Genomic DNA, 144,179 nt, shown 5'->3' on the forward strand with positions numbered 1-144,179 from the left:
TCCCCTGATGTCAAGGAATTCACAGTCAAGTGGAAAAGACAGATATTTGGGGACAGAATGTGAGGTGAGAACCTTCTTTTAAGCATCCTAATAAGCACTGAAAATTTTCTCACCTCACTCTCCAAAGAGCACAGTTAATTTTCCTCTTCATCTCTAGACATCCCTAAAGTTCACTAGTGATGTCCTCGAGTATCTAAATCAATTGAAAGCTCTTGTCTACATCATTTCATCTCCTTTTCCATAGAGATGCTCAAACCCCTTGGCTTTCCACCAATTTCACTCCTTTACCCAGAAAGGAGAGTGATTTATGAAGGCAGGCAGGCAGGCTGTGAGGGTAAATGCTCGTGAGCCCATGTGTAGTGAAGAGCCATGGGGAGGATGAAGGAGAAGAGGAAAAGAGGAATTGGTAAGAGTAAGTAGGCGAACCACAGTGAGTCACAGGTTTCCCACAATCTGACACAACCATAAGGGGAAAATATTATCATACCATAAGGGATACCATAGGGATACATCTGGAGTTTATCAGAATATAGTGACAGCAGCAGCAGCAGCGGCATCAACAATAGCTCTTGTTTATGAAGAACTCACGATAAGCCAGGCATGGGGAGAAGCATTCTATTTTAGTTTTTAGTGTTTAGTGTTTGATCACCACAAAAAGCCAGTGAGGGGACTATTTACATCTCCACTTCACAGATGAGATAACCGAGACTCCACTAAGCTAACAGGGGATCAAATCATAACTCAAATCCAGTTTTCATCAAGTGAATAAAAATTTACATAATAATTGGTTTATTAGTATCACATTATAATAAACTATACAATCTATAGCATTACATGATACTTTCAACATGTGGTCCATTTTCAGCAATCATAGCTCAGTGTTTGTTGCAAAACTGCAGTGGACATGGTGCATTGAATGTAACATTTCTACCAATCCTTTACATGTGAATCTGGGATGCAATGTCTCAGAAAGTATGTTTCTTCCAGAACTGAAAGAGACACGTGTATCCCAATGTTCATCGCAGCACTGTTTACAACAGCTAGGACATGGAAGTAACCTAGATGTCCATTGGCAGATGAATGGATAAGAAAGATGTGGTACATATACACAATGGAATGTTACTCAGCTATTAAAAAGAATGCATTTTAATCGGTTCTAATGAGGTGGATGAAACTGGAGACTATTATACAGAGTGAAGTAAGTCAGAAAGAAAAACACCAATACAGTATACTAATGCATATATATGGAATTTAGAAAGATGGTAATGATGACCCAATATGCGAGACAGCAAAAGAGACACAGATGTATAGAACAGTCTTTTGGACTCTGTGGGAGAAGGCGAGGGTGGGATGATTTGAGAGAATAGCATTGAAACATGTATATTATCATATGTGAAATAGATCATCAGTCCAGGTTCGATGCATGAGACAGGGTGCTCAGGGCTGGTGCACTGGGATGACCCTGAGGGATGGTATGGGGAGGGAGGTGGGAGGGGGGTTCAGGATGGGGAACACATGTACACCCATGGCTGATTCATGTCAATGTATGGCAAAAACCACTACAATATTGTAAAGTAATTAGCCTCCAATTTAAATAAATTGATTAATAAAAAAAGAAAGTGTGCTTCTTAATTCTCCTTAATTAAACCTTGATCGTAGCCCAGAATGAGAACTTTCAAAGTGCAGATCTAGTGAGCATCCAACCTACTTTCTCAGTGGCCCAGTTTTGGAAATCATACTCTACCAGCCCTCCATCACTTGGGTATAAGAGGATGGTACCCCATCCAGCCATTCTGGTGACTGTCTTGCCTGTCAACCTAGAATGTAGAGACTTCTTTATTTTTTGAGGGTGGCAGTGACTATTTTCTTATCCAGGAATCTCATCTAATGAGCCATCTGTTTATGTCTCCATAATGAGAATGTAACTTGCGTTTCTTCTTCAGATTCATTCATTGCACAGATATTTACTGAAAGTCTATTATATGCTGGACATCATTCTAGATACCTGAGCCACATCTGTAAACAAAACAAAATCCTCGCCTTTGTTATGCTTACTTTCTAACAATGAAATAAAGACACTAAAGAATGAATGTAATTACTAAGTATATGATATAGTACGTTAGAAGCTGACAAGCAATGAGAAGTGAGTAAAAAAGGTTGCTGCTGCTGCTAAGTTGCTTCAGTCGTGTCTGACTCTGTGTGGCCCCATAGACAGCAGCCCACCAGGCTCCCCCGTCCCTGGGATTCTCCAGGCAAGAACACTGGAGTGGGTTGCCATTTCCTTCTCCAATGCATGAAAGTGAAAAGTGAAAGTGAAGTCGCTCAGTCATGTCCAACTCTTAGCGACCCTGTGGACTGCAGCCTACCAGGCTCCTCCGTCCATGGGATTTTCCACGCAAGAGTACTGGAGTGGGGTGCCATTGCCTTCTGTGGCTAGGGGGTTAATTAACATTTAGATAGGCACATACTTCACACTTTTGTCCTTGGGAATACAATGGGAAAAAAAATAAAAACACATAGAGTTACATGGTCAACACATAACAATATTTGTGTATGTATGGTTGAGTTTCAAGAGAAAATGTAGTTTAAAAAATAAACTTCCATTGGAAAAAATTGGTAAGAAACATCAACCATTTTTTTTTTCAAATAAGTCTTTGATTTTATCACATGAAGAAATTCACATGTGGAAAATTAAAGGAGATTTTGGGTTGTCACCATGTTTGGATTCAAGTCATCCTGAAAAAATAGTGTTATATTGAATTAATCAGCTTTCATTTTTGGCTTGAATGTTGGAATAGTCAAGGCAGTATGACTGTCCCAATGGAGAGTTGACTCTAAAAGCCATATAAGCCAATAATTCTAACAATATTCAAGTGAAGTTTTCTAAGAGTCCAGCTCAGCGACTTGCCAGTACTCATCCCTTGGTTCCCAGAAGGAAATGGCTGGCAGTTCAGTGAAGCATGTTTCTGAGACGAGGACTCAATTCTATCTTCTAATTAGGTGACGAGACGCTGGCGTGAACACGTGCATTTCCTGGGTATCTCTGTGGACACCAGCCTCCCTCCTCCCCAGCCACAAGCTTTCACACCCTGACACCCTCCACCCTCGCATCCTTAATCCATGACTCCTACCAACCCAGAAACAATGCAGTGCTCCCTTGGAAGAAGGCATGACTGGGTGGAACGGCCACTGAGTACATTCTGATTTTTTAAAACTGTCATATGGCGAGATAGTAGTAGGTTTCAATGCTGTCACCTATTCAGTTAGGCCCAGATGAACTAGAATCACCATTTCAGTGATGTCATAGCTCGAGGCAAGAACATGTCACCCTCTTTATTTCCAGCTTCCAACAAGCTGCTCAGGCAGATGCTAAATGTGGTCCTCCCCGCCACGTTCAGGAGAGTGGCCTTTGTGTGGGTTAATTGAGACCCCACTCCATTTAATAGGCTGTTGAAGTCTTATTGAAACAGAGCTAGTGCCGCAGGTTAAATACAGTGCAGTGCTCTTGCTAATCCTCTCATTAACAGGGCTGGGGAGCTTGTTGGGAGCTGTGAGTTTGCATATATTAACAGGGAGCTCTTCACTCAAGCGCTATCCATGAAATGACAAAGCCAGTTTGCAAATAGTGACATCAAAAGCGACATAAAGCTAGATGCCTTAAAAAAATAAACAGCTTAATAACTGAGAAATCTTATATTCACACTTGAGAGAAGAAGAAGATAAGCTGGGAAGAGATGTCTTACTGGGTCAGACTTAAAACTGAAAGGAGGCTAATGTCAGAACATGGCAGAGATGAGTGGATGAAGCCAAACTGAGAAATTATGTTAATGAGTCCCAGAACCAAGGGCCCATTTTTAGAAGCACCTGAGATGGCACATTGTTGTTTTTATAGGGGGATAAAAAACAAAATAAATTCCTGGCAATGGCTGAAGTAGGTAGGAGGGAAGAATGTCAGGCTGCCAGCTCTCCTAGTAAAGAGCCAGCAGGACCACATCGGAAAGCATGTGGCAGCAGAAACAGACTCCTGAAGACGAGGTGCCTCTGTGCACACAGGAAAAATGGGGGCAAAGGCAACTGTGAAAAGGAGGGTGTGGGGACAAGTGCTTCCAGCCGAAACTGTCCACCACTGGCTTGAATGTCATATGAGAAAATGGAAAGAGAATTTGGGGGGGGGGCATTGATAGATGGAGACAGCATCAGAAAGGACCAAAAAGTCTTTAAACAGAATGAAGTAATACCACTTGCAGCAAACATGGATAGACCTGGAGATGATCGTACTAAGTGGAAAAAGTCAGACAGAGGAAGGCAAATAATATGATATTGCTTATAGGGGGATGCATATGAACAAATGATACAAATGAGCTTATTTACAAACAGACTTCACAGACTTAGAAAATGACTTTATGGTTACCAGCGGGGGGAGGGCAGTGGGGAAGAATAGACTGAGAGTTTGGGATTGACATGTACACACTGCTATATATAGACAACCAACAAGGACCTACTGTAGAGCACAGGGAGCTCTGTAATAACCCAAATGGGAAAAGAATTTGAAAAAGAACAGACACATGAATACATATAACTGAATCACTCTTCTGTACACCTGTAGCTAACAACATCATTAATCAACTAAACATAAAATAATTTTTTTAGAAAAGTGTGGCACAAAGACAAGCATCTTTGTCGATCTGATCTGGCTGGCCACCTGTGAAGCTTGGTAGGAAGATGAGGCCATGCTCCATGGTGGCAAATAGCACATTGCAGCTCTTATGGCTGAGTGGATTCTGAATATATTGGGTAAAATGATATTGACATTTTAGGCAAGAGTTTACATCCTCTTGCCTAAGTAAAATAAGAATAAATAATAAAAGCAGATGAGGGATAATGATTTGTGACACTTTTCCTAGGACCCTGGAGCCATGGTGCAGGGTTGTTTCGCTGTCCCCTGCCCACCTGCTCTGTTTGTGTGAAAAGGATAAAAACAGCCAGATTTCAAAGAAAACCCAGTGTCATTGACCTGAGGGTCCTTCATATTGAGGAAGTGTGGGACTTCAGAGTTACTTTGTCATAATAAATGTGATTGGGCCAGCAATCCAAAATATCCAAAATTCTGCTAATATGAGCTACATTTAAAGTGCTATGTTGCAAAACAGAAATAGAATTATAGATGGGGAAAACAAACTTATGGTTACCAGGAGGGAAGGGGGGAGGGATAAATTGGGAAGTTGGAATTGACTTATATACACTACTGTATATAAAACAGACAACTAATAAGGATCTACCATGTAGCACAGAGAACTCTACTCAATATTCTGTAATGACCTATATGGGAAAAGAATCTAAAAAAGAGTGGATGTGTGTATAGGTATAATTGATTCACTTTGCTGTACATCTGAAACTACACAACACTGTAAATCAACTATTCTCCAATAAAAATCTACAAGAACTAAATAAAATGCTATGTTGAATTATTTTCTCTCAATTAGACCAGCCATGTGGCCATAGGCTAATTATTATTGTCACGACCTAAATGTCCTGTATAATATGCATGAGTCATCATAGAAGAAGTCTAAGCCCCTTTCAAGTTCCCAAATTCCATGATTGAAATATTAAAATAGAAGGACAGCCCCAAAGAAAGTAATTGGTAAGTTTTTTTTCTAAAAAAAAAAAAAAATGATCACCATAGCCGGCATATGTTGGTGGAGAGAAAATAAACAGTCTTTGGTAATTGACTCATATTTCCCATATTCAATGATCAGTTCCTAGCAGAATGGACTTAGCCTTAAATGTATCCAATAACCCTTAAAGGTCCTCAGAAAAATTGGACTTTAAATGTTTATTTCATATTATTTTAGAGGCTTTCTGATGATCTCCCATCCACAGAGGCACCAACACTGCCCATGGAAACTCTGTCCTTGCCCTTCTCCAGCGTTGAACTGTGATCGGCTCATTGCTCTCATTTTGGAAGTGGTTGTCAGGTCTCTTCGATCTACATCTGGAAGGAATCTGAAATCGCCCCTTGCTTTGATTTCCTTTTGCCACTGGCCTCCTTCCCAGTGTATCTTCTACAGAGCTGCTGCTGCTGCTGCTGAGTCACTTCAGTCGTGTCCGACTCTGTGCGACCCCATAGATGGCAGCCCACCAGGATGCCCCATCCCTGGGATTCTCCAGGCAAGAACACTGGAGTGGGTTGCCATTTCCTTCTCCAATGCATGAAAGTGAAAAGTGAAAGTGAAGTCACTCAGTCTTGCCACACTCTTAGCGACCCCGTGGACTGCAGCCTACCAGGCTCCTCCGTCTATGGGATTTTCCAGGCAAGAGTACTGGAGTGGGGTGCCATTGCCTTCTCCGCTTCTACAGAGCAGTCAGATTCATTTTCCTAAGGCCCTCATTCAAACTCACCTGCTTGCAACCTGTAAGGAATCACCACCGTGTGGCAGATTAATTAGACTCTTTGCTGCCCATTCAGAGCTTCTCATAGTCTGGCTCTTGCTGGCCACTCTACCCTTAGCGTCTCTTACTACAGTCTTAAATGTAAGCCTTCTACTGGCCAAACTGGAGAAGCTGATGAACTTGCCTTTGCTCCTCTGTGGCTACCCCTCGACCCCACCTCGATTCCAAATGCCTATTTTGCCCTGTGCTCCTGTTTAAATTTTCTTTCTTCTTTCAGACCCATTTCAAACACCACCTTCTTCATGGAGTCATAGATGGTTTTGCACCAAAACATTATCTCTGACTCCATTGACCGCTACAACAATCTTTCTTTTGTGATCTTTGTGTTTTCTCTACCTTATTTATCAGGTCAGATTTATTGGCCTTAGACCAACAAGGAGCAGAATTGTAGTCACGGCCCCCACCCCAAGACCCTTCAGAAGCAACACACCAGGCAGGACCCCTGGGGCATGACTGGTAGTCAGCTCCCAGAGCACTCACATGGCTGCTTGTTTTCTGTCTGCAGTTGTAGACACAAGTGGACAAGGCTATGTGAAAAACTCACAAGCAATCCTCAGGTGATCCCCGAAGCTTTCAGTACAGGCCATACAGCTTGCACAGTAAACCCCTCTTTGGTCCATGGACTGGCAAACAAAATGAGAAGCTCCTGAGACTTGTCATAGACACCCCACTAGACTGCCACCTTTTCCATCCTTTACTATCTTTCCTAAGATATTAGATAATAAATTTTACTAAGTGATCCTAATAATCTCCCAGTTTAAAAACTACATTAGGGCAGGAACAGGCTCATCATTAATTTTGGTTTGCCCAAAGAGAGAAAGGCTTGCAACAAGCCTTTCTCTTTTAAAAGGGGATAAATATTTTTTGAATTAAATGAAACCATTTGTCATAATGTGACATGTATGAGTAAAAATAATAATAAAAAAGCCCCCTTGTGAGTTCTAAGCTTTAAAAAGAAATCTTTTTAAAATGAGGTTGATGACCTGTGATTCATCCTTTGATACCTTGGAATTCCCATGATTTTTTTAAGAGAGTCCTTATATGAGGGTCAGTAAACAATCTTACATTGAAAAAAAGAAAAACCAGGTTCTCAACCTGATTGGCAATGTACCCAAGATCACCCACAACAACTTGTTGACAAACCCAGGATGAGAAGGGCTGGGTTATTCTGATCGGGTGAAAGTGTGGTTCATGGACCACACTTCATGATGAACTTCAGGGTCCATTCCAGACTTACAGAGTCAGAATCTGCATCTTAAGAAGATCTCCAGGTAAACTGGGTCCATGTTAATGTTTGAGAAGATCTGCTTACAGATCATACTGTTAGAAAAGAGGTAATGCCTTTGACGCTTTCAGGGATCAAACTGTTTGTTTTAATAAAAATCTTACAGATAAATACATTTTCATCCACCTATGGTAGTTGTAGAGGTAAATCACGACAAAACAAGCAGATAAACAAAAGTGAATGACATTGTAGGCATTCATTTTTATTTGTTCAGGACCAGTAATTATTATTTTGGGTCGAAATAAAATCTTCTACAAGCTCACGTGTGAAGTCATTGGAAACATGCTGGTTCTGTTAAGTCTAAGGAATGAATGCAATTACCTGCCTCCCTCCTCTGTCTAAACAGCTATTATTCTAGTAATATTAATAGTTTAGCCCAGCAAACTTCAAGTCTGTACTACAAACCTTTGTTGTGTTGTGTCCAACTCTTGACCCTTGACTCTTTTTGCAACCCCATGGTCTGTAGCCTGCCAGGCTCCTCTATCCATGGGATTCTCCAGGCAAGAATGCTGGAGTAGGTGACCATTTCCCCCTCCAGGCGATCTTCCTGGCCCAGGGATTGAACACGAGTCTCCTGCACTGCAGAAGGAATTTTTACCAGTAAGCCACCTGGGAAGCCCACTACAGACCTCTGGGCTACCCTACCACTTCAATTACTGAAATCAAATACCCTATATTTCAAATCTAGTTCTTTATTAAGTATGAAGACTATGAATTATCTTTAGGAAAATCATGGTTTGCTTTGGTCTATAATCATACTGCCAGATTTATAAAGTACTGTTTATACTAGTTGTTGAAAAGAACGAAATGCACGTGGACTCTCGTAGCCCAGTCATTGAACTCTCAACGTTCAGTGTTCGAACTGAATGGAAGCAGAGACTCCAGATTTAAATGTGTTCTCCCCTCAACTCCCCTCTCCTCACGTCGCTTCTACTTTTCTTCAGAAAACAAGATTTATCAGGGAGTTTCCTTGGAGAAGAACCTTGTCATCTCACCACTCTTTAAGGCAACTGTGGAATCCAAGAGGGAAATTCTGCCTTAAGAATTCCCCAGTATCATGTTGCCCCCAGTTGAAACTGATCACATTTATCAAACACTGTAGAAGTGCTAATGTTATGCATTGTTACCCACAGTTAATGCAATCAAGGGAACACCTTCAGGACTCCAGTGTGTGTGTGTTTGCCCAGAACTGTGCAAGGGCTGTTCTTTGAGTGAAGAGAGAAGGAGAGATGACAGCTTAGGCTAGTGTGAGCTCCTGTCCTTGCAAAGAAAGACATTAGGATTTCTGTGTCAATTTGGTGGGATGTTAGAATTTCCTGATAAACTCTCTCTCAATTTTCATTGAATGTGTACATAAAAATTCAAGGAGAGAGAGAAAGAGATGAAAACAGCTTTTAAAGTGGAAAGAGACAATGCTATATGTTACCATGAAGGGGGAATTTCAATTAACTATAGTTTTTATGGAGCTGATTAGAGAAAAAAAATCCTGAGATACCCACGTTTTACCTTTTGAAGCAAAACAGTAAGTGTGGGCTGAAACTGTTAAAACAGAGGGGTGGGGGCAGTGAAGGAAGTCTGCCTGCCTTTATTTAGTGCGAGCATAAAGGCAGCACTGAACTGAACTTAGGCAATAACATGCCAATTGTTTTCTTCCTTTATCAAAAAATGGTCTTTAAAAAAGATTCTGGGCCCAGTTAATGTTACAGGAACACTTTGTCCTTAAAGTTTAAAATATGGAAATATTCTATTTATAGTAATTCGTGGCATATCATGGTTAAAAAGAAAGGAAATCTTATTCCATTTTTTCTCCTAAGAACACGAACACTAGAACAAAACTGGATATGAACCACACCCAACTCCCACTGTTGCCAAGAATACTATAGATAAATCTCATGTATAAATAAGTAGGAAGAACCCTAAATATAACAGTATGAAATGACATTGAAATGATGAGAGTGGTTTTAGTTTTCAGTCTCTCCAGCAAATTATTTCACCCCAAGTATAAAGGAGATCAGTCCTGGGTGTTCATTGGAAGGACTGATGTTGAAGCTGAAACTCCAGTACTTTGGCCACCTCATGCGAAGAGCGGACTCATTTAAAAAGAGATGCTGGGAAAGATTGAGGGCGGGAGAAGGGGATGACAGAGGATGAGATGGCTGGATGGCATCACCGACTCGATGGACGTGAGTTTGAGTCAACTCCAGGAGTTGGTGATGGACAGGGAGGCCTGGCGTGCTGCGATTCATGGGGTCGCAAAGAGTTGGACACGACTGAGCGACTGGACTGAACTGAAATCCAAGGTTGTGTTCTCTAGGAAGCAGACTGAAATTCCGTGTTCAATACACAGGATGTTTACTAAGGAGTGTCCTAGGAATCAGTATCTGTGGAAGGAAGAGAAAAGAACCAGGAGTGGGCAGAGGGAAAAGCTGACTAATGACACATCCTCAGAGCCCACAGAGAGGCCTAATTTTGCATGAAATTGTACAGCTTTTTAAATTCCCACTCAATCAGATTTGGACACTATGTCAGGTTAACTCAGTCACCAAACTTAATAAAACAGACACACAACTGTAGGCCAATATTAAGTATGAATATAGAATCAGCCATACTAAGAAATACCATTAAGAAAATGGAAATTTTCTAAGAAAATTTACTAAGAAAATTCTTAAAGACATGGGAATACCAGACCACCTTACCTGCCTCCTGAGAAACCTGTATGTAGGCCAAGAAGCAACAGTTAGAACTGGACATGGAACAACAGACTGGTTCCAAACTGGGAAAGAAGTACGTCAAGGCTGTACATTGTCACCCTGCTTATTTAACTTACATGCTGAGTACATCATGAGAAACGCTGGGCTGGAAGAAGCACAGGCTGGAATCAAGATTGCCAGGACAAATACCAATAACCTCAGATACACACATGACACCACCCTTATGGCAGAAAGCGAAGAAGAACCAAAGAGCCTCTTGATGTGAAAGAGGAGAGTGAAAAAGCTGGTTTAAAACTCAACATTCAAATGCATATTGTGGCATCCAGTACCATCACTTCATGGCAAATAGATGGCAAAACAATGCAAACAGTGACAGACTTTATATTCTTGGGCCCCAAAATCGCTGCATATGGTGACTGAAGCCATGAAATTAAAAGAGGCTTACTCCTTGGAAGAAAAGCAATGACAAACCTAGAGAGCATATTAAAAAGCAGAGACATTACTTCACCAACAAAGGTGCATCTAGTCAAAGCTATGGTTTTTCCAGTAGTCATGTATGGATGTGAGAGTTGGACTATAAAGAAAGCTGAGTGCCGAAGAATTGATGCTTTTCAACATCACTTTTGAGAGTCCCTTGGACTGCAAGGAAATCAAACCAGTCAATCCTAAAGGAAATCACTCCTGAACATTCATTGGAAGGACTGATAATGAAGCTGAAGTTCCAATACTTTGGCCACCTGATGTGAAGAACTGACTCATTTGAAAAAGACCCTGATGCTGGAAAAGACTGAAGGCAGGAAGAGAAGGGACAACAGAGGATGAGATGGTTGGATGGCATCACTGACTCGATGGACAGGAGTTTGAGCAAGTTCTGGGAGTTGGTGATGGACACGGAAGCCTGGCGTGCTGCAGTCCATGGGGTAGCAAAGAGTCAGACACCAATGAGCAAATGAACTGAACTGAAGCAATAGCATGAAAAAAAGCATTAAAATTGTATATAAAAAGATTAACCTACTATAACCAAATAGGGTACATCTCAGGAATGCAAAGATGGCTCAATATTAGAAAGAAATAGTCAACATAACCTGCAGGATGACATCAATATTCAAATAAGGAAGTATATATGGTTAATCTTAATAGAAGGGAATAGTAGGTTGAATAATGACCCCTCGAAAACTATGAGCATGTACTTTATCCATGGTAAAAGCAACTTTGCAGGTGTGGTTAAGTTCAGAATCTTGAGATGAGAAGATTACCCTGAATAATTCAGGTGGGCCCAGTGTAAACACAGGCCCTTATGAGAAGGAGGTGGTGGACATAGACACAGGTCATGTAACAATGGAGGCAGATACTGGAGTGACGTCTTTTGAAGAGGAAGAAAGGGCCACAAAATGAATGCAGCCTTCAGAAGCTAGAAAGACAAGGAGAAGGATGCTCCCTGAAGCCTCTAGAAGAAGCAAGCCCTGACAACCCCTTGACTCTGGCTTAGTGAGGCTGATTTGAGACTCAGACCTCTAGACAATTAGAAAATAAATTGTCTTAAGCCATCAAATTTGTGGTAACTTAGCACAGCAGCAACCAGAAACTAACATAAAGGGGAAAAGATGACCCAGGAATTGAACTGGGGTCTCTTGCTTTGCAGGTGGATTCTTTACCAGCCGAGCTACCAGGGAAGCCAGAAAAGACAACATAATTTCACATTCAATGTTAATTTTTTAAGCACTTAGAGAGGACACTGTTTTAGCATGACAAAGTCAACCTTAAAGAGCAGTGTAGCACACTGTCACCAATTTTTTTTCAGACATTTTTTTGGAAGTTTCATAAAATACAGTAAGAAATGAAAGAGGCACATTTTAATATTAATTGAAAAGGGGAAATGTGACTCTTTTCCTAAATAATATGAGGATGAACCATGAAATATTAGAATTAATGGTCACTAACATGTATATTTCAGAAATCCAGGCAGCTCTGAAGTCAGACTTCTTTGCATAAGTTGATGCCCACATTCTTTTTCTGAATTCAGTGAATGTCAGGATGTTTATAGTCTTTGTTTATCCTTTCTAAGTAAGAGTATCAGTTTATCAGCACACTGATTATGGGCTGTTGCCTTCAACCCTGCTGTGGATATTAAACAACATGTGCTGTAGGTACACCATTACCTTTCCAAAAAGCTCAACTTCAGAGTTTCAAAACACATCTGTTTGGGGACTTCCTTGGTGGTCCAGTGGTTAAGCCATGCTCCAAATGCAGGGGACATGAGCTCAGTCCCTGGTTGGGGAACTAAGATCCCACATGCCACATGGCACAGCCTAATACATAAATAAAAAGAAATAAAACAACAAACAAAGAATGCCACTATAAAATATTTTTTAAAAATACATCTGTCTCCCAGGTTTTGTTATGGATTAAGGATCTATAATAGGAGAAGGCAATGGCACCCCACTCCAGTACTCTTGCCTGGAAAATCCCATGGACGGAGGAGCCTGGTGGCTGCAGTCCATGGGGTCGCTAAGGGTCAGACATGACTGAGCGACTTCACTTTCACTTTTCACTTTCATGCATTGGAGAAGGAAATGGCAACCCACTCCAGTGTTCTTGCCTGGAGAATCCCAGGGACGGGGGAGCCTGGTAGGCTGCTGTCTATGGGGTCGCACAGAGTTGGACACGACTGAAGCGACTTAGCAGCAGCAGCAGCAGAAGCAAGGATTTTTGGTGCCATGACAAATAAATATATAAAAGCAATATTCTAAAATAAATTAAATAATAAACAAAATAAATATATAAAATAAAATTTAAATAAATATATAAAACCATTAACATTAAAAGAGTCAGATAAACATGATATTAAAAAACAGTCCACATACATAAATTATAAAATACCTAAATTAAGTATCATCTCTCAGCAAGAAATGTGTGGGACCCCAATGTGTGGGGTCCCAATGAATTAAAACTACAAAATGAGAGAAATAAAAGAAAACACATAAGCAGAAAGAAAACTGTGTTTCTATGTAAGTAGGCTGAATATTGCAAAAATTCACATTTTCCCTCAAGATAATGGATGAAAATAATTTCATTTTAAACAAAATATGAATAGAATATAACTTAGTATTCAACTTAAAAAATAAAATCTTTGCAGCCTCTCTTTCTTGCCTCCATACTACTCACAAAAATTTAGAGTAACCCCACAGTAATGTTTTTTCTTACGTAGGGTGATGGCCAAATGGGCACAGTTTAATCTCTGCAAAGGCAGATGGGTGTAGTTCAAGTTTGATATGCCCTCTTTAGGGGATTTGACTCTGGGATTGGGAGTCACTCTTCTCTAATTCAGTTGCTATAATAAATGTGTACCAATTTACCTTACAAAAATTTCTGCAGTAATAAAGATAGCCATATTATTTTCTTAAAATCTATGAAATTACAACAATTAAATCAGTGTGATACTAATTTTAAAATATCTTGATCAATAAAATATAACAAATTATCCAGAACTAAATCTGAGAATAAATGAAAATATCATCTATAATAAAGTAGGTTTTGTAAACCAACAGGCAATGAAAATATTATACAACAATTCTGGGATATTACTAGGGGAAAAAATCACTTGATGAGATGTTTTGCTCACACCATACACACAAATAAAAGAATAAAAAAGTAACAAATGATTATGTTGAAAATTGTTGGGTGGGGAAACTATTTTTAAAATCTCTGGTTGAAGAAAAAGTTTCCAAGTGGAAAATGGCAAAGGATTAACCTTTTTTGGGTCAAGTGAATTGAAAGGTAAATATCAAAATTCAAACAAATAAAAAGCTCAAATGTATATGACAAATATTTCAGAGCAAAAAGCCAATCCTTCCAAGGTGTGCAATTCATACAAATCTTTAAAATTAAGCTTCCAAGAGAAAAATAATTAGAAAGGACCTCACAATTCACACACGAGGGGCTTCAAATTGGTTTTTAAAATGCTACATAGGGATGATTGGGATAAAATTCACTTATTCCTTTCTTCCCTAAAAAACCATTTTGTTATGTATTGGAGTCCTTGAGTATAGGGAGTAAGCCCTCAATTTTTCTTTTTTTCTTTTTTTTTTTTTTTTAGCCCTCAATTTTTCAATGAATAAATATTTAAGAAGCAACAGGAAGAAAGTAATTAACTAAAACAAGAACTTAAATAGTATGTGTACAACATGTGCTAGAAATTCTGAAGAATGCCAAAGTTACACAAAATAAGTCTTTAAATTAAACTGAACAATGAACATGATGTAAACAAATGGCTTCTTATTTCATAAATACAAGGTCACATGGGCTGGGAGCATTACAATAGAAACAGCTGGATGGTTGGATGCCAATGGGACTAAAAGGTAGTCATTTTTTTTGCCAAAAAATCTTTAGCATCTTTCAATTAATGCCAAGAATGAACTTAACACCCCCCCCTTTTTTTTTTATTAATGAGAGCTTTATCAGAAGCAATAATTCTGACTCAAACCAACATTTGGAGAGTTTGCTCAAGTATATAGATTTTATATTCTTAAACATGGAGATATCCTTTTCTTCTTTTTAAAAAATTTGTATTATAGTTGCTTTACAGTGTTGTCCTAGTTTCTACTGTACAACAAAGTGAAGCAGCTACTTGTACACACAAATCCCCTCTTTTCTGGATTGCCTTCCCATGTAGGTCACCACAGAGCACTGAGTAGAGTTCCCTGAGCTGTACACCAGGCTCTCATTAGTTAGCTACTTTATACATACTGGTTAACTGCTAAGTCACTTCAGTCGTGTCCAACTCTGTGCGACCCCATAGACGGCAGCTGACCAGGCTCCCCCGTCCCTGGGAGTCTCCAGGCAAGAACACTGGAGTGGGTTGCCATTTCCTTCTCCAATGCATGAAAGTGAAAAGTGAAAGTGAAGTCGCTCAGTCGTGTCCGACTTGCAGCAACCCCATGCACCGCAGCTTTCCAGGCTCCTCCGTCCATGGATTTTCCAGGCAAGAGAACTGGAGTGGGGTGTCATTGCCTTCTCCGATTTTATACATAGGTTAGTGGATATATGTCTGTCCCAGTCTCCCAATTCATCCTATCCACTCCCTCCCCCTTGGTGTCTATATGTTTGTTTTCTATATCTGTGTCTCTATTTCTGCTTTTTATATAAGATCATCTATACCAATTTTTCCAGACTCATATATATGTGTTAATATATGATATCTATTTTTCTCTTTCTGACTTACTTCACTCTGTGTGACAGTCTCTCCGTCCATCCATGTCTCTACAAATGACCCAATTTTGTTCCTTTTTATGGCTGAATAATTAATAAGCTCTTTAAGAGAGTCATTTTACTCTTCATTTTGGAGGCAATCTTATGTAGTAAAAAGCCTATAGGTCAGAGACCTGGGATTTAGTTATACTTTTAAGACTAACCAGCAGGGTGACAAGTCACTTAAAAGGATACCAGGTATCCTTATGTGTTATTTGGTAACAATAGTCCTTAGTAGGTTTTCAGCTCCTAGAGGCTTGGTGTTGATGTCCTCTTGTGATCCTCCGCTTCTAACATCTATGGCATGATCTTAAAGACCATCTCATCCAGAGACAAGTGAAGGCGGGAAGTTTAGAGAAGATCATTCAGCACTGTTCCCCAGAACTGCACTTCCCAAGAAGACAGGAAGAACTCCTAGGAAGAAAGGAAGGCAGAAATAACTGAGTTTTTAGACTAAAGAGTACATTAAGTGCCCAACAGGAAAAAGGAAAATAGACCCACACCAAGACATATAATCACAGCATTTCACAATGCTAGACATAAGACCCCAAAGCAAACCCTACAGGCTTCCAAAATGAAAAAAGAAAAAGAAAAAAAAATAGTACATACAAAAATTAAAAGACTGAGAGGGTTTGGGATATTGAAGAGCAACACTAGAAGCTGAATGGAATTGGAGCACTGCCTTAAAAATTCTTAAGGAAAATGATTTCTAACCCAGAGCTCAATATTTAGCCAAATCATCAATCAACTATGAAGCAAAAATTGACTTTTTCAAATGTAAGTTCTCAAAAATGTTATCTGCTATTTCTCTTTTCTTATGAAGCAACTGGAATATGTGCCCCCACCAAAATAAGATAGTAAACTAAGAAAGAAAAAGGCACAGGACCCAGGAAATTGAGGTTTCAGCTCAGAAGAGAAGGGAGATGCCATTTGTTAGCCAGACTGGACCTGAGGCCAGCACATCACACTGAAGCGTGTCAGGAGGATCTTCTAGTTCCACATTCCTGTAGGAATTGAGCATGTGAGACTTACCTAACATCTTTTTTCAAAACTTTTTGTTTTGTTTTGGGGTATAGCCAATTAACAATGTTGTGATAACCTCAGGTGAACAGTGTAGGGATTCAGCCATACATGTACATGGATCCATTCTCCCCCAATCCCCCTTCCCCTCTAGGCCGCCACATAGCATTGAGCAGAGTTCCATGTGCTGTACAGTAGGTCCTTGTTGTAAATATAGCAATGTAAAAGTATTTAATGTCTAAAGAGGAGATTTAAAAGATTAATACAGTAGAATGGAATTTGATTGGTGTTTTTCATGTTTAATCAAGCAGCAAAAAATTGAAATTAACATTATTACTAGCTGCAGGAAAAAATAAAAAGTTGTACAGGGAAATAAAAGTATAGGATACTCCATGCTCAGCTGTGAAGAGAATTGCCAGTCAAGTCAACACTGACTGTGATGTAACCAAAAATACAAGGAGATAAGATGGGCTCATGAATGGGTTGAGGTGAAAGGGGTGAAAGAAAACTCAATCTTTTTCTTCTATAGAAAAAGTCAGTAGAGAATGCTTAAAACAGTTAAAACATCAGGATGCACAGATACAAGTGCGACACTTAAGATGTGGAGTTTAAATGCCAAATACAAACTCAGCTCTGTCTGTCTTCAAACTCTGTTCTTTTTACCGCTACACACATGAAGTCCGAATCACGGGTGCAAGAGCCACTGTGCTCCTCTGGGTGGTGGCAGTAAGAACACAACATTCACACAGTCAGAGATTAACCCCTGGGTGCAGTCGATGATACAGTGGGCACGCTGACGTAAAGAAGAAGGAGAAAACACGTGACACGTTTGGTCTTCTCGTTTAACTCATTTGTCTCCCTGAACACCTCAGCCTGAAGAATAAAGATATTAACCAATTCTTGGTTTATTCCAAAGTGACATTTATTCAAGATGCTCACCACTAAAGCTAATATAAAATGTTATCATAAACATCTATGCAGAATGTACAGTTTTACTGGGACTCTGTAAATTCCAGAAGTGTTAGAGGCCAAGTTCATGTCAATTCTTTCTAAATACTCCTTTATTTATAAACTAAAATTTTGAATTGTACATTCTCATTTTCACTTTATTTGATTGGTTAAATTATAGGAAGAGGGTTGGTTAATTCGAAACATAGCATTAGAAAGCATAAATATAAGAAAACTGCAAAAATGTACAAGACAAAAAAGAAAGCGAATATTTGGCTAGTTCAAAATGTTCCAAAACTTCTAAACATGCCTGGGGAGAGGACTAAACATATAATAAAATCATTTTGACCTTTACCCCTCACAAAAAAGTTCCAACTTTTGGGCCAAACTTAGAATATAGAGTTATAAGCTTATGAAAAGTAAAAACCTTAATTATATTTTATCTATTCATCTAATATTAGCATTTTTTTAATCACTGGGTTTTACATGCCAATGTAGGTTTTGTATTCTTTAAAGCAGCACCTCTAAGCTGAGTTAATCATAAGAAACAAAGTACCAGTCAAACTGAAAATCATAGAACACTTAAAGGGCATGGATTTTCCCAATGACTTTAATAGGGGCTGTTTAATCTAGTTTCAATCTTTTCAGTGCATTTCAATCTTGCTTTGAAGCCCACATTACTCCAACTAGTTCCTGTCACTACATAAGTATCATAAAATATAGGTGGCAAAAATTATAACACTGGGCTTCTATCTTCTTAATTTCCAGTGGCAGAAAATGAAACATACTTCAACAATACAAAGACACAGACAAATGGATATATACACACATCAACTGTTTCAAGACAAATTTCAAAATGAAAACTGAGGAAATTCGGCCATAAGACACACACACCCCAGGACCTTTAAAAATACTGTTTATTGATGCTCAGTTCAGTTCAGTTCAGTCACTCAGTTGTGTCCGACTCTTTGCGACCCCATGAATCGCAGCATGCCAGGCCTCCCTGTCCATCACCAACTCCAGGGGTTCACTCAGACTCACGCCCATCGAGTCAGTGATGCCATCCAGCCATCTCATCCTCTGTCGTCCCCTTCTCCTCCTGCCCCCAGTCCCTCCCAGTATCAGAGTCTTTTCCAATGAGTCAACTCTTCGCATGAGGTGGCCAAAGTACTGGACTTTCAGCTTTAGCATCATTCCTTCCAAAGAACACCCAGGGCTGATCTCCTTCAGAATGGACTGGTTGGATCTCCTTGCAGTCCAAGGGACTCTCAAGAGTCTTCTCCAACACCACAGTTCAAAAGCATCAATTCTTCGGCTAGACACACACAAACCTAGAAAACTGTTTCATTATTTTTGAAGATTAATGTTTTGTGAATAAAAAGGCTTTTAAAATCTTCTTTAAACTCCTTAGTCTTGAGATGAGAGAAATAAGGCACCAAGAGACTCCTGAGGTCACCTATTAAAGACAATGAGTTTCAAGTCAGCACACACATAGGATTTGGTTGCTTTGTTGTTTCATTCAGAAATACTTTTTAAACACCTATCATAGGCCTGACACTGGAATATAGAAACAAAAACAAAAATCTCTGCATCAAAAAGTTAATAGTCTGGTGGGAAAGACAGAAAACCAAGGGCCATAACATTTAGCCAGAGAAAAGACAATGAAGGAAGATTAAAAAGTAGAAATTGAAGGGGATTCGTGACAAGGAATGAAGATGGAGATGGAGCCGGGGACCACATCGAGTAGGACCAAGGGCCAAGTCCTGAATATAATGGGGAGAGTAGACAGGATTTTGAGCATGCGCAAGACATGATCACTGCCAGTACACTGTGTTGCTTCTGTTGGGTCTTTATATCACTGAATGTTTGGCGCCCTTAATGCTATGGCTATACTATCTTTTATTTAAAGAACTTATGTCTACATTTTATTTTTAAAGACATGGCAAGCTGCATACAGAGACCCTCCCGCCCCCACTCGCTTCAATGAAATTCAGGCTCTGCAAGCAGATTAGGCAAATTTGCTGGGGTTGAGGGTCAGATGCTCTATTTCTCTGTCTATAAATCTAAGTTTCTTCCTCAAGATTTCTCTCTTCCACCAAGCTAAGTCCTGTCTCCTTTAACCCATTACTTCTAGTGATATTTAATCATAGTGACTTTTCTCAGGAGAGCTTGAAATCCACTGTACTTTAAAGATGAAATGGCAGTGATGCTGTAGAAACAAGACTCAAAGAACACAAGAAAGCTATAGTTTATCCCTGTATGGAGCATACTTCTAGGACTTTGTGGAATGGTCTTGATTTTGTCTTTATGTCCTTCAAAGATACTTATACTCACCCCATTATTTCTGTTTCTGAATAGATGAGACAATACTTATGTCTCATTGTGTGACCAAATCCCCTGAGATATGCTCAAAAGAGTCTTCAGTTGATCTCATTAACTATGTAGTCACCTTGGAAATCTGTATCAATCTGCTTCTGCCTTTTTATATCTTGAATAAAGAGGATATGTCATGAAAAATGCAATTGTTGGGCCAGGATCTTTGCTTCCTTAGTTTTTAAGTCTGTAGAAGTTTATCAGCCTTGAAAATACGTACTCATGTTCAGTCGCCAGCTGAAGAGCATTTTTCATGAATATTACTCTACATAAATTTTCAAAGGGATGAACAACTGACGAGGTGGGATGGGAAGAGGGAGAGGGAGGGGGAAGGAAAGGGAGAGAGAGAGAAAAGAAAAAACTATTCTTCCCAGATTTCCTGAAAAATGTTTATGTTTACTTACAGGCTCAGTACATCACAATTAACTTATTTCTATTCAATAAACACTAAAAACTGCAACTTTGTTCTGCTTTTCATTTCAACCCAGCACCTGTCTTACACCTTGTCTCTAAACATATTTTCTATGTTGGAATTTGCTCATCTTTTGATGGTTCCAACCTGTACTAGTAAAGTCCGTGTGCTATGTTACAAAAATATTCCCTCGGCAGGATATACAACAATTTGATCAGACTTTAAAAATCCACAACAAAAAATATTTGTTGAGTATAATCTTGACAGAGATCAGAGAGGTCTCTTTGATTTAAATACAGATGTAGATTTAGAGTCAAGGTTAATGGCAATAAGATGCTTGGCAAATGTTCTTCTGCACAAGATAGACTCTTATTTTTATACAAATGTTCACTAGATAGTGAACAGCAGAATCACAAAGGGACTAAGGCAGGAATCATTAGAATTAGCCATTGCTAGACCTGTGAGCTTGAGTAAATTAACTCTTTAAGCCTCTGTTTTTCCATCTGTAAGTGGAAAGGAAACATCACACATAGAGTGTTTAGCACCGTATCTGACACATAGTAATCTCTCCTCAAAGTGAGCTATCTGTTGTCATCACGGTGGCCCACAAGCCCTCCCCACAGCCCTCCCATCCAGAGACAGCTGTCCCGAAGCACAAAGAGGACACCAACTGTCAGGAGACCACAACAACTGAGTTGGAAAGTACCTTTGAGGTCCTTGAGTTCAGCCTCCCACACCTCACAGGTCTGGAGACCGAGACCCAGGTCTGAGACTGGGACCCAGAGCATACAATCAGTAGGGGATAGAGATTAGAGTACAAGCTTCCTGGCAGCCACATCCACTATTACTTCCTGTAATTCAAGCTGAATCAAATCCTTCCTTAGCAGGTGTTATATGCACCTGAGTGATGCTTCACACAAACATACGGAGGCTAAGCAATATGCTACCAAGCAATCCCTGAGTCACTGAAGGTATCAAAGAGTAAATTAAAAATACCTGGAAACAAATGACAGTGAAAACACAATTCAAAATCTATGGGACTCAGCAAAAGCGGTTCTAAGAGAGAGGCATATAGAGATACATGCCTACCTCAGCAAACAAGAGAAATCTTAAATAAGCAATCTAGTGTTAGTTTCTCAGTCATCTCCAACTCTTTGCAATTCCATGGACTATAGCCCGCCAGGCTCCTCTGCCCATGGAATTCTTCAGGCAAGTGTACTGGAGTGGGTTGCCATTCCCTTCTCCAGGGGATCTTCCCAACCCAGGGGTTGAAGCCGGGTCTCTTGCATTGCCAGTGGATGCTTTACTGTCTCAGTCACCAGGGAAGCCTAAGGATGCCTAAAGGAAATGGAAGGAAAAAGAATGAAACCCCTCCCCCTCACATTAGTAGAAAGAAAGAAATAATGAAGATAAGAGGAGAAATAAATGAAATAGAGACAGAAGAGAACCATGGAGTAAGAGCTAGTTCTTAGAAGAAATAAATACAACTGATAAACCTTAGCCAGGCTCAAAACAATAAAAAAGAGGTCTCAAATAAATAAAATCAGAAATGAAAGAGAAGAAGTTACAACAAACGCTACAGAAATACAAAGGATCATGAGAGACTACAAAGAACAATTATACATCAAATAAAGTGGATTAGCTAGAAGAATGTACCTAGAAACATACACTTTTCTGAGACTAAATCAGAAGAAATAGAAAAAAAAAAAAGAACAGACTCATTGTCAGTAGTGAAACAGAATCAGTAATTTTAGAAACTCCCCAATATACACCTTGATTTAAAAATGTGCAGAGGACAAGAAAATACATTTTCCAGAGAAGACATGCAGACAGCCAAAAGATCCATGAAAAGGTACTCACAAGAGAAATTCAAATCAAAACTGCCTATCAAAATGTCTATTGTTAAAAAGAACACAAGTAACAAATCTTGGTGAGAATGTGGAAAAAAGGAACCCTTATGATCTGTTGATGAGATTGCAAATTGGTGCAGCTACAGTGGAAAACAGTATGGAGGGTCTTCAAATAATTAAATACAGAACTACCATGTGATCCAGTCATCACATTTCTGGATGTTCACTTGAGATAAACAAAATACAGAAGCAACCTAAGAGTCTTGCTGCTGCTGCTGCTAAGTCGCTTCAGTCGTGTCCAACTCTGTGTGACCCCATAGACAGCAGCCCACCAGGCTCTGCTGTCCCGGGGATTCTCCAGGCAAGAACAGTGGAGTGGGTTGCCATTTCCTTCTCCACTGCGTGAAAGTGAAAAGTGAAAGTGAAGTCGCTCAGTCGAGACCAACTCGTAGTGACCCCATGGACTATAGCCCACCAGGCTCCTCCATCCATGGGATTTTCTAAGCAAGAGTACTGGAATGGGGTGTCATTGCCTTCTCCGACCTAAGAGTCCAGTGGTAGACAAATGGATAAAGAAGATGTGTACACATATACATACATATATATCATGTATATATGTGTATATATACACACACATATCACGGAATATTACTCAGCTATTTTTAAAAAGGAATTTTATCATTTGCTACAAGAATGACTGTTAAGTGAAATAAGTCACACAGAGAAACACAAATACTGTTTTATTTCACTTATATGTGGAATCTAAAAAAAATAAAACAAAAAAACAAACAAACATTACACAACAAAACAGACTTATAGATACAGAGAATAGTCAGGTGGCTGCCAGAAAGGAGGGGTTGGGAAGCAAGAGAATAGGTGAAGGGGATTAAGAGCACAGATCTTCAGTTATGTGATGAATAAGTCACTGGCACGTAAAGTACAACATTAGGAGTGTTGTCAATAATATTGTAATAGCTGTATGAGAATAAGTGGTTCCTGGGCTTATCATGGTGATCATTCAATAATGTATGAAAATCATTATGTGGCAAGTAACATAATATTGTATGCCAATTATATTTCAATTTTAAAAAAGAATAAAAAATTAAGTGAATAAAAATAAAATACACTTTAATTGTATGCTGTCTACAAGAAGCTCACTTCAAATATAATGATACAGGCAGGTTGAAAGTAAAAGAAAAAGAGATTTAATGCAAATATTAATAAAAAGAAAGGAGGAATTGCTATATTAAGTGAAGAATGTAGACTTCAGAGCAAAGAAAATTACCAGAAGCAGAGAGGGACATCATATAATGAAAAATGATTAATACACCAAAAAAACACAGCAGACCTAAAGGTTCCAAACAACAAAACTCCAAAATTTATGAGTCAAAACTTGCAAAACTGAAAGAGAAAAAGCCAAGCCCACAGTTACAATAGGAAATTTCAACACTCCTCTTTCATTAATGGATAAAAAATTTTAAACAGAAAATGAGCAAGAAAAATCTCAACAATACCTTCAACCAATAGAATCTAATCAACATTTAAAGACTGCTTCACCCCAAAACAGTCAAATACACATTTTTTAAGTGCCCATTAAACAGACACCAAGATAGACCATATTCTGCACCATAAAATAAATTTCAACAAGTTTAAAAGAATACAGACTACATCCTCTAATCCCAATGTAATCAAACTAGAAATCAATAACTGGAAGATAAGAAAACCTCCAATACTTAGAAGTTAAACAGTGTACTTCTAAATAATCCATGGGCCAAATTCTCAAGAGTAATTTTAAAAAGTGCATTGAACTGAATGAAAATTAAAGTATAACATGTCTGTGTGACAGAGTTAAAGCAAGATTGCAAAATGAGAAGCAAATTTATGTCACCAAATACATGCATTGGAAAATAGTGAAAGTCTTACATTAGTAAGCTAAATTTCCATCTCGAGAACTATGAAAAGAAGAGCAAAATAAACCCAAGGCAAGCAGGATGAAGAAAAAATGTTACGAGCAGAACTCAATGAAATCGACAACAGAAACACAGTAGAGAAAAATCAACACAACAAAGAGCTGGTTCTTTGAAATTCTAAAGTTGACAAGCCTCCAGCAAGACTGACAAAATAAAAAGGGAAACACGGGGACTTCCCTGGTGGTCCAGTGGCCAGGACTCCATGCTTCCAATGCAGGGGGCCCAGGTTCCATCTCTAGTCAGGGAAAGTGAAAGTGAAAGTGAAGTCGCTCAGTCGTGTCCAACTCTTTGCGACCCGTGGACTGTAGCCCACCAAGCTCCTCCATCCCAAATGTCACAACTAAGAGTTCACAGGCCACAGCTAATGGTCCCACATGCTGCAACTAAGACCCAGTGTGGCCAAATAAGCAAATAAAAAATTTTTTTTAAAAAAAGAGAGAAACACAAGTAACCAGCATCAATAATGAACTAATCTTCAGATATCAAAAGGGAATACTGAAAAAAATAACCTCCACACATGTATATTTGACAAGTTAGATAAAGTGGACCAGTTCCTCAAAATATACAAACAATTCAATACCACAATTCACCCAATATGAAATAGATTGTTCAAATAATCCTATTAAGGAATTTGACTTTGTAACTTTAAAAACACCCCCAAAAGAAATCTTCCAGCGCAAATGGCTTCACTGGAAATTCTATTACACATTTAAAAAATAAACAGTGATTCCATACAATCTTTTCCAGAAAGTTGAAGAAAAGGGAACACTTCCCAATTTACTTTATGAAGCTAGTTCTACTCATATATTAAAAGCAGAAAAAGACAGAGCAAAGAAGGAAAAGATAGTCTTAAGTGTTAGTAAATGAAATTCAGCAATAAATAAAAAGAATTACACATCATCAACAAGAGGAATTTATTGCAGGGAGCAAAAACTGGTTCAATATTTAACAATTGATTGATGTAATCCACTATATTAACAGGCTCAGAGAAACAAATCACGTAACTGTATTGATCAATGCAGGAAAAAAAGCGTTTGACAACAGCCAATATCCATTCATGATTATTTTAAGAAAAACAAAAAAGAAAAAAAAAAAAAAGAAAGAAAAGGAATAGAAAGGAACTTTCTCAACAAAGAATATCTACAGAAATCCTATGGCTAACATTAAACTTAGTGATAAAATGTTTTTCTCCTTAGATCAGGAACAAGGCAAGAATATCTGCTCCCATCATTCATATTCAGCAAAGTGTTGGAATTTCTAACTGATGCAAAAAGAAAATAAAGAAAAATTAAAATATAAGCTTGTTTGGGTTTTCCCATAAGATGGTATGGAAAAAACCCAAGTGAATTTTTTGGCCAACCCAATACATACAAAACAGACAGATCTGATAGGAAGAAACATAACTGTCCCCATTTGTGGGTGATATGACTGTCTATGTAGGAAGTTTCAAAGACTCTACCAAGAAACCCTAGAACTCTCAAGTGAGTTTATCAATGTCACAGGATACAATATAAACATACAAAAATCAACTATATTTCTAATTATTAGAAATAAACACATGGACATTGAAACTAAAAGTAACACTTAAAATTGTTCAAAAAATGAAATACTTAGGTGCAAGTCTAACAGAATATGTATAGAACTTCTATGTTGAAAACTGTTCAACACTAACGAAAGAAATTTTTCAAAATTTGAATGAACAGAGATATACTATATTCATGATTAGAAGTGTCAACATGCTAAAGATATCAGTTCTCCTCAAACTAAAATTCCTATCAGTATCTTGGAAATATTTCTTTTGTAGATATATACATGATTATTCTAAAACTTATATGAAAAAAAAGTAAAACTTATATGAAAAAGGAAGCAAACTAGGATAGCTAAATACAATTTTGAAAATGAAGAATAAACTGGGTGGAAGGAATTTGAAGACTAATTCTACTCAAGTCTATAATCAAGGCTGTGTGGCTCTGGTAGAGGAATAGACACATAGATCAGTAGAACAGGGTAAAGAACCCAGAAATAAACTCAACAGGTATGTCCTAATGACTTCTGAACAAGGTGTAAGCACAACTATTTGGAGGAAGGATGGTCTTTCTGACAAACAATGTCAGAACAATTGGACATCCACAGCCATAGATGGAGAGACAGGTAGGTAGGTAGATAGATACTGGATAAATAAGCAAACACATTTTTAAAACTAAAAAGAACTTCATCCTAAACTTCACACCTTAAACAAAAATTATTCAAAGTGGATACTTGATGTAAATATAGTTATAAAAAAGAAATAGGAGAAAATCTTCAAGATTTAGGGCTAGGCAAAGAATATTTGCATTGAGTGCTCAGTCACTCAGTCCTGTCTGACTCTTTGCAACCCCAAGGACAGTAGCCCACCAGGCTCCTCTGTCCATGGGATTTTCCAGGCAAGAATACTGGAGTGGGTTGCCATTTCTATTTCCTTCTCCAGGGGATCTTCCAGACCCAGGGGTTGAACTCCCATCGCCCACATCTTCTATGTTGCTAGGCAGATTCTTAACCACTGAGCCACCAGAAGAATATTTGGATGACACCAGAAAAGTATGAGTCATGAATGAAAAAATACATTGTACTTCATCAAAATTGAAAACATACATTTGGGGGAAACCTAGATAGAGATCATATCTAAACATTTAATCTTATAATCCCAACATTTAACTAGTACTATGCAAATAAGTATAGTGGTGGCGCAGAGGTTAAAGCGTCTGCCTGGAATGCGGGAGACCCGGGTTCCATCCCTGGGTCGGGAAGATCCCCTGGAGAAGGAAAATGGCACCCCACTCCAGTACTCTTGCCTGGAGAATCCTATGGAGGGAGGAGCCTGGTAGGCTACAGTCCATGGGGTCGCAAAGAGTCAGACATGACTGAGCGAAAAGTAATAATAATAATGCAAATAAGTAAATTCCTTGTGCTAAACAGCATGTTCTTATTAGTTATCTATTTTATGCATAGCATCAACAGTGTATGGGGATTCCCAGGAGGCACTAGTAATATGTGTCAATCCCAGTATCCCCAAACCTCCCAGTACTCTTTTTTCTTTTGTGCAAAGTACTTTTGTAAACAATCTGTTGTATGTGATGTGATTCAATCCAGTGTTCATTGAACATCTACTGAGAAGCCCTGTGCTAGGTCCTGAAGCACTGGATCTCAGAGAAGAACATGGGGGAGGGAGAGAGTACAGGGTTGGGAAAACCAACACCTGCCTTTTAGATAATAAAGACTGCCCTCTGAGAAATAAACCAGAGCAAATTTTCTAGAATCAAGCATTCTAAAACTTCAGCATTTTGGGGTGGGTAAGTATATTTCAGTCATCTCCACTAGCTTTTGGTTCTATGCCTGTGTGCCTGCTCAGTTGCTAAGTTGCATCCTACTTTTTGCAACTCCATGGATTGTAGCCCAGCAGGCTCCTCTGTCCATGGGATTTTCCAGGCAAGAATACTGGAGTCAGTTGCCATTTCCTCCTTTGATTCTATAAACCAACTATAAAGCTGCAAGTCAGGATTGACAGGTGCTCCTCATGCCTGTAACTTCTACCCATACCGTGTTGGAGACAGACATCACTAATCGATCTCAGCACCATACCACTCAATGCCTAGAAATGGCCTTGAAATGCGCCTCAACCCAGTGCTGTAGGCACTGCACTGCTTAACAGTTTATCGGAGTCAATCTTAGTGTGGAAAAGACATAGGATTTAGGGTCTGGGGTGATCCTACCAAGCGTGTGGATGAAGAGCTCAGGCGACTGCTTCTCAGGGCTCTGGGGTTCAGTGTGAAAAAGGAGGCTTCAGATGTAAGTCTACAACTGGGTCATCTGCCTTCAGAGGACTGGCTCTCACACAGAGTATTTTTCCTAGTCCTCAATAGACACGTCAGCATCTCCCTACCTGCTGGCTCTGGCAGAGAGAAAGGGAGAGACAGGGATGAAGGGCTGCCACGGAGTCCAGGTGCCCTTAATGCGGTCCAGCCTGGCCCCCGCAGGGTGGCTCTGCTTGCCCGCAGATATCCTTTTGAGCGTTCAATTAAAAGGGACATTTGCTGACGTCCGTAGGTGGTGTGCGTGGTCCTGGCGGCTTCAACGTTCTGGCATCCAGCATCGATGTTTATAAGGTTTGGGAGATATTTTGTGTTTGTTTAAAGGCAAACATGAATGCTTACAGGACCTGGGCAATTTTGTGTTTATTTAAAGCCTCAGAAATGATAGGATCATTTTCTTTAACAATTTAGAAAACATTTTGCAAAAGTTTGAGTGCAATGGTCACAGGTGTGTTAGCATTAAAATTGGAGACTCAGTACTAAGAACAAAGAATAACCTTCACAAATCTCCCAGCAAAAAGGATTCAAAGTGACATGGAGAAGAGGAACCTTTTTTTTTTTTCAGTCGTTGAATAGTGTTTTGAGAAAGCTTAGCAGTACGGGAGGTCCATACTTGGATTTCAGTATCCTTATCCATAAAACAAGACTAATGATAGGGACTCAGAGGAGTGTTGAAACAGTGACTGTAGTAAGTGAATTCTTTCATGAGCTTGGAGTGGAGGAAGGCCTTCTGTAAGCACTCAAAATCCAGCGACCATAAAAAAATGAATACACTTAAATACATTTAAAAATAAGCAAATCAAATCCTAAGAAAAACTGGAAATGATATCTGTGTCTAATATCACAAAAACTCATCTCTTTAACATACAAAGAGCTCCTAGAAAGTGAGAAGAAAATGGCTAAAAGGTCTATAGAACAGACTGTTTATAGAAAAGAAGAAATACAAACACCTGTCACATATATATGCATATGCCTATAGGCAGTGATAAATGTATATCTATATAGAGACATGGAAAGAGGCTCAATTTCATTCATATAAAAGGCAAAGTGAAAATATAGTGAAATAACTTTCTTCACCTATCAGGCTGGCAAAAATCCAAAAGTTTAACACCGCTTTGCTGGCAAGGTGGTGGAGAAATGAGCACTCTCATACATTGCTGGTGGGAGTGCAAAATGGTGCAACCCCTGCAGAGGACAATTCGGCAACTGTCATCAAAATTACAAATTCGTTTACCCTTTGACCCAGAAATCCCACTTCTGGGAATGTATCCTACAGATATATCTCAAATATATTATGCAATTAATATACACTAATATGCAGCATTCATTACTAGCAAAAGATTAGAAATGATCCATCAGTCCATCTATAGAAAACTGATGATATTAAACCAGGGGGGGATGTGTACCATGGAATATTATGTGGCTATAAAACAGAGGAGGGTGCTCTCTGTGTAGTGATGTGGAAAAGTCTCCATGAAAAAAATCAGATACAGCACACAAATGGGTAAGAAAGGGGAAGAAAATATATTTACATTTGTTTTCCTTTTCAAAATTTGTCAGTTTTAACATCATCTGCATTATTTATTTTCTTTTCTCTGTTTGACCTCCTTAATTCACTTGAACTGATACTTGCTTAGTTTTCAAAAATAAATATTTGTTGCATCCAAAAGAAACTAATAGAAACCAGAGTCGTGAGACTTCCCTGGGAGCCCAGTGGTTAACCCAGGGGGTGCAGGTTAGATCTCTGGTCAGGGAGCTGAGATTTCACATGCTTTGCAGCCAAAAAACCAAAACATAAAGAAAAACTGAAGAAATATTATAACAAATTCAATAAAGACTTTAAAAATGGTCCACATCAAAAAAATCTTTAACAAACAAATGAACAAAAAGAAACAGGAGTCCATATGGGTAACCAAGTTAGAAATGTAATAGGTGGAAGCAATGCTTTCTGACATTTCCCTTTTTATATTATTTTGACCTTTCACCATGTAAACTCGTTACCTTTTTAAACATAAAAAATTAGAAAAAGAAAAGAATTGATTTGATGAACATAAACACTTAGCCCGTATTCCAGATCCATCGATGTATAAATGTTAGTGGTTTATATCATTTAAAAGGTCTTGTGGTTTCTGAATTAGGCTCTGCAGATTTCTAAGGCTGTTTCTCAATGCGTGACCTTCACAGCACCAGCATCAAATGATGTAGGGGGTGTATTAACAAGGAAGATTCCTGGGCCCAACCCAATGCTCGCCTGCACAATCAGAATATCTAGGGATGACATCTAGAAATAGGGTTTTTAAACTCTCCAGGTGACTCTTATGAACTTTGAAAGTTGAGCACTACTACAATCTACTCCAGGTGGGGACAGTGTGAAGGTAGGTGGCAAGCGTGTAGGACCCATTGAGACTGTGGCTTTTGACAGCAAAGGTAAGCTGCCAAGTTCTGAATGCACATCTTGCCTTGAGCTCCCAGCATGCCCATCCCATGCTCCTTGCCCCTTGATCGAGTGGTCAGGACCTCCAGTGTGACACACCCGAACTTGAGCTTGGGAGGACTGCACTGTGGGCAGTCTCCTTCACCCCCTGTTCTCTTCCACTTCCCCCAGCTCAGTAAACAACACCATAACCTACTCTACTGTCCAAGCGAAACACCTGGGCATTGTCTCTGATTCTTACCTTAGTCCTCTTCCCGTATCTAACCCATCAGTAAGTTCTGACCTCAGCAGGGGTTGGACCAGCTTGCACTCCCACCAGTCTGTTTCTCTACTGCTTTGTCATCAGAAATTGGAGTTGGGCATTTTTTAAAATATGTATAAGACCTATTTGTATTTCTTTCCTTTTTTTTTTTTTTTCTATAAGCAATCTACTCATGAACTTTCCATTGCTGGTTTTTTCCCACTCAATCTTAGGGGTTTTTTAAAATATGTTTTCGATGTTTTCCCATCATACTCAGGATAAAACCCTGGGTTCCTCGTTGTGATCGGCTGAGGTCTGGGTGCCCTGCCCCTTCTTCCCTGCCCTATTCACCCCCTGCCGTTCTTTCTTACCCACTGTGTCCACCCACACAGCCCTCCTTTATTTCTTTGTCAGGTCTCTTGCTGAAATGTTCTTTCTTCAGAAACTCCCAGGCTTATCCCTTTGTGTAGCTGAGGACTCAGCTCAAATCTCACGGCCTGAGAGAGACCCTCCCTGAGCACAGCAACCCAAAGTAGCCTCCAGTACACCCCATGCCTCAGTGGCCACTCTGTCACCTTTGTTTACGCCCAGAAAAGCATGAGAATATTGAAGGAGAGGAAAGCTCTCCCAAGATAGAAAAGGGACAGAAAAAGGGACATGGGGACAAGCTTGGCCTGTTCCACAGTCTTCATCTGGAGCCTGGTCTTCACCACTAGGCTTCCCTGGTAGCTCAGCTGGTAAAGAATCCGCCTGCAATGCAGGAAACCTTTGTTCAGTCCCTGGGTGGAGAAGATGCCCTGAAGGAGGGCCTGGCAACCCACTCCAGTATTCTTACCTGGAGAATCCCATGGACAGAGGAGCCTGGAAGGCTACATAGAGTCCATGGGGTTGCAAAGAGTCAGACAAAACTGAACAACTTTCACTCAGTCCACTACTGGGGCCCAGGTCCTTAACTGAAAGAGCAAGCTGGGGTGGGGGGCTGGGAACATGGCTGGGAGGGAGTGGAATTCATGTCTTTTTTTGAACATAAGCATAGCCTTGAGCAGTCGTCGGGACCTAGTATACAGGGGGTCATCCATGTGTGATCTGTTGCTCTATGATCCTTAGAGCATCCCTGCACTGTAATTAACTAAGGAATCTGGAGTTTAACAGAAGAAGCCACTCTTGCTTTGGTCGGCCAGGGAAATGATTTTAGCTTGACCCTGGCCACTTGGATTTTCCAGCAGAGGACACACGGCAGTCTCTTTGAGATAAGACCAGCATCTTGTCCCTTTGTTAAGTTCCTATAAAATAAAGCTGCCAGATTCCCAGAAGATAAAAAATCCATTCTCTCCCTCCTGTTCACATAAGTGCATCTTCACATCGTCACAGGCTTCTGCAGATTTTAATAAGGTCCCCTGTGTGGGTCTCTTCAAATATGGGCAAAAGAGTCAGAGTGAGAAAATGTCACATCGAATCAAGGGTGCTATAAATGCAGAGCCTGTGGCAGGCAGACGGCTCCTGAGCAGCTTGAACCAAGTCATAGTCTTTGCCTGTTGGTAACCAAAATGGAAGAATCTCATTTGGGGCCTTCCTTTTGGCCATTTCAATTAAATACTTGAAAGTTTTTCTTATTTTTTTAAAAATTAATTTATTTTAATTGGAGAATAATTACTTTACAATATTGTGATGGGTTTTGCCATACATCAACATGAATCAGTCACAGGTAAACAGAATTGTTTTTTTTTTAAGGGGAAGCTATATTTGAAATGGTCAAACAGCATAGCCTGCTGATGGTGAGAGACCTTCAGAACTTTTATTTCCTGGGGGAGGGGAAGTGCTTTAGAGACCAATTCCAGTTAAACATAAACACCTAGACACACAGACACAACCACCCCTAGCTCCCAAACAGTTTATGGATCCACATGTCTGCTTACGTTACTGTAACCGAGATCTGCAGTCTGGATTCCTCTAGTCTTACCGTGTAAAGCAACATCCCATGCTTTTGTGAGTGTCTGAACCCTTCCTGGTCTCTCTGGAGGGTTTGTTGTAGGGTAGCAGTGCTCCCCTGGGGGCTCAGACAGTGAAGAATCTGCCTTCAATGCGGGAGACCCAGGTTCAATCCCTGGGTCGGGAAGATCCTCTGGAGAGGGGAATGGCAACCCACTCCAGTATTCTTGCACAGAGAATTCCTTGGGGTCGCAAAGAGTCAGCCACAACTGAACAACTCACACACACACCACACATAGCAGTTCTTAAACAGGGAGATTTTGCCCATAGAGGATATTTGGAAATGCCTAGACACATTTTGGTGTCATAGCTGGGGAGACAAGGGTGATACCGGCGTTCAGTGAGTAGAGGCCAGAAATGCTGCTAAACTTCCCACAAAGCACAGGACCGCCCCCCCACCCCCCACCCCCAGCCAAGATGATCAAGGCCCAGACTTCCACAGAACAAGGCTGAGAAGCCCTATGGTAGAGATGCATTTCTGCTGAGTCACTCACATAGCGGTGTGAAGGCAGGGTCCAGTTTGCAGTCCTGGGGAAGGGGCGGCCAGGCCTCTGCTGGTTTCACTGTCTGCAGCTCTGGGGTGCTGCTGCCACCAGGCTGGCACCAACAGAGCTGGAGAGGAACCCAGCACAGCATCTTCACTGGGCTGCCCAACCCTTCCATCCCACAGGAAGCCCGCTCCAGCTTTAGACTGGAAGTTTGGGGATTAAGGAGGCAAAGGAAACCAGAGTTCAGTGGAGGCAACAATATCCAAATGTCCTCCAGTTGCTCTTCAGAGACACTCCCTGCAAGGACCTTCTCGTGGTTTGTCTTTCCTCCTAAGGCCTGACACCAGCGTGGTCCTTCCCCGCACACCGTCCACAACTGCAACCGGTCCCCCCTCGACTCCGAATGTTCTTCTTCTATTACACTTTGTTCTCCATCTCTCTGATCCCCACCCAAACTAAGGTTTTGGTGTGTTTCTGCATTTCAGAAACCTCAGAAAGGCCTGTGCTAAACCAAAGAGCCCCCAACCTCAGCATGACCGAAAAATCTCACAGAAACTTGTCAACGGTGATAGTTTCTCAAACATATTGCAGATCAAAATCATAGGCATGGGTCCCTCTCAAGCAAGTCTTTGAGATCAGAAAGGAGGACAAAAGAAAAATGCATTTTCCCCTGATTGAGCAAGGAGTGGGCATGTGGGTTTCTTTTGTTTTCTATTTTTAGATCTGTTAGGCATGGAGGGCTCTGAAGATTAATGACTAGAAGGATCGAGAAGTTCTAGATCTGAACTGTGACTCCAGTCCAGAAGCCATCTAATCTTGGGCAAGTTATTTACCTTCTTCGAGGTTTGGTTTCCAACATGGAGATGACAATGCTATCTATCCCACACGGAGGTTATCAGATTTAAATAAACTGTAAACGCAGTGCGTGATACACAGCAGATCTTCAATGAATGCTAACTACAAATCATTACTACAAATCTCAAATTTCGGACATTAGTAACATCAGAGATTCTGTGCCAACTCCATGGAGAAGTCTGACTAATCAAAACTACTAAAAAGCAAAGAGAAGATAGACTCAGCCTTCCCACAGCCCCGAGGATAAAATCAATTTCTGAAGTATATAATTTTTACTCTAAGTGTGGCGCTAGTGGTAAAGAACCCGCTGCCAATGCAGGTGACAGAAGAGACACAGGTTCAGATCCCTGCCTCAGGAAGATCCCCTGGGGGAGGGCACGGCAACCCACTCTAGCTTTCTTGCCTGGAGAATCCCACGGACAGAGGAGCCTGGCAGGCTGCAGTCCATGGGGTCTCAAAGAGTCAGACACAACTGGAGCGACTTAGCACACACACAGTCCAAGGAGTAAACTCCTTCATCTTCACACCAGGGGGAGGGGACATCTTGGCATTCGGCTACCATGCCAGGTGTTTCAGACAGCAAGGGTCCCTCCACAGTTCATATGTTGAACCTCAATGTGACCGTATTCAGAGATGGGCCTTTTAAGGAGGTGATCTAAGTTAAAAGAAAACTGGGATTCTTATAAGAAGAGGAAGAGACACCAGGAGGGCACATTCACAGAGAAAAAGCCATGTGAGGACACATCTGTAGTCAAAGACAGTGGCCTCGGATGAAACCCACCCTGCCAGCACCTTGATCTCAGACTTCCAGCCTCCAGAAATAAATTTCTGTTGCTGAAGGCACCCAGTCTGTGGAATTTTATTATGACTGTCCTAGCCAAACAATACACTGGATAATACCAATGAAAAATCTAGTCTCTAAAAATTTGAAATTGGAGTGGTACGATTCTTGGATGAAGTTTGAAACACTCATATACATGCCAGTTGAAACACTTGTATGCCAGCCAGGGGAACCAGGATGCAAGGAAAGATGATGTAAAAACCTATGGATGGTGGAGAAAATCACAAATGAGCAGTACTTAAAATATCAGTGCGCTAAGCCTGGCACCAAGTACTGTGGAAACACACAGAAAAGGGAAGACACCGCAGAGGTCCTCAGACACTCTCATCCCATCTGCCGGGCTAGGAAGATGAAACAGGGTTTAGAAGGATGAACTACGCTTTGTTTAGCTTTGGTTCCTAGTGAATATTTGTGATAGCTTGTTTATTGACTGAGTGAGAAAAACACCATTCCAAAAGGAATATTCTGTGAAAAAAGAGAGAAAGTATCTGAAGGGGAATGGCTCAGAGGGGAAGAAAGATAAAACTGCATTTTCTTCATTTTACAACTCTGACCAATCTGAACTTTACAATGATCGTAAGTTTAATAGAATCGTTTTACAAAAGTAGCAAATTTTTTTTTTTAAAGGCACACATTGACATGTTAGTTCTAATCTATTCCTGCTCCTCTCACATTGAACTGGTGATGTCTGATGCAGTTTTCAGGGCAAAGTGGCACACTTAGGGTGGATAAACAACCAAGTCGTTCTGTACAGCACAGGCAACTGTACTCAGTCTCCTGGGACAGACCATAATGGAAAAGAATACTTAAAACAGAATGTCTATATGTGTGTAATTGAGTCACTTTGCTGAACAGCAGAAATCAGCACTTCTTTGTAAATCAACTATACTTCAATTAAAAAAACAAAAACAAAAACCTGTCAGGCAGCCTTCATGTGGTTCTACTTGGACCTACCATCCTAGAGATAGATTGTTTTTCACTTTTGTTAAAAATAACAAGGTTTTTTAATTTAAAAGTAACAAAAAATTGTCCAGTTGGCCTCCATGGAAATCGCTCACACATTTTAGAAATAGGATTGACTTTTTAGTTTTTATTATTCCAGTTCAGATATTAACACCTTTAAAGGAGATATGCAAATCCATGATAGTTTCATTTGTGGAAGCTCAAACCTGATCAGTTAAGATGGAAAGTTCTTAGCTTTCTGCCATGTATTTAGAGATGTTGTCAGGAGTAAGCAGAGGTTACAAAGTAGACTGAATAAGACAAATTTCCAACCATAATCTGAGACACACTGCAGAACTCTGGTGAAGGCTGACATAGTCACATATGCAGATTGGCCAGAGTTTTTTTTTTTTTTTTAATTTTCAGAATGTCTTGAAAAAGAAAGGGATTGCTTTTGAAATGAGCTGTAAGAAAGGCAGGCAAAGGTTACCCTGCATGAACTTTGACTGATTCCCAAGCTTGCTTTTCTCTCTAAGTGGTGGCCTGACCTGGTCTGTGGGGGTTGCCACTTGTTTGATGTGTCTTTGACTCACATGTTGCGGGTGAACCCACACCTCAAAGGCACAGATCATGCAAGGGAGCATGTTTCTGGGTGTAAGATTTCCTGCTGGTGCAGGGCGAGTGGGGAGAAGGGCTGCCCGCCTCCCCGGGGAGGTCCTGGGATGGCTCCCTTGAAAGGGACCCTGGCCTTCCAGGAGACTTTAGACAGAGGCAGCTGATTCCCCATGCAGCTCTCATAGTCTCTTTGCCTTATCTGCCTCCCAACATCAGTCAAAGTCCTGATCAGCTCCACGGCTCACGGGAATTTGTCAATCTCACAAGCAAAGCTTCATAGTGCATAGCTTTCGAGAACACAGCTTGCCCCCAAGTTTAATTTTTTTTTCCCAAAGAAGAGCATTCAGGGATCCCTGGGTCTCTATGTCCATGACTTTCTTCTCCCCAAGGAAGTCACCATGGATGTCTTATCCATCATCATAACTCCCTTTTTTTACCCCAGCAGACAGCCCCAGCTCTAACTTTGAGCTGGTACTATCAGCCAGAAGTACAGATAGATGAGTCAGTGGGTGGATGAATGACTGAATGTGTGCACACACACACACACATGCTGGCTGGCAGGAGTCCAGGATACGGGCTCGGAGTACTGCTCTCCACCTCCATCCAACAGCCTCACCAGACATCATCCTAGCAAGTTCCCTGCCACAATCTTTGTCTTCTTTTAGCCATCAAACCTCACAAAAATGAAAAATAACCTTCTGTTCCTGAAAGGTGAGCACCGCCTCCTTAAACAGTGTCGAAGTCCCTAATAAATTCATTATCCTAGCCTCCAGCTACCAGCTTCTGGTAGCTCCTTAGTCAGTTCCACAAAGCTTGGTGTACTCCATGGAATGGAGTGTTTTTCCTATTTTCTGTTCCTCTGATTTCTTATGCAATCTGTCCATCTTAGGGGCCTGTGTGTTTATGCCACAGGAAGTTGTGTGGTAAGTTCAATGCATGCTAGCTATGCGTCAACCATCTATCATATTAAGGGAAAAGGTGTGAAGGTGTTTTTGTTTCTACTCTTCCCTAAACTGTATAAGACACATGGGTTTTCTTGGCACCATGGAAAATCTGTGGCCCACCTCCCACAAAAGCAAGATGCCTGGTGGCTAAGACTCTGCCCTTTGCTGTCCCTCTGGGCAACTTTTGAACTGGAAGATGAAGTTTCAAAGGACTAGTTTCTAGTTTCGCCTGATGGAAGCCAAGTTTGGGAATCGGAGGGCCAATCTTCCCAATCGGGCATCCTGGGCAGCCTGTGTGTGCAACCACGGGTTGTGTAACAAAGCAATCACATTGGCCTTGCAACCAGGGTTTACTTAAGGTTAAAACTCAAAACTAAACTTGAAGGAAACCGGAGCCCATCACAACTGAGAGAAGAAGAAAACAGAGGGAGCTCAGGCGGACAGAAACCGTCAAGTTTCCCATTGCTCGTAATTTGTCAGAATCACATCAGAAATCCCCACGCACCCTCTCACCCTCCCTCCCTCCTTCCTAAAGTGATGCTGTTGTGACTCTGACATCAGGGCAGGGATGCAGGCATGGCCGGAGAGCTTGGGGGCTCTGCCGGGGTGCGCTGAGCACCGCAGGGCGGCTCCCAGCTCTGCTGCGCATGACCCGTCCCCGTAGCTCACTCTCCTTAGAAGTTTCAGCACCTGGCAAGTGACATTTAACTCTGCCTCCTTCGAAAGGGCACTTAGAGGCCATTACCACTCAGTCCCCAAGCTCTTTCTGGACTTGAACTCGTGTGAGAACAAAGGGGAAGCCCCGCGGCATTCTCCTTGCCGGCCGCCCACACACGGAAATGCGGCTCAGTCTGGGCTGCTCTTTCGACAGCCCCGTACTTGAAATCTCAAGGTCCAAGGTATCCGCTGCCCAGAGGATGAAATCTCAAGGTCCAAGGTACCCACTGCCCAGAGGATGAAATCTCAAGGTCCAAGGTACCCACTGCCCGGAGGATGAAAGCGCAGTAGCAGTCCATCACAGGGACAGGACCTGGTGTTTACAGAGCACTGGCAACGTGCCCGGCAACAAGCACTGGACACAGATGAGACCGTGTCATCCTCATCACAACCGGACGATGTCAGGAAGCTCGGGCACAAAAACGTGCTAAACGGAGAAACCAGGCCGTCTGACTCCTGAGCTTTTGTTCTCAAATACATTCTTATAAACACTGTGTCAGTGTGCGTATGTGTCCAGCATGTAGAGAGGTGGGTTTTAGTGGGGAGGGGCTGGAGGTGCCATGAGGGCAAGAAGAAGGAGCAGGGGAGGAAAGGCATCTTAGGAAATGTGGCAGGAGGCTCGATGGGCCATCTTCCAGGCAGTCTAAAGGGGCCTTTAAGCCAGAGTCTCCACAGAACACTGCTGGCAGGATGTATAACAGTTTCTCACGCCTTCCCAGTGACAATTTGAGGAGACCAACTCAATAAACATTATTTACCAATTACTGGAGTTTCTAAGGAATTTCCTTGGGAAAGGTGTGAATTGCAGTAAAAAGTAAGTCCTAACCTTTCCAGCTCCCCAAGCTCACTTTCTGCAGATCTGCTCTGAGAGGGGGCACGAGCGGCAGGTGAGGGTGATGAGAAAGGGGGGGAGGATGGAAGGGTGACAAAGTCCCAGACCCAGAAAAATCTCTCCATCTCACACTGTCTTATAAAAATGAACAGAGCCATCCTGCTGTTTCTCCCCAAATGGATACCTCCCATCGCTGAGGCTGCAGAGACAGAAAACAAAGGCATCTGTCTGGTCATTCAGACACAAGCCCTGTTTCGGAAAGTGGCTTGTCCTGGCACCTTGTTAAGGAATTTGAAGTGTGCCATGCAAGAGCAGCATGTGGCTGTGTGAGACCGTCACTCTATAGGTCCAGTGCCGTCTCTTGCCTTTGTCCCTCCTGCACGGAACATCCACTAACCCCAAGCGAAGTCTTCTGTGGGCGGAAGTAAAAAGATGAAAATAGAACCTGTTATATTTTATTTTTACTAACATAACCTCAGGAAACATTCCTGTTAGACGACCTCAGACATCACCCAGTGCCATTCTCCCTTCACTCAAAACACAGGTGTGAGCCCTGAATACGCCCAATGCTACATGTGACCTGAAGCTCTGATCCCACTCTGACTCTGACTCAATCTTTCACCTTGACCATATCATATACAGATCCCCGTTGATGTAGATGGGAATACATCATCCAACAGGGTAGAGGTGGTTTATAAAGACAAAAATCATATGATATCACTTATAAGTAGAATCTAAAAAGACAAATGATACAAATGTACTTATTTACAAAACAGACTCACAGGCTTAGAAAACAAACTTATGGTTACCAAAAAGGAAAGGGGGGAAAGGATAAATTAGGAGGTAGGGATTAACATATACACACTAATATATATGAAACAGATAACCAACAAGGACCTGCTGTATAGCACAGGGAACTCTGCTCAATACTTTGTAACAACCTAAATGGGAGAAGAATTTGAAAAGGAATAGATACCTGTATATGTATTACTGAATCACTTTGCTGGATACTCGAAACTAACACACCATTATTAATCAACTATACTATAGGATAAACTAAAAATGAAAAAAAGAATCTTCCTGTGAATCCATGTATTAACTTTGGATAAGCATTCTTCACTGCAGTGTCTTTCTAAAGAGATCTAAACCAAAAGTCATTTGAAAAATGTGTGACTCTCTTGGCCAATATTCAATGTTGGTAAAAATCCTATGTTCTCATAGGACAGTCCTAAAGATAGCTTCAAAGTTCTATTAAAGCAGTTGCTCAACTGCATTGACTCTCAGGGTCTCCGAATGAAGACAACTGAGATAAAAGGGCTGATGGCTCATGGCTGATGTGACCACCAGCTCCACAGGGCAGAAAGCTTGCCTATTCTACGTACACAGTGAACCCAGCATTAACAGAAAACATGGTCAAGGGTGGGCACTCAACACATTTTGGTTAAATAAATTAACAAAAGGGTGATGGAAGAGGGGTTCCTCATGCATTTCCATCTGCTCCAGCCACCATGTTTCCCCAGTCACTCAAGGGCAACGTGCTCTGATGGCCCATGGCAGGTCTCACGCTCCCAGATCAGACCATAAACAGCATCTTCTTAAAGAATGGGAACTTTCTTTTTTTTTTTAAGATTTTTTTTTTATGCAGGCCATTTTTTTAAAGTCTTCATTGAACTTGTTACAATATTGCACCTGTTTTATGTTTTCAGTTTTTGGGCCATGAGGTAAGTGGGATGTTAGTTCCCCCACCAGAGACCAAACCCACACCCCATGCATTGGAAGGTGAAGTCTAAACCACTGGATCACCAGGCAAGTCCCTGGGGCCATTCTTCAACAGAGTACCTTTCTTTCTTTTGAAGAGAGAACCATTTAAGAGAGCACCATTGGTGCTTTAAGAGTGTGAAGGAGCTCCCTGCCCACTGATGGGAAAAGAAGAGCTGACTCCTGGAATGGCCTTCCCCTACCCCACTTTGTCAGTAAGGGAGCCCCACAGTACCCCTGGATGGTACCTCCTCCTTCTCAGGGTTGCCCTCTTGAGTTCTCAGGTTCCTGGTCTCTGCAATATCAGTACTTCTGGTTAAACGTGTTAAGTGAGGAAAGGTGTCATTTCTGGATCACAAATTTGGGGGTGTTTGGGAAGACAGGAACAGAAATGATTTACTGATAGAAACATCAAGGCATTCATTGACAATGTCAAGTCTTGTGGTGAATGAGCGGGTGTCTAAGGCAGTCAAGCCTTCTCAGTGGAAATTCCACAAGGGCTGAGCAAGTGCTACACTCAGAGACAATTAACTGAAGGACAGCTGGTTGTTACACCAGTTGATTGTCCCCCATCCATCCCCCTATAGTCAATGCATGGCCACGGTTTGGGGGTCAGGTTAAAACTACAAACATAGTCTCTAAATGAGTCGGGGGTCTGCTTTGAGCATGAAAAGTGAGCAGTGGGACAGGAAGCAACGGGCAGTGCAACTGAGTTTGGGTATAAAATAGGCATCTCTTCCACTGAAGTGCGAAATATTACACTCCTACATCTGGCCGCCATGAGCAAAGGGACCACGCTCTCCCTCCACATTCCAGGAGAAGCTGGGATCCCGACACTCACTGTCTATTGAAGATAATCTTCCCAGAGAAAGCAGAGCCTCACACAGACCTAAAACCTCATATATGTTGAGAAAAACTCACACTAGCTGTTTATGCTAATGATTCCAGCCTCCAATCTATCCAATTAAAAGGACAAACAGGAATCACTAAAGTTTTGAGAGAAAGAAGTCATAAATAAAAATTTCACCTCTGGAACTAAAATAATTCTAAGGAGAAAGGAGGAAATAAAAGTGTGTCAAACACCTGCTTGAAGGGTGTAGTTTATAAATATTGATTTATTCTGACCAGTAGGAAAATACATGTCAGTACATTAAAAATATGTGGCTACACATGAGATAACCAGAAATAAGATGTACAGCTCCCCAAATACTGGAGGCAATGCACAACACAAAATCAGAAAAGGATCAAAGAAAATCCAGCCAATCTAGTGAAGTGACAGGAGTGAGATCACAGCAAACAGAGATGAGAATCAGATTAAACATACGTCTTCACAGGAAAAGCAAAGGATTCGAACTTCCCCATAGAAAGAGAAAAGCTTTCAGGTTAGGTTTTAAAAGAAAAAAGCTGCATTCATGTGGTTTCTAAGGGAAATACTTTAAAGCTGATTTGAAGATTGAAAATATTTATGAACACATCTCAAGCAGGAGATGGAGCGTCAATTCATAAGGAAGAAGTACAGTTTATACGAAAAGATACTTAACCTCTAATAAGAATAAGATGAATTTAAATGCCCATGAGATACCATTTTCCACCTGTAATAAGATGGGCAAAAATTTTAGCAATTGAGAAATGCTAGTGCTGGTGAGGATGCAGGCAAACAAGCACCGCAGCTGGAACTATAAACTGGCCAGGGTTTTCCTAGAAATGGAGGGGGCTGCATGGAGAGAGAGCAGAAATATATGGTCCCACTGACTCACCTCCAGGATAAAGTCTGGACCACAGGTTCCCAGGTGACAAGTTTAGCCAATCAGTCACATCATCACAAAGGTTGCCAATCTAGACTCAGCTCTGAGCCTTCCTTATTTTGCTCTCTTGGGCACATTTCTTTGCTAGAGTGGGCTTTGATGTCTACATCCACCTTACTGTTCTCGTAAGATGAAGTGAACTACTATGTGTAAAATGTTTTGCAGAATATAAAAAAGCCTCAAAATGTGTGACACAATCATTTTGATAAGAATTAAATGCATTGACATGCACCCACAAGAAGCATAGAAAAAATAAAATGGGTATAAGATTAGACAAAATCTGGACTTCCCTGGTGGTCCAGTGGTTAAAACTCCATGCTCCCACTGCAGGGGCCACGGGTTCAATCCCTAGTCAGAGAAGTAAGATCCCTGCCTGACCCATGGCCGGGAAAAAAAAAAAAAAAAACCAGTAGACAAAATGTGGCTCACTGCACCTGAATGTTTTTATTCTGCCTCAAAAGTTACAGGAAACTTGAAAAGAAGTATATTCACCATCCTTGGGTGGGTCCAGATTACACGGTTGGGGCTTCGGCTTGTTTTCTTTATAGGAAGGCAGCAAGAAGTCCCCCAGCTCCCCCACAGCTGTGCCTGTCTACAGCTTTCACAATCACTGGGCTTCTCAGCCCACTTAGGAGAAACCAAGGGAAGTGCTTTCAGCAGCCGGGTCCCAAACCCAGGCCACGGGGCCCAGTGTGGCTTGTCAACCCCGAAGCGGGAGGCAGGGACTTGGGGTTTTGGTTACACCCTCCACGGTCTGCCTTTTACTGTCAGAGCTGCTGTTGTTGAGGGTGACGTCTGAGCAGGCTCCTGACACTGGGGACAGAGAGACTTCTACCATCCAGGAACGACAGGGTTTCTCTGAGGGAACGTTTTCTCTAAGACCTTTGATGGCGTCCCCAAAAGTCAGCACTTACACAGGAAATTTCCACTGACCTGAGACATTCTATATGAGTGCCATCATTCTAGAAACCAAACAGTTTCCTCTAGAAAAGTGTTACCAGGCAGAGGTCAATGGACTTTAGGAGTATTAAGATAGTAGGTTGGATCTGGGTCTATGTCTTACCAGGTCTGCAAACTTGTATAAGTTACTTCAGTTCTTTGTGCCTCAGACTCTTTTTTCCCTCTTAGTAACTTTCAAATATGCAATAAAATATTATTAATTATAATCCCCATGCTGTGTATTATGCCCCCAAGGCTTATTTCAGTTATAAAACTGAAAACTGAATATTTCTTGACCCCATGACCCATTTTACCCACCCCTTAACTCTGGCAACCACCAGTCTGTTCTATCTTTGTGTTTATTTGACTTTTTGTTTGTTCTCCTTTTTTTTATGTTCCATATATAAGTGAGATCATATGCTATCTGATTTATTTCACTAAGTATAATGCCCTCAAGGTCCATTTGTGTTATTTCAAATGGCAAGATTACATTCTTTTTTATGACTGAGTATATATATATGTGTATGTGTGTGTGTGTGTTTATCTATAGACAGATAGATAAATCACATCTTCTCTACCCATCCATTCATCAGTAGACATATAAGTTGTTTCTATATCTAGGCTATAGTCAATAATGCTGCAGTGAACGTGGGGGTGCATATATATATATATATTTTTTTTCAAATTAGTATTTTCATGTTCTTTGAATCAGTACACAGAAATGGAATTGCTAGATCATTTAGTAGTTCTGTTTTTAATTTTTTTTAGGAACCTCCATACTCTTTTTTTGTTAGTGGTTACACCAATTTGAATTCCCATCAATGGTACACAAGAGTTTCAATTTCTTCACATTCTTGACATTTGTTATTTCCTGTCCTTTTGATGCTAGCCATTCTAACAGGTGTGGTTTTGATTTTCACTTTGCTGATGGTAAGTGATGTTCATGTACCTGTTGACCATCTGTATGTCTCCTTTGGAAATTGTTAATTCAGGTCCTCTACTCATTTTTTTCATTGTATTGTTTTGGGTTTTGATATTGAGTTGTATGAATTCTTTGCATATTTTGCATATTAACCCCTGAACAGGTATATAATTTGTAAACATATTCTCCCACTCAGTAGGCTGCCTTTCCATTTTGTTAATGATTCCCTTTGCTCTGCAGAAGCTTTTTATTTTTCTGTAGTCTGACTTATTTTTGCTTTTGTTGCCTTTGCTTAATGAGTCAGACACAAACGTCATCACCAAACCAATGTCAAGGAGCTTATTGCCTATATTCTTTTCTGTTTTGTGGTTCCAGATCTTACATTCAGGTCTTTAACCATTTTGAGTTAATTTTTGTGTATGGTATAAGATAGTAGTCTAATTTCATTCTTTGGCATGTGGCTGTCAGTTTTTCCAACACCACTTACTAAATTCATTTATTACTTCTTTGTATTAACAGTGGGATAATAATAGCAGCTTCCCATAGGCTTGTTATGAGAATCAAATGAGACAGTGCAGGGAAGCGCTGCACGCAGTCCCGGTGAGTGGCGAGTGCTTGATAAAGAGGAGCACTGGTTTTCCTTATTGTCTCATTCATACTCTGTTATCCTTTCCCTTCCATTCAGGCAGAGTCACCATTTCATGAGCACACCGGTTAGCAAATGACAGCACTGGGCAGGATGACATTCGGCCACCCAGGAGGGAGAGACCAGATGGCCGAGGCTGCATTTACAGACACACACCAGGAAGAACCGGACTAGTGACAGTCCCGCGTCAACTGTGGGGGGGGGGGGGGACAGCTTGAAAATGCACTAAGTCAGGAACAAGAGGACAAGCTTACTACCTGTCACTAGATGTTGCATTAACTGAGGGGGCATAACTGGGAATTAGATCCAAACTGGACTCACGCTCAATTCCCATGGCTTCTTCAAACTAATCTAGAAGTAAGAGAACAACCCCTCCCTTTCTGACAAGTCAGTTCAAGTTCAGGTCCACAACCCCAAAGTTCTCCTAGAAACATGTCTATGACTAAAACCTTCCCATCCCTTCCTGACCCGTTCCCTACATTCCTTTCTCCAGAGGATCTTCCTAACCCAGGGATCGAACCCGGGTCTCCTGCATTGTGGGTAGATTCTTTACTGGCTGAGCCACCAGGGAAGCCCTTACTACTTTTCCCATCTCCTCCTCACCTGTTCACTACTTTTTTTTTTTCTTGATTCAGAATTCCACTGTGACCTGGGCTGTAGAAACTGGAGAGATCATCCCTTCCAACCTAACAACAACAAAAGCTGAATACATTACAAAATCATAACTTTTCTTGTATTCTTCAAGTTACTGAGGTCACAGGACAAAGAAGTAGCCTGAAATCCAAGGAAAGAGAGGCATCTCCAAGGAAATGTTGGGGAAGAGTGTTGGTTCACTTTTAGACACTGGATGAATGAAGACACTGGATATCACACATGCAGGTGTAAAGAATTCAGCTAAAGTTCTTAAAAAATTGCTAAAGGTTAAGGGCAACCATGGAGAAGGCAATGGCAATCCACTCCACTACTCTTGCCTGGAAAATCCCATGGATGGAGGAGCCTGGTGGGCTGCAGTCCATGGGGTCGCAAAGAGTCAGACATGACTGAGTGACTTCACTTTCACTTTTCACTTTCATGCATTGGAGAAGGAAATGGCAACGCACTCCAGTGTTCTTGCCTGGAGAATCCCAGGGATGGGGGAGCCTGGTGGGCTGTCATCTATGGGGTCGCACAGAGTTGGACACGACTGAAGCGACTTAGCAGCAGCAGCAGCAGCAGCAAGAGCAACCATGTAGGATCCTCAAACATCTGAGGATTTCCCCTCACTCAAAGAGTTTCTCTATGACTGCTCTCCCACGTGTTCATGTGAAAGTCTGGAGAAGAGAGGCAGTGGCTGCTGAAGAAAAGGGACCTATCTGTATCCCACAAAACGCAAGCCTTGAGATGTTACAGGAGACATGCAAAGACTGTCACTTTGATGGCACAGGAGACAACCCACTGCATCTCAGGAAGAAAGTAAAGAAGGAGAAAACCTTTAATCCCTGGGGAAGGGCAGGAAATCATCTGGGGTCTGAGTTCCCGTACAAATAACATCAAAGGTCTTCTATTTTGGGGAGGGGTGCAAAACTCTTCAGCACAAGACTGGCAAGATACCAGTCAGTGCAATTGGTATGAAGAGAAGGTGCAGGATCTCGGAGGATGCCTCCCATACAAGGCTCAGGCATCCAGGATCACTGGGACCAAGGCTAGAGCAGAAGAGTAGGGGACCACGCCACCCTCATCCCAAGCCAGTAGGCACTGAGGGACTGTCCCAGAGAGAGCATACTGTGGGGCAGGATTCCAGAGAAGGCTTAAAGTTGAGGGGGGAAGCAAAACATTAAGAAAATCCTTCCAATCCCATAGCTACCACCCCAAGCATAGGACAGTGCTTGGGCAATTTGAAGCCAGTGTTTAGGAAGATGACCATTGCAATGACAAAACCTAGACTCAGATCAAGTCTGGTCAACCCAGCTCCCATGTAAATGGCTGAGTACCCAAAAACGGCCTATTTGCAGGAATCAATAATATTACCTCAGTATATTTTGTCCTACACACAATGTCTGTAACAATAAAAAGTGATGCTAAGTCGCTTCAGTCGTGTCCGACTCTGTGCGACCCCATAGACGGCAGCCCAACAGGCTCCCCCATCCCTGGGATCCTCCAGGCAAGAACACTGGAGTGGGTTGCCATTTCCTTCTCCAATGCATGAAAGTGAAAAGTGAAAGTGAAGTCGTTCAGTCATGTCCGACTCTCAGCGACCCCATGGACTGCAGCCCACCAGGCTCCTCCGTCCATGGGATTTTCCAGGCAAGAGTACTGGAGTGGGGTGCCATTGCCTTCTCCAAAAAAAGTGATGAGGTATACACAAAAACAAGAAGAAATAAACACAAAGCAATTAGCAGAAATAGACCTAGACATGACCCAGGTATTGGAACTATCAGGCTGGGAATTTAAAATAACTGTCATATACATGGGGCTTCCCAGGTGGCGCTAGTGGTCAAGAACCCACCTGCCAGTGCAGGGGACATAGGAGACACAGTTTGATCCCTGGGTTGGGAAGATCCCCTGGGATCTTCCAGTACTGGCAGATGGCAACCCACTCCAGTATTCTTCCCTGGAGAATCCCATGGACACAGGAGCCTGGTGGACTATCATCCATAGGGTTGCAAAGAGTCAGACACGACTGAAACGACTTGATACACAGCACACATCACATACATGGTCAAGTTTCCAGTGGGAAAGAGGAAAGAGGCACAACATTCATGAATGAGTGGGGAATAGACACTGTGAGGATAAGTCAAATGGAAATGCTAGAAATACAATCATGAAAAGACAGATGAAGAATGTCTTTGACAGACTCAATAGGAAATATGATACAGCCAAGAAAATAAATAATGAACATGAAAAGAGAGCAACAGAAATGATCAAAACTGAAACACAAAGAGGAAAAAAGCAAGGAGAAAAGAACAATGCATTTAAGAACTGTGAGACACTGTTAAATATTCTAACATACAAGTAACTGGTGTCCTAGAAGAAGAGACTTCAAGACAAAAGAAAAAGTTGAAAAGAGAGTAGACACAATTTTTTTTTTAATAATGAAAGGCATAAACCACAGATCCAAGGATATCAGAGAACCCAAAGCCAGTTCACTCCCCTCACTCATAAACTCAGACTATAGTCTGTATGATTCCATTTATATGATACCGAAAGAGAAAAGATAAGATACAGAGATAGAAAATTAATCAGTGGTTGCTCGAGGGCTGGGAGTGTGGGGAGCGGTATTTTACTTGGTTACAGTTTGGGGAATAAGGAAAAACTCACTTATAAACATATGCTTACATATTTTTCTGTTTGTGGGAGTTACTGAGTTACAACGTGTGCATTTTATGTTATAAGAAAGTTCCTATGTATGGCATGAGATGAATTTGAGGGTGATGGACATGTTCTATATTTTGACAGTGATCAGTTACATGACTGTGTTTGTCGAAACTGCTAGAAATGTATATGTAAAAGGATAAATTTTACTTTATAAAAATGATTGTTGTTGTTCAGTCACTAAGTCATGTCTGACTCTCTGTGACCCCATGGACTGCAGCACACCAGGCCTTCCTGTCCATTGTCTCCCAGAGTTTGCTCAGATTCATGTCCATTGAGTTGGTGATGCCATCCAACCATCTCATCCTCTGTCATCCCCTTCTCCTTTTGCCTTTCAACTTTCCCAGCATCAAGGTCTTTTCCAATAAGTCACCTCGTTACATCAGTTGGCCAAAGTACTGGTGCTTAAGCTTCAGCATCAGTCCTTCCAGGGAATATTCAGGATTGATTTCTTTTAGTATTGATTGATTTGATCTCCTTGCAGTCCAAGGGACTCTCAAGAGTCTTCTCCAACACCACAGTTTAAAAGCATTAATTCTTCAGCACTCAGCCTTCTTTATGGTCCAACTCTCACATCCATAGATGACTACTGGAAAAACCATAGCTTTGACAAGATGGACTTTTGTGGGCAAAGTAATGTCTCTACTTTTTAATATGCTGTCCAGGTTGGTCATAGCTTTTCTTCCAAGGAACAAGTGAAGGTGAAAGTTGCTCAGTCATGTCTGACTCTTTGTGACCCCATGGACTATACAGTTCATGGAATTCTCCAGGCCAGAATACTGGAGTGGGTAGCCTTTCCCTTCTCCAGGGGATCTTCCCAACCCAGGCATTGAATCCAGGTCTCCTGCATTGCAAGCCGGTTCTTTACCAGCTGAGCCATAAGGGAAGCCCAAGAACCAAGGAGCGAGTGTCTTTTAATTTCATGGCTTCAGTTACTATCTGCAGTGGTTTTGGAGCCCAGGAAAAGAAAATCTGTCACTACTTCCAATTTTCCCCCTTCTGTTTGCCATGAAGTGATGGGACAAGATACCATAGTCTTAATTTTTTGAATGTTGAGTTTAAGCCAACTTTTTCACTCTCTTCTTTCACCTTCATCAAGAGGTTCTGGGTTGCCATTTCCTTCTCCAGGGGATCTTCCTGACCCAGGGATTGAACTGGGATCTCTTGATTTCAGGCAGTCTCTTGCATTGCAGGCAGATTCTTTACCAGCTGAGCCACCAGGGAAGCCATATACAAATAATTCCTGACTTTAAAAAGAAAAGCTTGGTGATGGTGCTATGTCAGTCCATCATCTCTAAATAATTAATCTTCAAACTGAATTCCATACTCCTGGTAAGCTGCAGTCCATGGGGTCGCTAAGAGTTGGGCACGACTGAACGACTTCACTTTCACTTTTCACTTTCATGCATTGGAGAAGGAAATGGCAACCCACTCCAGTGTTCTTGCCTGGAGAGTCCCAGGGGTGAGGAAGTCTGGTGGGCTGCCGCCTATAGGGTCACACAGAGTTGGACACATCTGAAGCAACTTAGCAGCAGCAGCAGCATGTTACCCAATGGGTTAGATGTAAAAATTGACCCAAGACAACACCGGACTTAAAGATCTCACTTCCCTATGATGAAAGTGGAGACAGACTGGTCTTCATGATGGAATAATTATCTATATAGTATCAACAAGCTGTGAATAGTGGGGAGTGAATGAAACACTGAGTCTTAACATCTGGTCTTAGATGATGGGCCCCACGAGAGAAAGGACAAAACCAACTGAATCACAGTTGTGCTGCTCCTGCTGAGCACTCTTTATAAAGTCATGCAATGGTGCACTAATGGAAATGCCTGGTTTCATAGGGTATCCCCCGGCAGTCAAACTTCAATTTATGTTTTTGGAACATTTTTCTCATAGTTGGTTTCTTCACACCAGTCTAGGCAGGAAGTCCCCTGTGGCAAGAGTTCTAAATTCACATTAAGTCAGAAAGTTTGGTGACTTATTCTCTGGAGAATTTCAGAACTGAGGCTTCCTTTATTATGTAATAAACAATAACCTCTCTAATGTCAATAAGTAAGCTTCTTTCAAAGCTCTACATATCTTACATTTATTTTTCTCATTAATCTATAAACTACCTGCTTCAAATTAGGGGGGAAATGAATACATCACCATTTATCACATGTAAAAGTTAAACCAGTAACATGGTGGGCTCTCAATTGTTTCTCAAACCTAATTAAAGAAGAGACCCCATTTAGAAGAAGAGATGACAGAGGCTTGGATTTTATTGAAAACCCTCTTGTAAAGATAAGCATCACTCTAGGAGTCAACCCTTTCTCACCAGAAGCCATTTGTTTATGAACAGTCTCATTTTTATCTTCTAAAAAGAATGTGGCCATCACATTTATATCAAAATACCAAGAGGCTGTCTTTTGGTTTTGAAGGGTGTCTGAGTTACTTAAGAATCACAGAATTTTGTGCTTGAGGAAGACTCTCTCTGGTGTTGAAAGATGTCTGAGTCACTTAGGAGATGCAGAAGGATGGCTCCCTGCCAGCTCGTGGGTTATCTAACATCTGAGCAGCCCAAAGTTCATGTTGGCTGTTTGCATTAATCACCGTAATTTGACTAACAAGCCCGAAGTGACAGCTCAACCTCAGGATAGCACTGAGGCCACAAACTGAACAAAGACAAGAAGAAACAGAGGCAGTGGGGAGGCAGAAACCCCCCGCTCCCTTCCAGGGCAGCTGAGGATCTCTGAAGTGTCAGGACAATTCAAGCCAAAGGAGATCATTATGGGATGCCAGGTGGGAGGGCAACCATCCCCACTTCCTGCTCACCTGGCCTGGATTTCCTCTTTCCGCAGGTCTTATTCAGCCTCCCTCTGACCTGGGCTGTGGCTCTGTGTGTGGCACTACCATGCCTGGACTTCACGGTACCTTGGCCTCCTTTGTCATGCGGATCAAAAATTCAACCTGGGCACTTTTGAGTTCAAATAGTCAGATTTGGTCATTTTCTGCTCAAAATAATAATAATCCTTTACCACCAGGGATTAGGTAAAGACAGACTTTTTTAGGATTCTGGCAAAGTAAGAATAAACATTTAATTTACAAGGAAACTGCGCCCCTCACAGCAGCACCTCCCAATACACAGTCATCCAAAGGCATACAAGACATGACCTCACTGAGCACAGATGACTGATTTCTTAAGGACCTGAAGTTGCGGGGAGCCGCTGGGAGGACCTCCACCCGTGGCAAAGGTCATGAGGAAGGAGGCACGACATACGCAAAGGCAGGATCGAGCCTCAGGAGTCCCCCTGGAAATTCTCGAGCATCTACCCCCATAACCAGAGCCTGCCTACTTTACTACTTTGTGCTCTCACCTACACCTCTGACTTTACAGGGGGCTGTGTCCCACCACCTCTTTCAGAGAAGGAGTTAACTTAGAGCTCCAGATAATAATAATTCCTGGGCATGATAGGAGTGTTTTAACCTACAAACTCCTCTGAAGTTTCTCTAGCCTGCCTGACACGCTTGTCCAGCCACATGTGATTGCTCACAGCCTCCCAACCGTGAGAGGCACGAGATGTTTTAAACCTTCTAAAAACAGGTTCCTTAGAAAAGTTAGAAAACCATTAGTATAAGTATAATGGGCTGATTAGAAATTGTATTGGTGAAGGGTTTTTCATTTGTTGAGCCAATGTTTACTGCTAAGTCTCCACATCCCCTGCCCTTTTACACATTAATGAATATATAGAAGAAATAAGTATTAACCTTTGATATTAATCACATTAGACCTTAGGCTATGTAAATTCTTTCCTTAATTAAAACCCACTACACCCTCACCCTATAGGAATGTAACTTTATCTGGTACCTTCAGAAGGTGGAGTCTTTTTTAAGAATAATCACCCCTGGAGAAATAAGTGTCCTGGTTGACTGACCGCTGTCACAAGGAGAGGGTCATAAATTGTCAGCAGGCCCCCTGGCCAGAAGATGATGTAACACCCCTAAGACCTCTGTATACATTTGTATGAAGCACCTGACTTTGATAAAAGTCAGGACTGCTGACCCCACGTGACTTTTGCATAACATCTCAGTGTATAAAAGTAGACCATGGAAAATAAAGAATTGGGATCAGTTTCTCGAAATACTGGTCTCCCCATGTCTCTCTCTCTCTCTCACTCTGGCTGAGTCTCCATCTGGAGCGCGGAACCCACCAAGCTTACTAATTATGCCTGGACTTCTAAGATCCAACCGGGGAGGCCTCAGCGTCTCCTCTCCTTCAGGAGAACGGAAGGACGCCTGCGGCCTACGTAAGTGGTGCAAGCTTCTTGTCTTGAAGTTTTATTGGTCTCCCGCATAAACCAAGCTACTCAGCCTCTTTTCTTCACTGAATTTTCCTACTGAGCTATCCTCATTCTATTACTCTTTACATCTCTAATTAATATCTAATTGAAGCTATTGTATCCTGATCCTCGCCGACACCATCCCTGCTTCGAACTCCCTGGATCAGCTGGGGCTGGACCCCGGCATGAAGTCAAGGAATTGATTGTCCTGCTTCCTAGGCAGGACCTTTAACTTGCCCAGAGTTTTTCATTTTGTCTCTTCCATTCTGCTTGAAGTACTCTATCTGGCCGAGTATTACAGCTATACTTTCAATAAAGCTTCTTTACTTCTTTATAGTAAGCAACTCAACCTACTGGTTAAGTCATGACACACCTCTGTGCAATCAAGTACTCTTCCAAAAATTCTCCTCCATTTTCTGAACTGAGTTTCACATAATACTCTTTTCTGAGAATACTTTTTTAGCAAACTTAGACCAGAAGCAGGCCCCCCTCAGAAACCACTTGTATATTTGTGCATCTTGAGACTCTTCACAAGCAAAAATGGTGTGCATGGTTTCCTAAACTTATTTGACAAAATAACCCTTTTAATGCAATGTTGTTCCATATAATACAGTTGGGGAATTTCTGCAAACATCATAAATTAATTTCCCTTCCCAGTAACCAGAAAGACTACTTCTTGTTTGCAAAATTCAACACTGTGTTTCCCATTCTCTAGTCAGAATCCTACATCCTCTCTGAGATCATGTGCTAAACAGGCATCATTCACACAGTATGAGTCCAGTTCCTCTTGCCTGAGTTTACCATCATCTGTAACTCCTCAGGTGCTAAAAATGATTCCTCTCTTTACACAAGAGAGGACTTTCAGAATTGGATTCATTACGCTTATGATGATTTCACACATATAACACCAGGAAGAGGGCCCTCTCACATTCCTCCACATTCAGTCATAGCCCAGGATGTGACGTTATCACTACCCCCTCCCCACACCGCACCCCCAGCCAGAGTCAGCTCGCTTCCTTCTGCTCCACTTTAATCAGCTACAATTTTTAAAATCTGTGTGTTAGAGAGTAGCCATAACACATACTTCATGACTGATTCCCGATGTTTAATAAGAGAGAAATAGATACATCCATATGTTTCTTTCAAGCCATGTAGGTCTTCTTGTTCACAATTAAAACCTGATGCAAAAGGAAAACAGGTTCTTTTCACAATTATAAACCTGCCTGATTATATCCTAACATTTGATTTCTGAAAACAAGGAAATATAGTGATATTCAATTTCTTTCAATTGCTAATTAAACTTTATTTCAGGTTTCATAAGTACAAATAAAGAAGATTTTGAGAAATATTCATTTTGATTAAGTCAGAAGATTTTGTACATGGTTTGTCATTTTTTTCTGAAAGTGTGGGTTCTTAGCATTTGGAAGAAAACAAAGATTGCCAAAGGGTGGGAAGACGTGTCTCTTGTTTTCATAGAGATTTCAAAGCTTGAGTCATCCATGTCATTTTCAGACCCAACTGTCCAAAGCTGACTCAAAAGGGTGGGGTAAAGTGGGGGTTAAGTTGAGTTTTAAAATCAATCCAGCACCCTGTGACATTACCACAGAAGCTCCTTCATTCATTGTCACCTCATATGTCTGTTCTGGCGCCTTCCCAGGGCTCCCCAGATAAAAGTAAGTTAGGCTCTGTTCATTTCCCACAAATGTCCTCTCCTCTTAGAAATCATGGGGTTTCCCTGGTAGCTCAGCTGGTAAAGAATCTATCTGCAGTACAGGAGACCCTGGTTCAATTCCTGGGTCAAGAAGATACCCTAGAGAAGGGATAGGCTATGCACTCCAGTATTCTTGGGCTTCCCTGATTGCACCGATTGTTAAACAATCTGTGTGCAATGAGGAAAACCTGGGTTCAATCCCTGGGTTGGGACGATCCCCTGGAGGAGGGTATGGACAGAGGAGGGCCTAGAGAATCCTAGGGACAGAGGAGCCTGGTAGGCTACAATCCATGGGGTTGTAAAGAGCTGGACACGCCTGAGTGACTAAGCACAGCACTTATCGATCATGTGATGACTAGCAAAATAAATCCAAATATTTGGACTTGTCTAGCTTAAGGCCCAAATATTCTGAAGTCCTCAGTACCAGCGATCCCTGACTTATGATGGTTTAAGAGTTTTCAACTTTACAAAGATATGAGAGTGATACTCATCCAGTAGAAACTGTACTTTGAATCTGAACTGTGATCTTTTCTCAGGCTAGAGAGATGAGATACATAATCCTATGATGCTGGGTGGCCTCAGCCTCCAGGCAGCCAAGTGACTGTCAGGGCAAACAGTCAATACACTTATGGCCATTCTGTACCCAGATACCCACTCTGGTTTTCACTTTCAGAGCAGTAATCAATAAATTACATTAGACAGTCAACACTTTATTATAAATAGGCTTTGTGATAAATGATCTCGCCCAACTGTAGGCTAATGTATGTGTTCTGAGCACAGTAAAGACAGGCAGGGCTAAGCCATGATGGTTGTGAGCATTAAATGCATCTACTTAGAATAACCCATCATAAGTTGAGGAAGATTTGTAGAGAACAGTAATCAGCCTATTGAAAGATTGTTGTTAGTCACTCAGTCGTGTTCAACTTTTTGTGACCTTACGGACTGTAGCCTGCCAGGCTTCTCTGTCCGTGGGATTCTCCAGGCAAGAATACTGGAGTGGGTTGCCATTTCCCTCTCCAATCAAAAGATTGACCGTTCTTTATTCTTAGATTTCTTAGCATCACTGTGAGGAATAAGTGGGTTAGTATACACACCACAATTTGAAAAGGGCCGAGCACAGAGGAAGTGCTCCTTCTCACCCAGTGTAAGCAGTAAATGTCAGCTGTCAGTGCTGCTACTACTTTTTTCCCATGATTGTTCATAATAGCTTTATTTGTAACTCTCAGAACTGGAAGAAATCCAAATGTCCATCAACAGGAGAATGGACAAACTGGGGCATATCCATACAATGGGACACCTGTCAGCAACAGAGAGGAACGCAGTATTGATGCACAGAACAGCGGGGATGGATCTCAACTTAATGATGCTGAATGAAAGAAATCAGACAATAGAGGATGCAAGGCTTGATGCCATGTATATAAAATTCTAGGGAACGCAATCTCACCTGTAGTAACAGGAAGCAGTTCTGTGGTGGCCTAGAGTGGGGTGGGGGGGAGTTGGGGAGGAAGGACAACAAGGGGGCAGGAGGGAACATTAGGTCATGACGGGTGTGTTCACTCCTGGTTGTCAGGATGGTTTCATGTGTGTGTACAAATGTCAAAACTTTAGTTTTGTGCCTACTACTACCACTATTACTACTTCTAGTACTTTTATTACTGCTACTGTTATCAGGGTTTCATTCAAACTCAGAGTATTTCCTTGAAAATTACACTTCAGAATAAGTCAAGTGTTTTAGATCCTTGCTTCTCAAAGTGTGGTCCATGGGGTCTGAGACCACAGAAGTATCAGCAAGGAGCCTGTTAGAAATACAGATTCTCAGGCCCCTCCCCAGATTCACACAATCACAACCTGTATTTCAGCAATGGTTGATTCTTACATGAATTTTTGTTTCAGAAGCGCTCAACGAACAGAATATTTTGGTCAGTGGGACTTGTCATACATACCACATCTTTTCAAAGATTTCAACCTAGAATCTAACAAGATAAACTTGCTCTTTTAAACTATTAGGGACAAACTGGAGACAACCAAGTTCTGCCTCACGTTCTGCGTTCTCAAGATGCTAAGAAGGGAGAACTCAGAGAAGGAAGGGATGAATACCGCCTACTACCCATTGGTTATTACATCCTGTATGTTCCATCCACACCTCATATGTCATGTTCAAAACCAAACTTAACGCCTCTGTCTTAAGCTGCATTCCCCAGTTGTAGACACTGGGATGAGCATTCCTGTGGGCATGATTTATTGAGAAGTGCTCCCAGAAAACTCTAGTGGGAGAGAGGAGAATTTGGACCAGGAAGAGAGGGACATTAAGCAAGGAAACAATGTCAAGAAAGAGAATGGATCATTTTGGTTCAGTCCCTTGGGGCACTCTGTAGACTATGGTAACTCCTTTTGATGCAGAGCATGGTCCATGGACCAGCAGCATCCATCACCAGGAGCTTGTTAGAACTGCAGAAATTCAGATCCTCACAGCAGCCCTATTGGGTTTCCCTAGTGGCTCAGCAGTAAAGAATTCACCTGCAGTGCAGGAGCCACAAGAGATGGGGGTTCAATCCCTGGGTTGGGAAGATCCCCTAGAGGAAGGCCTGATAATCCACTCCAGTATTCTTGCCTGGAGAATCCCATGGACAAGAGGATCCTGGGTGAGCTACAGTCCATAGGGTTGCAAAGAGCTGGACATGACTAAAGCAACTTAGCATGCACACACACCAGCCCTACTGAATCAGAGTCTGAATGTCACATGATCTCTCAAGTGACTGCAAAGTAAACTAAACTTTGATAAACACAGGTGTAGGTCACACATCAAAGTTGTCCCAGTTAGGTGCAAAGATGGAGAAATACCTGTGTTCCCTGAGGTATTAACCCTTGAGTAAGGGCTGGTCTTGGTTTCTTTAATCCTCTTAATAAATTCCCAGCAGTTTTCTTTCTCTGTGAATGCAGGTGAAGGCATTTCAGTAGCTGAGATTGGCTGTTGGCAAAGACACACAGGTTCCAGCTGCTCCCAAGTGTTCCCAAGTGTTGGCTGAGTGTGAACATCCACTGGGGCTGGTAAAGAAGTCCCAGGGGATTATGGGCAGAGAACTAGCCATGCCAGCCTCAGCCTCCAGACAGCCAGCAGCCTCGTCCTGCTTCCTTATCCCACCCTTCCTTTGGTCCCTGTGCGTTCATCGTCCACCGTGCGTAGGGCTCTGATGTCAATTTCCCTCACTTGTCGAGATCAAGTGCATATCCTTTGCTCTCAGGTCCCCTTCTGCAAAGGTTGTCAAATCCGTTCTTCGTTCTCCATTGCCTTGCCATGGTCCAAGTTCAGAGTCTTACCATCTCCACCCCTGGATACTCCTGGATCTCCACCCCCACCCCACTGCTGGAAATACTAGCCGTGTCTCCCATCTGAATGTATCATTCCAGACGCAACAGGAAAAAGTCTCTGCTCCTCCATACTTATAGGTGAAATGGCTGTCTGCCTTCCATTCCCGATAGCAGACTTCAGTCTGTGAGGGAGGCATTTGCCTTCTTATAGTTAATCACTTTGGAGAAGGCAACTGCACCCCACTCCAGTACTCTTGCCTGGAATATCCCATGGATGGAGGAGCATGGTAGGCTGCAGTCCATGGGGTAGCCAAGAGTCGGACATGACTGAGCGATTTCACTTTCACTTTCACTTTCATGCATTGGAGAAGGAAATGGCAACCCACTCCAGTGTTCTTGCCTGGAGAATCCCATGGATGGAGGAGCCTGGTGGGCCGCCGTCTATGGGGTCTCACAGAGTTGGACATGACTGAAGCGACTTAGCAGCAGCAGTTAGTCACTACCTGATAGATAGTCAGAGTCTATCTATCCAGAAAGACTCTGAGCCACTTGAAGATAATGACTGTTTGCACTTCCTGTGCTTAGCACATATTAGATACTCAACAAATATTTATTAAATAAGAAAATTGTCCACTCTGAGGTTCTTTCAAATACTTTAGCATATGCAGAGTTCAATAAATCAACATTTATGTTGAATAAATGGAAGGATGCAAACACTACACTAAATGAAATAAGAGAAGGGTGAGAGAAATTATACGTGAACCTTGCATACTTACCAAAGATAAAACCTTATTCATCCACCACGTGGCCAATTCTCTTAGCCGTTTTGAGAAAAATGTATTTGGAATCTTGAACGCAAAGAATCCCCTCAAGAATTAGTCACATGCATCTGATAAAACACATAACAGCTAAGGCCAATCACTCTTATTTCAGCTATTAATCACCAATGTTCATATTCACTTCAGGCTTTAAACTGTTGTTTCTCAAAATGCAAGCCTTGAGAAGAGATGCTGTTTGCTTATACTAGTATCATTTCTGAACAAGTGCAACATTTGTAACCTAAGTAATTAGCATCTGCTCTGTTCTTTCAAAAATGTATCTCTCTCTCTCCAGCTAGTCCTCTCTGCCTCTTCCTCTCTTTCTCTGCCTCTCTCTTTCTCTGGTTTAATTAATGCTAATTCATACTGCCCTACAAGAATTTGCAAGCTGTACTGAGAAATAATGCAGTGTTAGTTTTGTAATTTAGTGCACAGAGCACATTTGTGCAAAAGCTCTGTAAACTGGGCCCGTGGTCAAAGGAGCAATTAGCACTTTGTTAGTATGCAATGATGTACTAATCTGTGCAGTCCCCAAAAGCGGTTGTCTGTTCCATTTTGCCCTCATGTGCAAATTCTTTGCAGTGTATATAGCACCGCTCCAAAAATAACACACTACATGCCTGCTGCTGTAAATTGGGTTCATGATGATGAAGACATATCAATTAGAAAATATTTGTTGGGGACAAATACACGTGAGTACAATTTCCAGCAAAAACGGGAAGTGGGTGCAAGAGACTTGAAGGGTAGCTTGCATTCTTCTTCCTCCCTCGAATTTCACTACCAGAGCTGTCTTCATCCGCAGAGAAAGACTAGAGGAAGGACATTTGGTGGGAAAATAAGATCTCACACGAAAATAGTTAACCTGAAATCACACTGATAGCAACTTCATTAACACTGTAGACTGATTTGCATTTAAACAGACACCATCAGTTCCTTTGTTTAAGCAGCACAGGAGAACCATGTAACAATTTGTGCGTTCTGAGGACTTCTCACCGGCTTAGTGAAGAACATGACAAGGTCAGGTTCATGATACAAGTAAAATCACGTCTCACATTTTTACAGTGATTTGCAGGTACACAGACTGCTTGAGTCTCCACATCTGTATGCGGGAAGACACGCCATCACCACTAGTTCCGTGTTCCCGTCTCCCCATTTACTGAAGGGGACGGCGATTATGGTGTACCTGTCCAGAGGGGTTTGTGAGGATTCAAGTAAAGCACTTAGAGCAGTGCCTGATTACAAATGGTGCTATGGAAGAATTAGTGGTTGTTATTATTTAGCATAAATGAATGATCAAGCCAGCATTTATTCTCAGATAATAAAATTTCAAAGGATTCAAAAGTATCTAGTTAATTTAACTATCCTTCCTTCTCAAGAGTCAGTTTCTCAGGTTGTTTTGTACATACAATATATCAACTATTTTTGAGGATAAAAGAGAGCTGAAGGGAAAATTAATGCTATTAACTTGAGGAAAAGCTATGGTAAGGAGTCAGTGAATATTTGCCATCATCAAAGAAGAATATAGCAAGCTGGTAATGAGCTGAAGTGTGATTTTAATTTGACTTAGAGAAACAGTCTTCATAGTAGAGAGAAGGGGTTCTTAAGACAGATCACAGAACTCACCACAAGCCAGCACATTTCCTGATATCAGTGGCCCTTGTGCAGTAACTTTGCAACACCTGCTATCAAGAAGCGGAGCCTACTTCCCATCTAGTGACTCTAGGATGCCCTTGGGACTTGCTGTGTCACAACAGAATGTACAGTCACACCACCCCCCCCCCTTATTCTCTGGGAATACACTCCTAGACCCACATGGAGCCTGAAACCACAGATACTACTGAGCCCTACAGACACTGTGTTTTTCCTATACATACACACCTATGGCAAAGCTTATCTTACAAACTAAGTACTAGAAGAGACTAGCAACTATAGCTAATAATAAGAGAACAATTATGACAACATTGTGTAATAAAAGTTATCTGAATGTGGTTTCTCCCTCAAGGTATCTCACTGCACTGTGCCCATTCTTCTCCTGATGATGCGAGATGATAAAACGCCCGTGTGATGAGATGGAGGAGGTGGATGAGGTAGGCGTTGTGACCTGGCACTGGGCTACTGTGGACCTTCTAATGGTACATCAGAAGGAGGACCATCTGCTTTGGCTGATCCTGGATCACAGGGCCATGGGGGTCCCTGGCAGAATGGAGTGGGACACTGCGAGGTTTCATCATGTTACTTATAATGGTGTGTGATTTAAACTTATGAATGGCTGCTATATTTTAAATGGATAACCAACAAGGATCTACTGTATAACACAGGCAACTCTGCTCAATGCTATGTGGCAGCCAGGAAGGGAAGGGAGTTTGGGGGAGAATAGTTACATGTATATGTATATGTATGGTTGAGTCCCTTTACTGTCCACCTGCAACTATCACAACATTGTTAATCAACTATTTGAATAATCAAATAGTTAATCAACTATTGTTATTGTTTAGTCACTATGTTGTGTCTGACTCTTTGCTACCCCATGGATTGTAGCCCACCAGGTTCCTCTGTCCATGGGATTTTCAAGGCAAGAATATAGGAATAGGTTGCTATTTCCTTTGCAAGGGGATCTTCCTGACCCAGGCAAACCCACGTCTCCTACCTTGGTAGGTGGATTCTTTACCATTGAGCCAAAGATATAACAAAGTTGGTGTGTTATATCTGCAAAAAAAACAAAGAAATAAACTTTCAGTTCAGTTCAGTTGCTCAGTCATGTCTGACTCTTGTGACCCCATGGACTGCAGCACACCAAGCCTCTCTGTCCATCGCCAACTCTCAGAGTTTACTCAAACTCATATCCATTGAGTCAGTGATGCCATCCAAATATCTCATCCTCTGTTGTCCCCTTCTCCTCCCGCCCTCAATCTTTCCCAGCATCAGGGTCTTTTCAAATGAGTTAGTTCTTTGCATCAGGTGGACAAAATATTGGAGCTTCAGCTTCAGCATCAGCCCTTCCAGTGAATATTCAAGACCGATTTCCTTTAGGATAGACTAGTTGGATCTCAAGAGTCTCCTCCAACACCACAGTTCAAAAGCATCAGTTCTTCAGTGCTCAGCTTTCTTAATAGTTCAACCCTCACATCCGTACATGCCTACTGGAAAAACAATAGCCTTGACTAGATGGACCTTTGTTGGCAAGGTAATGTCTCTGCTTTTTAATATGCTGTCTAGGTTGGTCATAACTTTTCTTCCAAGGAGCAAGTGTCTTTTAATTTCATGTCTGCAATCAGCATCTGCAGTCATTTTGGAGCCCCCAAAAATAAAGTCTGTCACTGTGTCCATTGTTTCCCCATCTATTTGCCACGAAGTGATGGGACCAGATGCCAGGATCTTCATTTGCTGAATGTTGAGTTTTAATTCAACTTTTTCATTCTCCTCTTTCACTTTCATCAAGAGGCTCTTTAGTTCTTCGCTTTCTGCCATAAGGATGGTGTCATCTGCATATCTGAGGTTATTGATATTTCTCCCAGCAATCTTGATTCCAGCTTGTGCTTCATCCAGCCCAGTGTTTCTCATGATGTACTCTGCATATAAGTTAAATAAGCAGGGTGACAATAGACAGCCTTGACGTACTCCTTTCCCTATTTGGAACAGTCTGTTGTTCCATATCCAGTTCTAACTGTTGCTTCTTGACCTGCATACAGATTTCTCAAGAGGCAGGTCAGGTGGTCTGGTATTCCTTTCTCTTTCAGAATTTTCCACAGTTTATTGTGATCCACACAGTCAAAGGCTTTGACATAGTCAATAAAGTAGAAATAGATGTTTTGGGGGAATTTTCTTGCTTTTTCGATAATCCAACAGATGTTGGCAATTTGATCTCTGGCTCCTCTGCCTTTTTCTTTTTCTTTTTTTTAATTATTTTTAATTTAATTTAATTTTTTAACTTTACAATATTGTATTGGTTTTGCCATATATCAACATGAATCTGCCACAGGTATACACGTGTTCCCCATCCTGAACCCTCCTCCCTCCTCCCTCCCCGTACCATCCCTCTGGGTCATCCCAGTGCACCAGCCCCAAGCATCCAGTATCGTGCATCGAACCTGGACTGGCGACTCGTTCCATATATGATATTATACATGTTTCAATGCCATTCTCCCAGATCATCCCACCCTCTCCCTCTCTCACAGAGTCCAAAAGACTGTTCTATACATCAGTGTCTCTTTTGCTGTCTCATATACAGGGTATTGTTACCATCTTTCTAAATTCCATATATATGTGTTAGTATACTGAATTAGTGTTTTTCTTTCTGGCTTACTTCACTCTGTATAATAGGCTCCAGTTTCATCCACCTTATTAGAACTGATTCAAATGTATTCTTTTTAATGGCTGAGTAATACTCCATTGTGTATATGTACCACAGCTTTCTTATCCATTCATCTGCTGATGGACATCTAGGTTGCTTCCATGTCCTGGCTATTATAAACAGTGCTGCGATGAACATTGGGGTACACGTGTCTCTTTCCCTTCTGGTTTCCTCAGTGTGTATGCCCAGCAGTGGGACTGCTGGATCATAAGGCAGTTCTATTTTCAGTTTTTTAAGGAATCTCCACACTGTTCTCCATAGTGGCTGTACTAGTTTGCATTCCCACCAACAGTGTAAGAGGGTTCCCTTTTCTCCACACCCTTTCCAGCATTTATTGCTTGTAGACTTTTGGATCACAGCCATTCTGACTGGCGTGAAATGGTACCTCATAGTGGTTTTGATTTGCATTTCTCTGATAATGAGTGATGTTGAACATCTTTTCATGTGTTTGTTAGCCATCTGTATGTCTTCTTTGGAGAAATATCTATTTAGTTCTTTGGCCCATTTTTTAATTGGGTCATTTATTTTTCTGGAATTGAGCTGTAGGAGTTGCTTGTATATTTTTGAGATTAGTTGTTTTTCAGTTGCTTCATTTGCTATTATTTTCTCCCATTCTGAAGGCTCTCTTTCCACCTTGCTTATAGTTTCCTTTTTTGTGCAGAAGCTTTTAAGTTTAATTAGGTCCCATTTGTTTATTTTTGCTTTTATTTCCAATATTCTGGGAGGTGGGTCATAGAGGATCCTGCTGTGATGTATGTCAGAGAGTGTTTTGCCTATGTTCTCCTCTAGGTAAAGACCTATATATAGAAAACTATAAAATACTGGTGAAAGAAATCAAAGAGGACACTAATAGATGGAGAAATATACCATGTTCATGGATTGGAAGAATAAATATAGTGAAAATGAGTATACTACCCAAAGCAATTTATAGATTCAATGCAATCCCTATCAAGTTACCAACAGTGTTCTTCACAGAGCTAGAACAAATAATTTCACAATTTGTATGGAAATACAAAAAACCTTGAATAGCCAAAGCAATCTTGAGAAAGAAGAATGGAACTGGAGGAATCAACCTGCCTGACTTCAGGCTCTACTACATAGCCACAGTCATCAAGACAGAATGGTACTGGCACAAAGACAGAAATATACATCAATGGAACAAAATAGAAAGCCCAGAAATAAATCCATGCACCTATGGACACCTTATCTTTGACAAAAGAGGCAAGAATATTTTTACAATGGATTAAAGACAATCTCTTTAACAAGTGGTGCTGGGAAAACTGGTCAACCACTTGTAAAAGAATGAAACTAGAACACTTTCTAACACCATACACAAAATAAACTCTGCCTTTTCTAAAACCAGCTTGAACATCTGAAAGTTCACAGGTCACATACTGTTGAAGCCTGGCTTGGAGAATTTTGAGCATTACTTTACTAGCGTGTGAGATGAGTGCAATTATGTGGTAGTTTGAGCATTCTTTGGCATTGCCTTTCTTTGGGATTGGAATGAAAACTGACCTTTTCCAGTCCTGTGACCACTGCTGAGTTTTCCAAATTTGCTGGCATATTGAGTGCAGCATTTCACAGCATCATCTTTTAGCTCAACTGGAATTCCATCACCTCCACTAGCTTCGTTCGTAGTGATGTGTCCCAAGGCCCACTTGACTTCACATTCCAGGATGTCTGGCTCTATGTGAGTGAGAATACCATCGTGATCATCTGGGTCATGAAGATCATTTTTTGTGTAGTTCTGTGTATTCTTGCCACCTCTTCTTAATATCTTCTGCTTCTGTTAGGTCCATACCATTTCTGTCCTTTATTGAGCCCATCTTTGCATGAAATGTTCCCTTGGTATCTCTAATTTTCTTGAAGAGATCTCTAGTCTTTCCCATTCTATTGTTTTCCTCTATTTCTGGAATTTTTCATGAAATATTTTTGGACCATAGTGGGTAACGGAAACTTCAGAAAGTGAAACTGCTTATAAGGGGGTAACTGATTGAAGTAACAGTGCATCAGTTCTGAGTCCAAGCCATGAGACACTACAACTTCTGCCCTTGCTCTTGGAGAGCTGCCCAGCTGGGCAAAGCTAGCCCACTAGAGGGTGGGAGAGAGGGTATCCCCATCACCCAAGGGCAGCCAGTTCTCTCACTAGCACCTGAGTCCTGAAAAATAACCCAGTTGAGCCCAGGCCAAATTGTGTACACATAGAAACATTTTCTAAAATCAATATTGTCATTTCCAACTGCTGGACTTGGGGTGGTTTGCTGCACTTGAAGCTGACTGGCCCTGAAAGACCATGGCACCTCTTCCTTTAAAATCCCAGAAGACAGTATAGATACTTCCCATTGGGAACTATTTAGAAAAAATCCTATATGGGACAGAAGAATGAAATGGGAGTCTTTAGATTTTGTTTCACACACATTTTTCTCCGAATTTGTTAGATGGAGCTTTAAGCTCCAGCTAAAAGAGTATTTTCTGTTCATAAGTAAACAGCATAATCTTTTCATCATTCAAGAAACTTTACTGTGCACCTACTATGTGTTTGATGCTAAGAGAATGACATTATTTCTTTCTCAGCAAAAACAAAAATTGTGACAAGTGTAAATTTGCCCACCTTTTTTACTAGATGATATTAAAAATCAAGTTTTTAAGTTAATAGATTACATTTCCATAGTAATAAGGTCAGCTTTATGACAACATTACTAAAAAAAATATTATAAACATGTTTTAATAGCATGTACAAGTCATTTATGTATTATTAAGTGTAATAATGATAGCTTATGGTGAATGGTACTGGATTCATGGTCTCCAAAGGAGAAAGTTTCACTCCAGGACCAAAGATGCAGTCTCCGTCACTGAGAGCTTAGTGCAGTGAAGTTTTATTAAAGTGAAAGGGGTAGAGGAAGCTTCCAGCGAAAGAAAGGCACTGGAAGGGGGTGGGAGAGTACCCCTCCCCCCAGTTCAGGCAAGGCACTATATACTCTTCTGTTAGCTGCTGAGAACAGATAAAAGAATACCTCAAGGCTATGAAGTTTTACCAGGCCTTTCTCCCACAACATATATCCTGAGATAACACTGACACAAGATTGGTCAGGGAGCATGGGATCCGGTCAGGACATGTCTGGGTGAGAAAAATTGCTGCCACTTTCATCAGGGTGTCAGTTTCAGAGAAAACAGATTCCCAAACAAAATATATTGTTTCAATAGTAATCATTAACATAGAGCCTAAGAAATCATTTTTATGAGTAATATATAATGTCTTGCTATGTAATTATCAACTCCAGGCTTAAAGAAGGCTAGTTCCAGATGAACTAGATTGTTGCCATAGCAACACAGGGCTTAAGAAAGAAACATGTTCTACATGACTAAGGTGAAAGAATGTATGGAGAGAAGTGTTTGCCTCCTCCTTCTTCTTGGGGGTCCCTGGACTCCCTATCAACCTGATGAAGTGTAACTCTCTCAATAATACCTACTTGTAAACAGTTGAAAACCTAGAATCAGGTATTTAAGCAGATGTCAAGCCATCATTTGATTTTACCCAATGAAACTTGGTAGATCAGCTCTACCCTTGTACCATGCCCTTATAGTCAACTTTTGCCAAAAAGTGTATGTACCAATGAATACTTCCTGTCTTATGAATTCTGAGCAGCCTCCTTCTCTTTCTTCTCTTTGGCATTTGGTAACCACGTTGGTCGGAGAAGGCAATGGCACCCCACTCCAGTACTCTTGCCTGGAAAATCCCATGGACGGAGGAACCTGGTAGGCTCCAGTCCATGGGGTGGCTAAGAGTCGGGCATGACTGAGTGACTTCACTTACACTTTTCACTTTCATGCATGAGAGAAGGAAATGGCAACCCACTCCAGTATTCTTGCCTGGAGAATCCCAGGGACAGAGGAGCCTAGTGGGCTGCCGTCTATGGGGTTGCACAGAGTCAGACACAACTGAGGCGACTTAGCAGTAGCAGCAGCAGCAACCACATTGGTAATTTTATTACAATCGTCATTCTCAAATAGTTCTTCCTCGTCTACACTCATCCTCCCTGCACCTGTCAGTTCTGGCAGCGCCGCTGCCCTCTCTGCTCCCTCTCAGCAGGGCTGCCCCTTCCAGCAGAGAGTGGCCCTGTGCTTGTTCAGTTCCATGTGGTTAGCGTGGTGTTCCTTGTGGTCACAGGACACATTCTCAGCCTTTCTAACTGCCTGCAACAACACAAGATCCACAGTCTTTTCTCACTCATTCTTTCCCTTGTTCATTCACTCCACAGATGACTGTGGTCTGGGCACTATGCTGGGCATGGAAAATACAATTGTGAGCTGACTATCAGCTTAAACCCATTCTTGTGGAGCCCAGAGTCTAGTGCAAGAGACACGTCTTACACAGAAACAAGTGTAAAGATTGCCCCTGTGACATATACCACCTGATACGTGGATACTTTATAAAGCTGAGGCCAGAAAGAGCTTTTGAAAGGAAAGGTCACTTGAGTGAAATGTGAAACCTATAGAAACATCAACTGAGAGGAGGAAGAGGAGGCAAAGTGTAACAGACAGAGGGGCCTGCAAGTGCAAAAGCCCCATGGCAGGAGAGGCACAGAGAGGACATGGGAAGAAGGGCAGTCAGGGTGAAGTCAAGTTGAAATATGGGTGGGATGAAGGACCACACTGGGCAGGCCTTGGTGAGTTTACCTCTATGCCAAATGCAGAGGAAATCAATAAAGGACTTAGCAAATATTGACATGGGCAGGGTGGCATTTGTTGTTTTGCTGTGTTTTTTATTGAAGTACAATTTGTTTACAATATTGTGTGAATTTCTTTTGTACAGCAAAGTGACTCAATTACACATGTATATATTTTTTCATATTCTTATTCATTATGGTTTGTCACAGGCTACTGAATATAGTTCCCTGTGCTCTACAGCAGGAGCTTGTTGTCTATCCACCCTATATATAATAACATCTGCTAACCCCAAACTCCCAAACCTTCCCATTCTCTTCCACTTGGCTACCATGAGTCTGTTCTCTATGTCTATGAATCTGTTTTTGTTTCATGGACTTACTGATTTGTATGATATTTTAGATTGCAGTGTGACATTTTGAAAAGATCACTTTGGCTGCAGTGGATGTTAACATGCACTGACCTTCTGTTCTATAAGCTGTACCCCCAAAATAAGCCACCCCCAAGCCATAGTTGGGTCTTTAGGCCAAGGAATGAGAAGGAGCAACAGACGGAAGATGGTCGAAGAAGATAAAAGCCAGGGTAGAGAAGAGAGGACTCAGTGTTCTGCCCACCAGCTGTAGAAACCCCACCAGTCCACTCTGGCTGGCTTATTGAACATGTAGATTTCAAGACCCTCTTCTACAACTTCTAAGTCAACATCTGAGGAATCTGCCTTACTCTTCTGAGTCACCCCAGACAAAAAAGGTATATAACAGAGAAGTAAGTTGGAAAATGAGGCTGAAACTATTCAGGCTGAGCTAGGGTGTGTCCCTATGCCCAGAGTTATTCTGTGCCTGGCTGCCAGAACCCTCAGCTCAGTTCAGTCTCTCAGTCATGTCTGACTCTTTGCGACCCTATGGACTGCCGTACGCCAGGCTTCTCTGTCCATCACCATCTCCCAGAGCTCACTCAAACTCATGTCTATCAAGTTGCTGACACCATCCAACCATCTCATCCTCTGTCATCCCCTTCTCCACCTGCCTTCAATCTTTCCCAGAATCAGGGACTTTTCCAATGAGTCAGTCCTTCACATCAGGTGGCCAAAGTATTGAAGCTTCAGCTTCAACATCAGTCCTTCCAATGAATATTCAGGACTGATTTTCTTTAGGATTGACTGGTTGGATCTCCTTGCAGCCCAAGGGACTCTCAAGAGTCTTCTCCAACACCACAGTTCAAAAGCATCAATTCTTCGGCGCTCAGCCTTCTTCACAGTCCAACTCTCACATCCATACATGACCACAGGAAAAACCATAGCCTTGACTAGATGAACCTTTGTTGGCCAAGTAATGTCTCTGCTTTTGAATATGCTGTCTAGGTTGGTCATAGCTTTTCTTCCAAGGAGCAAGTGTCTTTTAATTTCATGGCTACAGTCACCATCTGCAGTGATTTTAGAGCATTTTAGAGCCCCCAAAAATAGTCTCTGTTTCCACCATTTCCCCATCTATTTGCCATGACGTGATGGGACCAGATGCCATGATCTCAGTTTTTTGAATGCTGAGTTTTAAGCCAACTTTTTCACTCTCCTCTTTCACTTTCATCAAGAGGCTCTTTAGTTCTTCGCTTTCTGCCATAAGTGTGGTGTCATCTGCATATCTGAGGTTATTGATATTTCTCCCCGCAGTCTTGATTCCAGCTTGTGTTTCATCCAGCCCAGCATTTCTCATGATGTACTTTGCATAGAAGTTAAATAAGCAGGGTGACAATATACAGCCTCATACTCCTTTCCCAATTTGGAACCAGTCTGTTGTTCCATGTCCAGTTCTAACTGTTGCTTCTTGACCTGAATACAGATTTCTCAGGAGGCAGGTCAGGTGGTCTGGTATTTTCATCTCTTGAAGAATTTTTCACAGTTTGTTGTGATCCACACTGTCAAAGGCTTTGGCGTAGTCAATAAAGCAGAAGTAGATGTTTTTCTGGAACCCTCTTGCTTTTTCGATAATCCAACGGATGTTGGCAATTTGATCTCTGGTTCCTCTGCCTTTTCTAAATCCAGCTTGAACATCTTTTCTAAATCCAGCTTGAACATCTGAAATTTCATGGTTCATGTACTGTTGAAGCCTGGCTTGGAGAATTTTGAGCATTACTTTACTAGCATGTGAGATGAGTGCAATTGTGTGGTAGTTTGAGCATTCTTTGGCATTGCCTTTCTTTGGAATTGGAGTGAACACTGACCTTTTTCAGTTCTGGGGCCACTGTTGAGTTTTCCAAGTTTGCTGGCATATTGAGTGCAGCACTTTCACAGCATCATCTTTTAGGATTTAGCTCAACTGGAATTCCATCTCCTCCACTAGCTTTGTTTGTAGTGATGCTTCCTAAGGCCCACTTGACTTTGCATTCCAGGATGTTTGGCTCTAGGCGAGTAATTATAATTCTTCTGTGTATTCTTGCCACCTTTTCTTACTATCTTCTGCTTCTGTTAGGGTCACACCATTTGTGTCATTTATTGAGCCCATCTTTGCATGAAATGTTCCCTTGGTATCTCTGATTTTCTTGAAGAGATCTCTAGTCTTTCCCATTCTATTTTTTTCCCCCTCTATTTCTTTGCACTGATCACTGAGGAAGGATCAGAGCCCAGAGCCCTTCCAGCGATGCATGTTCAATTCCAAGCTGCACTTCTGTGTGGAAGCCCCCTCTCCAGGCTCACTGTGCTAGCAGGCATCTTACCTTCCTCCCTCTCTGATTGCTCATCATACTTTAAATCAAAGGTTGGCAAATTAGAATTCCTGTGCCAAATCTAGCCATCCCTTGGGTTTCATATAGCCTTAAAGCTAAAAAACCATAAGACTATTGTGTAACATAATAAAATCATATGAAATTCAAATTTAGCATCCACAAATGAAGTTGTATTGAAACACATGTGTATGTATTTGTTATTCACTGCTGATTTTATTTTACACATACTTCACCAAGGCAGAGCTGAATAGTTGTGATAGAGAACATTAGGAACACAAAAACCTAAAATATTTCCATTTTTAAAAAAGAAAACTCGTGCCTTCAGTTAAGCTCTTAGCCTCTTTGGTCAAATTACTAATAAATTACAAAACTCCTGTGAGGCAAATAATTAACTTGTAATGCAAATAATTCGGAGAAGGTAATGGCACCCCACTTCAGTACTCTTGCCTGGAAAATCCCATGGATGGAGGAGCCTGGTAGGCTGCAGTCCATGGGGTCGCTAGGAGTCAGACACGACTGAGTGACTTCACTTTTACTTTTCATTTTCATGCATTGGAGAAGGAAAATGGCAACCCACTCCAGTGATCTTGCCTGGAGAATCCCAGGGATGGGGGAGCCCTGTGGGCTGCCGTCTCTGGGGTCGCACAGAGTCGGACACAACTGAAGCGACTTAGCAGCAGCAGCAGCAAATGATTGCCCCATAATTTAAATCCATCATAAGCTTGACTTTTTATATTGAATTATCTCACAGTTAGACATACCTTTACCTATGTACCATGATTCACTTACTGCTAGTCAATTCAGAAAATATTTGATTTCACAAAGGCTGTAATAGGGTTCTTGGTTCACTGTACTGCACATACTTCTCTAGAAGCAATAAAACAAAACCAGAAGGGTAGTCTCTACTCAAATTCTAATTGATTTATCCAAAACAGAATTAATTATCTTTGGCTTAAAATGTACTCTGGGTTAACATGGTACGTTTGAATGATAACATTTTATGAATATGCAAAATGCCTTTGAAAACAGTAAAAATCAGAGAATTCACACCAGTGACAAGGAGGCCCAGTACACATTAGCACATTTCTTGGGAGCGAGGATTAATTGGAAAAAAAAAAAATGATGAAGTTTACAGAATCACCCTGTAAACTGTGCCCAGAGAGACACACACTGTTGACAAGACTCTTTCAGTAAAGATACCATAACATGTTTGGTAAACAGGATGTGAGTTACACTAGTCGGAGACCTCATTACAGCTCTTGGCTATGAAATCTTGGTGGAAAAGTGGGGTGAGACTGCTGGGTTTTCTGTGAGAAGTATTGAGTTTGCGGATTATTAAGGAGGTGAGAAGCAGTAAACAAGTGGGGTTAGCCGGCACAGCACTTTTCAAATCTCATTCTGTCGCTGATACTTTGACTGCTGGAGACATTCCTTCCTGATTCAAATAAGCCCCGGAAATCGTCTTTTAAAATATGATTATTATCTTGTTTGGTTTGGTTTTGATTTTTCTATACCAGGTGCCACTCCTACAGCAGTAAAATATTTTAAAAGAGAGGCATTGGACTCTAGTAGAGAAAAAACAAAACAGCTGCTAATAACGCAGCCTTGGATGTCACCTTCTCAAGCTTTCCCAACTCTTAATAGGCCCACAAGAGAACAGAAAAATTTTAAACCCAGGGAGCAAGGAAATTAAGATCATTTCCTCTACCATGGGCCAAAACTGAGCAATCTGATAGAGAAAGCAAAATAGTTTTCCCTACCTCCACTCCTCAACTCATACCTTTTATTTTTCCATATCAATTATTGGTTTACTCCTTGATCATTAATTCAGTAAGTACCTTCTGGACACCTGAGAAGCACATGTTTTACATTTCTGGCAGTTCTACAGGAAAGCCGCCAGCAGTGTCTTCTGTATTAGTCAGGGTGGGAGAGATGCTGTAACAAACAAGGCCAGTGTCTCACTGAATGAACACAATCAAGATCAGCTTCTCACTTGTGTACATTTTCAGTGTAGAAATCGGCTCACAGGCTCTTCCTCCTTATTGCTCCATCATACTCAGGGTTTCAGGGCCTCCGTTGTACACTTCATCAGACCAGCAGTTGGAGAAAAAGGAGCCAAGGACCCTGTGAGGAGGGTTCCAGGAGCCAAGCATTTAAGGAACACACGTCATTGGGCTCTGTTCTACAGTCAGAGGCCAGTCACTTGGTCACGGGTAACAGTAATGAGAAATGCGAGAAATGTGGTCTAAATCTCTTCCTGGGGGATGAATGGAGGGGTTTGGGCAAGAGCTAGCAAGGCTTGGCTGTTCCTGACTTCAGAAAGCTTAATCTCCCCCCACACCAGCCAGAAACCACCATGCCATCAAGGACTGACACCCCAGGGCCTAGAATCACCCAACCTCCAGACCACTGTGGGCAGGAAAAGGAAATGTTAACTTGATTTAGATATGAGACTGAGAAATTGCTCTCTGCCAGCGTTTTATTCTTATTAAAATAAGTAGAATATTTTAATCTTGTGGAATCTTCTCAACCACTTTGAAATGAGGCCTTATCATCAACACATTTATGAGGACAAACTGAGATTCAGAGAGGTTAAAATCCTTCTAGAGTGACTGGGATTCCATCTCACAACCCTGAACCCCAGTCTAGTGCTGTTTCACTGCACCACTGGTCCCCAAACTTGAGTCTTATGGGCCCCACTCTCAGGTCTCTTACCATACTGGCATGCTAGTTATTGTTAAAAACATCCACTCATTAAAACTTAGGCTCCAATATCCTATGATAAACCATAATGGAAAAGAATATTTTTATAAAAGAATGTGTGTATATATATATATATAAATGTGTAACTGGATCACTTTTCTATATAGCAGTAATTAATGCAACACTGGAAATCAACTTTACTTTAAAACAACAACAAAAAAATCATAGTCTCAGCCAAAGCAATACTCTCTGTGAGCTAAGATACAGGATGTGGCATAGACTTGGGTTACCATAATGTTCAATGACTTGCCTTGAAAGCAAACCAAAATCATTCTGTTGTTTTTGAGATTGCAACCAAGTACTCCATTTTGGACTCTTTTGTTTGCTGTGAGGTGTTCAATCTTGCCATCTCCTGCGTGACCATATCCAAATTGCATGGATTCATGGACCTAATGGAAAAGATCAGTTTCATTCCAATCTCAAAGAAAGGCAATGCCACAGAATGTCCAAACTCTGCACAATTGTGCTCATTTCACATGCTAGCAAGGTTATGCTCAAAATTTTTCAAGCTAGGCTTCAGCAGTACCTGAACTGAGAACTTTCAGATGTACAAGCTGGGTATGGAAGAGACAGAGGAACCAGAGATCAAATTGCCAACACTCATTGGATCATGGAGAAAGCAAGGGAGTTACAGAAAAACTTCTGACTCACTGACTATATTAAAGCCTTTGACTGTGTGGATCACAACAAACTGGAAAATTCTTAAAGAGTTGTGGGTAGAAGGCCATCTTTCCTGCCTCCTGAGAAACCTGTATGCAGGTCAAAAAGCAACAGTTAGAACTGGATATGAAACAACTGACTTGTTCAAAATTGGGGAAGGAGTATGTCAAGGTTGTATATAGTCATCCAGATCATTTAATTTATGCAGAGTACATCATGAGAAATGACAAGCTGGATGAATCACAAGCTGGAATCAAGCTTTCTGGCAGAAATACCAACAATCTCAGATACACAGACAATACCACTCTAATGGCAGAAAGTGAAGAGGAACTGAAGGGCCTTTTGATGAGGATGAAAGAGGAGAGTGAAAAAGCTGGCTTGAAACTCAACATACAAAAACTAAGATCATGGCATCGAGTTCATGGCATCCATCACTTCATGGCAAATTCAGTTCAGTTCAGCTCAGTCGTGTCTGACACTTTGCCACCCCATGGACTGCAGTACGCCAGGCCTCCCTGTCCATCACCAACTCCCTTAGCTTGCTCAGACTCATGTCCATTGAGTCGGTGATGCCATCCAAACATCTCATCCTGTCATCCCCTTCTCCTCCTGCCCTCAATCTTTCCCAGCATCAGGGTCTTTTCAAATGAGTCAGTTCTTCCCATCAGGTGGCCAAAGTATTGGAGTTTTGGCTTCAGCATCAGTCCTTCCAATGAATATTCAGGACTGATTTCCTCTAGGATGGACTGGTTGGATCTCCTTGCAGTCCAAGGGACTCTCAAACATCTTCTTCAACACCATAGTTCAAAAGCATCAATTCTTCAGCACTCAGTTTTCTTTAGGGTCCAACTCTCACATCCATAGAAGGGGGAAAAGTGGAAACAGTGACAGATTGTATTTTATTGGGCTCCAAAAGCACTACAGACGGTGACTGCAGCCACAAAATTAGAAGATGCTTACTCCTTGGAAGGAAAGCTGTGACAAACCTAGACAGTGTATTAAAAAGCAGAGACATCACTTTGCCAACAAAGGCCCACATAGTCAAAAGTATGGTTTTTCCAACGGTCATGTATGGATGTGAGTGTTGGACCATAAAGAAGGCTGAGCATCAAAGAATTGATGCTTTTGAATTGTGGTGTTAGAGAAGACTCTTGAGAGTCCCTTGGACTGCAAGGAGATCAAACCAGTTGATCCTAAAGGAAATCAACCCTGAATTTTCACTGGAAAAACTGTTGCTGAAGCTGAAGCTCCAATACTTCAGGCACCTGATGCAGAGTCAATTCATTGGAAAAGACCTTGATGCTAGGAAAAACTCAGGGCAAAAGGAGAAGGGGATGGCAATGGATGAGATGGTTAGATAACATTATTGACTCAATGGACAAAATTTGAGCAAACTCCGGGAAATATGAAGGACAGAGGACCCTGGTGTGCTATAGTCCATGAGATTGCAAAGTGTCAGACATAACGTAGCGACTGAACAATAACAAGATGCAGATACTGTATTTTCTAGTACATATATTATCAGTGGTCAACATCTCACACCTTGGCAATCACTTAATTTCCCTTATCCTCTTATTTGTCTTGATGATGATAACCTGATAAGTAATTCTGGTCAAAGATTAAAAAAAACAGGATTGATGGCTCTATGACACTTTCTCTCTGGCATTTGCCTTTTAAAAAACATATACTGGGTTTAAACTGTACAAAAAAGATCTTCACGACCCAGATAATCACAATGGTGTGATCACTGACCTAGAGCCAGACATCCTGGAATGTGAAGTCAAGCGGGACTTAGAAAGCATCACTATGAACAAAGCTAGTGGAGGTGATAGAATTCCAGTTGAGCTATTTCAAATCCTGAAAGATGATGCTGTGAAAGTGCTGCACTCAATATGCCAGCAAATTTGGAAAACTTAGCAGTGGCCACAGGACTGGAAAAGTCAGTTTTCATTCCAATTCCAAAGAAAGGCAATGCCAAAGAATGCTCAAACTACTGCACAATTGCACTCACCTCACATGCTAGTAAAGTAATGCTTAAAATTCTCCAAGCCAGGCTTCAGCAATATGTGAACCATGAACTTCCAGATGTTCAAGCTGGTTTTAGAAAAGGCAGAGGAACCAGAGATCAAATTGCCAACATCCGCTGGATCATGGAAAAAGCAAGAGAGTTCCAGAAAAACATATATTTCTGCTTTATTGACTATGCCAAGGCCTTTGACTGTGTGGATCACAATAAACTGTGGAAAATTCTGAAAGAGATGGGAATACCAGACCACCTGATCTGCCTCTTGAGAAATTTGTATGCAGGTCAGGAAGCAACAGTTAGAACTGGACATGGAACCTATTTGGTTCCAAATAGGAAAAGGAGTACATCAAGGCTGTATATTGTCACCCTGCTTATTTAACTTATATGCAGAGTACATGATGAGAAACGCTGGACTGGAAGAAACAGAAGCTGGAATCAAGATTGCCGGGAGAAATATCAATAACCTCAGATACGCAGATGACACCACCCTTATGGCAGAAAGTGAAGAGGAACTCAAAAGCCTCTTGATGAAAGTGAAAGTGGAGAGTGAAAAAGTTGGCTTAAAGCTCAACATTCAGAAAATGAAGATCATGGCATCCGGTCCCACCACTTCATGGCAAATAGATGGGGAAACAGTGGAAACAGTGTCAGACTTTATTTTTCTGGGCTCCAAAATCACTACAGATGGTGACTGCAGCCATGAAATTAAAAGATGCTTACTCCTTGGAATAAAAGTTATGACCAACCTAGATAGCATATTCAAAAGCAGAGACATTACTTTGCCAACAAAGGTCCGTCTAGTCAAGGCTATGGTTTTTCCTGTGGTCATGTATGGATGTGAGAGTTGGACTGTGAAGAAGGCTGAGCACCGAAGAATTGATGCTTTTGAACTGTGGTGTTGGAGAAGACTCTTGAGAGTCCCTTGGACTGCAAGGAGATCCAACCAGCCCATTCTGAAGGAGATCAGCCCTGGGATTTCTTTGGAAGGAATGATGCTAAAGCTGAAACTCCAGTACTTTGGCCACCTCATGCGAAGAGTTGACTCATTGGAAAAGACTCTGATGCTGGGAGGGATTGGGGGCAGGAGGAGAAGGGGACGCCAGAGGATGAGATGGCTGGATGACATCACTGACTCCATGGACGTATCTGAGTGAACTCCAGGAGTTGGTGATGGACAGGGAGGCCAGGTGTGCTGCGATTCATGGGGTCGCAAAGAGTTGGACACGACTGAGCGACTAATCTGATCTGATACTGGGTTTAACCCAGAGATAAGGCTTTGTAAGATGACATCCTTCAAATTACTCCACCATGAGTTTTCATTTTAGAGCCACAGGAATGACTTAAAATAAAAAGACAATTTTAAAAACGCAACTGCAAATTCAAGAAATTGTGACTTAAAAAATTTGAAAAAATAATTCCAGAAAGTTCTAAAAAGCAAAACTTGAGTTTGCCACAGACCAGCAACTATTTCAATAGCATTTACATTGAATTTACAGCTATTTACATGGCATAGTGCATAGTGAAGTTGCTCAGTCGTGTCTGGCTCTTTGCGACCCCATGGACTGTAGCCTACCACACTCCTCCTCCATCCATGGGATTTTCCAGGCAAGAGTAATGGAGTGGGTTGCCATTTTCTTCTCCAGAGGATCTTCCCAACCCAGGGATTGAACCTGGGTCTCCCACATTGTAAGCAGACACTTTACCATCTGAGCCACCAGGCAAGTCACTTACACTATATTAGGTATTATAAGTAATCTAGACATGATTTAAAGCATACAGAAGGATGTACATAAGTTACATGCAAATATGTCACATTTTATATAAGGGACTTGAGCATCCACGAATTGTGGTGTCCACAGGGGTCCTGGAATCAACCAACCTCAGCCCTGGATGCTGAGGGACAACTGTGTACCTATGGCTTCATCCTGACAAGAACTTAGCAACCTGCCTTCTACATCCTCCCAGTCTCATCCTCTGTCTATCCACACTCCTTGATAATATGGAGTCTCAATTACCTTGAAAGGAACTTTATATTGCAATGAGCATTCCATTTTATAGGCAGCTAAGCAGAGGCTTAAACTTGCATTCAGTTGAAATAGTTATAGAATAATTGACTAAATTATCTATGTAGCATGAAAAGATTTCAATATTGCTAATAATTAGAGAAATGCAAATCCAAAATACAATAAGCTTATTACCTCACACCAGTCAGAATGGCCTTCATCAAAATTCAACAAACAATAAATGCTGGACAGGGTATGGAGAAAAGGGAATCCTCTTATACTGTGGGTGTAAATGTAAATTGGTATAGCCACTATGGAAAACAGCATGGAGATTCCTTAAAAAACTAAGGACTTCCCTGGTGGTCCAGTGGTTAAGAAACTGCCATGCAATGCAGGGGACAAGGTTCAATCTCTTGTCCCCTGGGTCAGGGGTCAGGGAACGAGGGTTCCACAATCCCCGACCACAATTAAAGAGGTCCTTAAACCTGTATGCAGATCAGGAAGCAACAGTTAGAACTGGACATGGAACAACAGACTGGTTCCAAATAGGAAAAGGAGTACATCAAGGCTGTATATTGTCACCCTGCTTATTTAACTTATATGCAGAGTACATCATGAGAAATGCTGGGCTGGATGAAGCACAAGCTGGAATCAAGATTGCCAGGAGAAATATCAATAACCTCAGATATGCAGATGACACCACCCTTATGGCAGAAAGCGAAGAAGAACTAAAGAGCCTCTTGATGAAAGTGAAAGAGGAGAGTGAAAAACTTGGCTTAAAACTCAACATTCAGAAAACTAAGATCATGGCATCCAGTCCCATCACTTCATGGCAAATAGATGGGGAAACAGTGGAAACCATGGCTGACTTTATTTTTCTGGGCTCCAAAATCACTGCAGATGGTAATTGAAACCATGAAATTAAAAGACGCTTACTCCTTGGAAGGAAAGTTATAACCAACCTAGATAGCATATTCAAAAGCAGAGACATTACTTTGCCAACAAAGGTCCGTCTAGTCAAGGCTATGGTTTTTCCAGTAGGCATGTATGGATGTGAGAGTTGGACTGTGAAGAAAGCTGAGCACCGAAGAATTGATGCTTTTGAACTGTGGTGTTGGAGAAGACTCTTGAGAGTCCCTTGGAGTGCAAGGAGATCCAACCAGTCCGTTCTAAAGGAGATCGGTCGTGGGTGTTCATTGGAAGGGCTGATGTTGAAGCTGAAACTCCAGTACTTTGGCCACCTGATGCGAAGAGCTGAGTCATTTGAAAAGACCCTGATGCTGGGAAAGATTGACGGCAGGAGGAGAAGGGGACAACAGAGGATGAGATGGTTGGATAGCATCACCAACTCAATGGACATGGGTTTCAGTGAACTCTGGGAGTTGGTGATGGACAGGGAGGCCTGGAGTGCTGCGATTCATGGGGTCGCAAAGAGTCGGACATGACTGAGCAGCTGAACTGAACTGACTATGCCTAAATGAAAGATCCTGTACGACAAAACTAAGACCTGATGGAGCCAAATAAGTAAAAGTTAAAAAAAAGAAAAAACTAAAAATAGAGTTACCATATGATCCAGCAGTCCTATTCTTGGGCATACATCTGGAGAAAATCAGAATTTGAAAAGATATACACACCCCAATGTTCATAGCAGAACTACTTACAATAGCCATGACATGAAAGCAACCAATATGTCCATCAACAGATGATTAGATAAAGAAAGTGTGGTACATATATAGAATGGAATACCACTCAACCATAAAAAAGAACGAAATAATGTCATCTGCAGCAACATGACGGACCTAGACATCATCATACTGAGTGAAGTCAGACAGAGAAAGACAAATAGCATATAACTTATACGGGAAATCCAAAAAGATGATACCAATGAACTTATTCATAAAATAGAAATAAACTCACCGACTTCAAAGAGAAACTTACGGTTAGCAAAGGGGAAAAGTAATGGGGAGGAATAAATCAGGAGTTTGGGATTAACATATATATACACACTCCTGTATAGAAAATAGACAATCAACAAGGACTTACTCAATATTCTGTAATAACGAATATGGGAAAAGAATCTGAAAAAGAATGGATATATATATTCATATATGTATAATTGAATCACTTTTCTATACCTCTGAAACTAACACAACACAGTCAGTAAATCAACCGTGAAAGTGAAGAGTGTTAGTCGCTCAGATGTGTCCAACTCTTTAAGACCCCATGGTCTGTGGAACTCTCTAGACAAAAATACTGGAGTGGGTTGCCATTCCCTCCTCCAGAGGATCTTCTTGTGAACCTGAGTCTCCCACATTGAAGGCGGATTCTTGTCTGTCTGAGCCACAGGGAAGCCCTAAGAATCCTGGAGTGGGTAGCCATTCCCTTCTCCAGGGTATCTTCCCAACCCATACACTGCAATGGAAAATAAAATTAAAGTAAATAAATAGTGCAGGAAGGTCTGTCCTACAGGCCTAATGACATCACTAGATTCCTGCTGGAGGCTGGAGACCAAAGTCCAGAACACACTTGCCCTCCTGTCAAAGCCCCTTCCCAGTGAGCCCTACTCACTGTCTTCCTGCCCATGTGTAGTCTGCTTAGAGGCTGGGCTGGCCTGGGCCCGTGACTCCCTTTAGCTGATGGGATGCGGGAGGGAAGGCAGGACAGTGCCAAGGCATGGCAGCCTGAGTCACCATATAAGAGGTCCAGCTGCTTTGCAGACACCCCATGCAAAGGCCAATGTCAGCAGAGAAGGGAAAGCGAACCCTCCCCCTCAGCCCCTGACCGCCAAGCCCAGCTTGGGCACTCTTGCTAAGGTGCCAGTCAGACCTGGAGTGAAGGACCCTGGATGCCCAGCCCCATCCTAACCCGTGCAGCTTCAAGCAGAACCCAGTGAGGCCAGCAGAAGAGCATCTGACGAGGCCTGTTTAACCAGAGAAACAGCCCCATGTGTCAGGTCAGGGCTGGACAGGCCGCAGATGGCTCCAGTCATTCAAGGGTCCCGTCTTTGGGGTGCCAGCTCCCAGAGCACAGAGGATAAGGAGATGCCTGTCAGTGTAAGCCACTAAACGCTGGAGTGGTTTCCATGTAACCAGAACGCAGGGTGAGGCGGAAACGGGGGGTGAAGACGAGGACTCATCCAGTGACTTCGTTCCAGGGCTGGGTTCTCTGTTTTGTTCAGTGGATGTCTCTGAGCAGAGCCTCTGCCATCTTGTTACACCAAGATACTTAAATGATTTCACGGGGAAGAATTTTAGTCCTTCGTGACACCTGGGGATGTAAAGAGTGTTTGTCTGTAGTTGTCGTTCTTTTCATCTAGACGGGAGCTTCCTTGAAACCTACAGCAAAGAATGGAGATAAAAGCAGCCTTCCAATCCCACATATCTGTCTCCATGCCCAAAAGCACAGAAACCTGTGCATTTTGCAAAAACATGAGGCTGTCTGAATCAGCCCTTCAATCCAGTGAAGCGTCTGGAAGAGGAAAATAAAGCGTGCTCACATGGGCTCATGAAATCCTAACGGTAATCACCCTACCCCTAACCCTGGACTCCTTCTTCTTCCCTTTTTATTTTTTAAGCTGTGAAGGAGCACCTGCCATGAGCTGTGGTGGTTCCTCTTTTCATATTGTCTGACAGTAGCAGTTGGATCAGGCTGGAGCCAGTGTGACTGAGAGGCAGACTCCCCGCTTCCACAAAGCTGAATTTAATAAGCTGTGAACAGCATGCCAAGATGGAGACCTCCCTCCCCATCACTTATCCTGACACCAGCCCCTCGGCGGGGGTCGCCTTGCTGCAGTAATCTGGGTGAGGCTGACCAAGCGTCCCGCTTACAAGTTCAATATAATGGAACAGCAGGGGGCGAAGGGCTGGCAAAAAAGCTTAGCGAAGTTAAAGCCTATTACGCTATGCTTGAGGAAAAATGAGTCATAAAATATTACACCCAGAGCAAGACTTGAACCTGCCAAAGGCGGCAGTGACACGGGCTCAGCCTGGTTCCGTAGTGGTGCATTCACGATTCTGCGGTCCAGGGTGATGCGGATTTCAGTGTCTTGAATCCTGATGGAAATGCATATGCAAATTTCCCCTGAAGCCCACCCCTCCCTCAGTCTAACAGGCAAAATGACGGCACGCTGCGTGTGTCAAAGAAAATGATGCCTTTTTAATCTGCCTGTAGTGGCAAGCAGAAGGCAAGAAACTGGACAGAGATCTTTCAGCTGCATGCTGTGGTCTTTGTTGTTTTTTGATGCCTCTCTTGATGCTGAATGTAAAACTAGTAGGAGAATTAAGAGGCAAATGGTCTCTGAGTTAATCTGAATATCAGCTTTCCAATATAAGTGAGTTCTAACACAAACTCTTCAACACAAGTGAATCAAATCCAGCTCTAGGACTCGGAAGCAACTTGCCTCATGCCTTCAATCAGTCACTGCTCTGGACCCAATCTCGTCTCCATCTAACTAAAAAGCTGAACATTTTTGAAAGAACGACAATAGAACTAAGGCTTGTGATTTTTTTTTCCTGCTCCCCCTAGACCAGCTGCTACAGGTTCTTATGACAACAATGGCCAGTCCAATCAGGTGGGGTGCATTATGTCATTATAAACATATAACGTCAAATCCCATAGGATTTAATGCTAAGAATGACCTCTCATGTAAGCTATGAACTTTGAATGATAATGATGAGTCAACATATGTTCTTCAACTATAGCAAAGGTATTACACCAGTAGAGGATGTTAATAGGAGGGGAGGCTGTGCTTGTCTGAGGACAGGGGTATATGGTAAATGTCCATATTTTCCCTTTAATTTCCTCTGAACCTAAAACTGCTTTAAAAAAAATAAAATCTACTTAAAAAATTTTATAGAACTGTACACACATTAAAAAAATTACTACATGTAAGTTTTATATATAAATGGGAAAGAAGTAAGAAGGGAAGGAGGAAGGGAGTGAGGAAGTAAAGACAGAAGTGGGGAAAGAAGTTAGCTTTGAGATTAGAAGGTGAACAACAAGTTGTTAGATCCAGGTAGGACCTACCCTCTCCTCTGAGGAGAGCAGTCTCCCAATACAACCTTGAAAATCAAAAGATCACAAAACAGCATGATTGAAGGGGGACGCAATCACTCTCTCTGCTACATTCACAAAGCCTGCCAGGTAGACACTTGCTGTCCTCATCTTATAGACAAGGAGCCCATGGAACAATGGTTGAATGACTGCAGTCTATCGGTAGGGGCTGAATCTGTGAGTTGAATCCAGGTCTATGCACTCCTGGTGGTCTACAGTCCACCGGCTTATAAAGAGTCAGACACAACTGAGTGACTAACACTTTCACTTTTCTTTGATCCCAAAGTTTAGGTTCTGATCACAAAACACTAACACAGATGTTCAAGACCAGCTATTGATAACTGAGCAATATTGTATCTGGAAAGCATCCTCCAAGGTGAATGGAGGGGGTGGCGGGGTTGGGGGTGGCATATGAAGGAGGAAGGAGGAGGAGCCGGGACCAGGGACTGCCATCAAGTTACTAGCTTCACTGTGTGTATCACACATAGCAAGAATGAACTGGGAAGTTTTGTAAGCTAAGCTTTCTGCAACTTCTAGGGAAGGAGTGGTTACGTTTATTTCAAAGACTGATGAGAGCACAGATATTAAATCTCTCCTTCCACTGATCCTGCCCAGATGCTGAATAATCAGAACATTTGTTCTGCATTCATTCCAAAGAAAAGCATTTGTTTTCCCAACTGAAGTATGAAGGAACATCACTTACTTGCTGTCGCTTCAAGCAAAGCCACTGGATCCTAGCAGGGGCTGATCAAATTCTAAATGACATTAACAGTTAAATCCTGGCATTTTGGAGACTTGTAATTTTCCGAACAGTTATTCCAAGGACTTCATGACCTTCCACCTTCTACCCCTTGATCTGAAAAACAAACACACACACACAGGCCATTTCAGTGATCACGCTCGTTCAGCGAAAGCCACGCGTGCAAACGAGAGTCATCTGGTGGGGTGTTAACATCACACAGAATTCATTATTTTGGAAGAACAGGAATAGCTTTTAAACAAAAATCCAATTAATACGTTTAATTAAACTGAAGCAGTTGCAAAAGGAATTTAAAAGTGATTCTACTGGTTATAAGTCACAGTAACATTGCAGCCACCTCGGGGTCACACTCCGTTTTGTCTCTGGGCTTTTGAATACACAAGCCCCTCTCTGTCTCTGGAACATTCCGCCAGCCCACCCCACCGCCCAGCATCCTATTCTTCAGAGTCATCCTTCAGGTTTCCGTTTGTGTGTAATTTTCTCCAGGGATTGTTTTTCCCATTCTGGTACCCCACAGGCCAATTCCCAAGAAGGTATTCAAGCCCACAGCTCAAAGGAGACATCCTACCACAGAAGGCATCCATCTGTGTAATAGATGCCAGCTTCTTCTCTCAATCCCACTAGCTCATGAAGACAAGGACTTCTTTATTTGTTTAACTGGAGTAAAATCGCTACAATGCTGTGTTATTTTCTGCTATACAACAACGTGAATCAGCTATATGTATACACACGCCCTCTCCCTCTTGCGCCTCCCTCCCAGCCCCTGGTCGCAGGCCTCTAGGCCATGGCAGAGCACTGCGCTGAGCGCTGCGTGCTGTGCAGCAGCTCCCCACCAGCTCTCTGCTTTACACATGGGAGTGTGTATATGTCAGTGCTACTCTCCCAACAAACACCACTTCTGGACGGCTGTAGCTAGACACCTAGCCTACATTACATGCTCACAATGGTTGCCGAATGAGTGGATGGCATGTCTGTTTATTCCCTGTGAAGCCTAGCCTAGATTAGGAGATAACACGTGGATCAGAAAGATGGAATCCTGATTTACCAGCTCTGTGACTTTTTGAAAATTGCTTGATCTTTGTAATCTTCTGTTTCCTCATTTGCATTATGGGAACGTTCATATTGACCTGTCAAGGATGTTATGCCAATAAGTGAAATTTTGTGAGTTGATTGCTTGACATTCTTACCTAGGAAACAGTAAGCACTCAATAACTGGTACGTGTGTTCTGCTGGGAAACATGTTAATATCTACAGGGCATTTACTCCCATCACCATGCTGCTCTGAGATGCTAAGTATAGAAAGCAGAGGCTCTCACATATTGGTGTGCAGGGTGACCATGTGGATGGTCTCTGCCACACGGATTGCTGCGCCAGAACTAGTTTCCCGTTCTAGGGTAGAGTCCAGGAATGTGCATCTCTAACAACTTCCTGGGTGAGGCTGATGCTGCTGGTCCAGGCACCACACTGTGAGAACTGACTCCCTCTTCCCTTTCATTCCTCCCCAGCCCAGGCCACTGCACGCTGGGATCATACAAGCAGTTTCCCAAACTCCTGACTCCTGGGCTCACCACCATGGACTTCTGATATACAAATATGTCTAGAAATGTGGAGCTGGAGAAGATTCTTGAGAGTCCCTTGGACGGCAAGGAGATCAAATCAGGCAATCTTAAAGGATATCAACCCTGAATATTCCTTGGAAGGAGTGATGCTGAATCTCCAATACACTGGCCACTTGATGCAAAGAGCTGACTCATTGGAAAAGACCCTGATGTTGGGAAAGATTGAGGGCAGGAGGAGAAGGGGACAACAGAGGACGAGATGGTTGGATGGCATCACCGACTTAATGGACATGAATTTGAGCAAACTCCAGGAGATGGTGAAGGACAGGGAAGCCTAATGTGCTACAGTCCATGGGGTCACAAAGAGTCAGACACAACTGAGTGACTGAACAACAACTAGAGTAAGGCCTGGCTATTGGGTTTTTTAAAGCTTTCCAGATGATTCTGAGGAGAAGCCAAGGCTGAAGACTTTGCCCCCAAGCCTTTGCCTCTGAAAGTGTGGTCCTCAGCATCAGCATCAGTTGCTTGTCAGAAACTCGCACTCAGGCCCTGCCCTGACCCAACCAAGAAGCACCTATGTCTGTAACAACATCTGCAGAGGATCCCTGTGCATATTAAAGCATGAGAAACCCTAAAACATGGCGCCTCCCACCTGATTCACATCGGAGGGAGCACCCCCAGGTCTCACCTTGGCCCCACTTAAGATTCTCCTTCCTAAGATGCTAAGATTCAGGACAAAATGAGGAACGTACCACCTCTGTCCCTTCCCCAAAGAGGGGGGGCAGTCCTTACCTCCCACTCTGTAGGCATGTGAGAGGAGTCTGTGCTCTCTGCCCACCTGTCTCCCCAGATTCAGTCTCATCTACAGATGCAAACTTCCTGCTCTGACGATCAAGGCCGAGGCTGCCTACTTGGCTTTCAGTGAAGACAGGAAGCAGGATCAATGTCCCAGTGGGATTCAGAAAACTTTCCTTTAACAAAAATGTTAGCACCTGGCTTCTTCCCAAATTACCCTAACACACAAATGTGTTGAAATGGTATATTAAAATAGAATCTTTATCCATTACAGGCTGAAAAGTGAAAAGTAAAAATGGAAGAGATGCCTAATGATTTGGAAAAAGAAAAGATCCAACTGCATTAGTGGAGAAATTAGGAGGTATCTACAAGCAGAGGGACCTGGACGTGCTAATTGAATGCCCTCATCCATTATCAGCAGAGCCCCCCCAGAGCAAGCAGCACAAGCACATCTGAGCAGAAACCTGAGCTAGCTGCAAAAAGAAATGTCCTGATGGCCTGAGGAGGGCTCTATGCGCATGAGTCACAGGGTCCTTGTGTAGGTGGGTTCATCAAGAATCCTTCACAAACAAGAGGAAAATCTCCCCTGGCCATTCTGTGTTGAAACCCATAAAGAAGACAAGTCTGGTTTTCAGAGGGGATGGTAACATCTCTGTTAGGAATATGCACATACACAAACACACTCAGGTACACAAACAGGGCTTCCCTGATGGCTTAGATGGTAAAGAATCTGCCTGCACTGTAGGAGAGTCCAGTTCGATCCCTGGGTCAGGAAGATCCCCTGGAGAAGGGAATGGCAATCCACTCCAGTATTCTTGCCTGGAGAACTCCATGGACAGAGGAGCCTGACAGGCTACAGTCCATGGGGTCACAAAGAGTTGGATACGACTGAGCGACTAACACACATGAACACACCCACTCCAAACCACACCTTTTCTTACTCAAAATGAGTTCCATGGACCAGAAACAGCAGCATTGTCTGGCGCCAGTTCCATACCTACTGTTTAAGAGTCTGCACCCACCCCTTTTTAATCGAATTTAGCTTTTTAAAAACATTTTATTGGGGCATAGTTGCTTTACACTGTTGTATTTAGTTTCTACTATACAGTAAAGTGAATCAGCCATGTGTGTGTGTGTGCGTGTGCGTGTGTGTGTGTGTGTGTGTGTATTTTAATTTCCTTCCCATTTAGGTCACCACAAAGCACTGAGCACTTCCCTGCGCTATACAGTGGGTTCTCATTAGTTATCTATTTTATGCATAGTATCAATAGTGTATATATATCAATCCCAATCTTCCAATTCACCCCATGCCCCTCCCTTTCCTCCTTAATATCCATACGTTTGTTCTCTACATCTGTGTCTCTATTTCTGCTTTGTAAATAAGATCATCTATATCAATTTTTTCAGGTTCCACATATATGCATTAATATATAATATTTCTTTTTCTCTCTCTGACCTATTTCACTCAGTATGACAGTCTCTAGATCTATTCACATCCCTGCAAATGATCCAATTTCATTCCTTTAGTTGATTAATAATTTTTTGTTAATCTCTGCTGTACAGAAATTACAAAGTGATTCATTTATACATTTATATACATGTAAAAAATTCTTTTCCATTATGGTCTCCTGTAGGATATTGAATACAGTTCCCTGTGCTATATTTTAACAAGAACTCCAGGTCATTTATAGGCACATTAAAGTTTGAGAAGAACTGCTCTAAACCACAGAATCACAATTCTGCTGCACACTGGTGTCACTTGAAGATTTCAGTTAGCAGCCATTTTTAGGAACCATAGATCTAAAATGAAACATAAAAATATGACGTCTCTTTTCCCCTCAGATTGAGTGCTTTGACTAGTTGGAAAACAAGACACTGATGCATACGACAAACACTTTAAGGCAGCTGTTGGAAGACCTGGCTTATAACTCTCTTAAAGACAAACTTTATTCTGTTCTAGTAATGAATTCTCTAGCTATGTGCTTCCTGAGATCAGGAGCCAAACTTATTCTATTTTACATTAGACTTCAAGCCAACCAATCAAAGGGCTTAGGCTGGAGTAGGTGTGGCACAAATGTGTGTAAATTATTGATAATAAAATAGAGGTCAAATTCTGGCTTTTCTGTGTACATTTTTTCCTTTGTACATTTCAATTGTTGAAGGCATTATTAGGATTATGTTTCCACATTAAGACTATAAATAGAACATATTTAAAGCTTTCTACTCCCCTTTCCATCCAAATATGTAGCATATTAATAAACACAAAGGATATATTCAGTACAGGTAAGTTTCATTGAATAGCCTCAAGTTTTTATGTAACTTAGAGACAAGATTCTCCATGAGGAAAAACTGAATCTGTGTAATCATGAACTATGCTTTGCTGGGAATTTGATGTATCTTATATGAGAAATCTTGATTAATGAATGGGACAAAACAGTCTTGAGAAAAAAAAAACAAAGCTGGGGGAATCAAACTTTGACTACAAAGCTACAGTAGTCAAAACAATATGATTCTGGCACAAAAACAGGAACATAGATCAATGGAACCAAGTAGAAAGCCCAGTAATAAATTCATCCTCACTCCTATGGTCAATTAATCTTTGACAAAGGAGGTGAGAATGTACAATGGAGAAAGGACAGTCTTTTCAATAAAGGGTGCGCTACATGTAAAACAATGAAATTAAAATGTTTTCTAACACCATGTACAAAAATAAACTCAAAATGGATTAAAGATCTAAATGTAAGACCCAAAACCATAAAACTCCTAGAAGAGAACATATACAGAAGACTTTCATATAGATCATAACAATATTGTTTTTGGATCTGTCTCCTAAGGCAAAGAAAACAACAGCAAGAATAAACAAATGGGATCTAACTAGACTCAAAAGCTTTTGCACAGCAAAGAAAATCATCAACAAAATGAGAAGACAGCCTACTGAATGGGAGAAAATATTTGCAAATGATATGACTATAAAGGGTTAATATCCAAACTATATAAACAGCTCATACAACTCAATATCAACAACAACAAAAAACAACCCAATTAAAAAATCGGCAGAAGATCTAAATAGATATTTTGCAAAAAAAAAAAGACATGCAAATGACCAACAGGCACGTGAAAAGATGCTGAACATTGCAAATAATCAGGGAAATACAATCAAAACCACAATCAGTTAATACAATCAAAACCTCACACCAGTCAGAATGGCCATCAACAAAAAGTCTACAAATAATAAAAGTTGGAGAGAATGTGGAGAAAAGGAAGTCCTGCACGCCACTGGTGGGAAGTACACCGTTCCAGGTACTACGGAAAACAGGAGGGAGGGCCTTCAACTCTAAAAATAGACCTACCATGTGATCCAGAACTCTACATCTGGGTATATATTCAAAGGAAACAAAAGCACTCATTATAAAAATACTAATTTTAAAAGATGTATCTTTTAAAATTAAATAAAACTAAATAAAAATTAAACTAAAATTTACTAAATTTACTAAATTAAACTAAAACTTAAATAAAATAAATAAAACGACTATGCCCAATGTTCATAGCAGCACTACTTACAACAATTAAGATATGGAAGCAACAGTAAGTGTCCATACACAAGTGAATTGAGAAAGAAGGTGAGATATATATAGATATAGATATAATGGAATATTATTCGGCCATGATAAGGATGAAATTCTGCCATTTGCAACAATGTGGATGAATCTAGACGGCATTATGTTTAGTGATCAAAGGCAAATATTCTACATTATACGTGGAATCTAACAAATAAAACAAGCAAATGTATACAACAAAACAGAAAAAAGCTCACAGACAGAACTAGTAACACTAGTTACTAGTGGAGAGAAAGAAAAGACAAAGACGATTAAAAGGTACAAACAACTGTTTATGAAATAAATAAGCAACAAAAATATATTGTATAACATAGGGAATATAGCCAATATTGTGTAATAACTTTCAGTTCAGTTCAGTTCAGTCGCTCAGTCATGTCCGACTCTTTGTGACCCCATGAATCAGAGCACACCAGGCCTCCCTGTCCATCACCAACTCTTGGAGTTCACTGAGACTCATGTCCATCAAGTCAGTGATGCCATCCAGCCATCTCATCCTCTGTCGTCCCCTTCTCCTCCTGCCCCCAATCCCTCCCAGCATCAGAGTCTTTTCCAATGAGTCAACTCTTTACATGAGGTGGCCAAAGTACTGGAGTTTCAGCTTTAGCATCATTCCTTCCAAAGAAATCCCAGGGCCGATCTCCTTCAGAATGGACTGGTTGGATCTCCTTGCAGTCCAAGGGACTCTCAAGAGTCTTCTCCAACACCTCAGTTCAAAAGCATCAATTCTTCGGCGCTCAGCCTTCTTTACAGTCCAACTCTCACATCCACACATGACCACAGGAAAAACCATAGCCTTGACTAGACGGACCTTTGTTGGCAAAGTAATGTCTCTGCTTTTGAATATGCTATCTAGGTTGGGCATAACTTTCCTTCCAAGGAGTAAGCGTCTTTTAATTTCATGGCTGCAGTCACCATCTGTAGTGATTTTGGAGCCCAGAAAAATAAAGTCTGACACTGTTTCTACTGTTTCCCCATCTATTTCCCATGAAGTGATGGGACCAGATGCCATGATCTTCATTTTCTGAACGTTGAGCTTTAAGCCAACTTTTTCACTCTCCACTTTCACTTTCATCAAGAGGCTTTTGAGTTCCTCTTCACTTTCTGCCATAAGGGTGGTGTCATCTGCATATCTGAGGTTACTGATATTTCTCCCGGCAATCTGGATTCCAGCTTGTGTTTCTTCCAGTCCAGCGTTTCTCATCATGTACTCTGCATAGAAGTTAAATAAGCAGGGTGACAATATACAGCCTTGACGTACTCCTTTTCCTATTTGGAACCAGTCTGTTGTTCCATGTCCAGTTCTAACTGTTGCTTCCTGACCTGCATACAAATTTCTCAAGAGGCAGATCAGGTGGTCTGGTATTCCCATCTCTTTCAGAATTTTCCACAGTTTATTGTGACCTACACAGTCAAAGGCTTTGGCATAGTCAATAAAGCAGAAATAGATGTTTTTCTGGAACTCTCTTGCTTTTTCCATGATCCAGCAGATGTTGGCATTTTGATCTCTGGTTCCTCTGCCTTTTCTAAAACCAGCTTGAACATCTGGAAGTTCCTGGTTCACATATTGCTGAAGCCTGGCTTGGAGAATTTTGAGCATTACTTTACTAGTGTGTGAGATGAGTGCAATTGTGCAGTAGTTTGAGCATTCTTTGGCATTGCCTTTCTTTGGGGTTGGAATGAAAACTGACCTTTTCCAGTCCTGTGGCCATTGCTGAGTTTTCCAAATTTGCTGGCATATTGAGTGCAGCACTTTCACAGCATCATCTTTTAGGATTTGAAAGAGCTCAACTGGAATTCCATCACCTCCACTAGCTTTGTTCATAGTGATGCTTTCTCAGGCCCACTTGACTTCACATTCCAGGATGTCTGGCTCTAGGTGAGTGATCACACCATCGTGATTATCTGGGTCATGAAGATCTTTTTTGTACAGTTCTTCTGTGTATTCTTTCCACCTCTTCTTAATATCTTCTGCTTCTGTTAGGTCCATACCATTTCTGTCCTTTATCGAGCCCATCTTTGCATGAAATGTTCCCTTGGTATCTCTAATTTTCTTTCAGAGATCTCTAGTCTTTCCCATTCTGTTGTTTTCCTCTATTTCTTTGCATTGATAGCTGAAGAAGGCTTTCTTATCTCTTCTTGCTATTCTTTGGAACTCTGCATTCAGATGCTTATATCTTTCCTTTTCTACTTTGCTTTTCACTTCTCTTCTCTTCACAGCTATTTGTAAGGCCTCCCCAGACAGCCATTTTGCTTTTTTGCATTTCTTTTCCATGGGGATGGTCTTGATCCCTGTCTCCTGTACAATGTCACGAATGGAGTATAATCTATAACAATATTGAATCACTACATTGTAAACCTAAAAATAATACAACATTGTAATCAACTATATGCCAGTTAAAGAAAGAAAGGAAGGAAGGAAGAAATCTTGATTAATGGGAACTCAGCAAGCATGGAAAAATAAAAGTTGATGTTAGGAATAAATTCTCTTGATCCTAAGGTATGTTCTAGGTTTAGAACATACTCAGCAGAATACACCGCACTTTATTTCCTATAAATCTGTCCAATGACCATCAGTGTTTAGAATGATCTAGAGAAGGGGTCAGCATAGGTTTTCTGTAAAGGACCAGATAATAAATACTTTTGGCTTCACATACTATGAAGTCTCTGTAGGAACAGTATAACCCTTATGTTACAGTGTAAGAAATAGTCATAGACCGTAAGTAAGCAAGTGGTTGTACTTGTGTTCTATTAAAACTTTATTTGTAAAAATAGGTGGATTTGGCCCAGGCAATGTATTTTCCAACCCCTACATTACAAGGCTGTAAGAAATTTACTATTTAAGAGTAAAATAGGATAAGCTTACTTACAAAGGCAACATAAATGAGTTTTGGGAAAAAAATAAAATAAAACAACTGCACAAAAGTGATAAACATATATGGAAAATCCCATGATGGAGGAGCCTGGTGGGCTACAGTCCATGGGATCACTAAGAGTTGGACACGACTGAGCGACTTCACTTTCACTTTCACTTTCATGCATTGGAGAAGGAAATGGCAATCCACTCCAGTGTTCTTGCCTGGAGAATCCCAGGGACAGGAGAGCTGGTGGGCTGCCATCGCACAGAGTCAGACACGACTGAAGCAACTTAGCGGCAGCAGCAGCAGGTAATATTTTCAGATAGAAAAGTGAAGTCCTGGCCAGAAGTTTTAGAGGCAATGTTATTAAGAGGAGGCAGCAGAAAGATGCTCTGTTAACCTGTAAGTTAATAGAATATGTAATCAACCAGACTGTGATATTCCTCAAATAAATCATGTTACTCATAATTACTTTTTAATACTTGTTACATCTAAAATGATATTTTTTCATTACAGAAAGAACATGTGACGTCTTGAGCAGCTGAACTGGAACTAGACCCTCTCTAGTTTTCTGGAGGATTTCAGAAAATGCGAAAGCCAGTCAGGAGACAATGGAAACACAGATAACCAAAATAATATCCATAATATTTTACTAAAAATGCTCTTAGCCTTTTGATCTATGAAGTAATGTGAGAGAGTTTCAGGATTGTGATTACTGAGTCCTCAGTGAATAGGCAAAGAGCATCAGCTTCCCTGGTTATTTCAGGCATCTTTCCCTCAGATGAATAAAAGCTATAGCAATTAGCCCCAGAGGAAACTCAGCCCAGCCTAGGATGTTGTGTTAGGTCCCTTGCTGCTGCTGCTGCTCAGTCGCTTCAGTCCTGTCCAACTCTGTGCGACCCCATAGATGGCAGCCCACCAGGCTCCCCCGTCCCTGGGATTCTCCAGGCAAGAACACTGGAGTGGGTTGCCATTTCCTTCTTTAGTGCATGAAAGTGAAAAGTGAAAGTGAAGTCGCTCAGTCGTGTCCGACTCTAGCGACCCCATGGACTGCAGCCTACCAGGCTCCTCCGTCCATGGGATTTTCCAGGCAAGAGTACTGGAGTGGGCTGCCATTGCCTTCTCCAGTAGGTCCCTTGACGAGTTTTAAATCACTTGCCTTCACCACCTGTTTTCAAATAAGAATGTACTCACATAAAAATATGTTTCTTGAAATTTCTCAAAAAAATAGGAATAAAACTACTATATGACGCAGCAATTCCACTATTGGCATATGCCCTGAGAAAACCATAATTCAAAAAGAAACATGTACCCCAATGTTCATTGCAGCACTATTTACAACAGCCAGGACATGGAAGGAACCTACATGTTCATCAACAGATGAATAGGCAAAGAAGTTGTGGTACATGTACACAATAGAAAAGAATAAATGTGAATCAGCTGAAATGAGGTGGATGAATCTACAGCCTGTTATACAGAATGAAGTAAGTCAGAGGAAAAACAAGTACAGAAAGTGCTGCACTCAATATGCCAGCAAATATGGAAAACTCAGCAGTGGCCACAGGACTGGAAAAGGTCAGTTTTCATTCCAACCCCAAAGAAAGGCAATGCCAAAGAATGCTCAAACTACTGCACAATTGCACTCATCTCACACACTAGTAAAGTAATGCTCAAAATTCTCCAAGCCAGGCTTCAGCAATATGTGAACCGTGAACTTCCAGATGTTCAAGCTGGTTTTAGAAAAGGCAGAGGAACCAGAGATCAAAATGCCAACATCTGCTGGATCATGGAAAAAGCAAGAGAGTTCCAGAAAAACATCTATTTCTGCTTTATTGACTATGCCAAAGCCTTTGACTGTGTAGATCACAATAAACTGTGGAAAATTCTGAAAGAGATGGGAATACCAGACCACCTGATCTGCCTCTTGAGAAATTTGTATGCAGGTCAGGAAGCAACAGTTAGAACTGGACATGGAACAACAGACTGGTTCCAAATAGGAAAAGGAGTACGTCAAGGCTGTATATTGTCACCCTGCTTATTTAACTTCTATGCAGAGTACATGATGAGAAACGCTGGACTGGAAGAAACACAAGCTGGAATCCAGATTGCCGGGAGAAATATCAATAACCTCAGATATGCAGATGACACCACCCTTATGGCAGAAAGTGAAGAGGAACTCAAAAGCCTCTTGATGAAAGTGAAAGTGGAGAGTGAAAAAGTTGGCTTAAAGCTCAACATTCAGAAAACAAAGATCATGGCATCCGGTCCCATCACTTCATGGGAAATAGAAGGGGAAACAGTGGAAACAGTGTCAGACTTTATTTTTCTGGGCCCCAAAATCACTGCAGATGGTGACTGTAGCCATGTAATCAAAAGATGCTTGCTCCTTGAAAGAAAAGCTATGACCAATCTAGACAGCATATTAAAAAGCAGAGACATTACTTTGTCAATAAAGGTCCATCTAGTCAAAACTATGGTTTTTCCAGTAGTCATATATGGATGTGCGAGTTGGACTATAAAGAAAGCTGAGCGCGAGGAATTGATGCTTCTGAACTGAGGTGTTGGAGAAGACTCTTGAGAGTCCCTTGTACTGTAAAAGATCCAACCAGTCAATCCTAAAGGAGATCAGTCCTGAATATTCATTGGAAGGACTGATGCTGAAGCTGAAGCTCCAATACTTTGGCCACCTGATGCAAAGAACTGACTCACTGGAAAAGACCCTGATGCTGAGAAAGATTGAAGGCAGGAGGAGAAGGGAATGACAGAGGGTGAGATGGTTGGATGGCATCACTGATTCTATGGTCATGAGTTTGATCATGCTCTGGGAATTGGTCATGGACAGGGAAGCCTGGAGTGCTGCAGCCCGTGGGGTTACCAAGAGTCAAACACAACTAAGCGACTGAACTGAACTGAATGAACTAGAAAGGAGCAACTCTCAGTTCAATACTGGGCAAACTGGATTTGCACATTTCATCCCGAGAGTTAGATTTTGTCTTAGAAGACATGAAATATCTCCAAGAAAATATCTTAGGTTTAAAACAACCTCTGTTAGGATGCTGGGCTTGTGTAGAGCATGCAACAACTCCCCTTCCACGGCATTGTATTAAACTGCTGACCAGGATGCTTCCCTAGAGGGTCATTTACAAAGCAAGGTGAGGCAAACACATGTTCTGATTTAACAGGGATAACCTCTTTCAAGCCTGTGCCCCCAGGATACACCTGCTATCCCATCAAAATTACGTGTGCAGTGTCAAGTTGCAAACAAATTATATGAATTCTTTGGTCACTCAAACAAAAGGTGACCCAAATTGACCACTGACATCAGCTAAGCACTCTGCTCAGAACTTCAATGCAAATTCTTTCATTAAATCTGGATAGCATCCCTCAGAGATTCTACCAGAAGTATTTTCACTTTACAGATGAGCAAACTGAGGTTACATAGATGGTACATAGCAAAACATAGATATTCACCCATGAGAATGATTCTAAAAGTCAGGGTGCTTGGCCACAAACACCACAATAGAGCTAGGTGTCAGGGAGCTGTCTTCTTCTGGTTGGGAAAAATCATGTTTAGAAAAAAGTAAGAGAAAAAGATTAGAAAGAAAGGTAGAAGCTGCATGGTTACTTTACTAGCAGTATCAAAGTTTACACATCTTTTTCTTCCTTAGTCTAATCTATGAGGTTAGAATGTCCATTTCTATGGGTTTTTTTTTTAAAATATTTTTTGTTGATGTGGACCACTTTTAAAGTCGTTATTGAATTTGTTACAATATTGCTTCTGCTGTTTATGGTCTGGTTTTTTGGCCTCAAGACATGTGGGATTCTAGCTTCCTGACCAGGGATCGAACCCATAGCCCCTGCAGTGGAAGGTGAAGTCTCAACCACTGGACCACCAGGGAAGTCCTCTCGTACAAGTATATGTATGTGTCCAGAACTGTGGATGGAAAAAAATTCTAACAAGAGATGTAGTGGCATTTGCCACAAAGGTTATGACAAGAGTTCTAGTATGTTCCAGTTTTCACCTGTTGTAGATGAAATACTGTCCTTTATTTCTGTGCCTCTTCCCCCTTTCAATCTCAAAGATGTCCCAGTTTGGGTGACAAATTGTATGGCAGTCTTACCTATAAATAAAATGTTCATATCCATTCATTTCTGTTTAAGGACTTTGAATGTTGAACTGATATCCTAATGCATACCTTTTCATATTTCTGGGGATTCATTTAGAGGGCAACCAATGTGACGATTTATTTAAACATTTATCAAAAGCACTACACACAGCACTGGAAGGCGGGAATGAAGCCACGGAGGACGATGGCAGCCTGTGAGCCACACACGACCGTGAAAGAATCGTAACAACGTCCTGTGACAGGGCGAGGTGAGGCCGCCTCTGAAAAGGAGACTTTTTCAGTTGAGGGAGCTTTATTCTGGACATGAAATACAGGCACACATTTGGAGATCAGTGTAGCCAAGGAATATTCCAGAAGCATATAGGCTGTCTGCAAATTAAAGACCATGAGACAAAGAGTAAAGGGGCAGTTCTTTCTGCTTCCAAGGTCAAGCAGCGAGAAGACAGAGAGGGGGAAGCATGTGAATTCTTACCTCACCTTGTCAGGTAAGAGACGGTCTCTTCTTCGGGGCCTGGGGTCCCTGACGAGCTGCCACTGCCATTGCCACAGGACGTCCTGGGAGCGGGGCGGAAGGAACGTCAAAGAAGAATAAAAATAGGGGCAGAGCTTTCCTGCCTCTCAGACCCCAGGGCCCCCTTTCTCCTTCTTCAGACCAAAACTAAAGAACTTTTCTTGGAGCTCTTTCTGTAAGCCCCAGTGCATGGTTCTGGCTTTCCTGTCACCTTTGGAGCAGGAGCTGGCTGGTGGGAACACGGCTGTACTCAGCACGGGCTCAGTGGTGCCTGAATCCTGGTTTCCTCCCCTATCTGCCAGCCACTGTTTACTGTTCAGGCTCCTCAGGGAGTTTAACATCCAGGATGTTCCACTGTATTCACTGAGACAGGATGGAGCATATGGACTCTCTGAACTGGAGAGAGATTAAGAAAGAATGCCTTAATCACCATGAAGAGACCAGCTTAGCGACTGAAAGTGTCCTGCAAATGTCTTACCTGAAGTTTGAAAAACAGTCCTAGGACTTATTAGATTTCACCCAAAGGTTAAGGAAGAAAAGAAGAAAACATTTTTATCAGTCATCTTTCAATTTTGCAGTTACCTACGCTTAAATCTTTGTGAAGAATGTTTACAGGTATTTCACCTTTGGTCATCCATTCTACAGAGCTGGCAGGAAAAAAGGACAATCTGAAAGCACTTGAAATGCTTTGTTATTTTTCAGCATAGAGAATATGAAAGAAAAATCTCTAGTTCCCGACACTGGGTGTCGGCTTCACTGAATCACCACACTATAAGGAAGTCCTGAATCACGGCTTCAGATGGAGACAAGATGGGAACTCCATCATGCCTGCGTGACTGTGGGGGATGGATTCAAAAATAAAAGACCTAAGTTTCAGCTGGTCCCAAACCACGGAGAATTTTACTCACACAAAGCGCCCATTTGCCAATGCAACGCTGGTAATTGGACACTTAATTACCCTATTTGCACACATAAATAAGGGGTGTGCCTGCAAGAAATCAGAGTCCACTCGTAAGACGTTGGCCCCAAGCAATGAAACCACATGCTTTTGTCAACAACTAAATTGATTAGAATCGTGTTTATTTCTGCTCGTGTTAGTCCACATGTATTTTCACTGGAGCCTGATGTCTATTGAGTTAAAAGCTTAGTGAAAAAAACCTATGTTATGCAGAAACCCTAGATAGTAATTGCCAACTATGTGCCAAGAATCTTTTCATTTTATAGAGAATGCAAGGTCTGAATCAAAAGAAATACTCTTTGCAATCTCATATGCTCAGGCAGACTCAGCAGCCGTATAGTCATAATAAAGACAGAAGGGCCTTTTAAAAGAATACTTTAAGCAAAATTTCCAGCATGGATTATTCTCTAGGGTAAATTGTTCAGGCATTGAATTTTCCCATTTCCCTAGGGCAGGTAAAGGAGTGAATTTTCTCTGAATATCTTCTAGCTGGACAGTGTCCTAACAATGTCCTTGGGGGAAATGTTCTCTGATTTAGAAGCATGTATTGTGCACTGGGCCATCTGGGCTGCCTCCCCATGAATAAAATCACCACGATGTGCTTGCCTCTTGATCTTTGATTTCATACAGACCTGGGTTCCAGCCATAGTTCTAACTTACGCTGCTGCTGCTGCTGCTAAGTGCATTACTGGGAACAGATTCAATTCCTTATAGCTGCTAAATAATGGTGAAGGGGGATGAGGAAGCTTGCCATGAAGAGTCTGCTAAAGCGTCAAAGGTGAGGAGGCAATGAAGGTTCACCACAGCCCTACAAGAGCCAAGACATGGGAGGAACCTAAGTGTCCATCAAAGGATGAACGGATAAAGAAGATGTGGTATACAATCACAATGAAATATTACTCAGCCATAAAAAAGAAGGAAATACTGCCATATGCAGCAACACAGATGGACCTAGAGAATATTATGTTTAGTGAAATAAGTCAGAGAAAGTCAAGTACTATATGATGTCACTTATATGTAAAATCTAAAAACAATACAAGTCAACGTATAAGCAAAACAGAAGTAGACTCACAGACATAGAGAAAAAAAACATGATTACTAAAGGGAAGAGAAGGCAGGGAGAGACAAATTAGGGATTAACAGATACAAACCACTGTACACAAAATAGATAAGCACCCAGGATTTGCTTTTTAGCACAAGGAATTATAGCCATTCTCTTGTAATAACTTAGAATAACATCCTCAAAAATACTGAATCACTATGCTATACACCTGGAACTAATATAACATTGTAAATCAACTATAGTTTGATTAAAAGAAAAGGCAAAGGAGGGATGAGCACGAAGGAATGATCAAGAGATCTGGTGATCTGAAGGTTAAGAGGACACTATCTTTGTTTTGGTCACTGATGGCTCAGTAAATCCTTGTTAAGTGACTTATTTGTCTGCACCACTTCTGCCTACAGGACTGTTGCAGAGCATTCCTCGACAAGTAAAACCTCACCAAGGTGAAACAATATTGAACAAGACCTAGTCGAAAGACTCAAGGTGAGGATGAAGGGTCAAGATTGACCTTTGAGTTCTTTTCTAGCAATAAGAGGGGCTTCCCAAGTAGCATTAGTGGTGAAGAACCTGCCTGCTATGCAAGAGATGTAAGAGATGTGAGTTTGATCCCTGGGTCAGGAAGATCTCCTAGAGAAGAAAATGGCAACCCACTCCAGTATTCTTGCTTGAGAATCCCATGGACAGAGGACCCTGGTGGGCTACAGCCCATAGGGTCGCAAATATTCGGACACGACTGAAGCAACTTAGCATACAGCAGTAAGATGCCTACTGGTATTCCATAAAGGGACTCCCCTCCAGGCTTGGGCCCCAAGCGCTCCAGCTGTGGAATGGCTGGAGCTGGTGGGCTGCCACCACCGCTGTGATGTCCTTAGGTTCAGCAGAGTCCAACCAATGCAGAGGAGGGGTCTGCCCGCTCTTAGCACGGTGAGAACCAGACCTGGAATCAGGCCAGGTGGGATGCTTAACTTCATCACTTTTTTTGCCTGTCTGGATTGTGGGACATCTGGTCAGTCTTGCTTGGGCTCAGTTTCTTCTGTTATCACTTATATAGATTATCTATCCATTTATCTATCTATGTGTGCATGCATGCTAAGTCACATCAGTCATGTCCAACTCTTTCTGATACTATGAACTGTAGCCCACCAGGCTCCTCTGTCCATGGGATTCTCCAGGCAAGAATACTGGAGTGGGTTACTCTGCCCTCCTCCAGGGGATCTTCCTGACCCAGGGATCGAACCTGCATCTCCTGTGACTCCTGCATTGCAGGCAGATTCTTTACTGCTGAGTCACCAAGGAAGCCCCTATCTATATATTAATATATAGCATCTCTTTCCCTATGTATATATTTATCATATATAGCTATATCTCCATCTCTTTTCTATCATCTATCATCTCTCTATATATGGCTCCTCTGTCCATGGCAAGAATACTGGAGTGGGTAGCCATTCCCTTTTCTAGGGATTCTGCTTGAACCTGGGTCTCTTGCATTGCAGGCAGATTCTTTACTGTCTGAGCCACTAGGGAAGCCCTGTATATATATCAAATATATCTATATAGGTATAGACATATCATCTATTTATACCTATCAATCAATCATCTATCTACATCTCAGATATGAGCGGGAATACTCATTTACTTTCCCATTTCACATCTAAAACAGAATACAAATACATCACTACTGAGACCACTACGCTTCCATTCATTGTTCTTTTCCAAGTCTAATTTTAAAAAAAAAATCATTCTGCCATTGGGAAGAGTTATGCGTGAAAATGACCAGATTGCGGGCAGAAGCTGAAGGCCAGGCTCTGTCACGCTCATTATCGAAACCAATTCCTCACCACCCTTTGCTCAAGTGCCACGGACATGCGCTTTCCTGACTTAGCAGGTTTTCTTGAGTACATGCTGCCTCCTTTGCTGAGTGACCTCAGTACAAGTTCAGCGGTAAATTGTTGCTTCTCTTTAAAATATATTTGCCACATTTGTTTCTCAGGAGGGAGCCTGCAGAGGTCCCCACACTGCAGTTCCAGAAGTGGAATGACAGTGGGCATTTTTACCTACAGTTTGGTTGAAAGAAAGAGGAAGCAGCTATATCTCATATAACACGACACGTTTTTCTTAAAAGCCTCTTGGAAATCTTTCCTGTTCTTGACAATCTTCCATCCCCTTTGCCAGCTGCGGTGGTTCCCTTTCCTCTTCCCCCTCTTACTGTCTCCCTGCAGCCTCCTTGGCCCTCGCCATCTCTGTGCTTCCCCCACCCACCACTCCAATCACTGTCCTCATCTGATGTAAGTGGAAGCAGCTTTCTTATCCTCACCCTTTCGTGATACATCCAAGGTCCCAGGCAGCAAAATAAAGACTCTGTTTGGGATGCATCTCCTTGGGGGCCTTGAGAATGCGAAGAGGCAAAAGGCAATGTAATGTTTTGGCTCAGACGGTAAAGAATCTGCCTGCAATGCAGGAGACATGGGGTTCAATCCCTGGGTCAGGAAGTTCCCCTGGAGAAGGGAATGGCAACCGACTCCAATATTCTTTCCTGGAGAATTCCATGGACAGAGGAGCCTGGTAGGCTACAGTCCACCTGGTCGCAAAGAGTCAGACACGACTGAGCATCTAATACTTTCACTTTTACTTTGAGGTCTTTCAATTTCATAAATGCCATTTTCACTACCTATGGTTGATGAGCTATCATAACCAAGGAGATTGTTAACACCTAGAAGGAGCTGGTAAATGTTTGAGGCTTACATTTTCCCCAGTCAGCATACATTTATACAAATAAATATTCATCGAGTGCTTTCAAACAAAGTGCCATCCCTAGACCACAGCAGAAACAGTACCTGGAAATGGTTAGAAATTCAGAATCATGGGCTTCATCCCAGACCTAATGAAGCCAAAATCTTCATTATTGATTCTGAATTTTAATATGCCCTGCCACTGATTCTAATGATTGCTCAAGTCTGAGAGTCACTGATTTACTCCATGAAGAGGAATCGTGATAGAAGCTCAGGAATGCACCCTGAGCCTGACTTGACTCCTCAGGAAACAGTAATGGTCTGTCAGGGAAGATAAGCATGTACACAAATGACTAAAATAAGGTGGAACATATGGCATGTTAGAATCATTATTCACACATGGCACAGAATTGCAGAGAGAAAAGAAAGCTAACTGTCAGTGAGGGAATTGCTGAGTGTATTTTCCCACTGACTAGGTTGTACTTATGACTTATTTTAGTCAGTTGTCTCTCTGAGCCTTAACTTCCCCATTTCTAGGTTGGAACTAATAATACCCATTCTGATGAGTTATACTTGTGCTCAGTTCTAAGTTGTGTCTGACTCTTTGTGACCCCATAACTATAGCAGGCCAGGATCCTCTGTCCATGGGATTCTCCAGGCAAGAATACTGGAGTGAGTTGCCATTTCCTCCTCCAGGGGATCCTCCCTGATGAGTCATACCAATTAAATAAAATCATGGAAACTGAAAGTATCCAGCACAGAATCCTTGGCTCAAGCAGCAGTAGTTTATCCTTGCTGCTGCTAAGTCACTTCAGTCATGTCTGACTCTGTGTGACCCCATAGACGGCAGCCCACCAGGCTCCCCCGTCCCTGGGATTCTCCAGGCAGGAACACTGGAGTGGGTTGCCATTTCCTTCTCCAATGCATGAAAGTGAAAAGTGAAAGGGAAGTCGCTCAGTCGTGTCCGACTCTTGGCTACCCCATGGACTGTAGCCTACCAGGCTCCTCCATCCATGGGATTTTCCAGGCAAGAGTACTGGAGTGGGGTGCCATTGCCTTCTCCCAGTTTATCCTTAGTGCTCCTTATCTAAACTTTCTCAGGATATAGAAGGTTAAAAGAATATGTAATAAGATATCAGAATGTGGAATCCCAAGCTTTACAGCAATAACCATTGTCTTCCCAAGTCTGCTTTACTAGCTGATAATGAATATAAATTATAATCTAATGTCTAATTTCTGCTTTCCAGATTCATTGGCTACCAAGGAAGTTCCAGGATGGATTTTGTTCAACATTTGCACAATCAGGTTGGCAGTCAAATTTACCAGGGAAAACAGAGCTTTACCATTAGCAGTCACTACCATATTCTACTTCCAGCACTTATCAAAATCTTATCTCCCCCGAAAGGAAAAAATACAATGTTAATCATGTAGTGAACAATTTTTGAGTATCATTACTGTGTTCCAGGGCTTCCCAGCTGACTCAGTGGTAAAGAACTTGCCTGCCAACGCAGGAGACATTAAGAGTTGCAGGTTCGATCCCTGGGTTGGGAAGATCCCCTGGAGAAGAGAATGGCAACCCACTCCAGTATTCTTGCCTGGGAAATCCTATGGACAGAGGAGCCTGGCAGTCCACGGGTCGCAAAGAGCTGGACACTATTTAGCAACGAAACAACAACAACAGCACTGTGTTCCAGGGCAAGAAAGATGCTCGAGACAAGGAATAGAAAAGACAAATCTTGCTCTAGCTTTATAAGCTTATATTACAACAGTGGCTGGGGATCAGTTTATTCTGGAATTACAAAACTGAAATTTTTCTCAAGGATAGAGATCAACTATGTTTGCATGGAACTATCTTTCTAGTCCTCAACAATGCTTGTGAGCAATAAGCATTTGAAAGTTAGAGTATGACTTTTACTTTCGTCCAGGTCTCAACAGGTTTTAAGATTCACAGGTGAGTAACAACACTGTTACTCCAGGAGAGTCTCTCCAGGAGATTTGTCCTCAGTGGATATAGACAGGCAAATAATGCACAAAGCACAGGGTGTGGAGGAAGCCAGTGTCAGCCCTGCTGGCTGCTCCTGCTGCTGCTAAGTTGCTTCAGTCGTGTTCGACTCTGCGCAACCCAATGGTCTGCAGCGCACCAGGCTCCTCCATCCATGGGATTTTCCAGGCAAGAGTACTGGAGTGGGGTGCCATTGCCTTCTCCGGCTGGGTGCTCCGGCCAGGTGCAATACCACCAAACACGGCCCCAGGCTCAAGAGAAGCCAGATTCCTCTAGATTTGCATTCAGTGGGGCCTCAAGGCAAAGATAAAACTGCCTGCCTTTAAGATGGTTGTGCTGATGGAAGTGCAGTCCTCAGGATGAAGGACTCAGACACAGGCCAATGGGATTTAAATGCTGTTCCTGTCAACAGTACTGGTTGTAGCACCTTTAAGAGTTCCACTGCTGGGAGCCTGTTTCCTTTTATCTGTAAAATTAGAATAAAAATACTTTACACTCAGAGCTGTCCTCAGGATTAAGTGCAATAATGGATTTTAAAGTAGTGAAAAATCTGTTATGCAAATATGAGGATTATTGTTATCTTCTGGGAGGAGGAATGCTGAGACGTTTCACACCCACTGGGCCATCTCCTAAGACCTGGACTCTGCCTGCTCAAGGGCAGGAAAGGTGTTGCCTCATCAAAGGTGCTTTCGCTCCGGACCTCTGGCTTGTCCTGCTCTCCCCAGCTGAGACAGGCTGGGACCCGCGACCTTGGCTGCAGTGCTTGCATCTGGACAAAGGCCTCCTCCAAGCAACAAAATACGAAGAAACCAGAAGGGGCTGAAAATAACTGCGTGCATGTGCAGTTGGGGCAAATTATGACCACAAGATACAAAATGACCATCCTCTCAAAAAAATAAAATAGTACCTCCTACTGCCATTTCTGAAGCAAACGCAGGGTACTGCACATGCCACGCACACTCAAGGCCATCTAAGGGGCGGGCAGACCGCCTAAGCCCCGCCTCTAGCCTGACCCTGGACAAAGCCCTAACCTCACCCCTGTAAGGATGCAGCCCACAACCTCGCAGTGAGTGGCCGAGCCCAGGAACCTGTTGTCTGTTCTCCCTCCCCCTGCCACTGCAGGGGCCCCAGTCAAGCTTTGCCTGAATTCCTTGTCTGGCCTCTGATCAATTTCTATTGATTAAAGAGGCCAAGAGCCCTGGTTGTTCTCACAACTGAGGTAACCCTAACATTGATTATTAGATGAATGGAGGCTAAATGCAGTGCATTTTCCCCATTTGGAAGCTTGAGCATGGCTAGTCCCATATTCACCCCACACTCCCCAATCCCAGGCCCCTCCAGCCTCCCCACCAAATTTGGTTTAATCCTTCCCATGTTAAAGTTGCACCCCACCAAATTATCTGCTCCCTAAAGAGCCCCTCTCCTGTTGCCTTCACCTTTTCATCTCCCAGGGTACATGGCCGAGTGACTTCCATTGAACTTATGCTCAATATTACCCTTAACAAAGAGAAAGAAAACTTCATTTTAGCTGTTTATTTCCAACATTGTTTGGTTGGAAACCAAAGTTTCTTGTGCTTGAACGACCATCCAACATTATCCAGAGGGATAATTCATTGGTTCTGATCATATTTTTGAGTTGAGATGGCATCAGTGTTGGAGACATGAGAGTAAGCAAAGACGTCCATGTTTCTATTCTCATAGTGCTTAAGGGCTGGTTGCTATTAATTGTAAATGAGAACATTATAAATTACAAATGAACACCCAAAAAACAGAGGATTTGGCATTCTTTGGGCATACTCAGGTCCAACTGTGTATATAGCCAGAATCCATTCTGGTCAGTGTTTCAGCCAAAACTTTTAGAAATGAGTTTTTATTATCACTTCTAACCAAATATAGACTTTTTCTCTTTTTTAATTTTTATGTATTTATTTATTTGGCTGCATCAGGTCTCAGGTGCATCACAAGGGATTTTCGTTGCAGTGCTTGGGTTCAGTACTTGCATTGCTCAGGCTTGGTTGCCCCTCAGCATGCGGGATCTTAGTTCTCCAACCAGGGATCAAACCCACGTCCACCGCATTGCAAGGATCACTGGACTACCAGGAAAGTCCCCAAATACAGACTCTTTAGTTTAAAATATTAATATCTACTGCAAAGGAGATTAAAAAAAAATACCACTCCTGTAGTCACCTGTAAAGAGAGTTTTTTAGTATTTTGATTTTGATTATTAGATATAGACTGATCAGTCAGTGTCAGCCATTGCTGACTACAAGCCGCAGCCTAGGTGCAGACCCATGTCCACTGTAGACGCACCCACACAGAAAACCTCCCTGCCAGGGACAAAGCCCCAGACTCTGCTGCCTGATCTAAGAGTCTCACTCTGTTTCCTGATGTATGTACTTTGCAAAGTAGCCCTAAGAAATACATTTTAAAAAGAGAGACTCCCTGAAAACAACAACAACAACAACAACGAAAGAAAAGCTTCATACATTAGCGAGCACACAATGGTTCTGAGAAGTCCTGCAGTTAAAATAAAAAATCTGTTTGGCGTGTAACCCAGGCCTTCCCACGTTCATTCACCATAGGACCATTTCTCCAAAATATCTATAAATATACTGAAAAAATAATATTCCAGGGAAGGTATCTTTGGAATGCTCCGGTTTAACTCATTCAGATCCTACTCAGGTAGCTGTTTGTTTGGTTGTGCTGATTGTCATCAGAGGAACTTTGTAAAGGTAGAGCATTTTCCTAAGTCCATTGTGATCAATTACATCATGTGCTGAACTGACAACCAAAATTCTGTTTTGCCCTTTAACAGAGAAAGCAACCCAGATGAGAGGCAACAGTGTCTCTTTACCCTCCAAAGAGCCACAGAATGACCGCCTGGGGCCGGTGAAGGACTCACCCCACAAGCTGACACACGGTTCACTGTGCTACCTTTGTTTCATGTTGATTTTCCTAGCGTTGGTCTCTGCTTTGGCAATCTCAGATAAATTTCTAATTTTCCAAGATTGCCTGCAGTGAAGTTCTATCCCCTGAGATGGATTTTTTTTTATTAGTCTCTTAAGCAAGTTATACAATTCAAATCACCTCTCTCTGTCCACCCATCTGCTTGTTTTTGCTTTTCTTCCTCTCTGCTGGACGTGGGGTAGAAATCCTCCAGGCCTCCTCTCGCCCCTCCCTGTCCACTGCCCTAAACTCTCCCCCACCGCTCTGTCTATCCTCTCTGTCAGGAGCCGGGGCCCCTTCTGTTCGGATGGCTCGGGGCCCACCTGTACCAGCCCCATCTGTCAGCAAAGCAGCCCCAGCATCTCCTGAACCTGGTGGAGGAAATTCTCCTCCGAAGAATTGACGTCACTAGGTGTTCTCCTGAGAGTTGTGTCCTGAAAATGTAGCTACATTGAAGAAGAATAAAGGGCACTGCAGCGTGGAGTACAGGGGCTCACCATGCTGGCATGGATAAAATGCTTCTGCCACACAGCACGCCTTTCACCATTAGAAGCATTGCCAGAAAAATAGGAATAGGAAAAGAAAAGATCTTCAGGCTAACTAGAAAGGGCTCAGGGTTTATATTTTAATGCATAAGAAGATCCAGTGGATAAAATCTGTTTCCTAAACATGGTGTGAGCAAACACATTTGCAAGGTTATCCCCTCCCATTTGTCCAATTCAAGCAGTGCGGCAAGCCTTTGTGGAAGACATCATTCTGATTTCCTTCCTTGGCACTGTTTGTAAAGAAGGCAGGGGATCATAACCCAAAGGAACCATTTCCTTGAAAGGAAAGTCTATCTTTAATATTTAAAAGCCCCGATCTCCTAGAAAAGATATATAATAAAAAAGAGACAGAGAGGCTCTACACTTGAGGACTATAGTGATGCTTGGTTGTTTTTTCTCGTCTGAAATTTGGTTCCTATTCAACTCAGATTCATGTGTTGGCTTTAGAGGAGAACAGAATGGACCCAGCCAGCCACGGTGCAGTGCGTGCTGTGCGAGGACTGGACGTGCTCTGAAATCTGCCAATGGCCCCTGAAATTCATAGTTAGAGCCCTTGATGTCCACACGGCCTCTCGTTTTGATGCTGCCTTGCCTGCAAAGCACTGCAGCGACCCTGTTTATCTGGCCCCCGCACAACGTTGTCAAGACACATTTCCATTTTCCAAGTGACTGCTGCCACTGGGCCACAGTCTGTGCTCATTTCTCGAGTAGCTAAACCCTTTGACACTGTGGTTTTTAATTAAAATTACATTAAAGTTAATCAACCAGAAAGAGGCCGCTGTAGAAGGCAGGTTTGATTGCAACCTGCGAAGGGCACGGAGGCTGCCAACTCGCTAAAGATGTGCCTGCAGATGCCAATCTGCCTGCGTGAGCCCCACGGTTACAGAGCCGCTGCCGAGGGGTCAGGTCTGCAAGCGTTTTCCTGGGACTGTCAAACTGCACTGCGATGGCAGGAGCTCTCACAGAGTGGAAAAAGCAGACCAGCTTCTTCAGAGCACACTGTCCCCACACCTCTGCCATCGCCTCAACCACTGATGGGAAACTGACATCCCAACCGCTTCACCGTTAGACACAGCTGGGTTCCCCGAGAACCTGGGTTTTTCATTTGGGGAGGCTCCTGGACGCCCTGTGTTCTTCTGCAGGCTGAACTCCTGGTGTGTTGCATTGTGTTTGGCTTGCTCTGTTTTAAAAGGGACAAAGGAGACACTTGAATGCTCCAGGATGCCTTGTCTCCAGGTTCTTTATAAAAGGGCTTCACTGGAAAATGGCAGCCCAGCATTGCCTTCCTAAGCTGAATCAAGAGACTAGCAAATCAAACTTCACATCTAGGGCTTGTTATTTCATGCCTACTGAATGTGGCAGTGGTGTGGAGCTGAAGATTTAATTTTTATTTTCATTCCTTTCTTCTATGATTAATTTACATAATATACCTGAGCCTTAATAAAGTACCTGGAACTTGGTAAGAGATGGGTTTGCTTTCAATAAGTGTGCATTGCTTATCTCAGTTATCCTTGTTTAAAGCTATAAAACTACCATTAGGACAAAAAGTCAGGTGTCATTTTATCCTGAGTACCAACTCTTATCTCTTGGAAATTGCAGCCTAAATCACCATGTTGAGAAAGATTCCAAGGCAGCATCCAGGTAATCAAGCAAAGAGTGATCTCAGTCAGACTTTGAACAATATCCTTGTTCTAAGTATTCATGTATGGAGGGGAGAGCTGGACCATAAAGAAGGCTGAGAAAGAACTGATGCTTTCAAATTGTGATGCTGGAGAAGGCTCTTGAGAGTCCCTTGGACTGCAAGGAGATCAAACCAGTCACTCCTAAAGGAACTCATTGGAAGGACTGATGCTGAAACTGTAGCTCCAATACTCTGGCCACCTGATACAAAGAGCTAACTCACTGGAAAAGACTATGATGCCGGGAAAAATTGAAGACAGAAGGAAAGGTGGCAACAGAGGATGAGACAGTTGGATGGCATCATCAACTCAATGGATATGAGTTTGAACAAACTCTGGGAGACAGTGAAGAATGGAGAAGCCTGGCGTGCTGCAGACCATGGAGTCTCAAAGAGTTGTACGCGATTGAGCAGCTCAACAACAAATGTTCGGAAAGTAATATCAAGATTATGTCAGAATTCTGTGGTTGCTTCAGAGTAAACTGATAATGCCTTGGGATGATTTACAAGGAAAGAATGAACTTTGAAGAGGAAAAGTAACTAACTTAACTGAGTTTCAAACTGTCCTTAAAAGCTGGCAAAATTTTTATATTATAGATCCCTGAGTGGCCTCCTAAGCCTAGCAGCTGATTCTGACCCAGCTGTTGGTCCTATAATTTGTATCCATGTCCTGCGCAAGGTCTGCCCACATGCTCTGCTCAGAGGCAAGTTTCTCGAGGCAGGTGAACCTCAAGTGCCATGTACATCCTAACTGTGAACATTAATGACTCCCTATAAAAAGTTATTTATAAAAACAGAATTTTGTTGCTTTAAAAAGTTAATTCTGTTTTCTATAATGAGATCTAAGGGCAAGTCTGCTAAGGAGGAAACTGGTTCTTAAAATATTTTCTCTTCTCTAATAAAAAGAGAAATAAACCCTGCAATGAGTTTTTGTTTGTTTTGCTTCTCTGGCCACCTTACTTCTGATTTATTTCCTTTAAATGTAACCATGATGCCTGGAGTCACAGCAGCCATCTTCTGACCATGTGGCACAAGAACCAAGACCCAGTAATAATAATATTTCTGAGAATAATAAAAAGAAGGATGGAAAAGAATTTGGAGCTGTAAAGACATTTTTTTAACTGAACTGGAACCTCTAGATTCCTTGCTCTGTGAAATAACTGTCATAGTACTTAAGTCACTGTTAGTTGGGGAATCTTTTACTTGCAGCTACAAGCTTTCTAATTTATATATTAGTCTTGTTTTCCCAACATAAAGAATAAAACATCACAATTTCATCCCTTCCACTTTAACATTTTAATCATGTTACATCTTTGTGTCTGGTGTACATCAAAACTCTATCTATTCCTTGTAGAAGTCCTTCATAGGGAAACATATCAAAGGTTAGCTTTTCTTGCCTAGTCAGATATTTAGGATAGTATCTCTCTTCTGGCCTCTGTGATACCTCTATGAAACTTTCTCCAGTCAATATTTAAGTGTTTTCTCCTCTGGCTTTAAATCAAACAGGAATTCTCTTGTCCACTAGAATGCAGTTTTCCTGTGAGAAAGTGAACATTTGCTTGGTGTCTGCCTGTGGATGAACCATCAGAGCATCCCTGATGCTTGGGGATAGGCAATAAAGAGGTTGAGGCCATGGGCTGATTAGCTGGACAAGCTGAGACCCATGAAGATAAAAGAGAAAGATGAAGCTAAGGCCGCCACAAGCCACCTCTGAAAGCCCCGTGACTGCTCCTGGAAAGGCAGTGAGCCCTACTACTCACATATGCCAGCCACGGAATTGTCTGGAAAGCTGGCCAATTCTGCTACCTACACTGACAGACTGAATGCAAAAATATCCACCTACGTGTTTTTCACAAGAGATATCTCCAGGGGATAAACATGCAGAAAAACTGAAAATGAAAGAACATAAAAGATAGACCACACAAATACTACGCAGAAGAAAGGGAAATAGCTCTAGCACACAGGATTTCAAATTAAAGACTCAGCTGGAGTGCTCAGATATGGTAAATATCCAATACCCTGCAAGCATCCAGGAGGTGCCTGCACTTGTTCCAACCACTGGCGCAAAGGGCAGTGTGTGCCCTGGGACAGCCCTTTCCAGGCCTCGGGCCTGGAGGAGGCTGCTGCTCCGTGAGCCAGTTGAGAAGGAAACAGAGAAACAGCCAGTCCTTCCTCTGCCATTGTCCTGGAGAGGGTGAAGGAACAGGGAAAACTCTTGTTTTGATGACAATTCAGAGGAGGATTAAGTACTGATTAATACTATACAATAAAATACAACACAACACAACAAAAAAAATCTATTAGGATGCTATAAATAGAGCCCTAAACATTCAATGGGGTCAAACATATGGTTGAATCACAGGAATATTAATAACATGATGAGAGTGAGTCTGCACAGCTAAACCTTTGAAAGTTCATGGGCTTGTGTCACATCTGAATTAGTGCTGTTGCATGGCCTGTGGTGGGCCGGGGGTCACGGTTGGGATTCTCTAGAATAGCAGATGCTAAGGCAGATTGTGGGGTACAAGGTATTTATGATAGAGTCACAATCAACATGTACCAAAGAAATGGGGAGCAGCAGGATTGGGCAGGGAGATGGCAAACTTGGAAAGCACGGCTGTGCTGTACTGTCCAGGGTCAGGTGGGATGCTGGGCCCATACAGCTTTGCCTGGCTCAATCCCTGCGTACAGGTGGCCCCAGAGGGTGTGACCTCAGTCAGGGCAGCTCTCTGCAGCTAAGCCCACCCTCCAGCAGCTGGAGGCAAACCTGTCCGTTAGACACTTCTTGACTGTGCTGTCTGACCATAACTGTTTCTGATCTCCTGTCTTTATTGGGGTAGACAAGATGGCCCACATCAATGACCATTAATCATGTTTCTCAGACCCTATTAAATCTAGTTCCCTGACTAGGGATCAAATCAGGGCCCCTTGCATTGGGAGCACAAAGCTTTAGTCACTGGACCACCAGGGAAGTAAAAAAATATTGACAGGAAAATTAATGACTGTTCATGGCAGTATGTCTAAGGAAATATTTTCATTTGGACTACATGGCTCCAACATTCAAAGAGTATGAATCTTTCAAATACTCTTCCTTCCAGTGAAGAAAATGAAATTTCTGCTTTTTTGATAGGGTATATGAATTAACTCCAGTATTCTTGCCTGGAGAATCCCATGGACAGAGGAGCCTGGTAGGCTACAGTCCATGGGGTTGCAAAGAGTCAGACATGACTGAGCAACTTCACTCACTCACTCATGAATTATATAGGGCTTCCCTGGTAGCTAAGCGGGTAAAGAATCTGCCTGCTATACAGGAGACCTCGGTTCAATTCCTGGGTCAGGAAGAGTCCCTGGAGAAGAGATAGGCTACTCTTCCCTGGTGGCTCAGACGGTAAAGAATCCACCTGTAATGCGAGAGACCTGGGTTTGATCCCAGGGTAGGGAAAATCCCCTGGAGGAGGGCATGGCAACCCACTCTAGTATTCTTGCCTGGAGAATTCCCATGGACAGAGGAGCCTGGTAGGCTGCAGTCCATGGGGTCATAAAGAGTCAGATATGACTGAATGGCTAAGCACACACACATGAATTATCTAACAAGGTTGGAATATTATATCTTATCCAGTTTTTAAGGATGTTGATCTTTTTTGTACCATATGTTTGACACGAAGAACATTTATTACAACATGAGACAGTAGAGGTGGAAATCCTTATAAGTATGAAAAATGTATGAGAAATGTGCTTTTCACTTCTAGCACACTGAAAGATATAAAATAAACAAATGTTGAGGATTTCATCAACCGTGGATCCAAGAACAGAATTCCATAGATTCAATCTGTAAGTCTAAAGAAACAAATTCCAATTAATTCATTAGTACATTTAAATTTCTGATAAGCAAGACTTACAAATTAAAACACCTTTATTTTTACTGCAATAAAACAACATCATGAAATTTTGTTTGGATTCTTGCACTTTTGTTGAAACTTCACCCCATTCCACACCTGTATGAAATGAAAGTTACTGAGCAAGAGTTATTTTAAAAATGCTTATACACTCTTTTCAAAAACAACAGTAAACAGTATTATTGACAGAATCAGCAACTTAATTAAAAAGTCTGTTAATGATGGTGTTAACAAACCTGGCATATTTTCAATTTAGATTGACACTATTCAAATTGATATGTCATAAAATCTGGATGAGAACACTGGCTATCTAAATTAAGAGCATTAATTATTTGAAAATATTGGCAGCTATTACAGATGTTCTGTGATCAAATTATATTTTTTAGTAAAAATATTCTTCTTAGAAGTCAAGATGAAGTCATGGGTTGTGTGCTATTTACCCTTGAGCTAGAGAAAAATCACCAACACATAACTATCCATAACAGCAAAGCTTTAAATAAATAAACAAATTGACTGCTTTAAAGAGGAGTATGCATACTGTTTGGATTTCAAACTTGAATGACTTTTTTGCTACTTCACTCCTTTAGCAAATATACTGAGCTCCTAATATGTGCCAGGCATTTCTGTAGGAGCTGAGAAGTATGGAAGTATGATGCTGTTGCTTGATTTTATTACCAGAATTTAATGTGTCTTATTAAATAGCAGTGACACAATAGCTTCTTGAAAACTCTGATGACCTAAAATTAAAATTTTGATAAGGTTCAAGTGTTTCTAAAGGGTTACATCAGAGGAAAACACATATTATTTCATGTCTCCTTGCCCCTCCATAATGAGACCACAGTGGCTTCAGCCCTCAATACTGCCTTTTCTTCAGAAGTCCCAACTAGCACCTCAGTTTTCTGGGATGGTGTAAGATGATGGCTTATACTCTCAAAGCTGGCACAACTTTCAAGCCCCTGAGTCCTGGAAGTTTCCTCTGTCCCACTCATTTCACTACACAGAATGTCGATGTTTCTTATTGTCCATAGCAATCACGCACATCATGTCCTAAAACTCGTCCCATTTTTCACAACTCTCAAGGCACACGAGTCTACTTTCTACTGAACAAACTGATCTGACTTCTTCTTCCTCAAAGATCTTTACACCTGCTGGTCCCTCTGTCTGGAATGCTGTTCTTCCAGATTGCACCCTCGCATCATGCAAGTCACTGCTGGAATGTCACCTCCTCCAGGCCCTACCTAAAATAACACACCCCCATCTCAGTCTCTACCTCAATACCCTGCTTTAATATTTTTCACCATGTTTGACGGTTGTTGATATATTATGTATTTATTCATCTGTTTGTCTGTCACCCAACTAGCATATAAGCTCCAGGAGATCACTGGACTCAGACAATGTTCAGAATATACTGAGGATATAAAAGTTGATCAATTAAAGTCTGCTGAATGAACATGAATGAACGTGAGTTTAACAGACTTCACTGAAGAGTTTTGGGCTAAAATAAAGAGGGGCTCAAACTACAGCAATATAAATTATCTTAAGAGGAACCACAAGCATCCACCTTCTCAAGACTTTCCTCTTTGAGATGAAAACAACCAACTCCTGCTCTTGTTTTAGGAAGAGGAGTTTTCCCTTCTTCAGGATTTCTGGCATGAACTTATACTCATTTTTTGAGGATTCACATTCTGCCCTGGCACTTCCCAATATGTTTTTCCAAAGACAGTTCTTTCCTTTAGAGAAAAGTGGTAAAGAATCCACCTGCCAATACAGTTAGATATAATAGATCTGGGTTTGATCCCTGGGTTGGGAAGAGCCCTTGGAGGAGGATGTGGCAACCCACTCCAGCATTCTTGCCTGGAAAATCCCCATGTACAGAGAAGCCTGGTGGGCTACAGTCCACGGGGTTGCAAAGTTAAACATGACTGAAGTGACTGAGCACACACGCACTTATCTACTCTTCAAAGGTAAAAATTTCTCCACTTCTTTAGATCATTAAGTAAAAGTAGTATTAAATCAAAATCTTAAGTTTTCTTAAATTAAGAAAACTTAACACTTAATTCTTCGATCCCAGATAGAATCTATTTATTCGGTTAACAGATGTAAGTGAAAGACTACCCTAATCCCAACAAGTAGGAGCTTCCTTTAGTTTTATTGAGTAGTTGACTTGCAATATTACTTTCAGGTATATGATATTTGATACTTTGGGAGCTTACACTCCAGACAAAGTTATTATAACATATTGCCTGTATTCCCTGTCCTACATTTGTTTAATAGTAGTTGTTTGCATCTTAATCCCCTTCATCTGTTTTGCCCCTCCCCCAACTCCTCTCCTTACAGGTAACCACTAGTTTATTCTCTATATCTGTGAATATGTTTCTGTTTTATTTTTTATATTTCACATAGAAGTGAAAACATAGGTATGTGTCTTTCTCTGTATGACTTATTTTACTAAGCATAATACCTTCCAACTCTATCTATGTTGCTGCAAATAGCAGAATTTTGTTCCATTTTATGGCAGAGTGGTATTCCATTTTATATATGTACCACATCTTCTTTATCCATTTATCTGTTGATGGATATTTATGCTGTTTTCTTATCTTGGCCATTGTGCATAATGGTGCTATGAACTTTGGGTTACAATGTTCACCCCAGGGCTGGGGTGCCAAATATGGGGCTTGAATCCACTAGACGGCTTCTCCTCCCCTCCAACCAGACCTGTGTGGTTCTTTCTTATTAAGAGCCACTGGTAGAGCCATTCTGTGAGTCTTCAGGGCATGCTCAGGGAGAGAAACCAGCGTTTTACAGAGAGGTCACAGTTCTCCTTTCTGGGAGCATGATGACTATGAAAATGGAGGGCTCACAAGCGCCCTGTGAAACTGTGCAATGAAACAGGGTGCTTCGTTTTTGTTAATTCTAAGTTTGAAATGTGTCATCTGTACTCTAGAAATGCATCAGGAATAAGAGAAAGAAATGGACTGGGGTAGAAGAGAATTGAAAGAAAGGAGAAAAGAAACCAACCAGTGAACTCAAATGAGTTCTACAGCTGAGTTCATAGTTTGTTCCAATGTCAATTTCCTGGTTTAGGAAATACAGTGCTGATATAAGATGTTACCTTTGGGTGAAGCAGCCTAAGGGATACCTTGAAAGTAATTGTGCAAATTCTTGTGAGTCCAAGGACTTCCAAAAAGAAAAAAGCAATATTCTTTTTAAAAAGGAATCAGAGGTTGGAGAACAAGATGGTGGAGGAGTAGGCGGACATGGAGTCCATCTCTCTCCACAGATACATCAGGAATACACCTTCAGACACAGACATGCATGCAGAACACCAGCTGAGAGCAGACAGGAGGACCTGACCAGTGGAAAAGAATATATAGAACCACGCAAAACTCAGTAGGATGAGGAACTAGGGGGAAAAACAGGAGTGTTAGTAGGACTGGACATGCCCTCAGCAGGTGGGGGAACTGAAACAGGGGTCTGATCCCCACAGCGGGGCAACTATCTGAGTCAGAGGAGAAACATTTAAGGCTGAGAAGGAAACAGCTGATCTGTGGCAGCCTAAATGGAATGAGAATCAGACAGTCCTTGCTGCAGCCATACATACCCTGGACAGGAACACTGGTCTCCTGGAAGGCGCAGCAGCTGGGAGCTCGAGTTTAGGGATTGTGGAGCAATCCCAGGGCGAAGGCTGCTGTTGAGTGTGGAGAGTCGGATTGAGGGGGTGTGAGGAAGGAGACTGTGGTGGGAAATGCCAGTGGAGGAAAGCCAGGCAGCCATGGAGCAAGGCAGTACTGCTGAGTCATGTGTAGGGGCTGGAGCCACCACCATAGCCTCTCTCCCCACACACCAGCATCAGCAGCTGAACAATAGAGAAGCTGGGCCATCAAATGCCTGATGCACTTAACTACAGAGTAGGACCACACCCGAGGTGCTCCTTTCAGTGACTGATGCGACAAACCACAGAATAGGACCCCACTCAGGGTGCCCCTTTAAGTGCCTGACGTGCCAATCTACAGAGTAGGACCCCAGCCAGTGGGGTGCCCTCTATGTGGCTAACGCGCTGGACAACAGAGAAGGACCCCAGGCAAGGGAGCCCTCTAAGTGCCTGAACAGGTGGAACTACGGCGAAAGACTGGCCAAAGAGGCCTTCTGATTGCCAGCTACAAGAGGCTCAAAAAAATAGACTCTGATAGGCCATAACTCCTGCAGCAGAGGCAGTCCGTGTCCCTGCACACAGGGTCCCCACAAGCCAAGCAGCTGCGCCACCTTCACACTTGACTCTCACAGAGGCAGAGCTGCCACAGGCAAAAAAAGTCTTGCATCTATGCACGCAGGATTACTTTGCGACCCTGTAAGCTGTAGCCTGCCAGGCTTCTCTGTCCGAGACAGGGTTCTCCAGGCAAGAATATTGGAGCGTATTGGCCAATACTGGTTGCCATACCCTTCTAGAGCACTATATTTCCTGCTGCCCTAGCCGCCAACCCCGCTGAGTACCTGGTGCTGCCAAAATCCCTGCAATCCAAGCAGCTGCACCACCTCTACACCTGGCCCCCACAGGGGCAAACCCAAGCCCTCCAGGGAAGTCTCAGGAGCCAAACCCCAGAGGACAACCCACATGCAGAGGTGGAAATAAAACCACAATTGAAACCCAGGGGCAGGCAGCCAAAGAAGAAGACCCAAAACCTTCCCACCAGCTGTACAAGCTGCAGATTAAATCCACACGATCAACTAAGCAAATTCTATGTTGATGGGATAGATAAAAGGCCATTGAGAGCTCCCACAAAAGAAAAAGCACTAGCTCTGATAGCTGTGGACACTGAATGCAAGAACACACAGGAGTGGGACCAGATTAGAATCTGAGCTGCACCCACAGCAGATCCAGAGACCAGCACAGTGTTGGAGGGCATCCTAGGGAGGTGAGGGGGACTGTGACTCCCAGTGAGGGAGAGGACTCTGACAGCAGTGACCCAAGAAAAATACTTATTATTCTTATTTTTTTCACTTCTTCTGTAGATTCTTTTGGATTTTTTTATTTTTTTCTTCTCCATTTTTCCCCCTGTTATAGTTGTTGATTTTATTGGCACGAAGAAATCCAATTAAGCTTTTGAGACTTTTTTTTCCCCCTCAGTCACATTTTTTATTGTTGTCATAAACCTCTGCATCTACGTTGGGCTTTTGCAGTTCTGTGGAGCTTTCCTCTTTTTTTTTTCTTTTCTCTTTTTTAATTTTAAGTTTTTAAACATTATTATTTTCTACATTTATTCCTTTGTTTGCTTTTGCTACTGTTCTTTTCCCCTTGCAGTTAATCTTTAATGTATATAAATCTTCTTTATCCACCTCTATTTAACTTTGCATATCTATTCTTATTCTTTCTCTTCTTTCCTCTCAACATATTAGTTAGTTTTGCATTGCTTTATTCCTCAATTGCCACCTTGCTTTAGTTTTGTTTTCCAGTTTGTGCTTTAATTAGTTTTGTTCTTAACTGGTAGATATAATTTTTGGTTTCCTTTGTTCACTGGGTCAGTCTACTGTACTTTATTTTTGTTGGACTGTTTTGATTTTGCTTATGGGTATATGTGTATATTCCATTATTTTAATTATTATTTGCCTGACTTTGTAACTGCCATTTGTCTGGGGTTCATGTTTGGTTTCTCATTTCTGAATAGTTTTAATATCACTTAATGCCATAACAAACCACTTGTGGAATCTTTGTTCCTGACCAGAAACCAAGCCCTGAGCCTTTGGAGTAGGAGCACTGACTCAAAGACCCTGGAGTACCAGAGAACTAACCCTAGGGAGGATCAAATAGTGAGAACTGACACAAAGGAAACCACTGAATACATACAGCACCCTGCATCACCCAACCACCAGTAGCACCCTGTGTGGGATGCCTCATCTAAACAACAAACAAAACAAAAATACAAATCCAATCATCAGCAGACAGGATTACCACCTTACTCAGCCTTGCCCACAAGAGGAAAAACAAACAAACAAAATGTTAGCACAAATCTCACCCTATACAAACCTCACACAAACCACTGGACCAATCTTAGGAAGGCAGAAACCAAAGGAAGAAAGAATTCAACCTTCTTCAAGGAAAGAATTCAACTTTCCTTGAAGCCTGGGAAAGGAGACCTCAAACACAATAACTTAAAAAATAATAATGAAAAGACAGAGAAATACTGCACCAATGAAGGAACAAACTAGAAACACAGAAGTCCAAATGAATGAAGAACAAATAGGCAAACTACCTGAAAAAGAATTCAGAATAATGATAGTAACGATGATCAAAAACATTGAAAACAAAATGGAGAAAATGCAAGCATCAATTAACAAAGACCTAGAAGAATTAAAGAATAAACATACAGAAACAAACAACACAATTACTGAAATTAAAAATACTCTAGAAGGAATCAATAGCAGAATATCTGAAGCAGAAGAACAAATCATTGAGCTGGAAGACAAAATGGTGAAAATAACTTCTGAAGAGCAGAATAAAGTAAAAAGAATGAAAAGAACTGAGGACAGTCTCAGAGGCCTCTGGGACAATATCAAAAGCACCAACATTTGAATTATATGGGTCCCAGAAGAAGAAGAGAAAAAGAAAGGGTATGAGAAAAATTTTGAAGAGATTATAGTTGAAAATTTCCCCAATATGGAAAAAGAAATAGACAATGAAGTCCAAGAGGCACAAAGAGTCGCATACAGGATAAACCCAAGGAGAAACACACCAAGACACATACTAATCAAACAAACAAAGACTAAACACAAAGAAAGAATATTAAAAGCAGCAAGGGAGAAGCAACAAGTAACATACAGGGGAAACCCCATACGCTTAACAGCTGATCTTTCAGCAGAAATTCTGCAGGCCAGAAGGGAATGGCAGGATATATTTAAAGTACTGAAAGGGAAAAATCTACAACCAAGATTAGTGTACCCAGCAAGGATCTCATCCAAAATTGATGGAGAAATAAAAAGCTTTTCAGACAAGCAAAAGTTAAGAGAATTCAGAACCACCAAACCAGATATACAATAAATGTTAAAGGGACTTATATAGTCAAGAAATACAAGAGAAGAAAAAGGATCTACAAAATCAACCCCAAACAATTAAGAAAATGGCAATAGGAACTTATCTATCTATCTATATATATATACACATATATATATAATTTATATATATATATATTTTATATATGTATATATGAAAGTGAAGTTGCTCAGTTGTGTCCGACTCTTTGCGACCCCGTGGGCTGTAGCCTACCAAGTTCCTCTGTCCATGGGATTTTCCAGGCAAGAGTACTGGAGTGGATTGCCATTTCCTTCTCCAGGGGATCTTCTCGACCCAGGGATCGAACCTGGGTCTCCTGCATTGTAGACAGACACTTTACCATCTGAGCCACCAGGGCTTCAAGATATAGATATAGATATAGATATAGATATAGATATAGATAAAATTCAAGATATATATATATATATACATCTTCAAGATATATATATACACACATATTATTAATTATTATATATATATATAATCACTTTAAATGTAAATGGATTAAATGCTCCAACCAAAAGACACAGACTGGTTGAATGGATACAAAAACAAGACCTATATATATGCTGTCTACAAGATACCCACTTCAGACCTAAAGACACATATAGACTGAAAGTGAGAGGATGGAAAAATACATTACATGCAAATGGGAAGCGAAAGAAAGCTGGAGTAGCAATCCTTATATCAGACAAAATAGACCTTAAAATAAAGAAGAATACAATAGATAAGGAAGGACACTGCATAATGATCAAGGGATCCGTCCAAGAGGAAGACATAACAATTGTAAATATCTATGCACCCAACATAGAAACATAGAACCTCACTATATAAGATAAACATTAACAGATATAAAAGGAGAAATTGATAGTAACACAATAATAGTAGGAGACTTTAACCCCCCACTCACACCAATGGACAGATCATCAAAACAGAAAATTAATAAGGAAACACAAGTCTTAAATGATACATTAGTTGAAATGGATCTCATTGATATCCTCAGGACATTCCATCCAAGTGCAGAAGAATACACCTTCTTCTCAAGTGCACATGGAATATTCTCCAGGATAGACCACATCTTGGGTCACAAATCAAACCTCACTAAATTTAAGAAAATTGCAATCGTATCAAGCATCTTCTCTGACTAAAGTGCTACGAGATTAGATATCAAATACAAGAAAAAAAGTGTAAGAAACACAAACACATGAAGATTAACCAACACATTTCTAAATAACCAACAGGTTCCTGAAGAAATCAACAGGGAAATCAAAAAATTTCTTGAATCAAATGACAATGAAAACATGACAACTCAAACCCATAGGGATGCAGCAAAAGCAGTTCTAAGAGCAAAGTTAATAGTAGTACAATCCTACCTCAAGAAACAAGAAAAGCATCGAATAGACAGCCTAACTTTACACCTAAAACAAGTGGAAAAAGAAGAACAAAAAACCCCAAAAATTAGTAGAAGGAAAGAAATCATAAATATCTGAGCAGAAATAAATGAAAAAGAAATGAAGAAACAATAGTAACGATTAATAAAACTAAAAGCTTGTTCTTTGAGGAGATAAACAAAATTGACAAACCTTTAGGCAGATTCATGAAGAAAAAAGAGAAGAATCAAATCAACAAAATTAGAAATTAAAAAGGAGAGGTTACAACAGACAATGCAGAAATACAAAGGATTATAAGAGACTATTAAGAACAACTATATGGCAATAAAATAGATAACCTGGAAGAAATAGATACTTAGAAAAGTTCCATCATCCAAGACCAAACCAGGAAGAAATAGAAATTATGAACAACACAATTACAGGCACTGAAATTGAAGCTGTGATTAAAAATCCCCCAAAAAACAAAAGCCCAAGACCAGATGGCGTCATAGGAGAATTCTATCAGACATTTGGAGGACTAATGCCCATCCTTCTAAAACTCTTTCAAAAAATTGCAGTGGAAGGAACACTTCCAAACTCATTCTACAAGGCCACAATCACCCTGATACCAAAACCAGACAAAGACAACACAAAAAAGAAAACTACAGGCCAATATCACTGATGAACATAGATGCAAAAATCCTCAACAAAATCTTAGCTAACAGAATTCAGCAACACATCAAAAAGCTCATACACCAGGATCAAATTGGGTTTATTCCAGGGATGCAAGGATTCTTCAATATATATAAACCAATCAATGTGATACACCATATTAACAAATTGAAAGATAAATATCATATGATAATCTCAATAGATGCAGAAAAAGCCTTTGACAAAATTTAGTACCCATTCATGATTGAAACTCGTCAAAAATGGACACAGAAGGAACCTACCTCAACATAGTAAAGGCCATATATGATAAGCTTACAGGAAATATTATTCTCAATGGTGAAAAACTGAAAGCATTCTCCCTAAGACCAGGAACAAGACTTGGGTGTCCACTTTCACCACTGTTATTCAATATAGTTCTGGAAGTCCTAGCTACAGCAATCAGAGAAGAAAAAGAAATAAAAGGAATCCAGATTGGAAAAGAAGTAAAGCTCTCACTGTTTGCAGATGACATGATACTGTACATAGAAAACCCTAAAGATAGTATCAGAAAATTACTAGAGCTAATCAGTGAATTTAACAAAGTTGCAGGATACAAAATCAATACACAGAAATCACTTGCATTTCTATATACTAACAATGAAAAATCAGAAAGAGAAATTAAGGAATCAACCCCATTCATCATTGCAGCAAAAAGAATTAAATATCTAGGAATAAACCTACCTAAGGAGACAAAAGAATTGTATACAGAAAATTACACTAATGAAAGAAATCAAAGACAACATAAACAGATGGAGAGATATTCCATGTTCCTGGGTAGGAAGAATCAATATTGTGGAAATGACTATACTACCAAATACAATCTACAGATTTCATGCGATCCCTATCAAATTACCAATGGCAGTTTTCACAGAACTAGAGCAAAAAATTTCATAATTCATATGGAAACACAAAAGACCCCAAATAGCCAAAGCAGTCTTGAGAAAGAAGAATGGAGCTGGAAGAATCACCTTCCTGACTTCAGATTATACCACAAAGCTACAGCCATCAAGACTGTATGGTACTGGCACAAAAACAGAAATACAGACCAATGGAACAAGATAGAAATAAACCCATGCACCTTACTTTTGACAAAGGAGGCAGGAATATACAAGGGGGCAAAGACAGCCTCTTCAATAAATAGTGCTGGCAAAACAGGACAGCTACATGTAAAAGAATGAAATTAGAACAATTCCTAACACCATACACAAAGATAAACTCAAAACAGATTAAAGACCTAAATGTAAGTCTAGAGGAAAACATAGACAGAACACCTGATGACATAAATCAAAGCAAGATCCTCTATGACCCACCTCCTAGAGTAATGGAAATAAAAACAAAAGTAAACAAGTGGGACCTGATTAAACTTAAAAGCTTTTGCACAGCAGAGGAAACTATAAGCAAAGTGAGAAGACAACCCTCAGAAGGGGAGAAAATAATAGCCAATGAAACAACTGACAAGGGATTAATTTCCAAAATACACAAGCAGCTCATACAACTCAATACCAGAAAAACAAACAACCCAATCAAAAATTGAGAAAAACCTAAACAGACATTTCTCCAAAGAAGACATACAGATGGCTAACAAACACATGAAAAGATGCTCCACATCGCTCATTACTAGAGAAATGCAAATCGAAACCACAATGAGATATCACCTCACACAAGTCAGAATGGTCTTCATCAAAAAGTCTACAAACAACAAATGCTGGAGGGGGTGTGGAGAAAAGGGAATGCTCTTGCACTGCTGGTGGGAATGTAAACTGATATAGCCACTATGGAAGACAGTATGGAGAGAAACTAGGAAAAAAACCACCATATGACCCACCAATCCCACTCCTAGGCATACACCCTGAGGAAACCAAAATTGAAAGAGACACATGTATCCCATTGTTCACTGCAGCACTACTTACAATAGCTAGAACACAGAAGCAACCTAGATGTTCACCAACAGATGAATAGATAAAGAAATTGTGGTACATACGTGTACAAGATGGAATATTACTCAGCTAAAAAACGAACACATTTGAATCAGCTCCAGTGAGGTGGGTGAACACAGAATCTATTATACAGAGTGAAGTGAGTCAGAAAGAGAAAGATAAATACTGTATTCTAACGCATATATACAAAATCTAGAAAAATGGTTCTGAAGAATTTATTTACAGGGTAACAATGGAGAAACAGAGATAGAGAATAGACATATTGACATAGGTAGAGGGGAGGAGAGGGTGAGATGTAAGTAAAGATTAATATGGAAAGTTAAAATTACCATATGAAAAATAGATAGCCAACGGGAATTTGCTGCATGGTTCAGAAAACTCAAACAGGGGCTCTGTATCAACCTAGAGGGGTGGGATGGGGAGGAAGATGGGAGGGAGGTTCAAAAGGGAGGGGATATATGTATACCTATGGCTGATCCATGATGAGGTTTGACAGTAAACAGTAAAATTCTGTAAAGCAATTACCATAATTAAAGCAATTATTTATTTATTAAAAAATAAATAATTTTTTTTTAAAAAAGGAATCAGAAAGAAAAGGAACTGAAAATACAGAGCAGACCCTCATAGTAGATTAATTAACACAGGTTCAAATACTGAAAAAAGCTTTCTCGACTGCCCTTAGCTGCACACAAGCCCTAAAGCAGATTTTTACAGTAATAATAACAAGTATTATAAGTTACTGACCTCCTATTATGTGCCAAACACTATGTAAATGCTTTCTATATATCATTTTATTTAATCTCCACAATTATCTATATCACCTTATTTAATCTCCACAGCTTTCCTCTCACAGGGTCAGTTAGTCCTCCAGGGGACTATTGTCATCTTTGTTCTATCAATGAGGAATTCAAAATTTAGGCAAGTTAATTTTCCAAAGTCATGTGGCCAACAAGTGATGGGGGTGGGAACTGGAGCCAGTTTCTTTGACTTCAAACTCTATGTGCTTCATGGCACAAATGACCATGCTTTCTTACACCTGCCCTACGGCACAGACAAAGTACATCTGGTTTTTCCATGAGGGATAAATAGATTTATTCAGATAGGCACCAGCCAGTCTTCATTTCCCCTGACAGGTCTGAGTGAGAGGGCAGGGAATGTCCCCCTTGAAGAAAGTGACACAGGTGGTCCTATTCTCATATGCTTCTTTTCTTTGTGTTCTATGATCCACTGACCACAACCTGAATTCATGCTACAATATATAATACTTTCTCTGCTATGAATTTACATACGAATTTGTATATGGTTGCTACTGGTGCACATTGAACTGGGATCCTGAGCGTGACAAGGGGAGTCCTCTGAGCCTATGAGATGCTCTGGAGAGAGGCCCCTGCCCAATGGCAAGGCTCAAGATTAGATGGTGACTAAATGACCAACCAAACCTTCCTCTGAAAAATTTTCAAGGCAAGACACACAAGGAGAAACAGATATAGTAGAAGAGATCAGTGATAGGGAAAAAAAAAAAAAAAGCCAAGTCCTGAGAATAGCAATAGCATATACTTTAGGTAAGAGACCGGTGGCTACCAGCTGCTAAGGGGAAGTAAAGAGATCTGGCTTTCCACAGATGCTTTTGATTCATTCATTACAATCATTGATGTTCCAGGCTTTCAAAGGCCTGATTGTGTCAATATTTCTAGTGTCCTTTACTGGCTTTATAGTCTCACACCTATTTTGTCTTGTTAAATAGGGGTTTCTCTGCAATTGGGGAGTACATATACAAGTTTCTCGCAGTTAAGAAGTATACACTAAAGGAAGGACAGACTTCTTATTGAGTATTTTAAAAAGCTTTGTCACATTCAAAAATAGTAATAAATGTCCAAGGTCATAAAATCATATATTATTTTTTCATGCAGAACAAGAGTTGAATTGTTTTAAAAATAATTTCAAACTTAAAAGAAAAATTGCAAGAGATAAAATTGCCTTTTATCTGGACTCACCCATTCTTAACATTTTGCCACACTGCTCTTATGCTCTTATCATTCTCATAACTGAATATATATGTAACCTGTTTGTTCTGAACCATGAGAGTAAGTTGCCTACATCATCCTGCATTGCTCATTAGTACCAAGTATATGTTTATAAAATAATGATGTCCTCCTCACATGACCACAATCAAGTTACCATATTTGTGAAATTTAAAACTGATACAATATGATTGTCTAATCCATAGTCAACATCCCAATTTCACCAGTTGTCCCAAATAATGCCCTTTATAGTCAAATTTTCTGGTTTTGTACCTTATCCAAAATTACGTATTGCATTTAAATGTTATGTTTCTTAGTGCTCCTTTGATTTGTAATATTTCTTTGGCCCTTCTTTTGCTTCCACAACATGGACATTTTTAAGATAACATGCAATTTCTTTTGTAGAATATACTCAATTTGGACTTGTCTGATGTTTTTGCATATCAGATTGAAGCTACACATTTTGGGTAGGAACAACCACTTACGTGATGTTTTGTCATTAATGCACACCTGATGTGGGTTTGAAAGTCATCACTTTTGGAACTCTTCATAGTAATAACTGATCCAGGCAACAATTATCAACAGAAACTAAGTATGGTCAATTAATCTACAACAAAGGAGGCAAGACGACACAATGTTGGAAAGACATGTTCTTCAACAAATGGTGCTGGGAAAACTGAACAGCTACAGGTAAAAAAAAAAAAAAAAAGAAATTAGATCCTTCTTTAACACCACACACAAAAATAACCTCAACCTTGATTAAAGATCTAACTGTGAGCCTGGACACTCTAAAAATTCTAGAATAAAACATAGGCAGAACACTCTGACATAAATCACATCATCTTTTTTGACCCATCTCCCAGAATAATGGAAATAAAAACAAAAATAAACAAATGGGACCTACTTAAACTCAAGCAAAGGAAACAATAAACAAAATGAAAAGACAACCCATGACTGGGAGAAAATATTTGCAAATGATATGGCTGAAAAGGGATTAGTCTCCAAAATTTACAAACAGCTCATGATGCTTAACAACATCAAAACAAACAACTCAAGCAACAAATGGGCAGAAGACTTACATAGACATTTCTCCAAAGAAGACATGCAGATCGCCAAGAGGCACATGACAAGATGTACAACATCACTAATTATTAGAGAACTGCAAATCAAAATTAAAATGAGGTGTCACCTCATACCAGCCAGAATGGCTATCATCAAAAGAAATCCACAAACAATAAATGCTGGCGAGGGTGTGGAGAAAAAGGAACCCTCCTACACTGTTGGTGGAAATGTAAATTGGTACAGCCACTATGGAGAACAGTATGGAAGTTCCTTAAAAAACTAAAACTATAGCTACCATTAGTTCAGTTCAGTTGCTTAGTCGTGTCCAACTCTTTGCGACCCCATGAATAGCAGCACGCCAGGCCTCCCTGTCCATCACCAACTCCCAGAGTTCACTCAAACTCACGTCCATTGAGTCAGTGATGCCATCCAGCTATCTCTTCCTCTGTCATCCCCTTCTCCTCCTGCCCCAAATCCCTCCTAGGACCAAGGTCTTTTCCAATGAGTCAACTCTTCGCATGAGGTAGCCAAAGTATTGGAGTTTCAGCTTTAGCATCATTCCTTCCAAAGAACACCCAGGACTGATCTCCTTTAAAATGGACTGGTTGGATCTCCTTGCAGTCCAAGGGACTCTCAAGAGTCTTCTCCAGCACCACAGTTCAAAAGCATCAATTCTTCAGCATTCAGCTTTCTTCACAGTCCAACTCTCACATCCATAGATGACCACTGGAAAAACCATAGCCTTGACTAGATGGACCTTTGTTGGCAAAGCAATATCTCTGCTTTTTAATATATGATCCTGCAATCCCACTTCTGGTCATATATCTGGAGATAAACATGATTCAAAAGGATACATGTATCCCAATGTTCACTGCAGCACTGTTTACAATAGCCAAGATATGTAGCAACCTAAATGTCCATAGACAGAGTGGATAAAGAAGATGTGGAACATTTATACAATGAAATATTATTCAGTCATTTAAAAAAATGAAATAATGCCATTTGTGGCAACATGGATGGACCTAGAGAGTGTCATACTGAGTGAAGTAAGTCAGACAGAGAAGGAGAAATATTGTATGACATCCCTTATATATATGGAATCTAAAAAGAAATGATACAAATGAACTTATTTACAAAACAGAAAGAGACTCACAGACTTAGAGGATGAATTTATGATTGCCTGTACACACTGATTTATTTAAAAAGGATAACCAACAAGGACCTACTGTATAGCACATAGAACTCTGCTCAATGTTATGTGGCAGCTTGGATGGGAGGGGACTTAGGGGAAGAATGGATACATGTATATGTATGACTGAATCCCTTTGCTTTTCACCTGAAACTATCACAACCTTTTGTTAATTGGCTATATACCCTAGGACAAAATAAAAAGGTTTTTTAAAAATTCTTATGAGGAACAGAATATTTATATAGTCTCCAAGCATCTCCATAAGAATACTGATTAATTACAAAAGCATAAATAGCAGCTTTGCAATGAGAAAGCTGGTGGATACCATCTTAACAAAGTGATCAAAATCATGTATTCTTAAAGATAATTGAGTACATTCCTTGAAATGTTTCTTGTTTTATTTTCCATCACCTACATAGAAAACTATATACAAAAATGAAAACTAACAAGGTATAGTGAGACAAAATATATAGCAGCAAAGAACACTTTCCTTTCACTTAAATCCTAAGTAAATGGATCTTATAAGTTGAGATATTTCTATGTTAAGTTTATGGACTACTTAAAAAAAATCAGTACCCAAAATCCTGCCTGATAGATTTATCAGCAAGAAAGAGTGTGAATATGACTCCTGAATTATTCACATATAATAATAATTCTAGCCACAGTGGAAGTATGGGGAGGGGGGCTTGCAGATAAGATGTGACAATCAGAAACTATTAGATTTCTGAGCAAAAGATTTAAAGAGAACTGAAAATTGAATTATTCTATGATCCAGCAATCCCACTCCTAGGCATATATTCAGACAAAACTGTAATTCAAAAATATACACACACCTCTGTGTTCAGAGCAGCACTATTCACAGTAGCCAAGTAATGGAAACAACCTAAATGCCCTTCTACAGATGAATAGATTAAAAAGGTGTGGTACATATATTCAGTGGGATACTTGTTGCTGTTCAGTTGCTAAGTCACGTCCAATTCTTTGTGAGGCCATGGACTGCAGGATGCTAGGCTCCTCTGCCCTTCACTCTCCCAGAGTTTGCTCAAATTCACATCCTTTGAGTCAGTCATGGTATCTAGCCATCTCACCCTCTGCCACCCACTTCTCCTTTTGCCTTCAATCTTTCCCAGAATCAGGGTCTTTTCCAATGAGTTGGCTCTTTTCATCAGGTGGCCAAAGTACTGGAGCTTCAGCTTCAGCATCAGTCCTTCCAGTGAATATTCAGGATTGATTTCCTTTAGTACTGACTGATTTGATCTCCTTGCAGTCCAAGGGACTCTCAAGAGTCTTCTCCAACACCACTGTTAAAAAACATCAATTCTTCAGCACTCACCTTTCTTTATGGTCCAACTCTCACATCCATACATGACTACTGGAAAAACCATAGCCTTGACGAGACGGACCTTTGTGGGCAAAGTAATATCTCTGCTTTTTAATATGCTGTCTAGGTTGGTCATAGCTTTTCTTCCAAGGAGCGAGCATCTTTTAATTTCATGGCTGCAGTCACCATCTGCAGTGATTTTGGAGCCCAAGAAAATAAACTCTGTCACTGCTTCTAATTTTTCCCCTTCTATTTGCCATGAAGTGATGAGATTGGGTGCCATGATCTTAGTTTTTTGAATGTTGAGTTTTAAGCCAGCTTTTTCACTCTTCCTCTTTCACCCTCATCAAGAGGCTCTTTAGTTCCTCTTCACTTTCTGCCTTTAGAGTGGTACCATCTGCATATCTGAGGTTGTTGATATTTCTCCTGGCAATCTTGATTCCAGCTTGTGATTCATCCAGCAGGGCATTTCACATGTTGTACTCTGCATAGACGTTAAATAAGCAGGGTGACAATGGAATACTACTCAGCCATTAAAACATGAAAAAACGCCTTTGCCGCAACATGGATACAACTAGAAATGATCACACTAAATGATGTCAGAAAAAGAAAGACAAATACCATATGATGCGATTCATGGGGTCGCAAAGAGTCGGACACGACTGAGCGACTAATCTGATCTGATCCGATCACTTATATGTGGAATCTAAAATATGACACGAATGTATCAATGAAACAGAAACAGAATTACAGACAGAGAAGAGACTTGTGGTTGCGGGAGGGAAGGGGATGGGAGAAGGATGGAGTAGGAGGATGGGGTTAGCAGGTACAAGCTTCTATATATGGAATGGATAAACAAGGTCCTACTGTATAGCACAGAGAACTATACTTAATATTCTATTATAAACCATAATGGAAAAGAATATTTAAAATGTGTGTATATATATGTATATATATACATATACACACACACATAACTGAATCACTTTGCTATACAGCAGACACACATTAACACAACATTGTAAGTCAACTATACTTCAATAAAAACTATTAAAACTAAAAAAAAGTAGAACAAAGATATCCAGAAGACCTGTAAGTAAATGCTACAGTTATAAAATCTAGAGTTGAAAAGTACATTGGAAGTTCTCCTGGTAGTATTCCATTTGTATCCATAAAAACAGAAACACCGCTGTTCAACAAATTAAGTGCCTTTTATGCATCAGAAAATGGAATGGCCTTAGGAATCCAAATACCAGTAAAATATAAACCTGTCTCCTGGATTTTATTCTACAACGCGGAGAGTAGACTAGGGGCACTTTTAAGGCAATATTTTATTAGAGGTTCTGTAATGAGAAAAAGTAGTGTCCAAAGTGATAAGAGTATCCCAAAAGTCCACAGGGTGTTGGTAATGGATCATCTAGACATATTCATAGCAGTTTGATGTGGTTAGTGAATTACTTTTCTCCTGACTTTTCTCAAGCAATTATTATGAGGCATTGTCCTAATCAACTAACATGTATTAACACCTATAATTCTCATAGCAACCTAGGTGGCAGATACTATTATTATCTATTTTGCAGGTAAAAGTGCTAGAGGCAGAAGGCAGGATAAAATGGGTGTTGCATGTAAAGTTTTAATCGGAAGCCAAACTAAAGGAAGATCCATGTTTCATGCTAAGAAGTTGAAATGTACCCTGCAGTCTGTGAGGTATTATAGATTTTTCAGAAGTGTCATGGTGAGAGTTGCATTTTAGAAGTTTATTCTGGCAGCTCTGTGAGTGGTTAAGTGGAGCTGGATAAGACTGGGAAGAGAGGAGGCAACTGGGAGAGAAAGGAGCCAGTGAGGAGAAAATATGACAGGTCTAACAAGGCTGGGTGAGGACATGAACCACTGGAGAAGGGCTGGACACACATCCACGTGTGTCAATGGGATTGGTGATTGGTTGGATATAGGTTAGAGTTTGGGTTTGAGTTAGGTGGCAGAATTAGGGTTAGATGGCAGGGTTAGGGTGAGGTGGCAGTCACAGTAGCTCCCTGTGTCTGGCTGAATCTAACAGATGGTTTCTAGCTCAGATTCTAACTGTTGTTTTAATGCCCATCCATCCATTAGCCTGGATTCATGTCTGACCACCAACACCATCATGAACCAGACTTCAATTACAAAGGGCACTAGGTGAAAATTTAGACCTTCCTGGGCAAATAACTGCTTCTGATAGGAAGGAACACTCAAAACACATAATTAAAAGTGGATGTGCACCTAAAATTAACACAACAGTGTAAGTCTACTGTACTCCAATATACAATAAAAAATAAAATTAAAAATAAACACGTGGGTGTGGATTTGTCAGGTCAATAAGATTACTTTATTGGGGGAGCACACATAGATCAGGAACTTCAAGGAAAGATGAGGAGACGGTTCTCCTTGGGCCATACGCTGTTGCATGTCTTACAAGCCCTTTGCCCAGAATATTCTTTCAAAGAAGTTTCTACAGTGAAAATCCTTGAAAGACAGAGACTATGCCTCCCTCCAGAGAAAGAAATGTGCTTGCAGCCTTGAAGCTAGTCTTCCTCAGAGGAAAGTGCTGATCTGTTCCCTCTCTCTCCTCCCTTCCCCCTGGGTCCATAAGTCTGTTCTCTATGTCTGTTTCTACATTGCTGCCCTGAAAATAAATTCATCAGTACCATCTTTCTAAATTCCATTTATATGCATTCAGTTCAGTTCAGTTGCTCAGTCATGTCTGACTCTTTGTAACCCCATGAATCACAGCACGCCAGGCCTCCCTGTCCATCACCAACTCCCGGAGTTCACTCAAACTCAAGTCCATTGAGTCAGTGATGCCATCCAGCTATCTCATCCTCTGTCATCCCCTTCTCCTCCTGCCCCCCATCCCTCCCAGCATCAGACTCTTTTCCAATGAGTCAACTCTTCGCATGAGGTGGCCAAAGTACTGGAGTTTCAGCTTTAGCATCAGTCCTTCCAAGAAATCCCAGGGCTGATCTCCTTCAGAATGGACTGGTTGGATCTCCTTGCAGTCCAAGGGACTCTCAAGAGTCTTCTCCAACACCACAGTTCAAAACATCAATTCTTCAGCGTTTAGCTTTCTTCACAGTCCAACTCTCACATCCATACATGACTACTGGGAAAACCATAGCCTTGACTAGATGGACCTTTGCTGGCAAAGTAATGTCTCTGCTTTTGAATGTGCTATCTAGGTTGGACACAACTTTCCTTCCAAGGAGTAAGCGTCTTTTAATTTCATGGCTGCAATCACCATCTGCAGTGATTTTGGAGCCCCCAAAAATAAAGTCTGACACTGTTTCCACTCTTTCCCCATCTATTTCCCATGAAGTGATGGGACCAGATGCCATGATCTTAGTTTTCTGAATGTTGAGCTTTAAGCCAACTTTTTCACTCTCCTCTTTCACTTTCATCAAGAGGCTTTTTAGTTCCTCTTCACTTTCTGCTATAAGGGTGGTGTCATCTGTATATCTGAGGTTATTGACATTTCTCCCGGCAATCTGGATTCCAGCTTGTGTTTCTTCCAGTCCAGCGCTTCTCATGATGTACTCTGCATATAAGTTAAATAAGCAGGGTGACAATATACAGCCTTGATGTACTCCTTTTCCTATTTGGAACCAGTCTGTTGTTCCATGTCCAGTTCTAACTGTTGCTTCCTGACCTGCATACAGGTTTCTCAAGAGGCAGGTCAGGTGGTCTGGTATTCCCATCCAAAATTTTCCACAGTTTATTGTGACCCACACAGTCAAAGGCTTTGGCATAGTCAATAAAGCAGAAATAGATGTTTTTCTGGAACTCTCTTGCTTTTTCGATGATCCAGCGGATGTTGGCAATTTGATCTCTGGTTCCTCTGTCTTTTCTAAAACCAGCTTGAACATCTGGAAGTTAGTACATGATATTTATCTTTCTCTTTCTGACTTATTTCACTCTGTATAATAAGCTCTAGGTTGGTCCAATTCATTCAGTTCAGTTCAGTCACTCAGTCATGTCCAAATCTTTGTGACCCCATGGGCTGCAGCACAACAGGCCTCCCTGTCCATCACCAACCCCCAGAGTTTACTCAAACTCATGTCCATTGAGTCAGTGATGCTATCCAACCATCTCATCCTCTGTCGTCCCCTTCTCCTCCTGCCTTCAATCTTTCCCAGCATCAGGGTCTTTTCCAATGAGTCAGCTCTTCCCATCAGGTGGCCAAACTGACTCAAATGCATTCCTTTTTATGGCTGAGTAGCATTCCATTGTATATATGTACCACAGCTTCTTTATTCATTCTAAAAGATATTTTTTGATATGGACAATTATTAAGTCCTTACTGAATTTGTTACAATATTATCTCTGTTTTTTTATGTTTTGATTTTTGGCCCCAAAGGCATGCGGATCTTAGCTCCCTGACCAGGAATCAAACATGCATCCCTGCATTGAAAAGCAAAGTCCTAACCACTGGACCTCCAGGGAAGTCCCACTTCATAAAAAGTCACAGAGATTTCTAACTGTGATGTGCTTAATACAAAAGAACAACTAAGTTGAGCAGTTTTGAATTAAACTAATTGTAATTGTTTTTATCTCCTCGAAGATTGTATCCCCATTCTCAGCCCAGAATCATGCCTAAGATTTAAATGAACTCACTCTCTTGGTGACTGACTTGCATTTTCATAATTTTTGAAGAGAAGTGTTAATGATGAGTGAATCTGACCTGCTAGAAATCCTCACAGGAAACAGGAGATGGAGGCAGTACTCAGATGTCTATTTTAGGACTCACTGGGAGAGACGTTTTCCTTTTGTAAAGAAGCAAATCCCAGAGTGTCTGACAATGACTTAAAAGGTGCAAAAATAGCTTACTTTGAGATTAAATGTACAGCAGCTGTTGTCTGAGATGAAATTCCTCTGAATTTCAGCTAATACAAATAGCTACTGAGCACCGAAACCCGCTCTTGGGTTTCTGAATCATGTTATAGGTATAACAAGGTGATGGGGACTGAGTGGGCCCTGTGAGTGTCTGAAACATTAATAAGCTTATTTTGTTTTGTTTTGTTTTTTTAAATATTATTTAGACGCTCAGTTGTATCCAACTGTTTGTGACCACATGGACTGCAAAAAGCCAGACATTTAGAAGTTTGGTGTTTTATGAGCTAAGGGCTCCAATTTATTTTTGAAGCCAGCAGACCTCTTGTTTGGGGTAATCCACACTGATGGGCTTTTAACTGTACACGTGAGAAAAAGATTTCTGAAAGCTAGACATTTGAGAAGGGTAGATCCAAGGACCTACACTGTTCTGAGAAATAATGTGAAACCTGACTTTTATAGTGCTAAGAGTACATCTCTATAGTTTAAATTTTTAAATAATTAACGAAATTTATTTTTAGAGCAGTTTTAGGTTCATAGAAAATTGAGAGGAGGTAAAAAGTTCCCTTGTACCCACTCACTCCCCCAGTACACAGTTTCCCCTATTATTAACATCTCACTTTAGTATGAACATTTGTTACAAATGATGAGCAAACGTTGGTAGATTATTAATTGAAGTCCACAGTTTACATTAGGTTCACTCTTCCTGTTTTACGTGGTAAGTGTTTTGACAAATGTATGATGACATGTTTCTATGGTCTTAGTGTCAAAGATAGAAGTCTCACTGCCCTAAATATTCCGAGACCTCTTCATCTCTCAGTCTTTCCCTTCAGCCTTTCAGGAACCACTGATCTTTTTACCATCTCCATAATTTTGCCTTTTCCAGAATGTCTTATAGTTGGTATCATGCACTATGTAGCTTTTTCAAATTGGCTTCTTTTACTCGGCAATATCCTTTTAAATTTCCTCTATATCTTTCATTTTGTTCATAGCTCATTTTTTATTATTGAATCATATTTCATCTTCTGCATGTTCCACAGCTGGTGTATTCACCTACTGAAAGATATCTCAGTTGCTTCTGAGTTTTGGCAGTTCTGAATAAAGTTGCAAGTTTGTGTACGGTCACAAATTTTCAATTCATTTGATTAAACATCAAAGAGCATGATTTCTGAAGCATATGGTAAGCATATGGTTAGCTTTGTAAGGAATTGCTATACTATCTTCCAAGGTAGCTATATATTTTGCATTCCCACAAGATAGATTTTTTTAGACATCAATTTAGACCATCTTATATCTACAGTTTATTACTTTTCGTTTGTGGGTGTGTTTCAAGTCTTAGGAGCAGAGACTAAGCCAGCTGAAGAGGTATTGTGGCAGGAGAATAATGCCCCCCCCCCCCACAATGATTTCTGTGAATATGCTGTGTTATCTATGAATATGCTGTGTTACGTAGTGAGGAATTAAAGTTGCTAATCAGCTGACCTTAAAATAAGATCATCCTAAACTCTCCAGGTGAGATCAGCATAACCACAGGAGTCCTTTAAATGAGGAAAGAGGCAGAAGAATCATTGCGATGTAACGTGAGGAGACAAGGAATGCAAACACCTTGTGCTGTGCTGTGCTTAGTTGCTCAGTCGTGTCTGACTCTTTGTGACCCCGTGGACTGTAGCCTGTCAGGCTCCTCTGTCCATGGGGATTCTCCAGGCAAGAATACTGGAGTGGGTTGCCATGCCCTCCTCCAGGGGATCTTCCCAACCCAGGGATTGAACCCAGGTCTCTCTCATTGCAGGCAGATTCTTTACCATCTGAGCCACCAGGGAAGCCCCACAAACAACTTGTAGAAGTCAGAAAAGTAACCTGCCAACACCTTAAGTTCGGCCTCAGGATCCATTTTAAACTTCTGAACTCTATAACTTTTTATAAATTTGTATTGTTTTAAACCAAAGTGTGGCAATTTATTATACCAGTTACAGGGAATTACTACTGATGTGTAGATTTACCATCTCAAACTAGGATAAAGATTTTAAAAAGGGACAAGGCTGTTTATGGTCCACATGTATTAATAATTCTAAGATTGAAAACATATGCCTATACAAAAACTGGTACATAGATGTTCAGAGCAGCATCATTCTTGATAACTAAAGAGTGCGAACAACCTAAATGTCCATTATCCGTTTTGTTTAATGAATAAAGTGTGGTACATCTATACAATAGAATACTATTCATCCATAAAAAGAAAGGAAGTACTGATACCTGCTACTACATGGATGAACCCAAAGACATTATGTTAAAGAGGTCAGTCACAAGAGACCACATAGGTTGGAGTCTCATTCATATGAAATGTTGAAAATAGATACTCCATAGAGGCAGAAAGTAGATTAGTTGTTACCAGAAGCTGAGAGCAGGGGACAGAAGAAGGGAATAACTGCTAATGGGAACATGATTCCATTGGGGGACAGTAATAATGCTCTAAAATTAGATAGTACCAATGGTTGCACAACTCTGTGAATATACTGTGCATGTGTCTATGCTAAGTTGCTTCAATTGTGTCCAACTCTGTGCAACCCTATGAACTGTAGCCCACCAGGCTCCTCTGTCCCCAGGATCCTCCAGGTAAGAATACTGGAGTGGATTGCCATTCCCTTCTCTAGGGGATCTTCCCAACCCAGGGATCGAACTGATGTGTCTTATGTCTAACCTGCATTGGCAGGCAGGTTCTTTACCACTAGCACCACCTGGGAAGCCCCAGGTGAATATACTAAAAAGCACTAAATTATATATGCTAAAATACTGAATGCTAAGGTATGTGAATTATATACAACTGTATCTCATGAAAGCTGTTATTAATAAAAATATGAAATAATCCACATTTGGGGACATGTACTGGTGATCAGTTATTGAGTTCTGATGTAAATTTTGGAGGTACAATTTTCCCTGGGCAAGATGAACAATGGAATTTCCTTTTTAATCATTTGGGAAGCTGAGATTTTTTCTAATAAATTGAACCTGAATTTCCCATTTTACAAAAGGCAACAAGAACACCAATTACACAAATGCACACTCACATACTCGAGGAAAGAATTGTCACAAACTCTACAGAAGGTGAATAATACAGGACCCAAACAAACACTTCCCAACACAAATGGGCCTTAACCTCAGACACACATCAGAACCAACTGGCAAAAATGCCCAAATAGCACTTCGAGATCAAAAGAGAAGGTAGCTGGGTGCACACCGGTGGACTTAACTGGATCTTGGAGTTCATCAGCTCGTCCAAAGGCATCTTTCCGTTCCACCAAGGAAAAGCGTACCTTGGTCACCAGAGCCAAGCAGGGGAGAAACAGCGAGGATCCCCAAACGAATGGTTTTAGAAGCTGCTAGGAACACCCTCTCAAACCCCTCCAGGGCCAGCAAGCCACAAGCAGCGGCTGATTGCAACCATCTGGATGCAATGTCACGGTGGCAGCTCTGCTCAGAAAACTCCATAAGCCAGATATCGCGAGAGCTCATCCTCACGTTGGCGCCAAAATCTGTTAGCAAAAGTGAGTCCAGCTGCTCACAGTTCAAAAGTCAGTAAAGACGCGAGGTTAGTGGAAAGGCAAGTTTGCTTTATTTTGAAGACTGGCAACTGGAGGGCGGGAGTGGAATGGGTAGGATGGACTCCTGTCCAAAGGCTGACTCCCCTTCCCCACTGACAATCAGTGGGCAAGAGATTTTTTAGATGGAGGCAAGGAAGGGGTCCGTGCAGAAACAGCACAGTCGGCTCTGATGCTCAGGTTGAAATTAGTCGTGCAGTGGTCTGATCAGTGTTATTTGATTGTTTCAAGAATAGTTAATCATCAGTTCCAGGGTCCGTTTGTTCCGTTTTGGGGGCCAGTTCTTGGAATTGTGGTGGCTTATGTCATGACTATAGTCTGGTCATCATGTAGTTAACTTCTTCCACCCGATGGGAGTTTCTGTATCTAGAAGACAGCTCCCAGCATATAGCTCAGAATATTATTGATAGCCGTTGAGAAGAAACTAAACATCTTTAACTTTGTTTAATGACAAAACTATTACTGTTTGGTCTAGTTTGACCATTTTCCTTTGTTTCGCTAATTAAACGTATTGTTTGGCTAAAGTTTGTCCACAGACAAGGGCAAGCTGAGAACATGGCAGGCAAGGATCATAGGGTCCTGCTCCATTTCACTTGTATGTTAGTTAGGTTAAAAACTCTTGCACAGTAGAATTATGCACAGACCTAGAAGTAAATGCCTTTCAGACTGAGTGATCCACAGAAGAAGGATTGAAACTTTCTCTTCCCAACTCTGGAAAGAAGTTACAATTTAGGACATTTTACAGTGATATTGTGACACGACAAATTGTAATTGACGTTCAGATAACAGATTTCAGCTTTTTAATGCCCCCAGGTGTGTGATCATACATTAATACACACTTTGTGGAATCTGATTACTTCATTAAAACCTAGAGTTCTGTGATAGTCTAAAACTTCTGAATTTTTTCTCTGGCAAAAACATCATAATATGACATGAGCCACACAATTTCATGATAATCAGTTCAGGACTGCAGATGTTATTAATGCATTTTTATGGTTGCTGTTAACATATAATTAAGTACTATGACTGATACTCATAAAGTAAATTTCCAACAAAGATTGACTGATTGATTTATTGATGAGATTTTAGTAGCAAATTCAAGAAGAAAAATTTTTGAGAAAACAGTGGAATAATCTAATGAAACTGATAAAATAAAGTTACACTGAAAAATACAAAACCTCCACATTAATTTTTGTTTTGTGTGTATCTGTCTTTTTCTACTTTCGGTGTGAAACCACCTTAACTTTCATCCAGAGGGTCTGATACAGCTTATTAAAATTTCCCTTTTCTGGCAGAAGATGTGAGCTTCTATTGCCCTCTTAGCAAGGTTGCTTTTTCAGAACTGGGCTCCCACTCAAATATTTATACATGTCATTGTTAATGGTGTCTCATCTTTATAGGAAAGGGAGGCAACATGGTCAGCTGGCAAAAGTTCATGCATCTCTTTAACAGCATAGAATTGTTGCAAGGAAGGGATTTCTAGCCATTGACATCATTGCTCAGTGCATCCTGCATCTAGACAGGGCCACATGATCGACTTCTGACTAATAGAAGCTACATGGAAGACAGGTGTATCCCTTGCAGACTTGGCTCATCCTCCATACTCTCTGACCCCTCATCTGCTAACTTAGGACTTTTTGGAAACCATAGATAGAAGATAGCAGATCCTCCATCATCCTAGTCTCTGAATCACTCTGTGGAGCAGAGAACCCCCTCCCTTTCCCTGCATAATGGACTTTACAGAAATCAGAAATACATGTTTGTTGGCTTAACCCATTGAGTTTTGGAGTTTATTCATTACAGCAGCAAGTATTCCTGTAAGAAATACTAAGGTTCACTATTATACATTGAAGTCCGAGAAGAATACCTGGCACCTGGGAGACCCTCTAGAAGGGCAAAGAAAAGTGCCATGTAAGAACAATTCCTTTGTCTTCTGGGGAAGTCATTGTCTTTCCTCTCAATCAACCAGAACTCAAATCCTCCCTACATTATTCCCTTAAAAAAAAAAAACTTTTATACCAGGTGTCCTCAAACTTTTTTCTGTAAAGGGCAGATAGTAAATAGTTCAGGCTGTGTGGGCCACACAGTCTCTGTCCCAACTACTCAACTCTGTCCTGGCCATAAACAGTCTTAAATGAATAAGTGTGGCTGGGTTCTAATAAGACATCATTTTCAAAGATAGTCTGTAGGCTAGATTTGGTTCATAGGCTGCAGTGTACCAAGACTGATCTTATACATTAATCATTTTCTATGATTAGATTGAACTTTTCCCCAAACATTTATCTATTCTTCAATTTTCCTGTTTTGGAGCCTCAATATGGATATGTAAAGGACAAGTAGATACTCTATTGGGATATTTTATGACTATTGGAATTTAGGCATATGCAGAAAAAAATCGGTGTAAGGGAACTTTGGATTTGGGAAATGTTTTCTAAGAAGGAGAGGAAGAAAAAAATGATTCCTGACATGGAGTGGAGGATGCACTAACGTAAGGATAAAATAAAATCAACATTGGATAATTAATAGGCAATAAATTGAAGACATGTGCTGCACTTATTCATCCACTGAAAATATTTGTTTTTGTCTCTTTGCTCCAGACCTAGGGATTATAATGTGAAAAAGACAAACATGGTACCATTTCAGAAATGATGGTTTAAATGGGGAGATACACATTTAACAAGTAATTACTACAAAGGGTGAAGAATGTAGGGACCTGGTGGTTACAGGGTAAAAACCAGAGCCTAACTAGGAAGAAGGGATTGTGAGAGTGAGAAGATGCTGGAAAGTGATGGCAGTGGGAGGAAACTGATGGATGGCTTTGGAGTCTGGAGAAGACCGTTGAACACAAATGTACACAACTTTGAAAGGCCAGTGGCAGATCTTGAGGTAGGGAATGACAGTTGAAAAATTTGGAGGTTTTTAAGAATATTTTAAAAAATTTCAATGAGCTGTCAGATTAACTAAGAGGGTGAGGTGGTGAGGTGGGGAATGGATGGATGGAGGGTGGAGGGCAGCAAAGGGTGGAAGATGGCTGTAACGGGGTAGCAATTTTAAAATGAGGAGTTTGGTTGTGTTTAGAAAAGGAAAGACCTCTCTAGGTAATGCAGTTTGAGCTACACAATGAACTTGTGTCAATGTCTAGGGACCCTCCAGATAAGAAGGTGTAAGGTCACAAGGTTAAGATAAAAGCCTGAAGGAAAATCGTCTGTTACTCGTGAAAGCAATAACAGGAATGCTCTGTTGGAGGTTTGTGTGAACTCACTAACAAGTATCCAAAAGATCCATAAGGAATCACCTTGTCTGGAGCACGGAATGCAGGACAGAGTGACTGAGTAGAGCCAGGGCCAGAAACACAGGTTGGAGCCAGATGGCAGGAGGCGTTGAATGCCTGGATCAGAGGCAATATCGTCAGGAACCACTGTGGGGTCCTGAGTAGCCAGAGCAGGATCTGAGCCGACAAGTTTTAGGAAACTAAGAAGAAATTAGAGAGGAATAGCCTCGAGGGAAGGAAAACAGGTAAGCGACTCTGTGAATAAGAGACTCCATGAATGGTCCAGGTAAGGAAGGGCTGGGAGAGGAGATGAACAGGGTTATATTGCATTGTGAAACTGCTTCCCTTCTCCGCAAACTCCTCAGAGTTAAATGCGGCATCTGTTCAGCTGCCTGTGGCCCCGTTTTTTACTAGATGGAAAACAGCACTGTATTCACCAGCTGCTGACAATGTCTTTCCTTGTGCTCTGCTATGTTTTAATTATGCTTGACATTCATCCCACACTTTTACCCAGCGGCAGCAAAATGAAGAAATGCCACTTCATTGGAAGTCAAATGAAAGTGAGGACACATGCAATTATACAGTAATAGATTATTACTCAAAAACCAGGAGCTTTCTAGGTTTAATGTACCAGTGGCTCCCTACCTACCACCCACTCCTGTATCTTGTTTTGATTCAATTGTAAGAAGCCTCAGCCTATAATTTAATTACAGTCATCCATCATAAAACAGTAACAGTTTTAAAAGAACAAGGAATCCAAAAACTACACTAGGAATCAGGTGGTGCCTTTTTATTATGGAACATTTCAACCATATACCAAAGTAGAGAGACTAGTATAATAAACCCCTGAATGCATCAGTTTCTACAATTATCATCACATTGTGCAACTTCCTTCATTTATAATCCCACCTACTTTTACCCTTCATCCCCAATCTGGATTACTTTAAAGCAAATCTTCAGCATCCTTTTATTTCACCTATAGGGACTTCAAAATGTATCTTTTAAAGAGAAATTTTTATTTTAATGCAGGCACAAAACCATCACAATGCCTAAAATAAAAATAACAATTATTCTTCAATATCATTAAATATGTGGTCATGGTTTAAATTTCTCCAGTTGTCTTATAATATTTATCTGATATATTTTCTTTCTTATTCAAATGAAGATGCAACAAGACACGTGACAAGAGGTCAATATAGCTCTTGTCTCATTTAATTTATAGGTTCACCACTTTTTTGTTTCCTGTTTATTTATGGAACAAACAAGGTAATTTGTCATGTATAGTTTCCCACCTTATAGATTTACTGACTAGTCATGTGTATCATTTACTTTGGTGCCTGGCTTTCCAATAAACTGATAATTGGACCCAGAGGCTTGATCAGAATTGGTTTTACTATTTTTGCAAGAGTATTTCACGAGTGGTCCCGAATTTTTTCATATCACATCAGTAGTCTTGTCTCTTCTTTTGGTGATATTAAGAGAAATTAATGGGTTAATGGGTTTTCAACCTGATCCAACTATTATAAAGTTCTCCACTAGTTATCTCGAAGCAAAAGTATATAAAATAAAAATAGAACAAATGTTTGATGGTTTTAAAAATGCCTGTTATTAGGAACTCATGGATTAAAAAAAAATCTGATGTGTTTCAATACATAGATATCATATATTTTGAATGGACAAATTATTCCACCTTTCTCAAAGTCAGATGCCTCAAAATATCTTCTTCTTTTTCACTTTCCTTTAGGTTTTTTTTTGATAGCTTCCTTGATTTTTGGCAGAAGAGGCTCTTTTGGTATTTATCTGAGTCTGGATTCAGCCATTTACTCCAACAACCCTGTTTCCTTTAGTGGTAAATGGTATTTAGAAACCACAGTCTAAGCATAAAGGTGCTTATTGCCACAGGCCTTTCAAAGGACAGAACTAGGATTTTTTTTTTTCCAAGAAAAAAATGGTTTCATGAGTATGAACTAATATTATAATAAATTTACAATTTTTTATTTAACTTATTTTCTTTTATAGTTGTATCTCCTTTCTCATATACTGTGAATTTTGGTTTCTAATGATATTCAGTTAACAAAATTATTTCTTTTCCTGATTCTAACAATATACAGTTTCAAAATAATCATGATTATTACTAACAATATGAATTGATATTTTACCCTTGTCTTTCATCAAAGGCTGAGATACGACACAACCATATGCATGCACAGTGTTCTCTGCAGGGTGATAGTCCTTACGTGGGCTTCCCTGGTATCTCAGCTGATAAAGAATCCACTTGCAATGCAGGAGACCCCAGTTTGATTCCTGGGTTGGGAAGAAACCCTGGCGACAGGAATGGCTACCCACTCCAGTATTCTTGGGCTTCCCTGATGGCTCAGTTGGTAAAGAATCCACCTGCAATGAGGGAGACCTGGGTTTGATCCCTGGATCGGGAAGATCTCCTGAAGGAGAGCATGGCAACCCACTCCAGTATTGTTGCCCCCAGACAAAGGAGCCTGGTGGACGATAGTCCATGGGGTGGCAAAGAGTTGGACAAAACTGAGTAACTAAGCACAGCACAGCATTCCTGATGTATTCCTCCTGGAGTTCAAGAAAAAGTTTGGTCCTAGCTGGTATACAGTATTTTACAAGATGATTCTTGTAGAATAACATCTTTCATATCCTGTTTTTTCCATGACTGTTGGGAAACTTAAAACTTGAATTCATGTCTGACGTAGCTTTTCTTAACTTGGATTTTCTAGTTTATTTCTTCACCATCTCTCCAAAGTCACTGTCTTTGCTGCCATCAGTTCTCATTTAAATGACTACAGTCATTACTAACCACTGTCTCAACTTCCTCTTCTAGTTCTTACTCCACACTGCTTGGAGTAATTTTTCCAAAACCCAGATGTGGTGATCCAACACACAAAAGCGATCTCTCTGAT

General features: G+C 41.2%; 1 long non-coding RNA gene across 3 annotated transcripts; it reads right to left on the reverse strand.

Annotated features, from left to right (window-relative positions):
* Window positions 1-18,851: 18,851 nt before the first annotated feature.
* On the reverse strand, window positions 18,852-97,109 carry LOC123331014. Of its 3 annotated transcripts, none has more exons than XR_006547400.2 (3): window positions 97,022-97,109; window positions 83,535-83,687; window positions 18,852-19,117 (listed from the first exon to the last, which is right to left on the reverse strand). It is a non-coding gene; the product is annotated as an uncharacterized LOC123331014 (long non-coding RNA). The 3 variants fall into 3 exon arrangements; XR_006547402.2 differs by lacking the exon at window positions 18,852-19,117 and adding an exon at window positions 60,976-61,299; XR_006547401.2 differs by lacking the exon at window positions 18,852-19,117 and adding an exon at window positions 73,217-73,479.
* Between the last annotated feature and the right edge of the window lie 47,070 nt (window positions 97,110-144,179).

Source organism: Bubalus bubalis, chromosome 21, assembly GCF_019923935.1.
Source record: "Bubalus bubalis isolate 160015118507 breed Murrah chromosome 21, NDDB_SH_1, whole genome shotgun sequence".
Taxonomy (NCBI): Eukaryota; Metazoa; Chordata; class Mammalia; order Artiodactyla; family Bovidae; genus Bubalus; species Bubalus bubalis.